General features: G+C 37.5%; 4 protein-coding genes across 5 annotated transcripts; 2 read left to right on the forward strand and 2 right to left on the reverse strand.

The window, feature by feature from the left end:
- The first annotated feature begins 7386 nt into the window (after positions 1-7386).
- LOC121385664 (aspartate aminotransferase-like) lies at positions 7387-42667 on the forward strand. The gene is made up of 12 exons (XM_041516428.1): positions 7387-7646; positions 22600-22737; positions 30523-30650; positions 31779-31836; positions 32202-32241; positions 33939-34029; positions 35434-35499; positions 36416-36529; positions 37806-37888; positions 39568-39721; positions 40929-41105; positions 42447-42667. The coding sequence occupies exons 1-12, from the start codon at positions 7445-7447 to the stop codon at positions 42486-42488; spliced, it is 1293 nt and encodes a 430-aa protein (XP_041372362.1). The 5' UTR covers positions 7387-7444; the 3' UTR covers positions 42489-42667.
- On the reverse strand, positions 10509-12132 carry LOC121385665. The gene is made up of 2 exons (XM_041516429.1): positions 11606-12132; positions 10509-10644 (listed from the first exon to the last, which is right to left on the reverse strand). Exons 1-2 carry the CDS (start codon positions 11962-11964, stop codon positions 10593-10595), a joined length of 411 nt encoding a protein of 136 aa, XP_041372363.1. The 5' UTR covers positions 11965-12132; the 3' UTR covers positions 10509-10592.
- An 11449-nt stretch (positions 42668-54116) lies between the features above and the next one.
- LOC121385000 (calcium-binding mitochondrial carrier protein Aralar2-like) lies at positions 54117-99357 on the reverse strand. The gene is made up of 18 exons (XM_041515523.1): positions 99339-99357; positions 99153-99224; positions 97844-97897; positions 97114-97256; positions 95140-95255; positions 94449-94588; positions 92331-92477; positions 91609-91750; positions 89781-89874; positions 71236-71320; positions 70523-70619; positions 68943-69151; positions 67679-67759; positions 66923-67063; positions 64872-65010; positions 64172-64330; positions 62247-62337; positions 54117-61652 (listed from the first exon to the last, which is right to left on the reverse strand). The coding sequence occupies exons 1-18, from the start codon at positions 99354-99356 to the stop codon at positions 61490-61492; spliced, it is 2091 nt and encodes a 696-aa protein (XP_041371457.1). The 5' UTR covers position 99357; the 3' UTR covers positions 54117-61489.
- A 99-nt stretch (positions 99358-99456) lies between these two features.
- On the forward strand, positions 99457-120633 carry LOC121385544 (histone acetyltransferase type B catalytic subunit-like). Of its 2 annotated transcripts, none has more exons than XM_041516254.1 (11): positions 99457-99517; positions 103206-103277; positions 104049-104124; positions 105931-106069; positions 108210-108351; positions 110079-110232; positions 112668-112772; positions 113559-113665; positions 114882-115033; positions 115681-115797; positions 119249-120633. In XM_041516254.1, the coding sequence occupies exons 1-11, from the start codon at positions 99511-99513 to the stop codon at positions 119414-119416; spliced, it is 1239 nt and encodes a 412-aa protein (XP_041372188.1). In that variant the 5' UTR covers positions 99457-99510; the 3' UTR covers positions 119417-120633. The 2 variants fall into 2 exon arrangements, with proteins under 2 accessions (XP_041372188.1, XP_041372189.1); XM_041516255.1 differs by lacking the exon at positions 99457-99517 and adding an exon at positions 101404-101426.
- Positions 120634-122894: the final 2261 nt, after the last annotated feature.

Here is a 122894-nt window from a genome sequence, read left to right on the forward strand (position 1 = left end):
AGAAATACAATGGAAATACAGTGGCTAATGACTTACTCTTGTCCAATGGTGGTATACTAATATATTTAAAGTAAAAGAGCTCAAGGCTTTAATAAACTGGATAATTGTATAGATAGACCTCTCCCGCTGAAGACAAAAACGGAATGCCTATTTTCAGTTGCGCATTCCAATTTTGTTTGAGATGAAGTCAGACGTGTGTCCGTGCTCTCTTGAGTTACCCCCCCCCCACCTGGGGGGACTGATAGCAACTTATGGAATGTTGTTGGAGTACCGCGTCGCGTACACCGGGTCACGGGCAACCGTGACTTTGGTGTACGGCGACCCGGTCCCAACCAAGACTAGGAGGACGAGGAAGAAGAGGAGAAACCCGCCAGGAACGGTTCGGGGGGGGGGCCAACCCCGGTGGCTAAACCACCGGCAGCGGCTCCTTCTGCTTCGCCGTCGCCTGGAGTTTCCACCGGATTGAAGGAAGGGAAGCCAGTTCCGACCGGCCCAGCTCCCGCTCCGGAGGCGGTCCGAGACGAGGCTAGCACTACTAGGACTCCGGCTCGTTCCAGCACTTCGCCTCTCCACACTATGGATAGCATTGACGTGTCGCCGATCCTACCGGTTTCACCAATGGCTATCCCGGACCGACAAGGAGCTGTTGGGAAACGCAAGGCTGAGGTGGCGACCCCTATATCAACTTCCAGAACTCCACCGAAACAACCACCGCCACCACCAGAAGGTGCAGAGTCCGGCGAATCCATGTACTCCTGGACTCTGCACGGAAAACTGGACCGCCGTTTCTCCAAGTGCGCTGTCGTCGACGTCCTGGACACCAAGCACCTCTTGGCAGCGCCCCGTTGCCGGAACTTTGAGGATATCCCCAACACAGACGGCGAATACGAGATGCACCCGGTGACCTTTAAGGATGGGAGGTCGGCTGTGAGTATTACTCATCACCTGGACAACCGCTACAGCCAGGCTCTACTGTTTGCCGAGATGGACAACATATCGATTCATCGCCTGATGAAGAAGGTGTTCCGCAAACAGTATCCTGTGATCACTAGACTGCTAGCGAAGCCGGATATTCACCAGCTGATCCCCCATCTGGACACCAGGGTGTGGCTCTCCTCCCCCTAGTCAACCTTTACCTCCGTGAGTACTAACCTCTTTTATTGGGCTAGTTAGACTTTAAATGTTTTGGAACGCAGTTCAAAATTCTTATGTTATTTTTTTATAAATAGTCTAACGCATTTTATTTTGGCGCCCGTTCAATTGCTCAAAATCACCTTAAAACTTTTCGGCCGAGCAGTCTTAACCTTTTTTGGCTAAAATTTTAGAGTCCAGACATGTATCGGTATGCAGTACTCTTTGTAGACTTAGGTAAAAAACAGGCTTCACCGAGGAATCGAAATTCAGCCAATCAGAACACGGCTCCCACTCGGTGTTACTTCTTGTTTATGAAGTGTCTGCTATTCGGTCCGCGCTTACTAAATGGCTTTTTTCCAAATTCCGCCCACTTCAAACTTACCCCCCCCCCCCCCTGCTCCGGAGTCAGTCACTGGCGAAGTCAGAGGCTAATTCCGTAGTGGGCGTGCCTGAACCTTCGTGGATAGGGGCACGTAAATATAGTTACCCATACCCATACCCATACCGAATGCCTGTTTGCTAATGGATTCTGCCTATCCATACTGTATTTATGGAGAAACACCTTTACCCTGGCTTCTAATCCGTTGCAAAAACATTCATATACCATATTAAGACATGCTAGCATCAAACGATTATTCTTTTGATAGAAGTATAGAATTAATAGATTAAGACAGGTTAACATGAAAAGTTATCATGAATGCATGTTCAGCGGGCTTCTAATCCATTGAAAAAACAATCTATTTTAAGGTAATTAACCGTTACGATTATTCTTTCAAAGTATAGAATTAACAGATTAAGACAGTATGAGATTAAAAGCAATATTTTGAATCTTAATTCCTTTGATGTCAAGCTTTTCGTCAGTGTTTTGTTTTTGGAGAATGTCTTTGCTGAGATTTTTATTTGAAATAAATTACATAATTTTAACTAATATTGCATTTTGTCACTAGGTGTGTTTACCTTTACAACAATTTCAGTGAATGGTGGATCTTTCATTTCAGGCAATATGTCTAGAAATTACCTTGAAAAGTCGGGCAATGTGTATATTGCCTGAAATATTTAGGCAATATACAGATTGCTTGAGTGAATCAGTTACTTTATAGATTGCCTGAAATTTTCAGGCATTCTACAGATTGCCTGGTTTTACACATTGATTGTAACATATATATACATATACATATTAGTAGGACACCCATCATCATCATCCCCCCCCGTTTCCTGCGGACCTGCAACCAATAGAAAATAATTTCCAAAAAAATTTACGGTTGTGGTTTATAATGATTTGGATTTGTGGTGGAATCAGTTTAACAAATATTTTATGTAGATATATTTTACTCAAAGGTGTGAGCATAAATACAAAATCACTGCTGGTCCGTCGTCGGACCGATATAGGCACTAATATCTACCGGCCCAAGATGATCTTTACATTTCATTTCAATTTATTTTCGTGCTTGTATCCAATTCAGGTTCAAGCACGCTGTTCTGGACGCACCTCAGTTATCTGGACTGTCTGTCCAGGACAGTGGGTTAGTTGTTAGTTGTTAGTGAGAGAGAAGAGGATGTAGTGGTCTTACATCTACCCATTGAGTCGTTAAAACTCGCTCTGGGTGGGAGCCGGTACCGGGCTGCGAACCGAGTACCTACCAGCCTTATGTCCGGTAGCTAATAACCACGACACCACCGAGACCCGTCTGGACAGCAATATTTCAAGCAAGCACTTGTGTAATTTTAAACGCATCTAAATGAGAACACACAAAGGCGTAGAATAGAGCAAAGACTTATCTCGTGTGTTATTTGAACCTATGTCACACAACTCCCGTGACCACTTCTAAAGGTGACACCCTGTGTGAGTGACCTTTCAGAGAAACACCCACTAAACAATGACGTATGTAATATTGTTTACTTAAACTTCTTGACGCAAGCTTATACTGCTCAAACAAATTTCTGTCAACGTAATTATTTAGTTTTTAGCAAAGGAAAGGGGGGAGAAAGTTTGTTTGGTTTAACGACACCACTAGAGCACATTCATTTATTAATAATCGGCTATTGGATGTCAAACATAATTTCAACATATAGTCTTAGAAAGGAAACCCGCTACATTTTTTTCCATTAGTAGCAAGGGATCTTTTATATACACCATCACACATACATGATAGCACATGCCACGGCCTTTGATATATACCAGTCGTGTAGGGAGTGAGGGAATGTTTTCTTTAACGACGCACTCACACATTTTATTTATGGTTAAATGGCGTCGGACATAATTATGGTTAAGGACCACACAGATATTGGGAGAAGAATCCGCTGCCGCCAAGCAATAGACTACAATTTTCGATTAGCAGCAAGGGATCTTTTATATGTAGCATACCACAGGCAAGATAGTACATACCACGGCCCTTGTTACACCAGTTGTGGGCCCAGCGACGGCGAATCAGGCGAGTACTATATATACTATTGGACTACGTCCGCCTCCGAAAAGGAAAGAAATATTTGCAAACGATGACTGGTGTTTGAAATATGGTTATTTCGATATTTGGCCAAGAGACGGAGAGACACACACACACACACACACACACATACAGAGAGAGAGAGAGAGTGTGTGTGTGTGTGTGTGTGTGTGTGTGTGTGCAATAAGCGTACGAGACGGGGCAAAACTTCAAATTCGAACAAAAGTTATACAGATATTCGGGCAAAATGTGCTAACCTGAGACCTTTTCAACATGTATTCCACCATTCTACCTTCAAAACTGGTTGTAATCCGTGTAAAAATTAGTAGTGATTCGTTTGCAACCCTAAGTGTTTAATTGGTAGTAATGTTAATATGATTTAAAAAAAAAAAATTCCCAGATGCGGGAATTTTCGTTTAATCCGGGCAAAACTAGCCTGTAAGTTTTGCTCGAATTTAAGGTTTTGCTCCAGCACTAGGGGGGCAGTTGCCCTGCCTCGTCTCGTACGCTTATGGTATTAGGCTATTCACATATGTTAAGCTAAAATGTAAACAAAAGGGTCCATTAGATTCATAGTGGAACTCACGACTGGCATGTCATGTGGTGTATCTATGACCAAGTTTATGTAAATGTCCCGTGATGCTTTATCCGTAGGAGTAGCCTAAGAGGTGTCCTCTCTCTCTCTCTCTCTCTCTCTCTCTCTCTCTCTCTCTCTCTCTCTCTCTCTCTCTCTCTCTCTCTCTCTCTCTCTCACACACACACACTCTTAGACGTATGGGCTCCCATTTTTGTAGGGTATACATGTTTCGTGTGAATTATGAATGCCTTACTTGACCAGTAGAACTAATTTTAATCAGATTGCTAACAACACTGCATAGACTCCAATGTCCAGGTAACATTTCGTCTGTAAATAATAATTTACTGGGAACTGGGAACTCTATTTATGTGCCCATATTGAATAAAGGTTCAGGCACGCCTGCCCCGGATCCAGCATCTTGACATAACCAGTGGGTGGTTCCGGGGCAGGAGGGATATTAATTTAAATATTGACCAATCACACTTCGCCTTTTATAACGTTATTTGGGAGCATACAAATTCTAAAAATATCGGGCGAGTCTATTTTAGTGGCCGCAGTACAGCGAACCATACCAATACGTACGGGATGGGTTATCAGTCTTCAAGTTTACATTACAAATTATTTATTTATTGAAAACCCCCCAACTAAATCAGTCTTCAGTTTTACATTACAAATTATTTATTTTATAAAATAAAACATGTTCTAAGGCATTCGTAATTCACACGAAACATGTCGTATACCCTCAGGATAATTCGGAATGTTTTCAAATTATGTTTAAATCACTGGCATGATTCTGCAAGTAAGGTTTTGATTGATGGACATGAGCTCCAACTGGCTGCTGTTAGATCCACATGTAATAGTGGAGCTAATTTTAATTAGATTAGATATTCCGGCAAAATGTGCTAACATGAGACCTTTTTACCATGTATATCCATCATTCTTCCCTCAAAATTAGTCGTAATCCATGTAAAAATGCATAGTGATTTGTTTGTAACCCTATATAGCTGTTTGGTTGTAATGCAAATATGAATAAATATTGTTATCCGGATTCGGACATTTTCGTTTAATTCAGTCAAAAACCAGTCTGCCCCCCCCCCCCCCCCCCCCCCCCCCATCCCCAACAAAAATGAGAACCCGTACACTTATGCTTAATGCTGAACTGTAGTTTTTGCGGGGTGGGGGGGTCCGTCCGGACCCATCCCCCCCCAGCCTACCCCCAGTGGGGAGGGGGTGGTTGATCCTGCGAACTCGAGCGAGCGCGTCACAACTGATTTACACCCCACCCTTTAATAATTACTGGTTTAAACAACGTTAAATTGTTACCATCCCATAATGTAGTTTACTACTACAACTACTACTACTACTATCACCACTACCACTCCTACTGCTACAGCTACTACTACTACTCCTACTGCTACAGCTACTACTACTACTACTACTACCACTACCACTGCCACTGCTTCAGCCACTACTACTAGGCCTACTACTACTACTACAACTACTACTATTATTACTACAACTACTACAACTACAACTACTACTACTACTACAACTACTGCTACTGTTACTGTTACTGTTACTGCTACTGCTACTGCTACAACTACTACTACAACTACTACTACTGCTACTGCTACTGCTACTACTACAACTACAACTACTACGGCAGGACGTAACTCAGTGATAAAGCGTTTGCCTAATACGCAGTCAGTATAAGATCGATCCCCGTCCACCCCATTGGGTAAAATGAGCTGGCCTGAAACCTTTTCACCGGGTATTTCCATTATTCTACTCAGAATTAAATATTACTATTGGGCTATTTCTCGTTCCAACCAGTACTTCACGACAGATGTATCAAAGGCCGTGGTATGTGCTATCCTGTCTGTGGAATGGTGCATATAAAAGATCCCTTGCTACTAATGAAAAAATGTAGCGGAATTCCTTTCTAAGACTGTAATAATGTTAAAATTGTCACGGCATAGCGTAGCATTTGTAAGAAGTCGACAATCAAAATGGCGGCTGACGATGTAAAATGACCGATTCGGAAACATTATGATCGCTAAAAATATGTACTAACGTCTGAACAGGCTATTGGCTTTATTTAAAATTTTAGTAATCATTAGAGTAGTTAAAATTATCGAAAATTACAGATTCGTTATTTAGTGTACAGTAAATGGTTGTACTTAGGTGGTGGATATATTCTATAACCGTACCCAATTACTAACATGTTCTACTACAAACATATCCTACTATTACTACCACTACTGCTACTACTGCAATCCCACCGTAGCATCAGTTGCTTAGTAACTAAACACAAATACGAAGTGGGCAATACGTAGCGCAGTGGTAAAGCGATTGCTTGATGCACGGTCGGTTTGGGATCGATCTCTGTCAGTGGGTCCACTGATCTATTTTTCGCTCCAGCCAGTACACCACGACTGGTACACCAAAGGCCGTGGTATGTGCTATCCTGTCTGTGGGATGGTGCATATAAAAGATCCCTTGCTGCTAATCAAAAAGAGTAGCCTATGAAGTGGCGACAGCGGGTTTCCTCTATCAATATCTGTGGGGTCCATAACCATATGTCTAAAGCCATATAACCTTAAATAAAATGTGTTGAGTGCATCATTAAATAAAACATTCCCTTCATTTCCAAATACGAAGTACAGGGATGAAAGTGACTTTTCCCAAAAAGGGCTGAAATAATTTTACCAAATTATGGATATGTCTTTGGCCGAGAACGCGCTGGCGTAGACTTGCTGGTTTTTACTCGCATGCTTTTTCAAGTGTGATTTGCCTTTTCCGCCGTATTTCACCCTGTCATTGCACCAAGCACAAACGGCAAAACCAGGTTGACCGATTTTGCGAACCTACTCGCATTCGCAAACAATACCACCATTGCGGCCACAATGGGCGTAGCCATGTTAGATCTAAAGTTGGATCTAAACTCCGGAAATTTTAGGCGGAACGAATGAAAGTTGAAAAGGGGCGGATTTAAAAAACAAAACATTTGGCGCAACAAAAGGCGCCGAAAGGCGGCGAACTTTCATCCCTGGAAGTAGGTAGGCATTACTTTTTTGTAGCGAGTATACCCCAACAGTTCACCTGTATACCCAGTGGCATTGTACTACCAGTGATATACCCAGCGTTCGAGAAACTATCCATTATGTCAGCCTATGGAAAAAACCCAAGGCCATATAGCAGAAACATTCATAATATATAACTATATTATAAATACTATACGCGCAAAGCTCATACATCCATTCACGCTCTCACTAGGTGTGGTTCGAAAATGTCGTCGTTACTTCGTCCCGATCTGTCGGACTATAGCGGCGCTTCCAATTTGGCGTTCAACGAAGAAATCAAACACATGATGGATGAAGGAACCACTATTTACCATTTCGGATTCGGCCAATCGCCGTTTCCTGTGATCGAAGTCGCTGTGGAAGCGCTGAAGAAGAACGCGGGACAAAATGCCTATCTGCCGGTCTCAGGTAAGCCGTAGAACCAGTTGTGTCGTAAGAGGCCCATCGTTTAAGGAGGTGGTGTGTGTGTGTGTGGGGGGGGGGGGGTGGGGGGGGTTCTGAATCTGATTATTTAAATATTAGCTTCACTCAGTGACGTGGGGGGGGGGGGCGGGGATCGTCAGCCCGTAGCTGGGGGGGGGGGGTGTCGGGGGATCGGACGACCCCCCCCCCCCCCCCACAGGATTGAGAGTTCCGCACAAACGTAAAAAAATAAAAAAAATCGGATTTTACATATAAAAGTCCTTGTCGAAATGACCGGGATAACGTAGCCGGGTTTGCTACCCGTCGGACTCCTCAATCACCAAATCGGTTATAGCGGTATGGTTAAATAATAACAATGTATTAATGCTTTAAATAGCACCATCCGACGACTACATACATAGATACATACATACATAAATCATACATGCGTACTTCTATGGGACAGGAGCGCCTTTCTAATTTGGCGCTCCTAACGACGATTCATTATGATTCTAGATGTGAACGAGGTTGCAACATTATTCGCCCAACAGCACCCGAGGAAACTACAACAAGACTGCATTTATACCATTTATACAATGAAATGATATATCTTATGCAAGTTAGGGAGCGGGACGTAGCAAGGACATCTGTCTGAGGTTCCATTTGCTGAAGGTTCGATCCTCCTCAGTGGACACGTTTGATTATTTCCCGTCCCAACCAATGATCCATAACTGATCCATCAAAGGACATCGTGTGTGTTATTCTGTTTGTGGGATGTGGGAAGTGCACATAAATATCCATTGCTGTTATTTGCAAAGAGTAGTCATGTGGAAACAGCGGATTTCATCTGTGACCAAGTGTCGATATAACTGTGCGTTTGCCATCCAATAACCGCTGATTAGCAGTCGGCTTCAATTTTGTTACAATTGTTGCCATGTATTATTTATTATAAATACATTGGTATGACTGAAAACAAACGCTTTTTTTGTCGTGGCTCCGTGACCAGCCATTTTACATGCATACCACAAATTGATGCAACTTGTTAACGTATATTTCGAAATGAAAGTTAAGCTGTATCCTAACAGGACGCGAGCGATTATTTTAGAAATCTTGATTTCAGTTGCTGCAACCGCACGTGTACGGCGCGACAGATTCATGTAGCCGAGCTAGCGACAAAATACTGATAGGAATTGTTTCTATTTTTTGAGGGGCGGGACGTAGCCCAGTGGTAAAGCGCTCGCTTGATGCGTGGTCGGTTTGGGATCGATCCCCGTCGGTGGGCCCATTGGGCTATTTCTCGTTCCAGCCAGTGCACCACGACTGGTATATCAAAGGGCGTGGTATGTGTTATCCTGTCTGTGAGATGGTGCATATAAAAGATCCCTTGCTACTAATGGAAAAAAATGTAGCGGGTAACCTCTCTATGACTGTCAAAATGACCATATGTTTGACATCCAATAGCCGATGACCGGGCGGAGTGAGCCCAAACTTCGCTCTGACTAGCCTGACTTCGCTGTGCCAGTCACCGTAAGGCAAAATCTGTGTCGCTTTTTAAAAATAGTTATCACTTACAATGTACACAGTCACGGATGAATGGTGAAGAACTCGATGAACACCTATTCATACATAATAATTACGTGTGAATGTCTGAGAGTTTGAAGAGAGACTGGCTCCACAAACTCAAGCAACAGGCTCACAGACGGTCTAGCGCAGACAACACCCGTGTCTGGCACTAATAGTAGGCCTAAACGTGCTACTGACTGTTGAAGCGTATTGTCAGGCGAATGTGCTGGTAATTGTACAAGGGTGGGGATCTAGACTATGTTGAGTTAATTTTTTTAGAGAGTTACGGTCATGCTCCACCAGAAAATACATTGAACAAAAATATTCGTTTGGAGCAGCAGACATCGATGTGAAAAAAAAAATGCAGGGAGTAATTAACTAGTTTACGTAGACTGTCATAATAAATAAAATCAACATACAAAAAATATGTCGAAATTATAAAATAATACAGGCAAACATGTCGTAGCGGGTTTTTAATTTACATGCACTCATAATATGCAGTGACCTGTCCTACACACCCAGCGGCCACTTAAACTGGATCCCCAAGTCGCTAAAGTGCCCGTGTTAAGCGGGCAGTGTACATAAATTCTATATTTAAAAAAAGTTTTTATTTTAAACAACAGTGACAAGGTGCAGCAGATAAGCAATTTCCACACCTTCATGGATACTAGTGCCCATTCAGTCTGCCAACTTCACAGTGTATCCATTAAGAAACTGTGACTGTGGAACGCATTTAATTGCCTCTGGGTAATCTAAGCTTGACCGTGGTAGATTAATCTACTAGGACAATACTCTGCTTGGAGTAATTATTAAAGGGGTACTGGAGCGTACAGGGCTTCATATAAAATGGATTAATAGCCTTACAAAGTATAAGGGAAAATTATATATAAATTAAAAAAATATATATTTATATTTAAAAACGAGCTCAACCGTGTACGAAAGTAAAAAACGGAACTCTTCTTTTTGTAACACTACAACAGTCATGCGTGACGTCACAGGTGAAACAGCCATGTGGGGAAAACACGTAATGGCCGCATAATGGAAGCTCTTATCATCGATTAAGTTAATTGTTATTACATCTTTGTTCGCGAGAAATCGCGTTTCTATGAATGGAAAATGGTCCTTTGTGCAGCTGTCAACTGTAGTAATGACTCAAGAAGGGTCAAAGGCATTGGGTATTACTCGATACAGGCGAGAGAGAAAACGTACCAAAGTATATATGGGTACATAATCTTCGGAGAAAGAACTATGTTGTCACAAAACACTCTGTTCTGTTCAATAAAAACAAAACAATAAATGAATGTTGTCTTGTTCATATATTTATTATACCAAATTGAACATCAAAGTGTGCACTTATGACAAATAGTTGCGTAGTACCGTGTGACAACTTCACCAACATAAAAATGCTACACTGAGAAAATCCTGACGATCTCGCCACAGCCTGAAAAAGTGAAATAATAAGAAATGTAAACTTAAAAAATGTTACATTACATGATGAAACAAACCATAAATGTGTACTTTACGTGTATTTATTATAATAAACTGTAAACTTAAACAAGAAAAAACAAAATCGACACGGGGCGAGATCGCCAGGCTCCGTTGGAAAATCCTGGCGATCTCGCCCCGGCTTGCAAGTGAAATCGTCAGAAATGTAAACTACCAATGTATTACATTTTACAACAAGAAAATCAAAACATGACTACTGCACATGTATTTACTTAATGAAGTAAACATAAAACAGCTTGTAACTGAATATTGTTGAGTTATAATGTACTGGCGACTTCGCTAAACAGACATGCAACACGGAAGTAAATATGGCGATCTCACCACAGCGTGTCCCAACACAAAACTAGTAGTATAAGTGGTATAACCCTGTAGTTTTGGCACAAAAACATGCTGATAATGACAGTAGATATATACTATAATATATGTTGTAATATATGTCTTCTAGCAAGTCTAATATGTATGATAACTTCGCCTAACGATGAAAATAAGTCCTGGCGAAGTCGCCCCGGGCGAGATCGACACGGGGCGAGATCGCCAGGCTCCGGTGTTACAAGGTCAATATAGATGTTTCACAATAAATTAGTATATAAAAATGTATGTAAAGCACATATTTAGTCTTTAAGTAATAAAAGATTACATAAATCGACCACATTTTAATAATTTTCAAGGAAATGTACCAAAATTTGAATTTAAAACAAAAATGGGGCTAATTCAGTAATTGCTGTTTGGTTTGACCTAAGAAGAAAGGTAAAAGCGTTTTAAAAATAACATTTTTTTTTTACTATTTTTGTGTGCAAATTTACAAACCAATCGGTTCAGAAATAAATAACTTGTAGTAAATTGTATAGTATGAAAAAGGGCGTTCCCTGTGGTACGGACCATAGTAAGCTACATACCTATTTGGTACTGGTTCTGTGTAGTCATCGCGTCGTATGTCGGCTCTGGCTACGAGGGCTGTCCTGAGCACTTCTGGATACAAACATATAATCGGGAAATCATAATGTTCTAGAATGCACTGCAAGTTGGTGGTTTGCATTTTGTCGCCGATTTGGTCTACTTCTAAACAACAGATACTTTCTTTTACCGTGTCCATTGGTCTGCAGTTGCCACACAAACACCAATCTCGGTTTCCCAATCGCGCAATATTTTCGACATTTTCTTCCAATTCATCGCCTGAAGATAATCCTATGTCGAAGTCCGACTCACTATCATGTTCGGAACGTTCGGGCTCAAACATAAACGGTTGGTAAGCCATTGATCAAAGCGCTAATGTAAACAAATCTATCAAAAAGCACATGGTTTCACATATTGTTTACTGGCTGGCTGTTCACGTGCTACGTCACAGCCAATGCACGCGGCTTTTCGCGTAGTTATTTTATCCATGCGCGTAAAATAGAAACCGTGTTAATATTGTCAATTAATCCTAAACACGTTAACATATTAAACATTTTATTGCATCATTCTTCATTTTAGGCTCCATATTTGTTTAATTTGGCATTAGAGCCAGCCTACACCTTTCCTTTAAATGAAAAGAGAAGACAAACTTGTGAGAGAATGAATTCCAAACGGTTAAATTAGTGCTTTTCAATTACATTTCATTATTTGTAAAGAAGGAATAAATGAATGAATGAATGAATGAATGTTTAACGACACCCCAGCACGAAAAATACATCGGCTATTGGGTGTCAAACTGTGGTAATGCAAATAAATAAAGTGATGATCAACATCAATATAAAAATTCAAGATTTAAACAAAAACAGTGTAAAGAACTGTGCAAAAACACAAATATCACAGAATTTTACGGAAACTGAATTTTACTCAAAACTTCAATTTTGTGCTGTATTGGCCATTCTCAAAGAGAATGTTACAGCACGCGCAGGGGATTTGTAAAGAAGGCGACACGTGGAAAGGTGATTTAAAAAAACAAACAAACTATAGAGCGCATATCCATCAATTAGCAGTACAGACTGGTAAAAAAAACCCAACAAACAACAACAACAAAAAAAACCAGATTGTAAAAGTTGCACCTGTATTAAGATAACTTCTTTTTACGTTTTTTTTTTTTTTTTGAGGGGGGATTAAAAATTCAAGTCTCCCTGTGGTTAAAAACTTCGCCCTCTCTAAAGTTTGAGAGAGAAGTGACTTCGCTCTATGATTCTGACCTCGAGTGAGGCGTGTGTATATATATATATATATATATATATATAATCTGCTGCTATATGTATGTATGTGTGTGTGTGTGTGTGTGTGTGTGTGTGTGTGTGTGTATCATGGTTGAAAATTAACATAAAAACGGTGGTCGCCAGCAGGGCCAGTTGAAGAAAAAATTTACTAGCCCTTGTCAAATTCAACTAGCCCTCCAATTATCACATTCAAATTTAACTGCGCAGCCAAAATGAAAATTAGAATGTTCTTTCTTGAATAATAAGCATGTGCTCCCCGTATATAGTCTGTTTGCTTAAAAAAAAACCCCAATGAATTGGCATGCAACTTCATAATGAATAAAGTTAAAATTCATATAAAAACTTTTTCTTAAGTTTTAATCCCATACCAACTTAAATAACATTGTTTTAAAAAAAGAAGTCCAGCATAAATTAAAATGTTTCTTTGCAAATTACCATTAACTTATACATATTAAATGTCATTTTTAATACAGAGTAGGGGTGAAGACAAAATGCTAGAACAGCCAAGTAATGCACCTTGACTTGCATTGCCTATGAAGTAAAAAAATAATGCAGTACAACAAGAATAACGGTAGAATTAGGTCAGGTCATAGGGTTTAACGTGCACATTCAGAACAAGCTGTTGTAGCGCACGCCTGTCGTGGGCGCAAGTGTTTGTAGAATTGCGCGTGCTGTAGTATATAAACTAGTACGAGGTGGCAGTCCTCTTTATGGAGATGCAAGAGGGATGAAATAACCTTTGTATATAGCAAGAGGGTAAAATCTCCAGTAAAGGATTTTCTCGGGAGTGGCTGTCCTCCTATAGACGAAGCACACACGTGTACGTTTAATATGAATATTGTAAATGCTATAGTAGAAGGTAACTAATAAAACAAATATCGAAAGAAAAATAAATCTGTGGGAAAAAAACAAAAACACCGGGCGACTACTAATTTTCAACCCTAAACTAAATTGCCATGAAAACGTACCTGAACACGTAATTTCACAATTTTTTGAAAATTCTAGATCCGTACTAGCTCAGGGAATGAAAACAAATATTAGAATATATTTTAAATATTTCTGATGTTTGTAGTGAAGATAAAGGGTGTTGAATGGCGCTTGTTTTTTTGTTGGTTTTTGTTTGTTTGTTTGTTTTTTTGAAGTTTGCCTCGACAGTAGTATGGGGGCCTGTATGGCTTCATGACCTACTTTCCCGTGATCACGTGACCTTGGTAGGAGACAATGGGCTTGGTGTAGACAATGGGCTTGGTGTAGACAATAGGCTTGGTATAGACAATGAACTTGGTATAGACAATGGCCTTTGTGTAGGAAACAATGGCCTTTGTCTAGGAGTGTGCAGGTGTCTGACCTGGGTAGGAAACAATGGCCTTTGTGTAGGAAACAATGGCCTTTGTCTAGGAGTGTGCAGGTGTCTGACCTAGGTAGGAAACAATGGCTTTTGTGTAGGAAACAATGGCCTTTGTATAGATTGGTACAGGTGTATGGTCTCGGTAGGAAAACAATGGCCTTTGTGTAGGAAACAATGGTACAATGGCCTTTGTGTAGGAGACAATGGCACAATGGCCTTTGTGTAGGAAACAATGGTCTTTGTGTAGGAGACAATGACCTGGGTACAGGTGTGCGATCATGGTGTATTCAATTCAATGTATTGCATATTACCAAACAAACTGGTGTCAGCAAACAAATAAAAGCAAAGAAACAACAACAATTAATAATAACAATGTGTACAGGCCAGGTGTAAGTCTGACGTTGGTTTTGGCTTCATTGTATAACGTCTACTGTGTTGTTGTATTTTTGTATTCACAGTGGACATAGACGTGAATGTTTTGTCACAGTGTTTTATTCTAGACACCCAAAATAATAGCCGTTAAAAGATTTCTCGTGGGGAAGGACTGTAACTGTTTGCTGACTGTTTGGTTTAAAGTGAGGCTTTCATGTCGCCAGACAAAATGCGTGTGTGATGATTTTCATTCATTTGTATTTCTTTAGCACATTGTCGACGTTTTCTTTGTTGCTGTCATTCAGCCATTCATTCAGCCATTCATCAATTCGCTTTATAATAGAGGAGTACTTTATCAGACCTCTTCATCAGCCCTCATACAAAGGCATTTTATTACGCCTCTCCGAGTGTTTATGAAACCAGGTGAACTGCAAAAGACATACCGACGCGTGCCCGTCTTAAGTAGCAGAATAAATTTGTTATGGTTTGCACACTGACCGTCAAAGTTTGTTTGTGTTTAGCGACATCACTAGAGGACATTGATTTATGAATCATCGGTTATTGGATGAAAAACATAATTTTGACAGTTATAGAGAGGAAACCCGCTACATTTTTTCCATGAGTAGCAAGTGATCTTTTATATACACAATCTCATACCCCTTATGGGGCCAGTATTTCATAATTAAATACAAACTTTTGTGTGTGTGCGTGCGTGTGTGTGTGTGTGTGTGTGTGTGTGTGTGAAACACTACAGCCCATTCCTATGAAGAAAGAATGCGTGACTGCAACTCAACGCTCCAACCTAACCTATGCTCTTTTAACTACATTTTAGACACGAGTATTTCCCAAGACTACAAGCCTTTATAGACAACCAGTGTATTATGTCTGGTATATCAAAGGCCGTGGTATGTGCTGTCCTGTACACACAACTCTTGATACTATAAAGTAGCGGCAGAAATATTAAATCACAAATCTAGTTATAGAGTAGAATACACAAAAAACAAACGCAATGGTTGAGAGAGAGAGAGAGAGAGAGAGAGAGAGAGAGAGAGAGAGAGAGAGAGAGAAAAGAAAGAGAGAGGGAGGGAGAGGAGAGGGAGGGGGGGGAGAGAGAGAGAGAGAGAGGGGGGGGGAGAGAGAGAGAGAGGGGGGGGGGAGAGAGGGAGAGAGAGATGTCACACGTGATTAATCCATTAGTGTAAGTCGGCGACACGCGCGCCGCCATGGGTTTAACAAGTAGTACGTGTTAACCAAAGGGAAATAGCTGCATTTTTAAACAGAAAATTTCTCTAGAGTACTAGCCTTCGTACAGGGCTTTTTAATTACCAAATGGGTAAATACAGTGTTCGATCTAGCATCGATCCCCATCGATGGCCAAATAGTCTATAGCCAACCAGTGCATTATGTCAGGTATATCAAAGGCAGTGGTATGTGCTGTCCTGTACATACAGCTCTTGCTACTATAAAGTAGCGGGGTAGAAATATCCAATCACAAATCTAGTCATAGAGTAAAAAACACAAAAAAACGCAATGGGCTGGTTTTTCATTTTTAATTTCTAAATTACAATCACTATAGACAACTACACATGCAATGGACACACATTGGGTTACATCGAGAGGCCTTAAGGGTGACACGTGAATAATATGAGTGCTCATTTCTGTTCATCTTCGTCGTCCTCATCGTCGGTATCGTCGTCGTCTTGTTCGTCCAAATATTCGCCAATCCATGAACGATACTGATTTAATTTAGAACGAATCTGAGGTCTGAGATCTCTGTCTGGATTCACAAACTGTAGAATTTTTCTCGTGTTGGGGCCTTTGTCAAAGTAATGCATATACGTCAGAAAGCGAGAGTACGTGTCTTTAAATAACTTCCATTGCAATGTCTTCATGTTTCTTTCGATGGCATCTTGGGACATGTTTTTTTCTTCGTAGCGTTTCCTCTTGCTTTCGAAATAGTCACGATTGATGTCGAATTCACGCTCGATCATCAGACGTACGCCTTCGTTTTCCAGATCGGACGACGGCTCTTCATTTCCCTCCTCGCACGTTTTCACGTGTCGCTGCAAGTCACTCCCGTCTTTAAAGACCAGACCGCACGTATCGCAAGACTGCATCCTCTTGACCTTTTTCAGATAGGGCTCTACCTCATCTTCTTCTTCTTCGTCGTCACTTTCGTAGGCGGGTATGCCTGGTAGTTTTCTCTTGAATGCGTTTCTTTGCATGATTTGCTCGTAGAGCTCCTTCTCCGACGGTGGTTGAAACTCTTCTGAGACATTCGCCGTTACGCTCGTGCTTATATACCATCCGGACGGCCCCGTCTCTAAACCATTAGGTCGAAGGCGCCAATGTTCGGGCGTGGTCGGTTTCAAGTCCACCAAGAGATGTCCGTAGGGCCTGTGGGTAGCTTCCTCAAACCGTTGCATGAAATGACCAGTATTTTCCGGATACATCTGCCGTGCCAAGGTTAGGACTTGCTGCTTGTCGATGGGGTTGTTGAACAGTGCCAGGTAATGACAGTTTCTTCTCTGTGTCGGGTCTTTGCTGTTATAGAGGTTCTGGTTGATGGCAATCACAGAGAGGTTTCTGTGATGACTTCCTTCTGTGAACAGGTCGGTGATACGAGAATCTTTTCCAGCTGTAGACATCAGGTCGTCCAACACGATGAGATTTCTGACTCTGGGATCCAAATAATGATCCTTTTCCAAATTCTCGGGTATGCCTTGAACAAATTTCACTCGAGCAACCATTTTGATCGTATCATAGAGAGGTTGCCATCGTTTGTAAAGCCAGATGATGCGCTGAGGAGGCGGCTGGATTTTACCATCCCTTAGCAGTTTGTACAACAAAAATGTCTTTCCACACGACGTGGGTCCCGACACGATCATGGTGAAGGGATGTAGCAATCTTAGGGGATGCTGCTGCTGTGGTGGTGGTGGTGGTGGCGGCTGCTGTGGTGGTGGTGGTGGTGGTGGTGGCTGCTGTGGTGGTGGTGGTGGTGGTGGTGGTGGTGGTGGTGCTGTGGTGGTGGTGGTGGTGGTGGTGGTGGTGGTGGTGGTAGACCTTTAGCATGTTTTTGTTGAAAATGTCTTAACATGGCGTCTCTCCGAGAGAATGTGAAACCACATTCTGAACATGTGCTCTGCATGACGACTCTAAATGAAATGACCATATCTGACCCACATAGTTCCTTTTATAGTTTATTTAGAAATGCTTCTGCAGTTTCGGGGCTTTCCAGCCCGTACCACTTTGTTGTTGTTGTTGTTGTTTCCGTTTCAGATCGGCCTTGGCTTGCTCTACCACCTGTTGTGTTGGGGACACCATGACGACTTTGGGTGTCGGAGGCTTGTTCTGTTCCTCTTTTTCTTTTTTTCATGTAGGGTCATACAGTTCTAGACATCGATCTACACTGTACATCATCTGACTTTTTCCACCACGTTGCACTGGAAAATGAGGTTGAAGTTTACCTTCTGCCTGCAGTTTATAGAAACGGGTCCACTTATCCACGTCGGGTACATATAACTTGTACTGGTCTGACATGTTGCTCCTCTGAAGGTTCTACCTCAAATGACGAGTTTTCCAAAACTATTTTACATATATACCTTATGACGCATAAAGATATGGTACAGGAATGTTTGAATGTGTGTGATACGTATGACCAGTGCCCCTCCTCCCAGGCACAAATCTCATCGTGCGAGCTCCCAAAAAAACATCGTTACCAACATATTACCCTTTACCAGTGTCACTACCATAGGGACACGTCCATAGACACACTCATGGACTCAGGACATAACTAAAAAAAGCTGTGTTGCAGTCACGCGTTCTTTCTCCATAGCAATGGGCTGGGAGTGTTTCACACACACACACACACACACACACACACACACGCACGCACACGCACGCACGCACACACACACACAAAAGTTTGTATTTAATTATGAAATACTGGCCCCATAAGGGGTATGAGATTGTGTATATAAAAGATCACTTGCTACTCATGGAAAAAATGTAGCGGGTTTCATCTCTAAAACTGTCAAAATTATGTTTTTCATCCAATAACCGATGATTCATAAATCAATGTCCTCTAGTGATGTCGCTAAACACAAACAAACTTTGACGGTCAGTGTGCAAACCATAACAAATTTATTCTGCTACTTAAGACGGGCACGCGTCGGTATGTCTTTTGCAGTTCACCTGGTTTCATAAACACTCGGAGAGGCGTAATAAAATGCCTTTGTATGAGGGCTGATGAAGAGGTCTGATAAAGTACTCCTCTATTATAAAGCGAATTGATGAATGGCTGAATGAATGGCTGAATGACGGCAACAAAGAAAACGTCGACAATGTGCTAAAGAAATACAAATGAATGAAAATCACACACACGCATTTTGTCTGGCGACATGAAAGCCTCACTTTAAACCAACCAAACAGTCAGCAAACAGTTACAGTCCTTCCCCACGAGAAATCTTTTAACGGCTATTATTTTGGGTGTCTAGAATAAAACACTGTGACAAAACATTCACGTCTATGTCCACTGTGAATACAAAAATACAACAACACAGTAGACGTTATACAATGAAGCCAAAGCCAACGTCAGACTTACACCTGGCCTGTACATATTGTTATTATTAATTGTTGTTGTTTCTTTGCTTTTATTTGTTTGCTGACACCAGTTTGTTTGGTAATATGCAATACATTGAATTGAATACACCATGATCGCACACCTGTACCCAGGTCATTGTCTCCTACACAAAGACCATTGTTTCCTACACAAAGGCCATTGTGCCATTGTCTCCTACACAAAGGCCATTGTACCATTGTTTCCTACACAAAGGCCATTGTTTTCCTACCGAGACCATACACCTGTACCAATCTATACAAAGGCCATTGTTTCCTACACAAAAGCCATTGTTTCCTACCTAGGTCAGACACCTGCACACTCCTAGACAAAGGCCATTGTTTCCTACACAAAGGCCATTGTTTCCTACCCAGGTCAGACACCTGCACACTCCTAGACAAAGGCCATTGTTTCCTACACAAAGGCCATTGTCTATACCAAGTTAATTGTCTATACCAAGCCTATTGTCTACACCAAGCCCATTGTCTCCTACCAAGGTCACGTGATCACGGGAAAGTAGGTCATGAAGCCATACAGGCCCCCATACTACTCTCGACTGGGATCCTACCAGCCTGTAGACCGATGGCCTACCACAACGCCACCGAGGCCGGTCGACTGGTACATTAAAGGCCGCAGTATGTGCTATCCTGTCTGTGGGATGGTGCATATAAAAGATCCCTTGCTGCTAATCGAAAAGAGTAGCCCATGAAGTGGCGACAGCGGTTTTCCTCTCTCTCAATATCTGTGTGGTCCTTAACCATATGTCTGACGCCATATAACCGTAAATAAAATGTGTTGAGTGCGTCGTTAAATAAACCATTCCCGTCCTTTCTTATACATGTAGGTATCATTATTATTATCATCATTACAACTATTATTATAGGTCTTATGTAACCGGCCTCGGTGGCGTCGTGGCAGTTCATCGGTCTACAGGCTGGTAGGTACTGGGTTCGGATCCCAGTCGAGGCATGGGATTTTTAATCCAAATACCGACTCCAAACCCTGAGTGAGTGCTCCACAAGGCTCAATGGGTAGGTGTAAACCACTTGCACCGATCAGTGATCCATAACTGGTTCAACAAAGGCCATGGTTTGTGCTATCCTGCCTGTGGGAAGCGCAAATAAAAGATCCCTTGCTGCTAATCGGAAAGAGTAGCCCATGTAGTGGCGACAGCGGGTTTCCTCTCCAAATCTGTATGGTCCATATAACCGTAAATAAAATGTGTTGAGTGCGTCGTTAAATAAAACACTTCTTCTTTCTTTGTATGAAATAAATGATTTTGAACTGTGAACTTTGTTTCCACACCAGGGGCGAGACGTAGCCCAGTGATAAAGTGCTCGCTCGATGCGCTGTCGGTCTGAGATCGATCCCCGTCGGTGGGCCGTTTCTCGTGTCAGCTAGTGCACCAGGACTGGCATATCAACGGCCGTGGTGCGTTTTCAATGATGTTCAGTATATATACATATACATACATACATACATACATACATACATACATACATATATATATATATATATAGATATTGGGTATTGGGTATATATATATATATATATATATATATATATATATATATATATATATATATATACTGAACAAAAAAAGAAACTTCCGATTTGTACATATAGTATTTGTTGTGTTAAAGAATTCACTGTGTAATGAAATTATATAGGTAGTATTAGCCTTGAGCTGTATTATCAGGATTCATGAATTTTATCGATTATTTTTGCACTGTTAATCGTCGACAACGTGAAATTCAATTTGCTCGTGAATGCATGGTTCGACATGTCCCGTGTAATATTCGGTCAATTTGTTTTACTTGTCTTACTGACATTGTTGTCAAGTGAACGAAAACGCTTCAAAATTTGTAAAAAAATTAACGTTTTTTACATTGTAGCATTTTTAGTATGCCAAGAATACCCAATAATTTACGCGAACGGGCGATTGGCATTCTTGATGCTGGCATGTCGACAGAAGACGTTGCAAGGCATGTTGGGAGTTCTAGTCGAGCGATACGAAATCTTCGCGTACGATTTCGAATGACAGGAAGCACCAACGACTTGCCACGTCGTGGACGTCCGCGTGTTACAACGCGTGGTCAAGACCGCTATATCATGAACACGCATTTGCGCAATCGATTCCAAACTGCCACTGCTACTGCTGCTAACACACCTGGGCTTCATAATAATCGAATCAGTGGGCAAACTGTTCGTAATCGTCTGCGGGAGAACGATTTACATGCACGACGTCCTTATGTCGGATGCGTTTTAACGCAACGTCATTGTCTAAATCGTCTTAATTGGGCACGTGTACACACTCGTTGGATACGGCGACGCTGGAATACCGTTCTTTTTTCGGATGAATCCAGATTTTCTTTACAACGTGGTGATGGCAGGGTGCGTGTCTACCGTAGGAGAAATGAACGCTATGCTGACTGTTGTTTTCTTGAACGAGATCGTTTCGGGGGTGGGGGTTGTGTCATGGTCTGGGCAGCCATTGCCCATGGTTATCGTTCACCACTAGTTCACCACTAGTCGTCACCACTAGTCGTCATTGATGGCAATTTAAATGCTCAACGTTACCGCGATGACATTCTCGCTCATCACGTCATTCCTCTGTTCCATAACAACGCCAACTCGATTTTTCAGCATGATAATACCACCTCTCATACAGCTAGAGACACTGTAGACACCGCTAAAAGTCCTGATCTCAACCCCATCGAGCATGTCTGGGATAGTCTGGACAGACGATTGAGGCGTCGTTCCAACCCACCCGCTAACGTCAACGAACTTCGTCAAGCGCTCATTCAGGAATGGAACAATATTCCACAGGCAGAAATCATCACTTTAGTCAATTCTATGCGCCTGTGATGCACTGCAGTGGTCAATTCAAGAGGTGGTCATACCCGTTATTAAGTGGGTGGGTTTTTTTTTAACCCCTACCACACTTGGTCAAAATTTCTCCCAGTTTCTGTTAACCTATGGCCATGATTTTTGCACCAAACGCTGCATCATGGAACACTCTTTAAACGCATATATAACAATTATTCCCCCGGTTTGTTTTCATCAAGTTATGTTCAAGCAAAGTTAGCGGAAGTTTCTTATTTTGTTCAGTATATATATATGTATCTATGTGTGTGTGTGTGTGTGTGTGTGTGCGTGCGTGTGTGTATAAATATATATAAACAATCGCTACTGGATTAAGAAATGGGGGGGGGGGCACATGCCCCCTTGCCCACCCATCCCGCTTCATAGGTCAGTGTATAACTTATAATAATGTAAACATTATCAAATGTTTGACATCCAATAGCCGATAATTAATGAATCAATGTGCTCTAGTGTTGTCGTTAAACTTTGTTACTTCACCTGTAGGTATTCCTGCGCTGCGGAACGAAATCTGCAGCTTCCATGCCCGGTACGATGGCCTACTTAACCTTGACCCCGACAACGTCCTCGTCGGTCCCGGCAGCAAAGAACTCATATTCCTACTCCTGAACGTGTTCAACGGAAGTAAGTCATGTCATGTCATAAGGGTTTTACGTGCACATTCAGAGCAAGCTGTTGTAGCGCACGCCTCACAAGTTTATATATCAGGCGCGGATCCACGACTTTTGAAGAGGGTATCTATGTGGGTGTGGGGGTCTACAAACAACTACTTAAATGGAAGTTGTAGGCCTATAATAGTGGTGAATACACTTTAAAATAAGTTGGAAATTTCTAAAATTATTTTTCATCATTAGTAGGGAATCTAGACCTCTTCACCAACCCTTGATCTGCGCCTGTATATCCAATCTAAAGGTACTATATAGCTGAAGGGACATTCCTGAGTTTTCTGCATTGTAAGATGTTTCCGACTGATAAAATATTTCTACGATTAAACTTTCATATCCAATGTGTTTCTGGTCGTCTTAATATTTGTAGGAAGCCCAAACTGGATTTTGTCTTCAATTTTTTCAGAAAATAAAATGAAATTTAACCTAGTAAAAATATAACAACGATCAGAAACACGTTTAATATACAGCCACTAATATTTTATGCAGAATTTTTTTTTTTTTTTTTTTTAATTATGCAATTACAATCGTTAAAAAGTCTCTGTTAGTCAATGACATGTTAAAAATTGCAGCAAACTGAGGAATATCCCTTCAATAGTAGAGTCGACTTTAAATATGTGTACGTATTCTTCCACAACTAATGCTCACTGCAAACATTTTAAACAGCTAGCGTCAGCTAAAACTGAAGAAGAAGAAGAAAAAAAACCCCAACTTATTTATATATACGTAGCCGTAATTCAGTTTTATGTAATATTAAACACAAGTGGAATCTGCTGACAATGTAGCTTGTTGAATAAAGTACCTTTAGAGACAGGTTTAATGTGTATATTTTAAGGCAGTATTTTGTTGGGTAATTTAGCAGATCAACTGCCGAGCGATCATATAGAGTTAAATCAGGGCATCAGACTGAAAACGGAACATTTTTGTTGGTGAAAACGGAATTGATTTGTAGCGGCATTTCAATATATATTGTTTAAAATGGCATTTTCTTCCCCTATATTATATTCTTTTTTCTTTTTGTTTTTTTCTTTCTTTCTTTCTTTCTTTTGTTTATTTGTTTGTTTGTTTGTTCTTCTTTTTAAGATAACAGTTCAAATGTCGAAATACTAATATTCAGTTTGTAGCCATTATTATAACTCACTGGTTTACAATTCAATTAAAGGGACTATTCAGTTTGAAGCCATTGATATAAAATCCACTAACCATGGGATCAGTGATTTTTTAAAATTTACTAGCCACGATTAAAAATTCACTAGCCCTACTTTACTTTAAGTTAATTTAACTCAGACCTTGCCTTTTAAGTTGCGCGGGTGCGATCACGCTCGTACAGCGCACGTAATTTCAATCTGACGAGTGTGAAAAAATAACGCTCGTTAGACTTAAACTGCGCGCGTAAAATAATTTTGAATATTGATTGCCACTATTTACCTTATGTAGCTGATAGAAAGATCCGGTTAATAATACCAGAATTTTTTTTTTACAAGAACGGTAGCGTCCATGCAAGATTTTAATATATGACTGGTACTTTGCTTTGCAAATCGGAAAACACAGGTTTAATAGACATATTCGAAGACGTACCAATCCGATCAAAACTTCTTTGCCTATTTAATTTATTATTAATTAGAAACAGTCCACTTTTGTAAGGTAATAGATCACAACGTCTGATAAGGATAACTCATTTATACTGTTCATATAGTTATGACAAAAAGAGAAAAGGGGTTGAATTAAATGGTGACTTCTGTAGCCTACACAAATGAACTCGTTACGGAATTCAGCAAAGTCGGTAAAAGTGTCTCGATTAGTTCATAACTGTTAGCCTGGAAAGCTTACGTGAGGTCCCAAAAATGGTAATCCTGTACTCAGCTGTAGTTTAGACTTTCTTTAAAAAAAAAAAAAAAAAAAAAAAAAAGGAAATTTAGACGGAATAATAAAAAGAAGGAAAATAAATGATAATAGATATGTAGGAATAAGCCTAGGTATTTTTTTTACGTCTATTATTTTTCTTTTTTATCTTTTAAAAAAATCTAATAAAACTTCATTTAAATATTTGTATTTCAGCCAGAGGTTAATGAATGTGCATATGTTATTTTTATATGTATATATGTACACACTATAGTAACAGTAATCAATGATCATTGCCGACTATTTAATTTTTGTTTCGTTTGTTAGAAAGTCACAGACAATGTGACTGGAACATGATTTGATGTGCAGTACTCTCTGGCATTGACCAATCAAAGCTATCGGGGTCAGATTATTTTTACTCTTGGAATTCTGCACGCACACGCTGGTCTACTTGACAACTTATTACGCAATGACATTGATGATGATGTCTAAAATTATGGGTTTTTAAAAATTATTATTATGTTTATTATGGATCCCACGTTTGGAATAAAATCCTTTGTATTGACAGATTTTGTCAGAGTTTGTATATTTTGTTATAAACAATATTGGGGCCGTTCTAGATCAACGACGTCACGTCATGCTGTCAGAGCCGTTCGTAACTTGTAGCGGTAGGTCAAATGGCGTATTACAAAATGTTGAGGGAGGGAGACTGGTTGCGTAATTGTTGAATTAAAAATGCCACGTGAATGTCAATGTCCCAACCAACAGTATCAATTGAAGTAATTGTAGGGTTTCACGAGATGCTTGGGTCGTAGTTCATGAACCACCTCCTCGGAACCAGTGGGTTTTCCCATCCCAACTATCCTAATCATAATTATTCGTTGTACATAATAATGAAATCCAAGACAAGTTGATTCCTATATATGTTTAGCTGCACGTTCATCAAACCATCTAACACTGAAAAGGTATATATATAATTGTGCGCATCCAATTATTTGAATAGTACATATTGTAATTAAAGAATTAAAGTGTCTGCATCAGTATATAAATGTCATAATTATATTACCACATGGAAACAGAACACTACGCGATAACGTCTATCTAAAATTTAAATGAACTTGATTGGCTGTTTTTCCTGTCACTATATATCACAATCAGCCATTGGGTAGATGCTATGTTGTTACCGTAAATTATAATAAAGTATGAATAGTAAGAGGAGGCGAAATGCGGACATATGTCGGCAAAATGCGGACATGGTCAATGGATACAATTTTCCTTTAATCCACAGCATTTTAAACATTTATTTTGTTACAAAATATAAATAATTAAACTAGTAAATCTCTAAAATTATCTTTTATCACCTTCTGAAGAGATATGCAATTAGGTTAAATTTATTTTCCGAACCCAAGTTTTTGTGTCTTGTGCCATTCAAACCGCATTGATTCAAATGTTGCTATTTTAAACACAATTGAAATGAAATAAAAATGAGTTTATTGTTATATAAAACAAATATTTATTTAGAATAGATCATCCCTGCTGTGCACTTATTATGTTGTTTATTGCGGTTTATGTAGTATTTCAACTGCGGACTAGTTTATTCTGTTCATTTTATCAAACAATTATTATTGTTAAAGTTACAATGTCTGGTTACCATATAGTAATATCATGCACAAATGTGAAATACAAGCTCAAATGCACTGATTCCCAGTCTGGAGCACCACGCGGTAAGACGTGTTTGTTTCGCGTGTGCACACTGCACGTGCTTTCGTGTGCTCGACTTGGGGGTCCTTCTTTTCGTTGTTTCTGTCAGCGAAATGAAGTTTTGTACTGGGATGTATGCGGCCATTGGAACTGATTGAACGCTGGAACGCTTCTCGTTTCTACAGCCTGCACCACCAGGTTGCATTTTTTTTTAGCGAGATTCCTTGCCTCCACGTCATTTCTCCGTCTGACTGTCGACTTGGGTTTTTTCGTGACTCGTATGACGGCCATTCTGCAGAACGCCACGGTTGTTCGCGTTTAGTCTCTACATGTCCGAGGCTGTCCTAGCAGCACTGGAAGATTGACCGCCCCACTCTAAGCACTCTAAGCACTCTAAGCACAGCAATACACCTTCAACGTCTATCAACTGTCAATCTAGGGGTTTTCTTGACGGGATGCAAACCATCTCGTCCCTTTAAGCTGTGCACCCAAACGGCCTTAACGAGGCCACTAGTGTGGACATATCGATCGGACTTTAAACTTTTAGATCTGCGTTCAAAATTTTATGTCGAAATTACTTCTTTTTTTTAAAAATATTATTAAATAGTCCGATCCTCTCGTCTTTCTCTTATTTAATTTTGGACTGTCCTTCTAAAATGCTCCAAATTATATAAATATTCGGCCGAGCAGTCAATTCTTTTTATTTTTGGCTTGTAACCTTTTTCTTCTTTTTTTATTTATTCAATTAACTTTTTTACTAATTGCTATTTTCAAAATTCTGCCCATTTTCAACCCCGCCCTCCATCCCGAGTCAGGCCACCGATCTTATCGGAGGTCGGACTCGGGATGGGCGTGTTCGAAACCCTAGTGGTATATGGGCACGTTAAACTAGTTATCATCATCATCATCAAATGCACTTTTAAAAAACTTGTGTGTGTTCGCTATGAACGGAGATCGTCAAAAGTATACACTTGATTCGTCGCCTGTGCCGCCATAGCTCGGCAAAGCACAAACGACAGCCTGTTGTCAGTTTCAATTAACACATGCGTTTGCCGATTTCAAATTGTAGGGTTCAACTCAAAAAATTAAAAGAGAAATCTTGCGCTGTAGGCCTACGAAGAACGTTCGGTTAAGGATACGGTACTAGAGTCTTTCGTTAAAACCGGTTTGATCTTGACAACGTATTATCGACAATCGTACCTTCCAATTTCAGAATTAATATTTTATAAAGTGTTAGTAGAACTTTCAAAGTTTAGTTTGTATACTAGTAACACATTGATCATGTATATATTTTTTAAATAAAATATACTAAAGGAGACAATGAACGTTTTCACTTCTTAATTTTATGTGTTAAAATCGACAAATTCAAATAAATATTATTTTGTTTGGAAAGGGTAAAGTTGGGGGGGGGGGGGGTTAACGACATCAGAGTTCGAGCATATTGATTTAATAATCAATATATCGCCATACAACCGAAAATAAAATGTGTTGAGTGCGTTGTTAAATAAAACGTATCCTATCCTTCCTTCCATCTGCTGTTGGATGTCTAACATTTGGTAATTTTGACATATAATCTTAGAGAGGAATCGGGTGCATGTGCAGGGGAGGGTATTGGAGGTCGAAACCCTTACTTGCCCAAGCTTAAAAAAAATTGAAATGTATTTTCTGGGGGAGCATGGCCCCATATAAACTTCGCTCAACACAGTCTATAACCCCAACCCCGCTGAAATCCCTGCATATGCGCCTTGGAAACCCGCTACATTTTTTTTTAGAAAGGGATCATTTATATGTACCATTCCACAGACAGGATATCACATACCATGGTCTTTTATATACCCGCCGATGGGGATCGATCCTAAACTGACTGCACATTTCCAAAAAACACCTTTTTAGGTCTAAGTAATGAATAAAAATAACATATAGTCTTGAAAAATGTTACATAAATCGAACACAGTACCCTCTTCATCTACCCCTAGAGCGTTACATAATTAGTAACACCCCCTTACATGTAACGCGTATGCCAACAGCTGGCCACTGTCAAAATTGCAAGGTAAATCCCCCACCCACCGACCCCTGGAAAGGTGTTGTACCATACCTCTAATGGATATAAATATGTTTTAGAGATATGAGACGACCCCTCAACCAAGACAGTTAAATTTGTTCAAAAATTGCAAAATCTCACGTGATCTCTTGTTGGGTAATTCCACACTTGTGATAAGCCAATGAAAACCGAGATCGGTAGGAGCCCGTCAAAAGTGTTCCACTTTAGAAATACTGGCTTTGTTTTTGACCTGGATAAGCCAGCGTGGTGAAACCAATGCGGAGAGCGGCGTCATATATGCACCAAACATAATTGGAAGTTTCTGTTCTATATGCTTAAATAATAAAAATATTCCGGATACTGCCCCTTTAAAATATACAAATGTATTCTCTCATTCTGAAACGTTTTACTCGAAATTTGGTTGACATATCCAGTGAAAATGTTTGAAGAAATAAATTATATTACATAACCGATGCCACTGTGCATGTGACGTGAGATAATATTTTTGTGAATGCTGTTTGTTTTTGTTTTTAAAGTGACACCGGGGTAAAAATAGAAACATGGATTTTCAAGAACTATTTGTAGTCTCATTATCAATTTGCAAACAATAAAATGAAATGTTTAATGTACGAAAATGGAATGTAGCACCAGTATGGTCGAGATTGTCCACCTTTTGCCGATGTCCGCAATTACTCTAATCTCCCCTAGTACTACTCCGGAAACTTTTAAAACTCCATTCCTGAAAGGGAAAAGAAGTCAGACTACACTAATGAACCAAACAACATAAACTTAGGAGAAAACATTATTGGTTTATTGATTGATTTTTGCAACCTATGTCTCTGAATTTACATGTACCAATTACTTCATAAATTAATAATACTTGGTTTTCACTCGCTGTAGCATTTTAATGAGTGTGATTTTTCAGTCGCCTTAGAGGTGTGTGATTTTTCACTCGCCTTTGTTTTTCAGAAGCCAAGGACTGAGTTAATACAATTTTTTCTAACAGTAATAATGTCACCTAAAGAGGGAGCTAGAGCTTAAAAACACTAAAATTGGGGGATGGGGATGGGGGGGGGGGGAGGCAGGATAGTCATATTTAATAAATAACCTGAAGTGCATTTGACAACTTTTTTTTCACTAGCCATCGGGCATGGCAATAGTAATTATGTACTAGTCCAATACTGAATATCACTAGCCATGGGAGTGGAGCTACCATAATCTAGAAGCCCTGTTTAGCATTGTTAAAATCACTGATTTCCAATTTAATTAAAGAGACTATCCAGTTTGTAGCCATTGTTACATTTCACTGATTTCCATTTTAATTAAAGGTACTATCCAGTTTGTAGCCATTGTTACACCTCACTATTTCCGATTTAATAAAAGGGACTTTCCAGGTTTTAGCCATTGTTACACTTCACTGATTTCCAGTTTAATTAAAGGGACTATCCAGTTTGTAGTCATTGTTAAACTGTGTTTATATAAAGGGTACATGCACTTTATATCAAAAGAATTTGAATTTGAATCAGTTCTATAAAAGGCAGGGACCAGTGGATGCAGAGTCGGTCTAATATCGATCCCTGTCGGTGGGCCTATTGGGCTATTTCTCGCTCTAGCCAGTGGTATATCAAAGGTGATGGTATGTGCTATCCTGTCTGTGGAATGGTGCATATAAAAGATCCCTTGCTACCAATGGAAAAATGTAGCAGGTTTCATCTCTATGACTGTGACAAAATGACCATATATTTGACATCCAATAGCCGATGATTAATAAATCAATGTGCTCTAGTGGTCTCATTAAACAAAACAAACAATCGGTTCTATAAAATGTTATATAAAAAAAGACATGTTTTATTTAACAACGCACTCAACACATTTTATTTACGATTATATGGCATCAGACATATGGTTAAGGACCACACAGATATTGAGAGCGGCTACTCTTTCCGATTAGCAGCAAGGGATCTTTTGTATGCACCATCCCACAGACAGGGTAGTACATACCACGGCCTTTGATATGCCAGTCTTGGTGCACTGGCTTGAATGAGAAATAGCCCAGTGGGCCCACCGATGGGGATCGATCCCACACCAACCGTACATCAAGCGAACGCTGTATTACTGTGCTACATCCTGCCTCATAAAATGTTATAATTTCCCTTGCAGATGTCTTGCTGCTGTCACCGTCGTGGACAACATACAAACCCCAGTGTTTACTGAGTCGGCATAATCCGGTGATCATTGAAGTACATTTGGATAATCAGTGGAAGGTTACACCTGACAAGATTGAACAGGTAAGAAGCTAATTAAAGGTGTGTGGACCTATAAAAACATTGAATATGTGCTATAGGTTGGACCATAACAAATAAAATCCCATAGGCAACCATGTTAACGTTTGTGTTTAAAAATGTTTGAGGCAATATATCAACCAAACTATGACCCAGTTCTTTCTTTCTTTCTTTCTTTCATTATGCTTGGGTTATTTCCCATCCCATCCAGTACCTAACAACTGGTATATCAAAGGCTATATGGTATGTGCTGTGCTGTTTGTGGGAAAGTGCATTTAAAACATACCTTGCTACTAATAGAAAAATGTAGGTTTCTTCTAAGATTAGGGGACAAAATTACCAAATGTTTGACATCAAATTTGACATTAATTAATCAATATGTTTTAGTTGTGTCTTTACACAAAACAAAAGTTCAACTTTATCTTCACATACATAGATATGGAATGTAGCCCAGTGGTAAAACATACACCTGATGTATAAGGCCTCCACGGGTCCAAAATACTGGACTCGGGGTACTCAGATGACAATGAGACTAAGCTATAAAGTAAATTAGCATTATGCATCTTAATTCCAGCCCTGAACATGGATGTCAAATCATGCCATTTTATTGCATTTAGAAACCGGTTGATGTGTTCAGTGTTGTGACGGACGGACGGACGGACAGCCAGTTTAAAAGAGAAACCAGCGCATGATCATATAATTATTGTGTAACCTGTATCGCTGATTATTTACTGCCAAAATTATTGTCCGACATTGTCCATTGTATATTCCACCTTGTACGAGTACTCAAGTCTGTTGACTCAACGGACTCGAGTCTTGCTAGACTCAGCCCGTACCTGAGTACTCAAGTACTCGTGGAGACCCTACTGGATCAATGCCCGTCGGCGGGTCCATTGGGCTATTTCTTGTTCCAGACAGTGCACTATGACTGGTATATCTTAGGTCATGGTATGTGTTAACCTGTCTTTTGCTACAAATGAAAAAATGTAACTGGTTTTCTATTTAAGACTGACTACGTGTCAGAATTACCAAATGTTTGACATTCAATAGCTGATGATGATTAATTAATCATTATGCTCCAGTGGTGTCTTTAAACAAAACAAATTTGAACTTTATCTTCACATATACTTACAGGCTGTGACTGGAATGGAAGGAAACAAACTGATGATCTTAACAAACCCTGACAACCCTAGTAAGTAGGTTTTCAGTTACGTTTTACCGTGTCAGAGAGAATACATGTTTGTTGCCAACACTGGGTGCAGGAGCAGCAGTAATATTATATTTTTGATTTCAAATAAATTGTGACATCTGCTGGGGGTTTTCTCATTATATCAAATGTTTGACATGAAATTGGCAATGATTAATTAATAAATGTGCTCTTTTCATGTCATTAAACTAAGCAAACATTTAAAAAAAACTGTGTCACTTGTAGCAGTTGAGTAAAACAGTGTGCTGGGAGTGTTACAAAAAATTCTGATTTTACAAATGTTCATGTCCTATTACGTGAAGGACTTGCCCTGACTTGTGTGCACTTTGTATGAGATGTTTTATTTTCAGCTGGAGCAGTGTACAGCGAGTCTGAGCTGCGTGCTTTGAGGTAACGTACTGTAACTGTAACTAGTACTGTAACCACTAACATTATTAGTATAATAAATAGCCTTCATAATTTGTATAGTAACTAGTATAGTGACGAGTATCAAAACTAGTGTCATGACTAGTATCATAAGTACTTATATAGTAACTAGTATCAGAACTAGTATCAAAAGTAGTATAGTAACTAGTATCAGAACAATTAAAAGTAGTATAATAACTAGTATGAGACTAAGTATCGTATCTAGTATCAAAAGTACTACATAGTAACTAGTATCATAACTAGTATCAAAAGTAATATACCGGTAGTAACTAGTACCGTAACTAGTATCAAAAGTAATATAGTAACTAGTATCATAACTAGTATCAAAAGTACTATATAGTAACTAGTATCATAACTAGTATCAAAAGTAATATAGTAACTAGTATCATAACATGTATCAAAAGTAATATAGTAACTAGTATCGTAACTAGTATCAAAAGTAGTATAGTAACTAATCAGTTAACTAGTATCAAAAGTACTACATAGTAACTAGTATCGTAACTAGTATCAAAAGTAATATAGTAACTAGTATCATAACTAGTATCAAAAGTAATATAGTAACTAGTAGCGTAACTAGTATCAAAAGTAATATAGTAACTAGTATCAAAAGTAATATAGTAACTAGTATCCTAACTTGTATCAAAATTACTATATAGTAACTAGTATCGTAACTAGTATCAAAAGTAATATACATGTAGTAACTAGTATCATAACTAGTATCAAAATTAGTATAGTAACTAGTATCGTAACTAATATCAAAAGTAATATAGTAACTAGTATCATAACTAGTATCAAAAGTACTATATAGTAACTAGTATCATAACTAGTATCAAAAGTAATATAGTAACTAGTATCGTAACTAGTATCAAAAGTACTATATAGTAACTAGTATCATAACTAGTATCAAAAGTAATATAGTAACTAGTATCGTAACTAGTATCAAAAGTACTATAATAGTAACTAGTATCAAAAGTACTATATAGTAACTAGTATCGTAACTAATATCAAAAGTAGTATAGTAACTAATCAATTAACTAGTATCAAAAGTACTATATAGTAACTAGTATTGTAACTGGTATCAAAAGTAATAGTAACTAGTATCGTAAATAGTATAATAATGTCATCGATGTAAAACCCATTTAAAAACAAAAGCTGAACTGATCTTGAAACATATTTTAAGTAATTTTTTAGCATTTTAGATCAAATCTAATCTATTTTGTGAAAATTATATTCTGCCAAAAAAAGAAGAAGCTGAAATCAGATAAAAATCTGAAAAATCACATCCCTATAGTAACTATAGTATAACCATCATATTGCTTGTAATTTATATTATGAGCAGGATTATGCACCAGTTGTGGAGCACTGGCTGGAACGAGAAATAGGCCATTGGGACCACCAACGGGGATTGATCCTAGACGGACTGCGCATCAAGCGGATGCTTTACCACTGGGCTACCTCCCACCCCTTTGCACAAACGAAATGAAATGATTGTTCTTATGGTGACATTGGTTATCTCAGCTTATCTGTTTTTATAGAGCTAAACTTTCCTTCTTTCTTTCACTTTATTTTTTTTAAATTGTTGTATGAACATTTTTGTTCAAAAAGTTATTTTATAATGATATTGTGTTAACAGTGTCTAACATTATTTCATTTAATTACAGCGACACATTCCGGAAACACAAGATCATTGTTCTGAGCGACGAGATTTACGCACGGCTGAACTACAAGCAAAACCACGCATCTTTAGTCAAGGTAGCCATTTTATGGGCCATTTTTCATATGCAAATATTTTTACACTGTGTGGGCATGGTGCAATGATGGTTACCAAAACACATTCCTTGAATATGGAAACATAGATTCTGAATTTTAAAAAAAATTATGCATTCATTTTCTCCGTGTTCTTTGCCAACACAGTGCCTACAGATATGGAAAATGACCTTAATACTGTAGTTACATCTCAGAGACCATTCAACAATTGGGAGCGGAACGTAGCCCAGTGGTAAACTGCTTGTTTGATGTGTGGTCGGTCTGGGATCGATCCCCGTCGGTGGGCCCATTGGGCTATTTCTCGTTCCAGCCAGTGCTCCACGACTGGTGTAACAAAGGCGGTGGTATGTAATATCCTGTTCGTGGGATGGTACATATGAAAGATCCCTTGCTGCTAATTGAAAAGAGTAGCCCATGAAGTGGCGACAGCGGGTTTCCTCTCTCAATATCTGTGTGGTCCTTAACCATGTGTTTGACGCCATATAACCTTAAATAAAATGTGTTGAGTGCGTCATTAAATAAAACTTTTCCTTCCTTCTTTGAGTGTCGTGGTTAGGCCATCGGTCTACAGGCTGGCAGGTACTGGGTTCGGATCCCAGTCGAGGCATGGGATTTTTAATCCAGATACCGACTCCAAACCCTGAGTGAGTGCTCCGCAAGGCTCAATGGGTAGGTGTAAACCACTTGCACCGAATAGTGATCCATAACTGGTTCAACAAAGGCCATGGTTTGTGCTATCCTGCCTGTGGGAAGCGCAAATAAAAGATCCCTTGCTGCTAATCGGAAGAGTAGCCCATGTAGTGGCGACAGCGGGTTTCCTCTCAAAATCTGTGTGGTCCTTAACCATATGTCTGACGCCATATAACCGTAAATAAAATGTGTTGAGTGTGTCGTTAAATAAAACATTTCTTTCTTCTTTTTTTTTCCTTCTTTGAGTGAGTTTAACAGCTCAATGTTTAGGCCACTATGTAGGTAGGCCACTACACCCAACTTCTCACTCACTAACTACTAACCCACTGTCCTAGGCAGACAGTCCAGATAGCTGAGGTGTGTGCACAGGACAGTGTGCATGTACCATGGATATAAGCATGGAAATAAGCAAACAACAAACAATGGGAATGAAGAAGAAGGAAATGTTTTATTTAATGACACACTCGACACATTTTATTTACAGTTATATGGCATCAGAACAATGGGAAAATCCTGTGGGGGTTTTCAAAGTCTATCAGTATCTGTCTATTTTTGCGATGTCATAACAAAAATGTCTGTCTCTGTGTTAAATGTCTGTGGCGTCTTTGTTTGCTATAGTTTAAAATGTGTTTAGGTTTTGAATATTTGTTCATTTCCTTTGCCAAATATGATAATTGTTTTTCATTTTCTCCATTGCAGTACTACCCAGAGGGAACCATTTTGTGTACTGGAATGTCTAAATGGGCCAGTGCGGGAGGATGGAGGGTAAGACTTGACTGTTTAAAATTAGCCTATATAGCTACAGTCGTTGGTGGTGAAGTGATTAAGCCAGTGACTGGTAGGTATTGGGTTCGTGCCTCAGTACCAGCTTCTACCCTGAGAAAGTTTAACAGTTCAATGGGTAAGTGCAAAGCCTCTACCCTAGTTCCTATGGGCCTGACTACATCGACTTCTCTCACACTATCCACTAACTACTGACCCTCTGTTCTGGACAGACAGCCCAAATAGTTGAGGTGTGTGTCCACGACAGCATGCTTGAACCGTAATTGGATATCTCGGTTGCCAATGGGAACTTTGTCCCCTCCAACTCCAAAGCCCGCGCTCTCTCTCTCCCTCTCCCTCTCCCTCTCTCTCCCCTCTCCCTCTCCCTCTCTCTCCCCCTCTCTCTCTCTCTCCAAACTGAAAGAAAGAAATTTTGCTTTGTTTAACGACACCACTAGAGCACATTGATTTATTTTTCATCAGCTATTGGATGTCAAATATACGGTCATTTTGACACAGTCATAGAGAGGAAACCCGTTACATTTTTCCATTAGTAGCAAGGGATCTTTTATATGCGCCATCCCACAGACAGGATAGCACATACCACGGCCTTTGATATAGCAGTCGTGGTGCACTGGCTGGAACGAGAAGTAGCCCAATGGACCCACTGACAGGGATTGATCCTAGACCAACCGCACATCAGGCTTTTGGTTTACCACTGGGCTACGTTCCGTCCCTCCCCCAGTTGAAAGCCGATCTAAATATGGATTTTAATTAACATATGAGGTTTTTTTTACTCTGACATTTCACAAGAATGTAGCTCATAAATTGTCTGTTATTAGAAACTGTTTTAATACAACCACAGTTGATTATCAACATTCTAAATAGTGTTATACCAATCACGTGTTTTTCTTCATAGCTTGGCTACCACATCTACCCAAAAGAGTTATCTACCCTGAAGGTGGCGGTGAAGAGCGCAGGCAGTCACACTTTCTCATGTGCTCCAACCCCAATGCAGTTTGCATTCGCCCAGGTTTGTAGTGTAGTCCAGCAGTTAAAAACAAAGGGCCAAATTTACAAAGCTAGTGCATGTATAATGAACCGAAATAATAAGGAAACCCGCTATAAAGTATAAAAATAAATAACAAACAATACGTTTTACAATGATATATTTATTACTAACAGATATTATTGAATTGATCCAGGCTGTTTTATCTACCAAAATAAAACCCTTCCCAAGGTTATCACAATAACTTAAATTACCCTCCCGATTAGTATAACACTTACACTTACGACCACATTGCTCCCAGATGAAAAGACAAACTGCCTTTACGAAATGCCCCCTTTTATAGCTCAAAACAAACCACAAGAAAAGCATGATCCTCCAAACAGCTTGGATTACACAAGATACAACGAGCACGTGCAGTTTCACTTTCACGAAATAACCAAACTGTCAGTAGGAATACACATATTGCTAGACTGTCTTAAAGGCACAATTACAATAAACAGACTAGCCCATCGAAATACACATATTGCTAGACTGTCCTAAAGGCACAATTGCAATAAACAGACTTAGTCCGCCTTCAAGTTTATTGCATATGTAGTTACACATATGCGTGTAAGACATAAACAGGCTTTGTAAATTCGGCCCCAAATTTTGAATAATTATTCTGATGGAATTTCATTGTATTTGCATTAAAATTGCGTATTTTTAATATATACATAAGTAAGACTGTACAGATAAATTAATGTCCAGCAAAGGGGATATGAACCACAGACCTTCTGTATGAGATCCTAGTGCTGTTACCAACTGCTCATAGGAACATTTTATACAAACCCTACAACAAGTGAAGCTACATCCCATTATCTGTTACAAGCAGACCCTGAGGATTTTGGTATCACACAGTGATATCCCCCATGTGGGAGATCAACTTGAAGACGTGTGATAGGGTGATGATATGGATGCCAAAGCTACACCGACCAATGAAAATACACAAAACTTGAAATGAAAGCAACTTGTATGATAACTGTTATATTTTTAATAATCATACATACAGAGCATTAATCTGTGTTTTTAAACAGTTCATTTTATCTTTTATCTTTGGATTGTAACACCTTCTTTATGGACAAAAATATTTTTAACTACAAGAGTAATAATAAGTAATTTATTAATATGGGTGCGGATCCAGGTGGAGGCACCGAAGGGTACTCTCCGCCATTTATTTTGAAAACAATAATAATAAAAACTCCTCTTACACCCCTCCCTTTGCATCTGGACGTAATCTGTTCTGACTGGTTTGTTATTTTAGATGCTGAAGGACACCGATGCCTGTGAAAACTACATAAAACACACCAGTCGAATAATGGCCGCTGTGTCCGAGTTTTGTTGCAGGTGAGATTATAGCTTGGGGTGAAGTGACGTCAGATCCAACCAACTCCTGTATGCAAAGTGTAAACAAATGCAGTAATTTATGGCAAGGCACTTATCTTTGATCAACCTGACTTGTAAAACAACATAAATGATGTGATAATATAATAAACTATTTAACAAAATATATTTCAAGTTGCATTAATGGAACGAAATGGGGTTATAGTATTTTTCTCTGTTAAATAATCCAAAGAAAAAATGTACACTATTAGGCCTATTGGTATGCTACGTACGTTGGAGCAAACACAACAACCCACGATACCCAAGTGATAATTTTCTTTTCTTTGGGACTACATAATTGGTCATTTCTGTGATTTTAGATGGGGAAAGTCTACATAATCAATAGTTTTACAGAACTATTTACAGTAATAAACCATGTTTATTACCATTTTAGGGGTGACAGGTAATATTACACAGTACCGGTATGTATTTTTGTGTCTAGACAGTGGTAATTAATTGAATTGTCTGGTTACCTATCAAATATACACCTGCCAATCAGGAATCACAGAATAGACAATTAACTAAGAAAACACTCCGTGTGTCATTTCAGTACATATGTTAATGCCTGAACAAAACATGGTACATTTATTTCGACTTGTTGTGTAGCCACTTTGACAATGGTGGTTTATTTTGTATTGAAAAATAATATATACTTATTGCTGGCTTACTGAGATGGATATTATTACAGAACATTGTGATGCATCTGCAAAAATCCGGTACGTTTTGTTTCTTCAGTTCTAAGACTAATTCCTGACATGACACGTTAAATATTACGTAACGACCAGCTCGCCAGAGGGCATAATCACTGAAATGGTAGAAAATTATATATAATAGCCGTCATATTTAACTGTTTTACTAATTAACTATAAGATTATACTTGTTGATATTAAGCAATAATGTGCATTATATATCGATGAATATGCATACCAGTCCAACAGCCTTGCTTAAGCATTCCTTTAAGACATTTTGATATTCAGAAGAATTCAGGAGATTTACATTAAAAGTGGTCCAGTGGTAAAGCATTCGTCTGATGTGCAGTCAGTCTGGGATCGATCCCCATCTGTGGTATAATTGTGCTATTTCTCGTTCCAACTAGTTCACCACGACTGGTATATAAACAGCCATGGTATGTGTTGTCTTGTCTGTGGAAAAGTGCATATAAAAGATCCCTTGCTGCATTAGGAAAAAAATAGTGGGTTTCCTCTGATGATTACTTGTCAGATTTACCAAATGTTTGACATCCAATAGCCGATGATCAATAAATCAATGTGCTCTAGTGGTGTCATTAAACTTTTACATTAAATGGATTAATTGTCAGAGGCCTGCAATTCAAAATGAATTAAGCTGTCATTAAATAAACATTCCTTTTCTTTGTTAATAGCTACTAATCAAATAATGTGCTGGGGTGTCATTAAATAAACATTCCTTTCCTTTTCTTAATAGTTACTAATTAAATAATGTGCTGGGGCGTCATTAAATAAACATTCCTTTCCTTTTCTTAATAGCTACTAATCAAATAATGTGCTGGGGCGTCATTAAATAAACATTCCTTTCCTTTTCTTAATAACTACTAATCAAATAATGTACTGGGGTGTCATTAAATAAACATTCCTTTCTTTTCCTTTATTTTGCTGTTGCTGTAGAGAACTCCAGTCAGTTGGTATGAAACTGGCACCACCCTCGGCGGGATATTACGTGTTTCCTGATTTTGTCGTGATCGCAGACAAACTGGCGAAGCGTGGAGTCACCACATGTCAACAGATGTGTGCGCTGATGTTGAAGGAAGCCTCGGTTGCGGTCAGTTTTAAAGACGCAATGTCTGCTAAATTTTAAAGGGACTATCCCAGTTTGTAGCCATAATAAAGGGTTTTTGAGAAATAAAATATTTCTACATTATTAAAATTACATATTTTAAAAAAAATTCTTGCTTAGAATATGAATGTCTGTTAAACCAATGTATTTATGGACATCGTAGTTTTGTAATACATGTATATCAATATCGATTATCTATGTGTGTGTGTCTCTATCTCTCTCTGTATGACCTCTTCATCTCTCTTGCTCCATCTTTCTCTCTTTCTCTGTCAGTCTCTCTCTTTCTCTTCCCCTCCATCTCTCTGTATATCTCTTTCTCCCCTCCCTCTCTTTCTGTTTCTTTCACTCCAGGGGAGAGACGTAGCCCAGCGGTAAAGCATTCGCTTGATGCGCAGTCTGTTTGGGATCAATCTCCGTCAGTGGGCCCATTGAGCTATTTCTCGCTCCAGTGAGTGCACCACGACTGGTACATCAAAGGACGTGGTATGTGCTATCCTGTCTTTGGGATGGTGCATATTAAAGATCCCTTGCTGCTAATTGAAAAGAGTAGCCCATGAAGTGGCAATAGTGGGTTTCCTCTCTTAATATCTATGTGGTCCTTACCCATATGTCTGACACCATATAACCGCAAATAAAATGTGTTGAGTGCATCGTTAAATAAAATATTTCCTTCCTTCCTTTCCCTCTTTATCTTGCTCTCTTTCGACATGTGTCGAAATAACCAAGTTCGACACCAAGTTTTAACTTTGCAGAGGTCTTATTACACATTCCACTGGCCTCGGTGGCGTCGTGGTTAGGCCATCGGTCTACAGGCTGGTAAGTACTGGGTTCAGATCCCAGTCGAGGCATGGGATTTTTAATCCAAATACCGACTCCAAACCCTGAGTGAGTACTCCGCAAGGCTCAATGGGTAGGTGTAAACCACTTGCACAGACCAGTGATCCATAACTGGTTCAATAAAGGCCATGGTTTGTGCTATCCTGCCTGTGGGAAGCGCAAATAAAAGATCCCTTGCTGCCCATCATAAAAGAGTAGCCTATGTAGCGACAGCGAGTTTCCTCTAAAAAAAAAAGGTGTCAGAATGACCATATGTTTGACGTCCAATAGCCGATAAGATAAAAAATCAATGTGCTCTAGTGGCGTCGTTAAATAAAACAAACTTTACTTTATTACACATTCCTTTCCTTTGTAGCTGATGGCCGGTGGTCCCTACTACCTCAGACCTCCTGAAGAATTAACTACGCGTCTCTGCTTCGTCAACTTCGATGGCACAGATGCCCTGGACTTCAGTCGCAAACTGGGTCTTAGCGAACCCCTACCCGAATCATTTGTCAAAGATTTCTGTCTGCCTGTGCATGATGGAATTCTGGTAGGTTGTCATTTTTGTAAAATTCGACTAATAGGGTTACTCAAATCATTTATTAAATATTTCTATCGGCCCGAGTATGTTGCAATTCAGGTAGGTGGCAATTCAGGTAAAATTCAACTCACAGCACTACCTGAATCATTTGTCAATAGAAAAAGAGTAGTTCATGAAGTGGCGACAGTGGGTTTCCTCTCTCAAAGGTCCTTAACCGTATGTCCAACGTCATATGTAACCGTAAATAAAATGTGTTGACCGAGTCGTTAAATAAAACATTTCCTGTTTCCTGTCCTGTTATGTAATACCGGCCTCGGTGGTGCAGTGGTTAAGTCATCAAACTACAGGTCGGTAGGTACAAGGTTCGCAGCCCGGTACGGCTCCAATCCAGAGCGAGTTCTTAAGGGCTCAGTGAGTAGGTGTATGGCCACTACACCCTCTTCTCTCTTTCACTAACCACTAACCAACTAACAACTAACTCACTGTTCTGTACAGACAGCCCAGATTACTGAAGTGTGTGCCCAGGACAGTGTGCTTGAACCCTAATTGGATATAAGCTAGAAAATAAGTTTAAATGAAATGAAATGCTATGTAATTCACAGTGTTTGACAAATGATTGAGAAAGTCACTAGCCCTCACAGAAGTTTTGGTTAGTGACTTGCGAATTATTTCAATACAGATTATAATTGCCACTAGCCCAAACCCTGGAGATGCCATCTTATGTAATTCACAGTGTTTGACAAATGATTGAGAAAGTCACCAGCCCTCACAGAAGTTTTGGTTAGTGACTTGCGAATTATTTTAATACAGATTATAGTTGCCACTAGCCCAAACCCTGGAGATGCCATCTTATGTAATTCAGTGTTTGACAAATGATTGAGAAAGTCACCAGCCCTTACAGAAGTTTTGGCTAATGACTTGCGAATTATTTCAATACAGATTATAATTGCCACTAGCCCAAACATTGGAGATGCCATCTTATGTAATTCACTGTGTTTGACAAATGATTGAGAAAGTTACTAGCCCTCACAGAAGTTTTGGTTAGTGACTTGCGAATTATTTCAATACAGATTATAATTGCCACTAGCCCAAACCCTGGAGATGCCATCTTATGTAATTCACATTGTTTGACAAATGATTGAGAAAGTCACCAGCCCTCACAGAAGTTTTGGATGGTGCCCTGCATATTATTTCAATCCAAGATTATAATTTCCACTAGCCCTAACCAAAAATCCACTAGACCGGACACAGGGCTAGTAGATTTGTCAAACCCTATAATTCATGCCATTGATATTATTATATTATTGTTAAAAAAAACAAAAACAAAAAACTTTTTTTTTTTTTTTCCAGAACTTGAAATCCTGGGTTCAAAAACAGCTGAAGGACTACTAGTTCATGGTACATTAAACTGGTGGACAATTTTAATCAACTTATCTTTTTTCTTCATTGTAACATATGCACTGCTGTATGGTAACAAAAGAAGGTACATGGACAAAGTACTTTAAAGGGACATTCCTGAGTTTGCTGCATTGTAAGATGTTTCCGACTAATAAAATATTTCTACGAATCAACTTACATATTAAATATATTTTCTTGTTTAGAATACCAGTGTCTGTATATTCAATGTGTTTCTGGTCGTCTTAATATTTGTAAGAAGCCCAAACTGTGTGTGTGTGTGATTAGCTCTTCTGGTAGAACATTCGCCTTATGCGCTGTAGGATCAAAGTCATAGGATCAAAGCTCCTCAGAGTACTCACAAAGTTTACCCCCGTTCCAATCAGTGGGCCACAACTGGTATATCGAAGGTGTGGTATGTGCTGTCATATATACGGAGAAAGTGCATATTGAAGATTGCTTGTTGACAATGGAAAAATGTAACTGATTTCCTCTGAATGAGCAAATGTTTACATATCCAGTGCAGATGATTAATTAATCATTATGTTTGTTGTTGAACAAGGAGATTTTACATGATGGAAGAATGGAAGAGGGAAGGCTACATGATACTAGAGTACCAGTGACATATGATACTAGAGTACCAGTAATGTTACATGATACTAGTGTACCAGTGAGGTACGTGATACTAGAGTACCAGTGAGATACGTGATACTAGAGTACCAGTGAGGTACGTGATACTAGAGTACCAGTGAGGTACGTGATACTAGAGTACCAGTAATGTTACATGATACTAGAGTACCAGTGAGGTACGTGATACTAGAGTACCAGTAATGTTACATGATACTAGAGTACCAGTGAGAGTACCAGTGAGGTACGTGATACTAGAGTACAAGTGATGTTACATGATACTAGAGTACCAGTGAGGTACGTGATACTAGAGTACAAGTGATGTTACATGATACTAGAGTACCAGTGAGGTACGTGATACTAGAGTACCAGTAATGTTACATGATACTAGAGTACCAGTGAGGTACGTGATACTAGAGTACCAGTGATGTTACATGATACTAGAGTACCAGTGAGATACGTGATACTAGAGTACCAGTGAGGTACGTGATACTAGAGTACCAGTGAGGTACGTGATACTAGAGTACCAGTAATGTTACATGATACTAGAGTACGTGATACTAGAGTACCAGTGAGGTACGTGATACTAGAGTACCAGTAATGTTACATGATACTAGAGTACCAGTGAGAGTACCAGTGAGGTACGTGATACTAGAGTACAAGTGATGTTACATGATACTAGAGTACCAGTGAGGTACGTGATACTAGAGTACCAGTGATGTTACATGATACTAGAGTACCAGTGAGATACGTGATACTAGAGTACCAGTGAGGTACGTGATACTAGAGTACCAGTGAGGTACGTGATACTAGAGTACCAGTGAGGTACGTGATACTAGAGTACCAGTGAGTGATACTAGAGTACCAGTGAGGTACGTGATACTAGAGTACCAGTGAGATACGTGATACTAGAGTACCAGTGAGGTACGTGATACTAGAGTACCAGTGATGTTACTTGATACTAGAGTACCAGTGAGGTACGTGATACTAGAGTACCAGTGATGTTACATGATACTAGAGTACCAGTGAGGTATGTGATACTAGAGTACCAGTAATGTTACATGATACTAGAGTACCAGTGAGAGTACCAGTGAGATGCGTGATACTAGAGTACCAGTGATGTTACATGATACTAGAGTACCAGTGAGGTACGTGATACTAGAGTACCAGTAACGTTACGTGATACTAGAGTACCAGTAATGTTACATGATACTAGAGTACCAGTGAGATGCATGATACTAGAGTACCAGTGAGGTACGTGATACTAGAGTACCAGTGAGATGCGTGATACTAGAGTACCAGTGAGGTACATGATACTAGAGTACCAGTAATGTTACATGATACTAGAGTACCAGTGAGGTACGTGATACTAGAGTACCAGTGAGGTACGTGATACTAGAGTACCAGTAACGTTACGTGATACTAGAGTACCAGTGAGGTTGCGTGATACTAGAGTACCAGTGATGTTACTAGAGTACCAGTGATGTTACATGATACTAGAGTACCAGTGACATACGTGATACTAGAGTACCAGTAATGTTACATGATACTAGAGTACCAGTGATGTTACATGATACTAGAGTACCAGTAACGTTACGTGATACTAGAGTACCAGTAACGTTACGTTATACTAGAGTACCAGTGAGGTACGTGATACTAGAGTACCAGTGAGATACGTGATACTAGAGTACCAGTGAGATACGTGATACTAGAGTACCAGTGAGGTACGTGATACTAGAGTACCAGTGAGATACGTGATACTAGAGTACCAGTGAGGTACGTGATACTAGAGTACCAGTGAGGTACGTGATACTAGAGTACCAGTGATGTTACATGATACTAGAGTACCAGTGAGGTACGTGATACTAGAGTACCAGTGAGGTACATGATACTAGAGTACCAGTGAGGTACGTGATACTAGAGTACCAGTAATGTTACATGATACTAGAGTACCAGTGAGGTACGTGATACTAGAGTACCAGTAATGTTACATGATACTAGAGTACCAGTGATGTTACTTGATACTAGAGTACCAGTGATGTTACATGATACTAGAGTACCAGTGAGGTACATGATACTAGAGTACCAGTGAGGTACGTGATACTAAGAGTACCAGTGACGTTACGTGATACTAGAGTACCAGTGAGGTACATGATACACCCATCAGGAGTTTGATGGAAAACCATATCTATGTTAATGAATATGTTATTGGTATGATTCAATTCTAATTATGTGAAATGTTTGCAATGGGATGGATGAACAGTTTGTTTTGGACTAACTACTGATGACACTGTATCCATTGGAGAAGGTGCGGTCTGATTAATGAAGTTATTGTTCTTTATTAGAAAGGGAAATTTTGTTTAGCATGGGTACTCTGATGACACATTTATATTGGCAGAGAAACAGTTTATGTATGTAATGTTAACAATACAGAACTGCCAAAAAATTAGCATATGTATTGTCGGTGCTGAATTGCACTGGAAGAGTAATTCTATTTTATGGACAGGATAAGTGAGTAACAAATTCTGGACAAATTGTGATTTCCTTAGACCTGTATTCATCTGTAGGTAGCACTAAACCAAATAATTTCCGGCTGGGTCAAAGTTCGAGGTGCACGGAACTTTTGATAGAGAAGTGAACACAAGTCCTGTGATTGGTTATAAATGTGAGTGTGTTGGTTGTAAAAGAAATAGTCTTATCTCAGCTAAAAATGTATACAATTTTAATTCATCTAGTACCACCGTGTCAAGTAGCTTTGTGCTTGGAATATGTATGGAAGTGTTTTATTTAACGACGCACTCAACACATTTTATTTACGGTTATATGGCGTCAGACATATGGTTAAGGACCACACAGATTTTGAGAGGAAACCCGCTGTCGCCACTACATGGGCTACTCTTCTCATCTTTTATTTACACTTCCCACAGGCAGGATAGCACAAACCATGGCCTTTGTTGAACCAGTTATGGATCACTGGTCGGTGGAAGTGGTTTACACCTACCCATTGAGCCTTGCGGAGCACTCACTCAGGGTGAGTCGGTATCTGGATTAAAAATCCCATGCCTCGACTGGGATCCGAACCCAGTACCTACCAGCCTGTAGACCGATGGCCTGCCACGACGCCACCGAGGCCGGTTGGAATATGTATGGAGTACCTATAAAGAAAAGTAGGGGCGATGTAAAAACATCTGGTTATACCGAAAATGAGCCATGAAAGGTTACATTTTCTTCAGTTACTACTTTGAGGTAGGGGTTGTAGTGTTGATATATTGCATATAGTGTTTTTAAGCACATGTTGACATGGTCGCCTATGAGATTATTTGCTATAGTACAACCTGTATGAAAGATGGATGTGCAGTATGCTATAGTACAACCTGTATGAAAGATGGATGTGCAGTATGCTATAGTACAACCTGTATGAAAGATGGATGTGCAGTATACCGTGAAAAGTAGGTCACAGTGACCTAGTAATAGTATGCAACACACCGCCATCTCACAAGTTGTTCATGGTCCTGTATGCAAGATATGGTCCAGACAAGGAAAAGTTAACAGACGGACGTACAGACAACACCATATCATATGAGCCATCATAGACGGGCCTATAAAAACAGCTCTAAAAGTGAAAAATGTGCCATAGTGTGTGCGACACAACACCATCCCAAGTTGTTCCTACATGTGAGGTTTGATGGTCCTGTATGCATCTGTATGCAAGATATGGTCAGGACAAGAAAAAGTTAACATACGGACGGATGGACAAAGCCATACCATAATACGACCCATTATATACGGGTGTATAAAAAAGGGAAAAGAATTGTACCTTATTACAAGATATGAATAGATTTATTGTCACAAAAACAACACACACTTCAACACTGAATTAAAAAAGTTACTGTTGTGTACACATTGTGGTTTGTAAGAAATTGGCAAGATTTGTATAATTATTCAAAATACTTCTTGAAATAATCCTCTTTAAAAGTAGTATAATACCTAATACTTCTTAATTATATAATTCTGTCTAAAACTTAATTTTCACATATCATGCAAATTTTATTTTTGAGAATGTTAAGTCTTCCTTATCGGTTTCAGTCTCATGCTAGGCTAAGACTACCAACTACCAGCACAAAGTTGGCCAACTTTCTGCTGTCACGACTTCTACGACTGTTTAAACACTCTTATTCCAAATTTGGTCTGACAACTAGCGTCAAATGTAACTAATGCAAATTAAAGTAAAAAAAAAAAAAGCCTGTCATATTTTCCTTCTCAAAGTTTCTTCACACTGATAGGTTTTGTTTCTATTATTTATTATTTTATTTTTAAAAATAAAGATTATACATTATTGAAACAGTTTTTAAAAATCAAATTTGATTTATAAAGGTATTTACACATTTTCGACAGTTATGACTCTTGAACTTAGGAGACACGGAAATGTTTTTTTTGTGCTCAGAATGCTTGTTACAATGCATGATTAAAAGGCATACTGTCACAGACCACTGACCTATTACATGGCCTAACAAAGTATTACTTAAAAATATATATATTGGATCTGTCCCTAAATGTACTTTATTCAACCATCTACGTAACCACCATTCTCCACTTATTAAATGATATTTTGTCAAAATAATTGAATTATGGCAATGGTCCATAATTCAAAAACTAATATTGCTGAGAGGGTTGACACGTATTTCACTCCATGCATCATGGTGTAGTTAAAGTGATGCAATAGCTAGATTTGGTCTGTAAAAATTAATGTAATTTTGATTTATTATTCATTTTTAGAGAAATAAAGTCCTTAAATTTGTGACAGTATGCCTTTAAAGGATATACATGTATATATCTGTCATATAACAATTGAATATTGTTTTTAGTTTATAGGAGATTTTGTCCTCGGATGATAATTATAATAATTATATAAGTTTGTTAATAAGTAATTTCACCCTCAAATAATATCTGATAATAAGATATTTTACCGCCAGATAATTTTGTACGTATTAAAAAATAAAATAACAAAATGCAGTTTGAGATACTACCAACATATGGATGAATAATAATTAAAAATTTCTGATGAAAAATTGCACAATTAAATATTTAAATGTCACCGGTATATATTAATAAGAATTTAAAATATTTCTGATGACAAATTACACAATCAAATATTTAAATGTTACATATTAATGAGAATTTAAAATTAAGATATTTTTGATGATAAATTTCACTCTTGAATAATAATTAAAATTTTCTGATGGCAAATTACACAATCAAGTAATTAAATATTATAAACAAGTATTAATGAAAATTTAAAATTAAATATTTTTCCATGAGAAATTTCATTTTTGAATAACAAACATTTTCTGATAACAAACTGCACAATAATATATTTAAATATTAATGAGAATTTACCCCTCATGTCCCCTCCCAAAAAAACAAACAAACTCAACCACTGTATAATGATTACATAAGAAAAAAATCTCAGATCTCAAATAAAAAGATTTATCTCCCTTCCTCCATCTCTCTCCTTAAGTTATTTACCAGGTTTAGGTGTTGAAAAGCTGGAGGCCGCATTAATAAATGTGAAGTAGTTAGAACAAGTTATGGTAAAGGGACGTCTGTTCAGATATCACAATGGCTAATGATATGCCTCAAACACACACACACGCACACAAACAAGAGTAAAACAAAATACACATCTTTATAGGGACATTCCGGACTTGCCAAAGTAACATATTTCCAGTTAACATAGTCCTTTTAACAAGATTAAAACTTAAAATATCAACTTTTGTAGACTGTAAACCGGGGTTAAATTTGGTATTGTTCGTGGCCAAGCTCACTTACAAAATTTATACATGTAGCAGAGCGGATAATTTTGTCATACTCCTATACCACAAAAGTTTCGAGCATGTCTGTCCCGGGTCCCGTCTCTGGACAGCCAGGGACCTGATCCGGGACAGATTTATAGGCACACATTATTTTCACTGCAGATATGCATTGCAGGTAACAATTGTTGTTTCCGAAATTAAGATGTTGCCAACATGCACTAAGGTGTATATTCGCGGGGGAAAAAACATCACAATATAAACCCACTTCACAGTAACTACACTGTAATACCTGATTCTGGTCAACCTAATTATTATCGAGGCTCAAACAGGATTTTATCTACCGTAATAAAGCTGTAAACAATCAAACTTATTTTGGAAGATAAATATACAGAACTTCACATATGTTGTTTTCATTTACTATTTATTGCACGAGTTTATTATGCGCAAGAATATATACCATGAGACCACGTAGCGGTCGAGTGGTATGTTCTTTCGCAAAATAAACGAGTGCAATAAATAGGAAGCAAAAACAACGTATTTGAAGTTCTGTATTTATTACATACCTTCTTTTATGTTTTACAAAAACGGTTTTTAATTTAACTCATAACAACACTTTGTTCAAATCTATGATCAAAACTCCTTTCATGGATTCATTTAATGTTAAGAATCATACTCTGCGGCAGCCTTGTGTAATGTTTCAAATATAATATGACGTCATTTGTAAATCATATATGATGTAAGTAAATAAAAGGCACTAACTGCTGTAAAAAGAAAAAGGGAATTCCCCATTTAAAAGTTTCGGTCCAGATTGCACATATGTGCGATACAGAATAAATTTATTACACGGTTTAAAAATGTCTTTATCACTATAGTAAGATTGAATAGGTATGTAATAAAATGTAAGATATTATATGATAAATTCAAATACTGATATTCTAAACAATTTTAGTTTTTTTTTATTATTATTGTTTAACACCACTAAAGCACATTGATATGTTAATGATCGGCTATTGGATGTCAAACATATGGAAACCTGCTACATTTTTTTCATTAGTAGCAAGGGATCTTTTATATGCACCATCCCACACAGGACAGTACATACCACAGCCTTTGATATACCAGTTGTGGTGCACTGGCTGGAGCGAGAAATAGCCCATTGGGCCCACTGACGGGGATCGATCCCAAACCGACCGTGCATCAAGCAAGCACTTGATATTCAAAACAAGAACACGTGATTACAGTGAAACCACTCAAAATCGGATCCTCAGAAAACTGGCCATTTTTAAATATCTCAGTATAAAACAGGACCAGTCTAGATCAAATACCCCTTAAAACACAAGCACGTGTTCAGGGGGGTGAAGTAGGGGATTGTGTGTAGGGGGTCAAAACCCTACCTGCTCCAAGCAAATTTTATTATTATTTTTTTTTTTGTTTATAAATATATTTTGTGGGGGATCATAAACCGACCCCCCCACCCCAACAACTTCACTTGCTATGGTCTAGATCAGTTTTTCACTGCACGATTTCCGGCACATGCTAATAAAACCATATTAAATATTTTTGATTTTTTAAAATTTAAATTTAAAAATTTAAATATAAAAATGTTTTAACAATGGATTTAGAGCATTTTCAGGTTAATATGTAATTTTAATTATTAAAAACTTGTTAGCCAGAAACATTTGACAGTCTTTACTGTAGGAATGTCCCTATAAACATAATATCATTGTGGTTTCTGAGAGACAAAGTGAGCAATTTGATACAATTTCACACAAGCTTAAGTAGCAAAATACCGTATACATTCAGCTACAATACTGTGATACCAATTTAATTATTTAAAAAATATAGATTGTTTTTTGTATCGGGTACTAACACAACACAGACATCTATTATTGAACTAGAAATACTAAAGTTGACGACAGTCACTTTTCACACCCTTGTTTTGGCTTCGTACACAGTAAATAAAACATATCCAACGGTACTTTTTATTTCTTTCATCTTTTGAAACTTAAAATTAATATTTTGTCCAGAATTATGAAAAATAACAAAATACCAACCTGTAGAAATACTAAGGTCGACGACAGTCACTTTTCGCACCCTTGTTTTGGCTTCGTACACAATAAATATAGCATATCTTACCGTAATTTCACTTGAAATCCATATTTATTAAAAGGTATAATTTTTAATCACAAGATTTTGTTCAAACACATCCAGGTGCATTAGTAATGTTCAAACAAACAGAATTCAATAGCAATTTTGCATTGGAAGTTTTCCAGCATTCTTAAAAGGGAAACGTCATGTACCCAGTTTATGATTATTGTAAGGAGATGAAAAGTGACGTCATTGGAATACTGACGTCATTCAAATAAAAAAAATTAGCTATATTATCACAATGCTTCGCCACATTAAAATAAAAACTGGTCTACTAACCTTGACCCCTGTCAAATTTCTATAACAAGTGGACAACGCTGTTTACAGGTCTGTATTTGTTTAGTTTTTTTATAATTCTGGACAAAATATTAATTTTAAGTTTTAAAAGATGAAAGAAATAAAAAGTGCCTTTTGTCAAATATATTATATCAAAACAATACTGTTGGATATGTTTTATTTATTGTGTACAAAGCCAAAAAAAGGGTCCAAAAAGTGACTGTTGTCGACCTTACGACATCATTTAACTAGAAAATAACAGGTTTATGACACTATAAACCAGGGGGAAAAATGCTTGCATATTAATTTTATATTATTCGTAGTGAACCTCATCGCTGAAAATTTATATGCATGCATTATTTTTCAGGTTAGAATGTCTTTAAGGTGACATCTTGATTTTTAACAAATTTACACATCGCTAACATGCGCTAATGTGTGTATTTGTGAAGAAAAAAAAAAATCGCAATATTAATCCTGTTTACATTAAATAATCGGCTTAATTCTATGATGGTAAGAATGGAAATTTAAACAAAAAGAGGTTTTCAAAAACATAACTGAACATTCATCTTGAAACTATGTCATTAACCTGTTATTACTTTTATCCTTCAACTCGACAACCATGGAGAAATCAACTTTTATTTCTAGCTTTCAACATGCTCAAGCTGAACAAGCTTTTTGCAGTATTACAAAACATTCATGATGTAATTTTTGTAATTAATGTTATATTTGCAGTGTTCGACAAATGTTTGAGAAATTACTAGCCCTCACAGAAGCTTTGGCTAGTGCCCCGTGTATTATGGTAATACAGTTGATAATTTCCACTAGCCCAGACCAAAAATTCACTAGCGGGGACCAGACCTGTCAACCTTTAGTTGAGAGAAAGCAGGAGGTGTGTGTTGAAAAAGCATGAGATTTTGTCAAAAAGCATGAATTTTTTAAATTCACACAATTTAACCCAAAATCGCAAGATTTAAAAAAAACATTATTACAATAAGTTATATGAATACTATATAATGTCATATATACTTCTTAACCTTAGATCTTGGCATTAAAAAAAAAAAAAAAAATGATTAAAACATTTTTTTGTTTTGTTTTTGTTTAAATATTATTATGATTTAAAACATATTTCAAAAAAAAAAAAATATTTTATCCAAAAATTTTAAGAACATGAACAAGAAAAAAAATAATTAGTACATTTACGGTATTACACTTACAGCCTTACAGGTTGCGTTACATTATCATTTGTGGTTAGTGTACCTAAGTACCAAAGACAAATTTATATAAATCTTATAAATTAATATTCAGTTTTTACTATAATGAGGAACGGTGGCGTGGTACTTATTTAAAATCATTATAATGATGCAATAAACATTGTATTTTCATTAATCATAAGTAAAACCTCATTACGGACATCGTGTGAAATATACCGGAATTATACCCATTTCTGTGAGTAACTTTATGTCAATGTCAAACACAACATTTTTTAATTGTACAAAAATAATTTCTTGAAGTGTACCCATATAACCAACATTTTACCGCACAAACATACAAAATTAACTGACACAAGTATGTTTATACAGCTAATTGGTCTTTTCGTTGTCTTGCTGTAACATGTCATTTTAACATGTATCGTGTGTATCGCTGTCAACTCGGGAGTCTGGCAGTTCAGATTCGTCATAGTTGCAATATGTAATCCAGTGGGAAGACATTTTACAATTCAGAGGTGTTATTAGAACTAAATTGGATAGTTTAGTTTTTTTATATGGCAACACTGAATGTCAATACACAGCCTGTTGAATTAGCGGCAACACGCTTCGTAGCCATTACGATGACAACAAACATTATAATAACACGTCATTTTATAAACCCCATCATGTGCTTTTTTAACAATATAAATAGGCTATCCCACAATTCTCATTTCTGCAAAGGTTAAACAGTCGGGACAATTCGGCCTGTTACATTCTCGGAAACCGAAAGTAGTCGACATTTTCCGAATGAGAAAAAAAAGGCAGAGTTACTTCCCTTCTGTTATTTGACAAATGAGGATCGATTTTTTTTTATGCTTACAAAAATGTCATTTAACAGGAGAAACTGTCTCCCGCACAGGTGAAAGGGAGGGAGGGTTGACAGGTCTGGCGGGGACTGAGAGCTTGTGGATTTGTCCAACCCTGATATTTGTCACGTTCAAAAAATAGGTTTTAGCTCGTAATTCCTAAATAAACACATAATTTTTTTAATCCTGCATATTTACATCACTTATCTTAATTTTCATTGAAGTTAATGATATAACGAACATGTAGTTGATCTGAAAATTTAGTAAAAAGCAAGGGTGGATTATGAGGGGGGGGTAGATTCCCAGTTGCACGGATCCCCACCTCGGCTAAAAAAAAAAAAAAAACCCACCACGTAGATCTAAATTGATGTCCATGTAAAATTTAGAATTTCAAATTATAAAAAATTTAAATATTGTTTTGGACCCCCCCCCCCCCCCCCCCCCCACTCCCTTACCTAAAGCATAATCTGCCCGTCAAGGTAAACAAGTTACAACAGACAGGTCATGTGACATGTGACATCTTGCTACTAGCAGGATATCATTTTGCTTTATCCGTTTATCATATTCTGTCAATACAGTGGTTGCAGGATAAAACAGCAGCAAAATATTTATCTGCAATCCAATTTATCATCTTTTTTCCCCCCATTCTTTAAACATTTTAGCATGTTTATTTTATATTATTTTTAAAAAAAGGAAGACAAAAGTAAAACCAGTAAAAATTTTTTTTTAAAACAAGTCAAAATAATTTTCATCAGTCAGTTTTGTTTTCATGCACAAACAAAAAAACCCCCAGTACAATCAATTGTGATTATAAATAATTTAAAACTGTTGTACTACCACCTCAAACTTGCAAAAAAACTAATGTAGTAATGACCATATTATGCATTAAATAAAAGTTGTAATTAGCTGGCAGCATTTAAATTACACATACACTGACTTCAAATGGTCGACAGACTAAATCTCTTGGTTGCCAAGACAACCACAATCCAGGAGATTCTAAACCTAACGAAAAAGACGATAAAGTCTGCACTCAAACTTAGGCTAGCTCAAATTTACAGTCTTAAAGATTGCTCAAACATACAGGTTTTAGACGAAAACAAATGTGCAAGCTTTAGACCATTTAAAAATTACAAGCTTAAGACTATCTCTGTACAGGCTCCAGGCTAGATAAAATGTACAGGTTTTAGGCTGGTTCTAATGTACATGCTTTCAACTAGCTCAAAATTACAGGCTTTTAAGACTATTTCAAATGAACAGGCTCCAGGGTAGATCAAATTTACAGGTTTTAGGCTAGTTCTAATGTAGATGCTTTCAACTAGGTCACAATTACAGGATTTTTAGACAGATTTCAAATGAACAGACTCCAGGGTAGAACAAATTTACAGGTTTTAGGCTAGTTCTGATGTACAGGGTTTCAACTAGCTCACAATTACAGGATTTTTAGACTATTTCAAATGAACAGGCTCCAGAGTAGATCAAATTTACAGGCTTTAAGCTAGTTCTAATGTACATAGTTTCAACTAGCTCAAATTTACAGGCTTTTAGTCTACTTTAAATGTACAGGCTTTACACGACCTTTCATTTGACCAATCAAAACACTGTTGATATAACTGTTCCAGCGTGACTAAATATGTGGAATGATTGTTCCCAAAAAAGATCACCTGAATGCAGAATGGTGTTTCGCTAATGTAAAATCGGCTGACAGAGATCTATATTTAAAGGCAGACAAATCTACTTTTAATCTCAAATAAATACAGGTTTTCTTAAAGGTACTTTGTCCTCAACAAGGTACTGTTTAATATCAATAAATAGTTAATCGCCTGTAACACACCAAATCAATATCAAATTTTAAGTATCTAATCAGGCCCGTAGTAACGACTTTGGGAGTGGGGGAGTGGGGGGGGGGGGGGTGGGCGCACTGACGAATCGGGTACAAACTCTACATCAGATTTTGGTTACAATGGCAAACATTAATGTGATAAAAAAAAAAAAAAAGCTCACAAGCTCCCCCCCCCCCTCCCCCCATTCCTACGGGCCTGCTAATAGATGCTGTAACATACATGGCAATTAGGAAATTTTTCATTAACACATTCAAAAACATATCTCTGCGCAAGACCAATTCCAAAAAATTTTATGCTTAAGAGTCGCAAGAGCATGCAACCATAAGTCATTGCTGGGTGCTCTGCCTACAAAGAAATTCTGATTTTGAGCATGGCAGGATTTCCGCCAGAGATTTATTCTAGGGTACACCATAGATGGGCCTCGAAACCTACCTACCAGCACTTGCACCGGAGCTATGGTCATTTAAAAAATCAGTTCAACAATGTAATAATGCATATATAAAGTTCAATAAATACTCATGTAACGCTCTTTGTGTTTTTGTAATAAATTTATATCTAAAATTTTAGGGTATGCATCAATACCCTAAAACATATTTTAGGGTACACATTTTTTACCCTCTGAAAAAATCCCTGCATGGTATATGGTTCCAAGTCAGTCTGTAGGAGGACTGTCACTTTCAAGTGCATGCACAAAAAACACATTTCTACAGTTTTTGCAAACAAAAGGATGTCTGAATATGCACATGAATGTTCATAGAATGATATTTCAGGTAAGAACTATAAATCAGGGGTGGGAATTAGTGAACTGTAAAAAAGAGGAAATCTAGAGGTGTCCCGGAAATTCTTGAAATCCTAGGTTAAAATCTGTGCCATCTGACACATTTTGGAGGAAAGGACAATTAAAATGCGAGGAAACGCAATGTTCCATGAGAGGAAAACAGCTGATCTGATGAGAATTTCCACCCTAATAAATATTTTACCGAAATATTACTCAAATTATTGACGACAAAGTACCTTTAATTTTTTAACATACAACAAATGCACGTAACACTCAATAATAAATTTTTAACATTTGCATAATTACAAGTACTTGTATGTAAATTTTCACCACTAGTAATACTAACATCTGTGGCATAAAAAAAGAATACAAAAATTTTATTCTATAAATTTATATTAGTTTAGCACTATCAATACTCTAATTGCTAGATAAATACAACAAAATACTTTTGTTTTTTACAAACTGCAAAACACTCGCACTCCAAACCAATACGTTTTGTATATTGGTGAAACTCTACTACACAATATAATGAAGAAAACTTGGATTTAAAAAAAACTAATTTTTATGAATACTTAACCAAACTTCTAACCAATAACATTTCCCTCCTCCTCCCTCTGTAACCCTATGGACTGGCCCAAAGATCTCAACAGCCAATCAACTGGCTAAAATCTTCCACTGCCTCATGGGCAATCATGTGATAAGGTCAGGTTATGTATATATAAAAAAAGAAATGTAATTTACAAACTCATATTGGTTGTTAAATATAAAAAAATATATGCAGGGGTCGAATTTCAATTTTTTGGGGGCACAGCAAGTGTTGCCTTTGGTTTCATGACAAAAAGTAGGGCACCAAGGCAAGTTGGAGGGCACCAAGGCAAACGTTTCCTTCAAAAGAGGGGCACGAAGGCAACTTACTTTCTATCAAGTTTCGGAGACAAAAATTATTTCACCGTATGGTCTTGGACTGTAATGTTTATTTTTGATACAGATATGTGCCATAATAATGTATTTTACAAGGTTAATAACATGTAGCATATATGCTACATTTTCCTTAAATGCCCAATGTAGCAGATATGCTACATGAGTAAAAGTATATACAAATTTATTAAAATTAAAAAATTAACATGGAAGTGTTCAATGTACACTTAACACCTGTAAGTTGAATGAATATAATAATTTTTGGTAATTAATTTGAGTACTTGGACACTAGAGGGTTAAAATAAATGAATGCGTCAAATATGCAGGCACAAGACTACTTCATCCTTCCTGCACTGGCTGTATGAGGACTGCCACTCAGGACTGGCTTGACAGAATGAAACATGTTTGCGACCGCAACGTCCCAGTCATCTGGTCAAGTCGAAAAGATATATCGGTTAATATGATATTGAAAATCACTAATGTGTAAGTCACAAAGAATATATTTATAAATGTCGTCAACTTAAACTGATGTAAATAACGTTATTTTCATGGGTATTTTAGCACATTTTGTTTTACATCCTGATATAACTGACCTGTCACTTTCTGTGAAAAAAAATACGAAGGGCATGGTGGCAAACCAGGTAAGGCAGCGTGGCAATTTTCTTGCTGTCAACACCGTAAGATTTTAGGGGCACAACGGCAAATAAGGAGGGCACCTACGGCAATTGCCGTCGGTGCCGGGGTGAAATTTGAACCCTGATATGACATACATGGATGTAATTAAGTAAATTTCTAATATTATTTTAAGAAACAAAATATATAACAACATTTGTTAAATCAAACAGTTGTCCCCTTCAGAAACTCAAAAACAGAATATATTTCAAGGTTAGCAAGTCTACCATATTGTATTAATTAGTCTTTTAAACTAGAGACAGATGTCATTAAGTTACATTATTATTTTTTTTTTCATGTACAAAAATAAATAAGATTACGTGTTAATCGAAACATGGTTTGTTAGTTATCACCAAAATAAAAAGTAAATTATTGCACCCTCAAAACACCTTCCAATGAGTTAACCCAAACCAAGGATGACGACCTGAGTTCCCTACAATCAGGTTAAAAGGTGTTACCAGGTTTCAAGCCGAACAAATATTGTTAACATCCCGAATTAGCCTTTGGGAGAGTCTGTCAAAAAAATATCAATAAATCTTAACTTTTAACTGGCAGAGATGTATGGGAAGGGCACAGTGGCAAATTTCCAATTTTCGGGGGTACAACGGCAAGAAAGGAGGACAACCACTGCATTTGCTATTGATGCCATGATAAATTTCGAACCCTGTAATAAAGTCGCAATTTTCGGGGGTACAACGGCAAGAAAGGAGGACAACCACTGCATTTGCTATTGATGCCATGATAAATTTCGAACCCTGTAATAAAGTCGCAAAAATTAATTTCCACCCAACTGTTAAATCATTACTTTCCGTTTTTTGCCTCAGACAGTAAAGCAGTTTATTATCCACAAAGTTCAAGATATTCTGGGAAATACAACCAGTATGACATGTGTGTCTTATTGATTTCATGTGCACAACAAATGACGTAATTTTGGGAAACGACGACGTCATAACATAATGCTGCTTCCCCAGGCTTAGCTATGTGTAATCGCTTACCAAAATGACGTCAGTTCGGAAAATGACATCGTCTCCTTCTAGTTACATTTAAAATGTTTTGACACAGTCTTTGTTAACCTTTTCATAAAAAAAAAGAATTATGGATAAAATGGATACTAAAGAAACAATTACACTCGTATGTGAGTCGTACTGATTTTAAAAAACTTGCTCAGGCAATACAAGAATCCTGCCGTGGTGAAATTCGAACCCTGATATGACATACATGGATGTAATTAAGTAAATTTCTAATATTATTTTAAGAAACAAAATATATAACAACATTTGTTAAATCAAACAGTTGTCCCCTTCAGAAACTCAGAAAGAGAATATATTTCAAGGTTAGTAAGTCTACCATATTGTATTAATTAGTCTTTTAAACTAGAGACAGACGTCATTAAGTTACATTATTTTAATTTTATTTCATGTACAAAAATAAATAAGATTACGTGTTAATCGAAACATGGTTTGTTAGTTATCACCAAAATAAAAAGTAAATTATTGCACCCTCAAAACACCTTCCAAAGAGTTAACCCAAACCAAGGATGACGACCTGAGTTCCCTACAATCAGGTTAAAAGGTGTTACCAGGTTTCAAGCCGAACAAATATTGTTAACATCCCGAATTAGCCTTTGGGAGAGTCTGTCAAAAAAATATCAATAAATCTTAACTTTTAACTGGCAGAGATGTATGGGAAGGGCACAGTGGCAAATTTCCAATTTTCGGGGTACAACGGCAAGAAAGGAGGACAACCACTGCATTTGCTATCGATGCCATGATAAATTTCGAACCCTGTAATAAAGTCGCAAAAATTAATTTCCACCCAACTGTTAAATCATTACTTTCCGTTTTTTGCCTCAGACAGTAAAGCAGTTTATTATCCACAAAGTTCAAGATATTCTGGGAAATACAACCAGTATGACATGTGTGTCTTATTGATTTCATGTGCACAACAAATGACGTAATTTTGGGAAACGACAATGTCATAACATAATGCTGCTTCCCCAGTCTTAGCTATGTGTAATCGCTTACCAAAATGACGTCAGTTCAGAAAATGACATCGTCTCCTTCTAGTTACATTTAAAATGTTTTGACACAGTCTTTGTTAACCTTTTCATAAAAAAAATTATTATGGATAAAATGGATACTAAAGAAACGATTACACTCGTATGCAAGTCGTACCGATTTTTAAAAACTTGCTCAGGCAATACAAGAATCCTGACACACATTTCATAAACTCTGACATTGAAGTGCCTTAGTCATAAGATCAAAACACTCAGTGGATCAATTCTCTGACACTGAAGTGCTTTAGTCACAGGATAAACACACTCAGTGGACCAATTCTCTGACATTGAAGTGCTTTAGTCATAAGATCAAAACACTCAGTGGATCAATTCTCTGACATTGAAGTGCTTTGGTCATAGGATCGAATCTTGTCAGTGGACCAATTCTCTGACACTGAAGTGCTTTAGTCATAGGATCAACACACTCAGTGGACCAATTCTCTGACATTGAAGTGCCTTAGTCATAAGATCAAAACACTCAGTGGATCAATTCTCTGACACTGAAGTGCTTTAGTCACAGGATAAACACACTCAGTGGACCAATTCTCTGACATCGAAGTGCATTAGTCATAGGATCAACACACTCAGTGGACCAATTCTCTGACATTGAAGTGCTTTAGTCACAGGATAAACACACTCAGTGGACCAATTCTCTGACATTGAAGTGCCTTAGTCATAAGATCAAAACACTCAGTGGATCAATTCTCTGACACTGAAGTGCTTTAGTCACAGGATAAACACACTCAGTGGACCAATTCTCTGACATTGAAGTGCATTAGTCATAGGATCAACACACTCAGTGGACCAATTCTCTGACATTGAAGTGCTTTAGTCACAGGATAAACACACTCAGTGGACCAATTCTCTGACATTGAAGTGCCTTAGTCACAGGATAAACACACTCAGTGGACCAATTCTCTGACATTGAATTGCCTTAGTCATAAGATCAAAACACTCAGTGGATCAATTCTCTGACACTGAAGTGCTTTAGTCACAGGATAAACACACTCAGTGGACCAATTCTCTGACATTGAAGTGCATTAGTCATAGGATCAACACACTCAGTGGACCAATTCTGAGACATTGAAGTGCTTTAGTCATAAGATCAACACACTCAGTGGATCAATTCTCTGACATTGAAGTGCTTTAGTCATAAGATCAACACACTCAGTGGACCAATTCTGAGACATTGAAGTGCTTTAGTCATAAGATCAACACACTCAGTGGATCAATTCTCTGACATTGAAGTGCTTTAGTCATAGGATCAACACACTCAGTGGACCAATTCTCCGATGGGTTTTTACTACCATTCCAACCAGTGCCAAAGGACTGATATATCAAAGGCTGTGGTATGTGCTGTCCTGTCCCTGGGAAAGTGCATATAAAAGACCCTTTGCCGCTAATGGAAAAATGTAGCGGGTTTCTTCCGAGACTGCATGTCACAATTATTAAATGTTTTACATCCAATAGCACACGGTGAATAAATTAATGTGCTCTAGTGGTGTTGTTAAACAAATCAAACAAACTTTAGCTTAGGAGTAGTTCAGAAAGCAGGGAAGGAGTATGTTCTGTATGAGATTCTATATTTTGAGCTTTTTTCCCCATCAGTACATCGTTCTCTGTTCTATTGACTACCAAAGCTTTCGACTACTAGTCATCTCCAAATGGCTTGGGAAGCATGTAAATTTTCTATCTCTTTCTCCCAGGCCATGTTATCACAGAATACAAACTGACCACACAGACAATCCAGACCACATCTGTACAATCACATGTTAAATATTTTACTCGTCTGCGGTTTCTAATTGTAACGAACAGGTCACTTGGAAGCAGTTGATCTATATTTTGGTAAAACAAGTCCGAATTTGGATTCGATTCCTTCAAACGTCGCTTCTGCCAGACGATAGCCTCCAATGTGATCGGGATTTCGAGATAGAATCTCCTCCAAGTGCACCGATTTAGCCTCTGAGCCTTCAGGCCGCCTAGAACGGACAAAAATATATATTTAATAATTTTATAATTAAATTTCCGTTAGCTGATGGGGGAATGGCAAGTGTGTGGCACAGATAGCCACAAGAAACAAGCACCTGTCACAGTTGGAGAGACAAGGACTGGGATGTGGAGGTGCACAGTGAAAGAAGTTGAAAGATAGGAGTTGCCAGATCGGGAAGAAATGAGATGGAATTCAAAGGAGAGAAAGGAAAGGGGGAAGTGGGGTAACATCATCCCATTGGTCCAGATGTAGCAATGGGAGAAAACATAAAAATTACGTCGTCAGGGAACATCACATCGGATCACATCATTTTATATGGGAAAGTTGTCTTATTGAGTGTTATTATTTATAGACCAAAAAATAAATCAGACAGACAGAGAGACAGACACAGAGACACAGAGAGACAGAGAGACAGACAGTCAAGACAGAGAGACAGACAGAGAGACAGACAGAGAGACAGACAGACAGACAGAGAGACAGACAGACAGACAGACAGAAAGAAGAATGGAGACCAAAACCTATAATCTCTTCCACTTGCTAACTATCCTAAGAGAAAAGTTGCAAAGTGATTATGATCAATTACCTTCCACCGAAGTCAAAATAGAAGACTCGTTGTAGCAATTCGTATGTCAACAACGTCACACCAAATTGTGGAGATGACCGAAACACTCGAGCTGTAAACAAAAAAACGTATCACTCTATAGTTAAACCGTAAATAGAAAATGTACCATGATACAATGAAACTCGACTATATAACTCCAAATGGGTCTTATTAAAATTAATAGCAGGGTTCGAAACTTGCCAAAAAATATGGTGGCCCAAAAAATAATAATGCATGTTGGCAAATTATGGTAAGCGAACCACGAGCAAGATTTTAATGTGGAATACAAATATTAATAGTGACTACTCATGTGTTATAGTTCTAAAGAAGATCATATTATTTGGGCGACTATCGCCATTATTTTTTAATATTTAAGTCGCCCAAACAGGACACTGGTTGCATTTGGCGACCTGGCCACAGGCCGTTTCGAGCACTGAATAGTGAGGTGAATTACCAACATTAATAATACTAACATGCATTTTATCCTCCCCGTTTGGCAACGGCTTTCTCTTAATATAAAATGGTCATTAACAAAGCTACTTAGGGCTTGAATTAGCAGCTTATGAAAAACGGTCCATTTTTCAATATATGCATGCAAGTTTAAATAGAGAATAACTAGTTAATGACGTCGGATATCTGCTTTATCCTGTGAAGGTAAGAATGGGAAATTTCTCATTCGGCCTGAACAGGATAAAGCAGATATCCGAAGTCAGTAACTAGTTATTATCTTTATCCTGCAGACCATAAAAATAAAGGGGAAAAGCTATTATTTCTGTTATTTCAGCCACATTGTACGATGACCTAGAGGTCAAATCAGCAATTTTGTAATGTATCTATGCATGTGACGTCATATGAGTGACGTCAAAAGTCATAATCTGCTAGTATACGTTTATGACTTTGCTTTAATCGTTTATCATAATCTGTCAATAGAAACAGTGGTTGCAGGATAAAATTACTTGTGCTAACATCACACGCATAATTCAACATTAAAAAGTTCAGGGGAGTAATTAACTTCTCTCCTGACTTAGATTATAGGGAGCCATTTGAGATATTACCGTATTGACACCATATAAAATCACATGATATGGGGAGGTAAAAATTGCCCCCCCCCCACCCCCTTCAGCTAGCCTTAGGGAAGTAAGATTGATGGCTCTCAACAAACAGCGAGGTCTGCCTATGATACTATCAGAAGAAGAGAGGGACGTAGCCCAGTGGTAAAGTATTCACTTGATGCATGGTCTGGCTGGGATTTAATCCCGTCTGTGGGCCCATTGGGCTATTTCTCACTCCAGGCAGTGCACCACGACTAGTATATCAAAGGCTGTGGAATGTGCTATCCTGTCTGTGGGATGGTGCATATAAAAGATCCCTTGTTATTAATGGAAAAAATTCCAGCAAGTGCATTACGTCTGGTATATCAAAGGTTGTGGTATGTGATATCCTGTCTGTGGAAAGTGCATATAAAAGATCCCTTGCTACTAATGGAAAAATGTAGCGGGCTTCCTCGACTATGTGTCAGAATTACCAAATGTCTGACATCCAACAGCCGATGATTAATAAATCAATGTGTTCCAGTGGTGTCGTAAAACAAAACAAACTTTAACTTTAGTCTCCTCCAGTTGTCACGGTAACAGGAATGGGAATTGGTGAACTGTAAAAAAGAGGAAATCTAGAGGGGTCCGGAATGGTGAACTGTAAAAAAGATGAAATCTAGAGGGGTCCGGGGGCAAGGACGATTAAAATGTGAGGAAACGCAATGTTCCATGAGAGGAAAACAGCGGATCCGAGGAGAATTCCCACCCCTGGGTAAGGAACTAAAAATCCATCTATCATTGATTTTCCTGAAACTTGGGTCAGAAAACGATCCACAAAAGGACAGTCGGAGAAGCTGTTGTTTTTCTACGTACCTGCGGATCCCTTCCAGAAGGCCTTCCCACCTTCCTCTTTGTAGATCTTCCTAGCACAGTCGATGAGTCCAGTGTAAACCGTCTGTCCAGTACGAGCTTGAACCTGCAAGCGTGTTTTGATCACATCGGCAGGGGTAGGAATCAAAGCAGCCGGCATACCTTAAATTAACAATAGACAAAAATATAGGCAAGAATTCGATCCATACCCCCCCCCCCCAATGATTAGGGTTAGTCTTTAGAGCCTTTGATGTAGAGGGGTGCGGTCCTCTAACTGGGTTTTTTTATAACAATCTTTAAAAATAAATAAAAAATCAAGCATTTTTCATGATTTTTTTAAATTAGTGTTTGTCATTTTGATCACTTTTAAGGATGTGAGAGGGGCTGGAACAAAAAAGCTTACTGCGGCCGTGGTCCAAGGAAAATTGTTGTTTGCAACCCCTGGAACTGCCAAAAATTGCATTCAATGCTAACAAATCTAAACTGGTTATAACTTATAATATAAGGCACACATCATAAACTTGAAACTGTGAAAACATGCAAATGAACAGTACTGAACATCACGAAATGGAAAGCACATTTACACGTTTCCGCATAGCTCTCATATCCCTGCACTTTAAATCTGTGTGAACCGTGATCTACAAAAAATTTGATGCGGTGTAAACAAAGTTTAGTTTAGTATTATTATAAATGAAATTCTTACCCGCTAAGGTTGCAGAAACGAGTACAGTCAGCGGTGAATTGTATCCGTTTTCGTCGGCTAAGTATTTCTTGCAGCGAGCATAGGCTGGGAAGTATATAGCCGAGAATGGAATATCTCGCAAAAAGCATGCTTTGGCACCCTGAAAAAATATTAAACCAAACATGGTATGATGTATATATTTTAATATGAACCACATACCATATAATAATTTATAAATAGACACTAGAAACATAATAAGACTACTGAAAATGATAAATGAAAAATGAATATATATATATCTATATATATATATATGACGAGTTCAGGCGTGTGTGTGTGTATATATATATATATATATATATATATATATATATATATATATATATATATATATATATATATATGATAGTTCAGGCGAAGTTCAGGCGCAAAATGTGATATCAACCATTTTCTTTCTTTTTTCAGTTAAAGCCATTATTGTATGTCAGTAAGGGCTAATCGTCGGCCCGCTGATTTGCCGCAAAAAACGCGACTGATCCTTATGAAATTGTACTGGGTAAATCCAGTTTTTGTATCAAAACGTGATATACACCAATTAAAAAAATCACTTTTACTGAAAATGATTTTTTTTTTAGATATATCTTGTTTTGCACCTAAACATATATATACAAATATTAAAGGCTGTTCACAATTGTCAACATTGTTATAAGCATACAAACTATACCACTTTTAAGTACCACTCTTAAAAGCAAACATTTAAAACAAAGTTTTGAAATATTCAGTACCATTTTTGATTTTTTTTTAAAACATATCCTGACATTACCATATCCCCCCATCCCACTTCTATCGGTGGCCACATTGGACTATTTCTGGTTCCAGTCAGTGCACCATCATTGGTATGTCAAAGGCTGTGGTATGTACTATCCTGTCTGTGGGATGATGCATATAAAAGATACATTGCTACTAATGGAAAAATTTGCCCATTTTTGACAGTTATAATCAGATCAAGTTTGACTTTCATGGGAATTTTTTCAAGGGCCATAAATGTCAAACCTGCAATTATGCAAGTTTGACAGAGTTATGGTCCTTGAACTAAGGAGATGTGTAGGATCCGCTATGGGGCATGTATTACTTTAGCAGTATTCTCATAATGCTTCTTTGCAAATAATTTATTTTTTATTTTTAGGTGAAATTTGTAAAAACATAGGTCAAGATAAATAAACCTGCAATATTCATCCACAAAGACGAATGTTGTTATATTCCTCATAAGCTGTATGGAAGATGGTGAATTAAAGTTTGTTTTGTTTAACAACACCACTAGAGCACACTGATTTATTAATCATCGGCTATTGGATATCAAACAGTTAGTAGCTTTGATATTTAATCTTAGAGAGGAAACCTACATCCCCATGAAAGTCAAACGTGATCTTTGACAGTATAAACCCAGTCTGGACAACCATACGTGGGATAGACAGACAGACAGACAGACTGACACAGAAGGACTAAGTAGAAACCTATAATTTCTCCTGTTAGACTGGAAGGAGCCGGCAAAAAAAAGTTCCTTTTCTTTTCACATGAAGCAAAATTGAAATAATTCTCTAAAAACATATTTAATAGAGACTAATACAGGGTATATCACTAGTTTAAAAAACGAGTTAAAATTTGTTTTGTTTAAAGACACCACTAGAGCACATTGATTTATTAATCATTGGCTATTGGATATCAAGCATTTGGTAATTTTGACATATAGTCTTAGAAAGGAAACCTGCTACATTTTTCCTTTAGTAGCAAGGGATCTTTTATATGCACCATCTCACAGACAGGATGACCCATACCACAGCCTTTGATATACCAGTCGTGGTTCACCGGCTGGAACGAGAAATCGCCCAAATAGGCCACGATGGGGATCGATCTCAGACCGATTGCGCATCAAGCGATTGCTTTACCACTGGGCTACGTCCCGCCTCTTATTTCATACGTCATACAAAACGACATACATTTTAATACATATTTAATGGCGGCTAATACAGGGTATATGACCACCATTTAAAAAACAACTATAAAAGTCTCACCTTATAAAGACCGAACAGACCTAGATCTCGGACAACGTTGATTGCTCTGACCTTCGCCTTGCCGACGATCTCCCCGGCAACCTGCAGTCGAATCTTCACTATCTCGAGAGGGTTCGTAAAGATCACCTGAGAGCCTCCAGCCTAATAAACAACAATTGTGCAGAAATAAATATCTCGGTTACGATAAACTGAATTGGTTGATGTCACTGATACATTGGTAGTTGTACCTATACTTATTTTTATTTTTTTTTTTAAATTATTTAATGATGCACTCAACACATTTTATTTCCGGTTATATGGCGTCAGACATATGGTAAAGGACCACACAGATATTGAAATTGGAAACCCACTGTCGCCACTTCATGGGCTACTCTTTTCGATTAACAGCAAGGGATCATTTATATGCAACATCCCATAGACAGAATAGTAGATAGCACAGCCTTTGATGTACCAGTCGTGGTGCACTGGCTGGATTGAGAAATTGTACCTCTACAGTCATGCAGACAAGACGTTCATCTCATTACAAAAAAAAAGTTAAAATAAATTCTAATTTTTATTTAAAATTAATTTTATGATAACAACAATTGAACGATTGTAGTTCTATTTTCAAACCAAATAATCCACTATAGTGAGTTACTGTCAATTTTGTTTTTCTTCACCAAAGAACAATTTCAGGCAGTAGCACTAAAATTGGGAATTCCCAAAATATCGCAAGAATTTTCACTGAAAATTAAATAAAAATAAGAAAGAACTTACGCATCCACCCGCTATCATTTCAGCCCAAAATGGTATTGATCCATCGCTTTTCATGAATTTGTCTCGGCAGAAATCATTTACCTGAAATGTGAATTTTGTGCAAAGTTAGTGAGGTCATACAACTGTAAAATTGTTTTCTTTTAAGTTAAACTTTAAAAACTAAATTATTGCAAAGTGCAATTAAAATGTTAATTACATTAAATTACTTTTATTCACATGCACTGTGATGAATATTAATAGGTGCACCTACAAACCAAGTTTCACTGATCTAGGATGTATAATCAGGGCTGTAGATTGTATCAAAGTCAAGATGTTAAACGTTGAGCTCAAAATGCTCACACCCAAATTAAGTACAAACATGCTGACCTCAAAATATTTCACCTCAAAACGACTGGAATATAAAGTTCAATGAGATTAAAATAACTTGAAAGCTGTTAATGACAGTACTGAACAAAAACGACCTTTCTGTGCTCAGAAAAGACAAAATTCCCTGTTGTGCTTAAATTAGTGAGATCTAAAACCCAGATTGTCTGTGAGAAATGAAGCTAAATGAGAAATCGTAAGGTTGCAGGGCTCGAACGTAAGAATTCATTACCTATGCCAATTTTGAAATGTTTTTGCCATAGGCAAAATGCTCACCAACAACAATTTAGTGAGTCTGCCTTTGTCCATTTTAAACCAGTAACTCTGCCAACAAATATATAAAAAAACAAACCCAGTCCCTGCAACCAATGGCATTCATTTTTATCCATCGGCAAAAAAATGCCATCGGTCATTCTCCTGACCAACAGCATTTCACATCGCAACTACAGCAACTGCCGTCAGTGCCATCGTTAAATCCGGGCCCTGAAGTTGAGCTGAAGGTGAAACAAAAGTAACTGAATTAGGAAGGAAATGTTTTATCTAACGACGCACTCAACACATTTTATTTATGGTTATATGGCGTCAGACATATGGTTAAGGACCACACAGATATTGAGAGAGGAAACCTGCTGTTGTCACTTCGATTAGCAGCAAGGGATCTTTTATATGCACCATCCTACAGACAGGGTAGTACATACCACAACCTTTGATATACCAGCATGATGCACTGGCTGGAATGAGAAATAGCCCAATGGGCCCATCGACGGGGATCGATCCCACACCAACCACGCATCGAGCGAGCGCCGTACCACTGAGCTACGACCCGCCCCCTTAATTTTAAGAAAAGAATCTAAATCTTAAAGTTGAGCTGCAGGTGAGACAAAAATAACTGAATAAGTACCGTCAGTTTGATAGCTTTCTCTGGGGCAACACCAATAAGCTGCGGAGCGAGTCCCCGGTACAGTCCGAAGACGCCCTCGTGTCGGATGACTTTCCGTGCACAGTCGAGGCTGTTCTTGTACATCAGTTCTCCCACAAACGTCCCACTCCGCTGATTCTGCATTCGTGTCTTCACCAGGTCAATAGGGTACACGGCGGTCGCACCAACCGCTGAAAGACAAATTTCGAACCATGAGTGAAGCAAAGTTTAAAAACAAATATTTCTAGCTATCGTTTACCAAAAGTTAAAGTTTGTTTTGTTTAATAATACCACTAGAGCACATCGATTTATTAATAATCGGCTATTGCATGTGAAATGTTTTTAGACAGGAAACCTGCTACATTTTTTTCAGTTTTTGCAATGGATCTTTTGTATGCATATCCCACACAGGATAGCACATACCATGGCCTTTGATATACCAGTCATGGTACACTAGCTAGAACGACATCCATTTTCGATAATACAGCCTTCATGAATTCAAGATGATATACCACTTTCAAGATTTACACGTGGTTGGAGAGTGAGTGATGATAAGATTGATGAGATAGAAATTTGATTTTTCTAATATACCTGTATAAAATATAATGAGCTACTTCTCATAGAAAATTGATTTATGTTTACAAATATGCTTGAACCAGTCTTCTACTATGAATAATAAACAAGTTATCATCAAATAACCATCTGTAAATTTATTCTTTGTTTAATATATCAATTCCTGGGGCACTTTGAAGACAATGGGTTAACGACACTGAAAGGGTTAACAGACAGGAAGAAGAATACCAGTGAGGTAGATGATACAACATCAGAAGAGGGAGAAGCACACAGATGAATAAAAGTGTTATATGAACTGATTACGAAGATATGGCCCTGACAAAGATCTCCTTTAATGTGCAGTAATATATGAAATGTAGGTCATGGTGACCTAATTATGGTACACAACACAGAGTCGTCCCAAGGTGTACTTGCATGCAAAGTTTGTTCCTATATGAATTGGAGAATACTTGAGGTGTTTTCTCTTCTTTTTTTAGATACTTCACCTGTCCTGAAACAAACGCATATTCCGCTTCGGACAGTAGTCTTGTTTGAACATCCAATGGGATGGCCTAAAATTCTTCTTTGAGGACAGGTGAAGAGGAAAAGAAAATATAAGATATGACCTGAAAATCAAATGTTTATGGTCCGATGGACAACGCCATACCATAATAAGGAAGGAAATATTTTATTTAACGACGCACTCAACACATTTTATTTACGGTTATATGGAAAGAAAGAAAGAAATGTTTTATTTAATGACGCACTCAACACATTTTATTTACGGTTATATGGCGTCAGACATATGGTTAAGGACCACACAGATTTTGAGAGGAAACCCACTGTCGCCACTACATGGGCTACTCTTCCGATTAGCAGCAAGGCATCTTTTATATGCACCATCCCAGACAGGGTAGTACATACCATGACCTTTGATGTACCCATACCATAAGACCTGTCAAAGGTGGGTGTATGAAAGCATACACATAGAAATGTAGTTTAAATCCTACCTCCAGCTATAGCTCCGAGGGCGAATCTGTACCCGCTCTCGACAATCTGCAGCAGAATTGTCCGGTCCGTGTGGCCCTGCTCCTGACGCAGCTTTTGCTAAAAGTAACAAGCAGTCTCATAAGAGCCATAACTCTCAACAAAAATATATAAATTCCAATTCTGACAGAGTTATAGACCTTGAATAAACTCCCATGAAGGTCAGATGTGATGCAGCCATAATTATGTAAATAATACGTAAATCACCATGAAACTCAAACTTTGAAGAAGAAAAAAGGGGGGGGGGGGGGAGGGAGGGGGAGGGAGGGAGGGAGGGAAGGGAGGGAGGGAGGGAGGGAGAGAGAGAGAGAGAGAGAGAGAGAGAGAGAGAGAGAGAGAGAGACAGACACACACAAACACAGACAGACACAGAGCAAGAGATACAGAGAGAGAGAGAGATGCAGATAGAGGGACAGAGAGAGAGAGATATGCAGAGATAGACAGACGCAGAGAGAGAGAGAGAGAGAGAGAGAGAGAGAGAGAGAGAGAGAGAGAGAGAGAGAGAGAGACACACACACAGACAGTGGCAGTCAGATAGAAGAAGGGTAATATTTTGTGCAGCTGCCAATGGGTTTTGATTCACTGTCTTCATCTTTTAAAAGTCCAGTGCACAGCTGATATCACCGAAACAAGCGATAACCAATTTAATTATTTTTTTCTAACATAAACAACTCACCTCAGCTATCTCCATTTGGACCTTATAGGGAGTTTCACGGCCCGTCAGGGGAGCTAAGTCATCAATGTCACCATAGTTTAGCTTTCTGAAAAATGTATAAAACATACTTAACATAACATACTGCCATAGCACAACAGTTAAAATATTGCAGGGCCTAGAAACAACACACAGTTTCAACATGGTACTAAAATCTGGCATTCTGCAAAAATCTGTAGATTTTGGAGTTGTTAATCTGTGTTAAGCTATTAAATAATGAAATAGGTAGGAATGCAATCATGGAACACACAGACACCTTTTCACACATGCAATGGACAGATCTATAATACTATATGCCTTATTTAATGGAAATATTTAACGACACATGTTAATGCATTCAATTTTTTTTTTTAAACTGATATTAGTAAAACAGAACATTTCACCAATCGAACAAATATCTTGCAAAAACGGAAATCATATTATTGAATTTGATTATTATAAATTATTATAACAATATGTCTTACACCAGACTTCACAGTTAAAAACACATAAATAAAAATATTGAAAAAAGGGATTAATTGTTCCCGTAACTTAATATTATAGGGAGCAAATCAGGGTATCACCATACTGAGAGCATAGATACTTAATCCTTTTGTATTTTAAAATAATTCCATATTCAGTATAGTAGGGTTATCTATTTTTAGGGGCAACCCGATATATTTTTAACATTACATTTTTAAAAGGAAGAAATTATAACTAATAGAAAATTAGTGGGATTAAATTTTATGTTGTAACTGGATCTGATCTGAACGTTATAAAATAAATGCTTTATTTGCATCCCTATCCAACACAAAGATAAACCCCAGCCCCAGGGCTTCTGGAATTTTTATAAAATCCACTGGCCATGGGATCAGTGATTTTAAAAAGTTACTAGCCACGATTAAAAACTCACTAGCCCTACTTTACTTTTAAGTTAATACAATTTTACTAAATAATAGTAAAAATTTGGATATGTCACCTAAAGAGAGATATACAGCTTAAAAACACTAACATTGGGGGGTGGGGGTCTAGGACAGGATGTTAATATTTACAAAATAGACTTACATGTAACTGCAACATCTGACAAACAAAAATCACTAGCCATCGGGCATGGCAATAGTAGTTATTTACTAGCCCATCACCGAATATCACTAGCCATGGGAGTGGGGCTACCATAATCTAGAATCCCTGTCTGGCATGGCAATAGTAGTTATTTACTAGCCCATCACCGAATATCACTAGCCATGGGAGTGGGGCTACCATAATCTAGAAGCCCTGTCAGGCATGGCAATAGTGGTTATTTACTAGCCCAACATTGAATATCACTAGCCATGGGAGTGGGGCTACCATAATCTAGAAACTCTGTCAGGCATGGCAATAGTAGTTATTTACTAGCCCAACACCGAATATCACTAGCCATGGGAGTGGAGCTACTATAATCTAGAAGCCCTGTCAGGCATGGCAATAGTAGTTATTTACTAGCCCAACATTAAATATCACTAGCCATGGGAGTGGGGCTACCATAATCTAAAAACCCTGTCAGGCATGGCAATAATAGTTACATACTAGCCCAACTTTGAATATCACTAGCCATGGGAATAGGGCTACCATAATCTAGAAACCCTGTCAGGCATGGCAATAGTAGTTATTTACTAGCCCGACACTGAATATCACTAGCCATGGGAGTGGGGCTACCATAATCTAGAAACCCTGTCAGGCATGGCAATAGTAGTTATTTACTAGCCCAACACTGAATATCACTAGCCATGGGAGTGGGGCTACCATAATCTAGAAGCCCTGTCTGGCATGGCAATAGTAGTTACTTACTAGCCCGACACTGAATATCACTAGCCATGGGAGTGGGGCTACCATAATCTAGAAGCCCTGTCAGGCATGGCAATAGTAGTTATTTACTAGCCCAACACTGAATATCACTAGCCATGGGAGTGGAGCTACCATAATCTAGAAGCCCTGTCTGGCATGGCAATAGTAGTTACTTACTAGCCCGACACTGAATATCACTAGCCATGGGAGTGGGGCTACCATAATCTAGAAGCCCTGTCAGGCATGGCAATAGTAGTTATTTACTAGCCCAACATTGAATATCACTAGCCATGGGAGTGGAGCTACCATAATCTAGAAACCCTGTCTGGCATGGCAATAGTAGTTATTTACTAGCCCAACACTGAATATCACTAGCCATGGGAGTGGGGCTACCATAATCTAGAAGCCCTGCCAGGCATGGCAATAGTAGTTATTTACTAGCCCAACATTGAATATCACTAGCCATGGGAGTGAGGTTACCATAATATAGAAACCCTGTCTGGCATGGCAATAGTAGTTATTTACTAGCCCAACATTGAATATCATTAGCCATGGGAGTGGGGCTACCATAATCTAGAAACCCTGTCGGGCTTGGCAATAATAGTTACATACTAGCCCAACTTTGAATATCACTAGCCATGGGAATAGGGCTACCATAATCTAGAAACCCTGTCAGGCATGGCAATAGTAGTTATTTATTAGCCCAACATTGAATATCACTAGCCATGGGAGTGGAGCTACCATAATCTAGAAACCCTGTCTGGCATGGCAATAGTAGTTATTTACTAGCCCAACACTGAATATCACTAGCCATGGGAGTGGGGCTACCATAATCTAGAAGCCCTGTCAGGCATGGCAATAGTAGTTATTTACTAGCCCAACATTGAATATCACTAGCCATGGGAGTGGAGCTACTATAATCTAGAAGCCCTGTCAGGCATGGCAATAGTAGTTATTTACTAGCCCAACATTGAATATCACTAGCCATGGGAGTGGAGCTACTATAATCTAGAAGCCCTGTCAGGCATGGCAATAGTAGTTATTTACTAGCCCAACACTGAATATCACTAGCCATGGGAGTGGGGCTACCATAATCTAGAAGCCCTGCCAGCCCCCACAGCCCCTTTTTTATTGCCCCCCCCCCCCTCAGTATTTCTAACAGTGTTCGAGATTAAAAAATTTGGGCAGTATCCCAGTTGGATACTAACATTTCAAAATCTGGTATCCCACCTGAGAATTTAGTATCCCACTTAAATGAAATTCATAAATAACATCGTAACAAATGTGGACGACACTGTTACTTAACTTCACCAGTAAATGTCAACTTTCACAGTTTCAGCAAAAAATAAAAACGCAGGATAAAAAAACCCCACAACATTATATGGTATCCCAGTGTTATACTGGGTTATTGAAGTCTGGTATTCAAAATTAAATTTTGGTATCCCCTGGATATCGGGATACCGTTAATCTCGAACACTGTCGAATGTACAAAATTTAAAAAATAAAATTACCCCTTGATACCATTTAAAAAAAAAAAGAACATAAAAATCTAGCTGTAGTTTATAATGGCCTAATGTACAGTAATTTATCTTTCTATCTAGAATATAAATCAGTGTTTGTTTTTTGTTTAACTACACCACTAGAGCACATTGATTTATTAATCAATGGCTATTTGATGTCAAATATATGGTAATTTTGACAGTCATAGAGAGGATACCTGCTACATTTTTTCCATTAGTAGCAAGGGATCTTTTATATGCACCATCCCACAGTTAGGATAGGATAGCACATACCACGGCCTTTGATATACCAGTCGTTGTGCAATGGCTGGAACGAGAAATAGCTCAATGGGCCCACCGACGGGGATCGATCCCAAACCGACCGCGCATCAAGCGAGCGCTTTACCACTGGGCAACATCCCGCACCTATAAATCATTGAAGCCCAAGCTAATACAACAAAGCAGGTCAAGAAACATCATGCGAAGGATTGTTCGGTTCAGTTATAAATATGACATATTGTTTTACTGACAAACTCAATCTAGAGCCTCCACGAGTCCAAGAGTACTCGATGGTCAAACCTGACCCGGACCCGAGTACCCGACACTTACACTAGATGATAATGTGACTATGTGACAGTAAAATAGCATTGTGTATCTTAATTCCAGTGCTAAACTTCGATGCCAAATCATGCCATTGTATTTCATTCCACACATTCGACTTGTTTTTTCCCTCCATGTGTCATAGCCCTATATAATGTAACCGACGGCAAACATGACAAAATGACGTAAAAAATATAATTAAACGAGTGTTCTTCCTTGCAAGGAGAACAGATTCTCGGCCTGTGCCCGAGTGAGTACTCGTGTACTCGTGGAGATCCTAAATCTATCTGTTAATTCTTTAACAATTACCGGTACTCAAAATTATGACCTCTGCTTCACTCTTGATGTTGAATAAGTATTATGAACTCCACTGCGTTAATGATGTTGAACAAGTATATAAAACATTTTTTTTAAAGAAAAGGATTAAGAGTATGCACCACACACAAATCTACTACTACTGGTACTGAACTACTGTGAAGTTACAAAAATTATGGTAAGCATTTCTGAAATAAGATTTAAAAAAATAATATAACTGAGAAGTTTATAAAAAATATATTTAAAAAACAAAAAAAACTAAACCCGAACAAAAACTCAGCTGGTAACAAATAGCTTGCTTCACACACACACACAATAAAAACTGCCAGATAAGCAAAACAGTATTAGAATGCACAGTAACAGCCCTTGAAATTACGTTTGTCATCAGTAAATGGTTTTATAAAAATTGTTCTTGTTTATTTGTTTGTAGGTGCTCTTGTTTAACATTGTTTTCCTAGGCGTATATTAAAATTACGCCTAGGAATTAAAAATTAAAAATAAAAACCCCAGTGTTTCCGGAAACTCAATTCAACTGAGAAAAAAGAACCGACCCTATTTCCCCCCACCCATAATGTATTATTTAAAAATAAGTAATATATAGGTGAACAATATAGTTTTAAAAAAGTAAATTAACAATAGGCGTCTGACCATACCTATTTTTTTTTTTGGGGGGGGGGGGGGGGGGGGGGGGGGGGGGGGGGTCAACAGGGTTTCTGCCAGAGGCTAAAACGGGTATGTCACCATACCCAAACATTTTTTTTGACTGTTCATACAAAATGTAACTACATATGGGGTTAACCTTTTGACAAAATTGATGACTCTTATTATTACTGTATATTTTTCTTAACCCTAACCCTAAACGTAACCCATTTTCTTTCTGGGGAGGGACCCCATACCCCCTGTTGACTGTGGTTGCATTCAATTCCATATAGTGCCATACCCTAAAATTTCTTTCTGACAGAAACACTGGTTATGTTCTTGGAAACTCACAATTTGTGAAAGGCCCTACTTGAATACTGAAGATGTCCAGTGGATGGTCCAGAAAATACATTTGGGGGGAGGGGGTGGGGGGCAATGACATGTTCCAAAGGGAATCCTCAGATTCTAAAACATAAAAAATGAAAAATAAATTATATATATAATTGTCACAAAATTTAGCCCCCACCACACCCTTAGATCCACGGTTGATGTCCTTTTTAAAAACATTACTCCATCTACTGTGAAAACAAAATAAAATAATTATTTTTAAGTTTTCAAGGGGCCTGCAAAAATACAATACAATATATTGGATTAGCTTGGACGGCATACAGGTCCAAAACGTTACACTATACAATATATATAGCGTTACCTAAACAACTAGGTATACGTAATAGATATCAATCACAACTCTGCTGTCTGTTAGTAGATCTGACTAACACCAACATTATCCTGTGTCTAGATGACCTTTTCAATTATCCAATCAAAACACAGCTGGCGTAAAACTACCAGCAGATTGTGGAACATTTTATTCAGTATCATGTCATGATTTAGTATGCATGTTTCAGAAATAAGTATTATTTCAGGACAGTGAAACCTCTGTCAAGCAGCCACCAAAGGGAAGGAAGGAAATGTTTTATTTAACAATGCATTCAACACATTTTATTTACGGTTATATGGTATCAGACATATGGTTAAGGGCCACACAGATACAGAGAGAGGAAGTCTGCTGTTGCCACTTCATGGGGTGCTCTTTTTGATTAGCAGCAAGGGATCGTTTATATGCACCATCCCAGACAGGATAACACATACCACGACCTTTAATATACCAGTCATGGTGCACTGGCTGGAGCGAGAAATAGCCCAATGGGCTCACCGACAGGGACAACAAAGGGAGTATCAAAAAATGGTCTCTTGACACAGGTGGCTGGTTAATACAGGTCAGTTTACACTATATTAGATGATTTGGAGTAATAAAAATGTAGTCTCTTAACACAGGTGGCTGTTTAATATAGGTAAGTTTATACTATATTAGATGATTTGAAATATTGGTGGGTAATGTCAGATCATATTAATGGGGAGAGAAAATTAAATGCACAGTAAGATCTTAGTATATTAATGAGTGGCGGATCCAGAAAATCCATTTGGGGGGTGTGGGGGGGGGGGTGTTAAATGACATGAGGCAGAATGCTAAGGAAACTTTGGGGGAGGTTTCGAGGTGTGTCGTAAAACAATTTAAATTAATATATAATAAAATTATAACTGTTGCAAAATTTAGGGGGACCCAGGCTCCTGTCAAGACTTACAAAGAGGATGCTTTGTTGTCTAGTAGAGCCTAAGAGAAAGAGCTTTGTGAATTAGGCCCCTGGCTTCGTATACAATAAATAATGTATGGCATGTTCTTCTAGCATCTCCTCATAAACCGGTAAAGTCTATCTAGACTCAAGGCTTTGAAGAGGGCCTCATAAGTTGAATAAATAGCAGATTCTTCACAAGCGGGTTTTTTTTTAATATGGAAAATATCAACCAAGTTTATGTCAATCAGTATTTGTTGACAAATATCAATGAACTAAATGAGGTTGGTATTTTCCATGTTAAAAAACAAAGGTTTGTGAAGAATCCGCAATTTATTCAACTACTGAATCGTTTTTCTACGGAATTAACTGTACATTTGGTATTTCTTGAAAAAAATACTTGGCTACAATCTAACTGTGGACCCTTGAATCGTCAACTTCGACTGTTCCAATTGCTGATGATGTCACTTTCTAATTACATCTTTAGGTTATCAGGTGTTTTTTTCATTTGATCCCGGAAAAAGAATGCAATTAACCAATTACAATACAGAACATATTCGTCATCAGTTTACAATAGACAATCAAGAAGTCCATAAATATACTAGTACCGTGAATTTCTAAGAATGGGCTGAGATTAATTTTTGGTAAATCGCAGTTTTTTTATTATTATTTTAATAAATGGTCAGATGAGTTAACAATTATAATTATTATTTTTTTTACAGCAATTTCATATTGAACTTTTTTCAGTTGGAAAAACAAGTTCTAGTGGGTTCCGATGATAACATAGTACAAATCCGAAAAAAAATTGGCACAAAATTTGAAGTCCTGAGGACTAAAAAACTTTAAAAACTGAATTATCTGACAGCTAGTTTGAAATTACTGTGGAAAAAAAAAAAGAGAGCAATATTTGTGTACGAAGCCACATTGATCGTGTCACAATGACCTGTTGCAGACATTACATTATATAAAACTTTACTTATTTCAAGGGCTGTATAAAAATAGAATGTTTTATTTTCAACAACTACATACACGAATATATAAAATATATTGCCATGTATCATCAGACACTACAAAGAAGTCACCCCCTCACCAATTATTAAACCTTCAGACCACTACATAAAATGTAAATACGCATGGGTACACATCAAGTATTGGCTAACTACTATAACTCCAAGTGAAAATTTTGTATAACCAGATATGGGGTTATGCCAAAATAAAATTAGAAAATGCATTTTTAATAACTACAAAAACACAATATTTGGACTGGTCACTCAGTAAATATTGTATTTTTACGACTACATATTGTATTTTTACGACTACATATTGTATTTTTACGACTACATATTGTATTTTTACGACTACATATTGTATTTATGGAGGCCTGGTGTTTATTCACTCGTATAACGTACCGGTACGTGTTCTACATAATTATAATAATTACAATAATAATTAAAATTATCATTAGTAGTAGTGGTAGTAGTATTTTAATATTATTCAATTTTACATACATTGTCATTGTTTATGCTGTAAAATTTTATCAATTTTATGCAGTAACTACAAATTAATTGATCCCACATACAATTGTTTGATAATTAACTCGAAATATATAAAATATCGAAACTGCCAGTGTAAACAGTGGTTCCCTCAAGAATCCGTGGCTGAAGATATACAGTATATACAAAATATTCATTGAATAACCATTAAACAGCCATTTCTTTGTCAATATGATGATGCTATTAAAATTCAAAATGTCAGTCAACCCTGTTTGATTTTGATGGAATATAACAATACAGGTAAAATAGTAAATAAAATTATTTGAAAGTAGGTTTTTTTTGTGAGCATATAGCTCAAGGTGTTGTTTTACATTCTGAGATTTAAAAAAAGAAAAGAAAAAAAAGAATAAAAATTTGTGTCATTATGCAACTTTGAAACTACATCTTTAAGAACTAGAGTGAGGGTTTAAGAAGAACAGTCCTCTACATTGTGACAGATTTGGTCGGATATGCGACCATTTTTTTTTCATTTGGCGACTAAAAAATTTCATACTATCTATATAAAACTACAAGTAGGTGTCATCTGGCTCCTAGATGGAAACGTTAACGTAGAGGGTTGAATAAGGTAATTTTTCTGAATGTTTTTTTTGTGTTAAGTTTTGAGACTGTTTCTTTGAGAATTGAGATGAGGGTTCGCAAACAGACATATTGCATCTTTATGGGTGTTTTTGTGTTTTTTGTCTTTCTAAAGTGCATGACCGTTACATGTACATGGCATATTGCATCTTTATGGTTTTTGGGGTTTTTTTTTTGTCTTTCTAAAATCCATGGCCTTAACATGTACATGGCAATATATACGATAAAGTAAACAGAAAAAGTTAAAATTCTGTTTCTTACTGCGATGCTATCATGGACCTGCGGAGAGAACATGAACAGATCTTAACACAAAGGAAAACACAAGCAGAACACTGACACCACTACACTATCTAGCATGCATCAAAAATTCTCCACAAAACTGACTCCAGGGGCCTAATTCACTAAACTCTCGCAACTTTGCGATCTCACAGTGCAATGCTAAAAGACTTACAAAGAGGATGCTTTGTTATCTAGCAGAGCCTAAGAGACCTTTGTGAATTAGGCCCCTGTTCTCTACATGTATGTACAGTAAATCATAACATATTAGCGACATTAAAAATTCAGCGAAGTCCAAGTAATGCTAGGATCAGGCTACCAACTGCCAAAAGAAAGTTGACCAACTCGACAGTTGTGTTGTAATTTCCCCATTTCCAGACTTACGACGGGTATGCTCAGATTAACAACTAATGGGTTATACGACGAGAATAGAGTTGTCAAGAGTGCTCAGATTAGTAACTGGACGGTTGTAGAAGTCGTGACAGCAGAAAGTTGGTCAACTTTCTGCTGACATTTGGTAGTTTGAACCTAGCATAATAGGTAATACGTGGATAATCGAGTTGTAAGAGCACTCGGACTAGCAACTGGAAAGTCGTAGAAGTTGTGACAGCAGGAAGTTGGTAATCTTCGCCTAGCAAAAGTGACATACTAGCATCATAAAATTTCAGCGAGGTCTGCATATCAATCAGAATTTTTGTTTTGAAGTTTTAGGATCGCCTGATAGAATACTTTTGATATACTTTGACATTATGCAGCTAATAGACAACTTAAATTCAACAGAAACTTTAAGTGATGTGTATCTGTATGTTAACTAATATTGTCTGCTATACTTAGTAGTTACAGTATATATGATGGCCCAAAAAATAATAATGGATGTTGGCAAATTATGTTAAGCGAACCACGAACCACGAGCAAGATTTTAATGTGCAATAAATATATGCAATACAAATATTAATAGTGACCCATATGTTATAGCTCTAAAGAAGATTGACCAAATAATATTATTTGGGAGACTAACGCCATTATTTTCTAATATTTAAGTCGCCAAAACTGGACATTGGTTGCATTTGGTGACCTGGCCACAGGCTGTTTCAAGCCCTGATAACTATTGTTGTGTGTTCAGTTAATCGCCGACAAAACATTCATACAAACGTTTTTCAGAAGAAGTCTCTTTAAATTTAGCATCATGATATATTAACATTTTGTAGAGCTTTAGATCTTGATAATTTGGCTTTTTAATCTGTTCTGAGTCTTTTTAATGCAGTAATCTTAATAATAGCTGTTAAAAGAGTTTACATATCCAGAAATGCATTTCAAGTGATTTTAATCTAATTACTTATTACAGCTTAACATTTCATTGATTTAGAGGTGAAATATTTTGTGATTGGCATGTTTGTATTTAATTTGGGCTTGCTTATAAATTATGGGTTTACTCATTTTAAGAGAGCACACCCTTTAACGCAATTTTGTATGGCCGTGCTAAAAAAAAATTGTTCGCTAACATTAACTGATTTACAGTATCAGGCTGTTAACTTACAAGAATGTCTTGCCTTACACAAACTTACTCCTTTTGACTGATACAGTGTTCAAGAAATCACTAGCACTCATAGAAATTTGTTTTATTTAACGACATCACTAGAGCACATTGATTTATTAATCATCGGCTATTGGATTCCAAACATTTGGTAATTCTGACATGTAGTGATCAAAAAACACCTACTACATTTTTCCATTAGCAGCAAAGGGATTTCTTATATTCACTTTCCCACAGACAGGAAAGCACATACCATGGCTTTTGACCAGTTGTGATACACTGGTTGGAACGATAAAAAAACCCAATCAGTTGAATGGATCCACTGAGGTGGTTTGATCCTGCGACACAAGCACCTCAGGCAAGCACTGGTTAGTGCACTGCCCTATGTATTATAGAAATACAGTTGACAATTTCCACCAGTCCAGATAAAAAATTTACAAGCCGGAACCGAGGACTATTAGATTTGCTGAACCCTGATAGTTGAATCCACAGATGTTCAGCGTAATGCATGTTTGAAACAACAAACACATAAAAGACAACAAAAGCAGAAACTTTAATAAATAAATAAAATAAACAACTAAATTAAAAAAACAAATTAAAAAAAACTAAGTTTGGTTAAAAAAAATTCTACTTTTTTAAAACATGCATTAAGATGAATGTTCATAGGTATAAGTATTAAGCATTACCGACATCAGAAAAGTAGTACCCACATATCGTCTTTTTACTTTGTGAAGGCAAGACAAAAACATTACTGTTATAAGAATGCTCAGTCAATACTTTACACATATTACACATTTTCAAATTCTAAACTGATCTAAAATAAAAATTAAAATATATAGAGGTTATTACACTTGTGTGTATCGGTATCTCCGGCAAAGATAATACATTATTTTTATTCCTAATATATGATATGACGATACCGAAACACATGAGGGTAATAATCTCTTTATCGTATAACCTCAAGCTAAACACAAAGTGTTTTTATAAACTGCATATGCAATTTTAATTCCAGTCACCCATTACTTAATATTCAACTGATGTAAGAATATGTAACACAGTGTCTTTTTGAATGGAAATGACGTCAAACCTGAATGTTGTCATTTTGAATATCCTTACATAAAAATAAACTATGCTTTACATTTCTTGTTTTCAAAAATATTTAATCAAAAACAAGTATAAATAAGTAAATAAATAACTTTTAAAATGCATTGGAAAATGTTTTAAATGAATAAATAAATTAATTAATAAAATCAATCCAAGTTTAATAGACATTCCACGAATAAACAAATAAATTCTGTTCATCAATATCAAACCCTGCTTAAAGCACAAATTCAATGACTACTTTGTTATTATACGCCATAACATTAAAACACTGATAGCTTGAGATGTAACAGCTACTGTGTTTTCCGATCTATTCTGTTATTGTCTTTGTTATCCATGTATTGTAAATATAAAAATACAGAAGATCTTAACACTGGCTTTTTCCACTGATCAACCCATAACATACAAAACCTTTACAGTTTAATATTTTTCAAAACATAATAAAAAGAAAAACCCAAGAGGCCTATTAGTTTACTGGCCTATAGAACTACGTTATTAAGTTTTCAATTTTGTCAGGAGTAGATAATTCATTAATTTGTAAAGACCAACTACTGTTTAGTTTTTATTTAAATTTTAAAATTTTTAAAATTGCAAAATATCTCTTCATTAGTTTGTGAAGACTGCCCCAAAGAATCATAGTACCAAATTTCAGAAGTATTCAATCAAAACTCTAGAAAATAGACTTTTAAAATTTCAATGTTAATTTTTATTTAAAGCGGCATTCCCTGGAATATTTTTTATTATTTAAGCATATAGAACAGAAAATCCCATTACGTTTGGTGTATATAAGACGCCGCACTCCGAATTGGTTTCACTACACTGGCTTTTCCAAGTTAAAAATAAACCCAGTATTTTGAAAGTGGGACACTTTTGGCAGGCGCCCACTGGGCTAAAAATAGTACGGTTCGGCTATTGTTGCATTACAAAAACCGAGCGGATTCTAGCAGTCAATTCCTTGCAGCCAATTACGCTAACAGCCAATTTCAGCAGACACTCGTGTCGACGTTCTAAACATCGGACTCGTACACCTTTCGATTGTTACCTGTATTTCACACTAATTTTTATTATTCACTACAACTTAAGAATTTTAGAGTTTTAAAGAGTATCTTTATATAAAAACAACACAAAAACAAAATAACAACCAAGACTCATTTTCACAGTCTTATTGTTACTAATATCCGTATAAATACAACTTAACCGTTTTATTAAGCACTTTTATAATATCTGAAGTATCACTTTAAAAATCCTTCTGTACTACCGTAATATAGGATGTCCAACTAGTTTCGTATAGACCACACCACAACACATATTATAAAAGGCGTATGAGTCTGGTGTTTAGAACGTCGCCATGCGTGTCTGCTGAAATTGGCTGCTAGCGTAATTGGCTGCTAGGAAGTGGCTGCTAGAATCCGCTCGGTATTACAAAATGGCGAGAATTGTTCTAACTGGCTAGTAAGCATTTGACGATATGCGTTAATAACGACAACTCGCGAGTGAATTAAAAGTGCAGTTATGCTTGTATTTAAACTTAGAACTTGATTGTATACGACTGAAACCAGACACTGCAGCTTTAAAATTTAAAAATTTAATTAAAAATAAAAAATATTTTCCTATCAATTTGTGAAGACTGCACTTGGGAATACTTGCACAAAGATTCAGAATTATCCAATCAAAACTCTACGAGAAGATACTCATATTTTCAGCGTTAAACTTCTATTGAAAATGTTTAAATTTTACAAATATATCTCTATCAGTTTATAAAAACTAACCCAGAGAATCATAGTATCAAGTTTCAGAACTATCCAATCAAAACTTCAGGACAATAGAGATTTTTACATTTTCAATGTTAAATTTCTATTTAAAATGTTTAAATTTAATTTTAAAATGTTAAAATCTAAATATCTCTCCATTAGTTTGTGAAGACTGTCCCAGAGAATCTTAAATCCAAATTTCAAAACTATTCGATCAAAACTCTTAGATAATATAGACTTTTAAATTTTCCATGTTGAATTTCCATTTAAAATTTTAAAATTTAATAACAATTCAAACATTATAAATTTCTAAAACATGTCTCTATTAGCTTGTAGAAACTGCCAATGAGAATACTTATGCTAAGTTTCAGGTTAATCCAATCAAAACTCCATGAGAAACAATGAAAATTTAATTTAAAAATTATTTTTCTACTAGTTTGTGAAGACCTCCCCAGAGAATCAATACCAAATTTCAGAACTATCCAATCAAAATCAAAATATTTCTCTATTAGTTGGTGAAGGGTGCCACAGATGATCATTGTACCAAGTTTCAGAACAAATCCAATGAAAACTGTAGGAGAAGAAAGACTTTAATGGAAAAGTTGATGGACGGACAGACGGACAAATCAGTATGAGGTATGCTCCGCTACTGAATTTCATAGCAGAGCTAATATATATAAAATAAAAAATAATAAAATTAGAAACTCAAAAATTAACTATCAAACAACAGACAAAATAAAAAGGAATTAATTAGTAAAAAAAAAGAAAGATATTAAAGAATGTTGTGAAACAACATACATGTTGTAAGAACTGTCAACACAGATACAAACTTATTTTTCAACAATTTCATGTTCGGATATATGTCTAGCAATCCACGATAAATACGTTCTACTGTCACAATGCAGATTACAAAAATGTCCCTTATGCCACAGATTCCACGGATTTTACAAGGATACCTACAATATAATCCAGCAATATGCAATGTCAGAGTTAGCATTTTGACGAAAATCGGAAAATCTGTAGCCAAATTCAAGTAAAACTTTGCTAAACAGAATAACTTTTATAAACAGCTATACACATTTGTTTTTGGCGAATTTGGTAATAACATTTATTCGTCTGCCCCGGATTGGGCCCCTGGCCTTCCAGAGACCGAACCCTGGGGTGGACAGGCTCGAAACAGTCGTGGTATATGAGCATGTTAAAGTATAACACAATGCAACACATATTCACCAAATTCAACATTAAATCGCATTTGGCGAACGACACCACTATATGCACGTATGAAGTTAACTGCAAGCACTAGGGCCATAAATAGGTTTTAGTTGGTAAAGACATTCAAATTGATTTTAAACCTGGTTTTTAGAGAAAATAGAATACTACATTCATGGCCGTTAGATATCATTTATCTTTCAACTTGTTTTAAAAATATATCCAACTCGTTGGATACTGCAGACGAGATGTCATGCAAGTCGACACACTGTATACAGTTCATTCCTCAATTCATATTTCCGGCCGTTTTGCACATCATAAAAAATCCAGATGTACCACAGGAAACCGATTAACCGAGACTATGGTGGATTTAGTTTTTAATTTTTCAATGGAAAACACTTGCAAATTTTTAGTTGAAAAAGTGGTTTTTGGAGAATATTTTTGCTTGACAACAATGGCAGAACATTGTGGTCATTTGAGGAATCAATAGCTAATTTGATAAAAAATGTGATTGTTTTACCAACAACAAAATTCACGAAGTATTGCGATACGAATCATAGTTCGTTTTTAAAAACAAATTGTGGTTAGCAAAACACAGTGATTGGGAATAATGTCTGTAAATACCGGACAGGTAACCCCAATTGCATATAAGTAAGTGCGACTTTATACATTTTTGGTGTAATTCTAATACAACTGGCATATAAGCCTTTTTTCCATTGGTTAATTTTCGTGGCAAATCAGATTATTTAATACCAGACAAGTAACCCCAATTGCACATATGTAAGCGCGACTTTATACATTTTTGGTATAATTCTAATACAACTGGCATATAAGCCTTTTTTCCATTAGTTAATTTTCGTGGCAAATCAGACTATTTAATACCAGACAGGTAACCCCAATTGCACATAAGTAAGCGCGATTTTATACATTTTTGGTATAATTCTAATACATCTGGCATACAAGCCTTTTTTCCATTGGTTAATTTTCGTGGCAAATCAGACTATTTAATACCAGACAAGTAACCCCAATTGCACATAAGTAAGCGCGACTTTATACATTTTTGGTATAATTCTAATACATCTGGCATACAAGCCTTTTTTCCATTAGTTAAGTTTTGTGGAAAATCAGACATTTATATACGCTGTCTTGAGCAACCAGGATTTAACAGGATGACAGAATTCTGAGAATGCCTCCAATATGCTGTCACTTAGCCTCATGTGTGATGTTTTGTTTACCCAGGAAGGAAAGGAAAGGAATGTTTTATTTAACAACGCATTCAACACATTTTATTTACGGTTATATGGCATCGGACATATGGTTAGTGACCACACAGATATTGAGAGAGGAAACCCACTGTCACCATTTCATGGGTTACTCTTTTCAATTAGCAGCAATGGATCTTTTATTTGCACCATACCAGACAGGATAGCAAATACCACAGCATTTGATATACCAGTCATGGTGCACTGGTTGTAACTAGAAATAGCCCAAAGAGCCCACCAATGGGGATCGATCCTGGACTAACCGTGCATCAAGTGTGTGCTTTACAACTGGGCTACGTCCAGCCCCGTATCCAGGAAAGAGTCATCGAATATACATTTACTTTCAACCAGTTCAGGGCCAATATGTATAAAACACTTCCCAAAGTGAGATATCATAAATAACCACTTCTTTACTTTCAACCATTTCAGGGCCAATATGTATAAAACACTTCCCAAAGTGAGATATCATAAATAACCACTTCTTTACTTTCAACCAGTTCAGGGCCAATATGTATAAAACACTTCCCAAAGTGAGATATCATAAATAACCACTTCTTTACTTTCAACCATTTCAGGGCCAATATGTATAAAACACTTCCCAAAGTGAGATATCATAAATAACCACTTCTTTACTTTCAACCAGTTCAGGGCCAATATGTATAAAACACTTCCCAAAGTGAGATATCATAAATAACCACTTCTTTACTTTCAACCAGTTCAGGGCCAATATGTATAAAACACTTCCCAAAGTGAGATATCATAAAATAACCACTTCTTTACTTTCAACCAGTTCAGGGACAATAACCTACAAAGCTTACCCAGGGAGGAGTCACTGAATATACATTTATGTTCAGCCATTTCAGGGCCAATAATGTATAAAACACTTCCCAAAGTGAGATATCATAAATAACCACTTCTTTACTTTCAACCAGTTCAGGGCCAATATGTATAAAATACTTCCCAAAGTGAGATATCATTAAATAACCACTTCTTTACTTTCAACCAGTTCAGGGCCAATAACCTATAGAGCTTACCCGGGGAGGAGTCACTGAATATACATTTATGTTCAGCCAGTTCAGGGCCAATATGTATAAAACACTTCCCAAAGTGAGATATCATTAAATAACCACTTCTTTACTTTCAACCAGTTCAGGGACAATAACCTACAGAGCTTACCCAGGGAGGAGTCACTGAATATACATTTATGTTCAGCTATTTCAGGACCAATAATGTATAAAACACTTCCCAAAGTGAGATATCATTAAATAACCACTTCTTTACTTTCAGCCACTTCAGGGCCAACAACGTACAGAGCTTACCCATGGAGGAGTCATTGAATATACATTTGCATTCAGCCACTTCCGGGCCAATAACGTAAAACACTTCCCTAAGTCTCATTGAATAACCACTTCTTTTTTTTCAGCCAGTTCAGGGTCAATAATGTATAAAACACTTCCCAGTGTGAGCTATCACTGAAGAACCCCATTTTCTTTTCGGCCAGTGTAGGGCCAATAATGTATAAATACCTTCCCTAAGTGAGATATCATTGAATAACCACTTCTTTACTTTCAACCAATTCAGGGCCAATAACCTACAGAGCTTACCCAGGGAGCAGTCATTGAATATACATATGTGTTCAGCCACTTCCGGGCCAACAACATTCAAAGCTTACCCAGGGAGGAGTCATTGAATATACACTTGTGTTCAGCCACTTCAGGGCCAACAACGTTCAAAGCTTACCCAGGGAGCAGTCATTGAATATACACTTGCGTTCAGCCACTTCAGGGCCAACAACGTTCAAAGCTTACCCAGGGAGCAGTCATTGAATATACACTTGCGTTCAGCCACTTCAGGGCCAACAACGTACAAAGCTTACCCAGGGAGGAGTCATTGAATATACACTTGCGTTCAGCCACTTCAGGGCCAACAACGTTCAAAGCTTACCCAGGGAGGAGTCATTGAATATACACTTGCGTTCAGCCACTTCAGGGCCAACAACGTTCAAAGCTTACCCAGGGAGCAGTCATTGAATATACATTTGCGTTCAGCCACTTCAGGGCCAACAACGTTCAAAGCTTACCCAGGGAGGAGTCATTGAATATACACTTGTGTTCAGCCACTTCAGGGCCAACAACGTACAAAGCTTACCCAGGGAGGAGTCATTGAATATACACTTGCGTTCAGCCACTTCAGGGCCAACAACGTTCAAAGCTTACCCAGGGAGGAGTCATTGAATATACATTTGCGTTCAGCCACTTCAGGGCCAACAACGTTCAAAGCTTACCCAGGGAGCAGTCATTGAATATACATTTGCGTTCAGCCACTTCAGGGCCAACAACGTTCAAAGCTTACCCAGGGAGGAGTCATTGAATATACACTTGTGTTCAGCCACTTCAGGGCCAACAACGTACAAAGCTTACCCAGGGAGGAGTCATTGAATATACACTTGCGTTCAGCCACTTCAGGGCCAACAACGTTCAAAGCTTACCCAGGGAGGAGTCATTGAATATACATTTGCGTTCAGCCACTTCAGGGCCAACAACGTTCAAAGCTTACCCAGGGAGCAGTCATTGAATATACATTTGCGTTCAGCCACTTCAGGGCCAACAACGTTCAAAGCTTACCCAGGGAGGAGACATTGAATATACATTTGCGTTCAGCCACTTCAGGGCCAACAACGTACAAAGCTTACCCAGGGAGGAGTCATTGAATATACATTTGCGTTTAGCCATCTCCGGGTCAATAACATACAATGCTTACCCAGTCAGGTGTTTGAGTCCGACAAGTTGGAACAGAATGTCGATCTCGAGTGGTGTAATCTGAGGAAATTCCTGGGCTTGGTACAACAGCTCCTCTAAAACAAACACACACATTACACGTATATACTTAAAGGAAATGTTTTATTTAACGACGCACTCAACACATTTTATTTTCGGTTATATGGCGTCAGACATATGCCTAAGGACCACACAGATATTGAGAGAGGAAACCTGCTGTCACCACTTCATGGGCTACTCTTTTCGATTAGCAGCAAGGGATCTTTTATATACACCATTCCACAGACAGGGTAGTACATACCACAGCCTTTGTTACACCAGTTGGGGAGCACTGGTTGGAACGAGAAATAGCCCAATGGGTATATTTAAAGTGACAGACCCTAGTTTTTAAACACTGTAGGCATATGTTTTACTATTAGAGCAGTTTTCGATAACTGAAATCAGTCGTTACTAAGATTTTGTTTATAACGACCGCCGGTAGAGGGGATGATTTTCCGTTTCAGATTTTGCCACATTCCGTTCAGATTTTTGCAAATTCCGTTTTTTTCCATTTTTGTCTTCAATTAGTGTCATGTTTCATTATTATAAGCTATATACATTTGTTTTATTGTTCCAGCTCTGAGCAGGTTTGCTATTGCTATTTTTTTTAAATACCTGTAAAAAAAACAATTTTGAAACAAACTTAAAAAAAAGAGTGTATAAACCGCACCACTTGGTTTCCACCTTCATCCGTAAATAAACCGCACCTTTAAATATGCCGCAGTTAAAACAAAGCCACAAACTTAATTACGGTTAATTATTGTTTGTATTTAATAGTAATAAAGAGATCCATTCTCCTTTAAATTCAAATAATAAATAATTGTTGATTGTGTGGCTTTCAGTTTCATTTCATCTGATGGATTACGGGTAAGTTTCATTTGTAAACAAAACACACCGTTGACAAAGTCCGCTATTTTCACGAAAATATGAACAAGAACTTTGGTAATGCATTGTTCGTAATTGCCAAAATATATGTATAAATAAATAAATACATGACAACATTTTATTAGTTCCAGTATGATTACAAAGCGTGAACCAAAAAAAAAGAAAAAAAAGGGTCCACGTAAGAATTACTAGTACTCACTCGATTACACATGTATGTTTCTCTGTAACCTAACTAGCTTGCCGTGTGCACAAATTACATATTCAAACGAAGTCGGGTCAATCTGGATATAGGCCAGTGGTAGTGAACTGAAACTAAGCACTGTTCTGTCGATCGTTTAAAGTTTCAACATTATTTTATAACTTTAAAAAATATATATTTGCCTAGAATTATATATTCAGAGCCGGTTTAAAGATCAGCGGGGCCTGTAGCACAAATAATAGCTGAGCCCAATTCCCCAGATATATATTTTGCAACCCCCTTGCAACCCCCAGTGTTACATATTACGTGACGTCAGGTGCTAACTTGATTATGGAATGACGCCATGAACAGGTAGCAACGACTGCCTACCTATTAAACGGCGATCACAATTAACCAATGAAAAGGGCACATTACCGTCTAGGGGACGTGTGTTAGACGGTTTTTCTAGCATCTTTCTACAGGTTGATTGAACCAGAATCATATTTATTTGCTGAAAATCATTTTTTTTAAAAATTGTCATAGACAGGTTCAAAATATCCGTCGGTGGGCCGTTTTACCCAGGGCAATATTATTTTTTTGTTTAATTTTCATGGGAGATAAGAATAAGTTTGAGCCATGATATCAACTAGTCCCCTGATTCCGTTAAAGCTTACAGAGGTACATGTACTGCTAAAGAAAAATCCCTCACCTTTTGTGATCATTTTGGTTTCGTCTCGTCTGGTGACGGCCATGTAGATTTTCTTTACCAGTTCCAGATTGTTGATTAACGAGATGAATCCCGAGAAGTATGCATAGCTGATCTGTCTCTGCTTCTCTCCACCCATAGCAACCTAACACACAGTAAAAAAAAAAAATATTAATTATATAAGACACAATAACTTCTAAAGAACAAGAATTTAGCAGAATCAAGAAAACTGGAATCTATTTCTCTTTTATTTAATACTTAGCCTGACCTCTTAATCATAGATGATTGCATAGCAACCAGGGGCCTAATTCACAAAGACCTCTTTGGCTCTGCTAGACAACAAAGTCTTTTAGCATTGCACTGCGAGATCGCAAAATTGCGAGACTTTAGTGAATTAGGCCCCTGGCCTCTGAAAATTGTAAGAAAGATCATTCCCTTTGCATGTTTCTCACGCACATCTAATTTTGCATCACCTATTTTTTGTTCACTAACATTTCGAGCACCAGTTACATGGATATAATGGAATGAAATGGGTTACATGGATTTATTTCTGTGTAACTGATAAATGGGTCATGCAGATTCTCAATTCTCAACATAAAGTGACGTAACATCGCAAATTATAGTGCCAGCGATATCACCTACAAAATCCTATAATGGATGATAAATATATTTATATTCTAATTTCTGTTGATGTTCAGTATACTTCTATATAAGAAAAATCTTACGGTGACAATGTTGTCTCGCACAAATGGTGTGAGAAGATAACTCTTCAGGGACACCATGATCTCCTCGAAGTCTTTGGCGGTGATATAGCCATTGTTGTCCTTGTCGAACTTACGGAACGCCTGCAGGGCATGCTCGTCGTGGAAATCCTGAATTAGAGAAATGAGGCGATAACCATCTTGTATTTGACCATTTGCGGACACCAATGCTGGTTTTACAGTCGCAAATTGAGTTCTACCGGCAACGCGGTATAAATGTTTATAAACAGTACTTACCTCATAACATTTTGAGAAGCACGCATTTTGCTTCAGAAAAAGATACAACGATGGTATTTTAAAAGTATGTACATCCAAGTAAACAGCGAGAAGTAGCGTATGAATATGTATATAGGCTATTGGTGAATCTGCCAAATTTCTGCCACATTAATGCTGGTTTTACTGCCACAAATGGATTTAATGGTAGTACTAAACAAAATAACTTCCAGCTGGGTCAAAGTTAGAGGTGCACCCAACTTTTGATAGAGAAGTGAATACCACAAGTCCTGTGATTGGGGATAAATTTGAGTGTGTTGGTTGTAAAAAAAACAAATTGTTTCATCTGTGCAAAAAATGTATGCAATTTTATTTCATCTAGTACCACTGTGTCAAGTAGCCTTGTGCTTGAAACATGTATAGGGTACCTGTAAAAAAAATAAAGTACTAAAATTTTGTGCGGAACTAGGGTAGTCATAGACGCTACCCGTCATCTCAGAAATGAGCAGCTTGACCCCCAATTTTTTCTGATTCACTTTAAGGGTCAAGGGTGGTAGTATTTATATCCGTGGCGTTTATGTCAATTGATACGCTGCAGGTAGGAGTTTTAGCCACATTTGTTACTATTGTCGTCTATGGGATTTGATTTGGTAGTGTACACCCTGATTAGGCAATAAAATTTTGCGTTATATGCAGAGTAAATTAGATTTTCTCTTTGATCATTACAATACTCACTGAACTAGATAAATCATCATAAATGTGGTTCTGATTATTCTCGATAGTAGTAACTTATTATGAAAGATAATAATTACAGATCTTAAACAAGCGACCATTTTGTATCATGTTTATGTCCCTAGTAGTGAAATAATGTTCAAATGTCTGAGTGACAATGAAAAATATTTCACGAGGGAGACAAAAATTATACAAAATGATAGCAAGTTTAATATCCTATTTATTACCCATTAATCGATTTTAATTTACATCTCTAAACTGGTCCGAGTGATGTTCTGGTAAGATTATAGTGAGACAACTGTATGATGTTATCATATGACCTCAAGGTTTTATGCCCCACTTAGCATTCTAGTGGGATGTAAGACTTTGATACAAAACAAAATATTTTTTTTTTTTTTAAATGCTACAAACACTTAAAACAGAGACAAAGACATTTTCTTTTTGTACATTACAAACATGGATGATGATGAGAAATGAATGGTGAAGCTGCAGTATTTCCATTTCGATATAGAACTACTTGACAGGGCCGTACTCCATGCTTGATGTCAGTTAAGCCATCTCGGTATCACACGAGCACGGGGTACACAGCAGAACCTGCCGTGTATGCTGGGTAATCATCCCCCATGTGGGGTCATACACTCAAGAGACTCACCCACAATCACACCCGTAAAGTGGGTGAAACTCGGTGCATAGCAAAAAAACCACTAGAGCATATTGATTTATTAATCATGGCTATTGGATGTCAAACATATCCATGGTCTTTTTGACACAGTCATAGAGAGGAAACCCACTACATTTTTCCATTAGTAGCAAGGGATCTTTTATATGTACCATCCCACAGACAGGATAGCACATACTACGGCCTTTGATAGATCAGTCGTGGTGCATTGGCTGGAACAAGAAACAGCCCAATGGGTCCACCGACAAGGATCGATCCTAGACCAACCATGCATCAGGCGTGCATTTTACCACTGTGCTACATCCCATCTTGAATTGAGCACAGCAGTGCTGTGCATTCAAAATATTCTTAACCATATGAGTGATAATAAGTGTTTGACGACTTCAGGACTTGTAAGAAAGCGAACTAAATTCAAGAACTTACCTAAAACAAAAAGTGGAATATAATTTCACACTTACGTGAATAAGCTGCGTAAACTCAGCATACGACACACGACGCTTCTTGTCGGCTCCAAAGTGTAACTTAATAAAATCACTGTTGAAGTCAAACGGTATCTTTCTGTTTAACGTTGTGTGTTTGATGATGTCTTCAAATTCATCTGGAAAGAAAATTTCAACATTTTAGGTTACAAACTGATGTAACTGATGTATGAACAAAAAAATATAGATAGGACATTATTTTCGATTTACATTTCAGTGTTTCAGCCAGAAAGAAATTTTTGGGTATGGCGCTATGAAATTGAATGCAGCCACAGTCAACAGGGGGTAAGGGGGGCCTCCCCAACAAAGAAAATGGGTTACATTTCAGGCTAGGGTTAAGAAAATCATACCATAATGATAATAATCATTAATTTTGTCAAAATGTTAACTTAAAAAAATAATAATTTGGGTATGGCACCATACCCGTTTTACCCTCTGGCAGAAACCCTGCATTTGTATCAGGATTCTAGATTGAATCGTTAATGAAAAATAGGACCTTAATTATATTTTATTTTGCTACCTGTAACTTGAATTTGGCTGCATATTTTCTGACAATATTTGTCCTATTGCTAACAATATTGTTAACCTCCCATCTGAAATCTGGAACAGTTGCTAAAGAGTCATTTAGTTCCTACTAATGAATCTACAGGTAAGGTGAAGGATAACTTACCACATGCAATGTAGCCGTTTCCGTTCCGATCAAAAATCTGGAAGCCCAGGACGAACATGCTATCAGGCAGACATAACAATCCTTCGAATGCCTGGAACTCGGCAAACGAAATAAGACTGCAAATACAAATTAAACAAAATGTAGATACCTTATTATGTCATAGTCACACAAAAAAACCCACCCCAAAACAATACATGTCCCCTACCAGGCTGAACAAATTTACATACCTTCTAAATTTCAGGGCTATAACTCTGTAAAAAAATGGGCAAATTAACATGAAAGTTAAACTTGATCTGTAACAGTACAGGATAAAGTAATATACTTTCATCTTGATATCTTCACACATAGCACACAAAAAAAGAGTCAGGAAAAAAAAATTCATATCTCCTAAGTTCGAGGGCCATAACTATGTGAAAAATGGGTAAATTGCCATGAACATCAAACTTGATCTGTAATAGTACATAAGAAAGCTACATGTATACACAAAATTTCTATATCTCAAGGCATTGTGAAAAACCTCATCCAAATACTATATGTGGGATAGACACTCAGTTGAGGCAGATGCTTTGTGTGATGTTATTCCAGGTGGATGTTGCCAACAAGTTTGCTGACTTTGTGCAACTCATCTATCTCTGATGGTTGTATCTAGCCCCTGGCAGTCAACTTGTCAGACTTTGTGGAATCTCTGATTTTATAAAATGTATTAACACAGGAATCTAGTACTGAATGCGACTGTTTACACAGTGTACAAGCACATTCCAAGTTTGTCAGTCCTGAATTATTTATGTAATGATTATGTATAAGATGGATTAATTTGTAGTTACATATCAGAACTATTTGTAAAAAAATAGCAAAATATGGCACTGTAACTTGAAGATGGCAATTTCTGTTGCCGTCTGTCATATGAGCAAATATATGTTGAGCTGCAATTAGATGCCTCCCTACAAGTAGTTTGGCATCAATTCATCAGTCTTTGGCAGTGATCCATATTGGTGACCCTACCAGGAGCAGGCATTGAAATGAGCAATGTGTCTGGCAACCCACGTACAGGTTAACTTACCACAAAATACAGAGCTGGTAACCTATAGGTTATGACACATTTGTATTTCCATTATTATTACTCATTAATTTTTGTCACCGTTCTCACTGTACACGGGTGTAATAATTTCTTTATTATCCATATTATTATTGTTATTTTCTTTATGAATAATAAGACCCAACTAAAAATGTTTCAGCCAAAACTAGAAGGAGACGACGAAATGACGTCATATTTCAAATGCCCAGTCTAAGCTAGGACTGTAGAAGCAATGTCATTTTATGATGTCGCTTCCCAAAATTACACCATTACACTCGTTATTATACATGTGCTTCGTATGATTATTATTAACTCGGTTATGTTGAACCATATGGATAATAAATCTAAATAACACTGAACTGATCAAAATCTAGGTAGAGAAGTTTTAGTATAATAAGATTTTGTGGAGAACTACATGCAAGTACCATTCTCGACTTCATCAACATATTGTTAAAGTTTGTTTTGTTTAACGACACCACTAGAGCACATTGATTTATTAATCATTGGTTAATGGATATCAAATATTTGGTAATTACGACAGTTTTAGTGAGGAAACCTGGTACAATTTTCATTAGTAGCAAGGGATCTTTTATATGCATCATCCCAGACAGGATAGCACATACCACAGCCTTTGATATACCAGTCATGGTGCACTGGCTGGAACAAGAAATAGCCACAGACTGCACATCAAACAAGTGCTTTACCGCTGGACTACGTCCTGCCCTCAATGACGTACCGTAACATGAACGATCGTTCTTGACTTATTTTCATGCCTGTAGGAACTGTAACTCCAGCTAGTATAGCTCTCTAGGTCAGTGAGATATATAAGCTACCTCACCACGTCTAGAAATGGACCATGCCCTATCAATCTTATCAACCACAATTAATTTTAATCTTACCCATCGCGTGTGGTATCAACACTGCTTGCAAACAACTTCAGCGTGTATTCGTCAAAGTTGCTTGCGTCCATCAACTGGAGGTAGCGCAGAATGAGATCATGATAGGTCATGAACATTTCACCACCTTCTTCCTTCGTCGCATACTGCAAGACACAAAGATCAACAATATGGGAAAAGGAATGTAAAAGAAAGAGATTGCACACAATCTGACAAACAATAATAGTAATATAAAACTTTATTAACGTCAAAAAATAAAAGAACAAGTCGATGGCTACTCCACAATACAGTAGTAACAAAGGGCCCTTGTTACAAGCAACTGGAGCGTGAACGCGCCGGAAAGAATTTAAGGGCTGATTGGGGCCCACTTAGCGCTATGTAAATCAAGGAAAGATAAGTATGTTTCTAATAGAGGCTATATAGGTGACATGGTTATCATCTAATATGTGAAATCTGTCTGTGTAATGTTTTCTTTTTTCAAGATTTCTGTCTGTACAAAATCCAACGGTAATTAAAGGTAGGAGAGTAATTTATCGTAGTTGTTAACAATGTGGTTCGGACTTTGAAGTAGCATCTCATAATCTTACAATTCCTACCAAAATCTTGGATTCGTAGAAGCACAGAATTCTGCTACATTTGTTGCCTAGAAATAAACATGATAAACATATATAAAATTAAAAAGGCTAATCTAGTAAAACAGAAAGGAAGACAAAAAGCAAAAACATTTACTGACCTTGAGAAATATATCATACAAGTCACTTTTATCGGCTTTTTTGAAGACATCTTCCTATATAATAAATACACACAAATTAAATGCTTCTATTAGTATGATAATAGATTGTGAATTTAATTCCAAATTATACTTTTCTAGATTAAATTACATGTATATATCAATTATTTAATATATATTAATTATCAGAAAACACTGTTATTATAGACCACACCAATTAAGGGGAGCCATCACTTCCCACAGCTCAAACAAAAATATGGAGGTGGGTGGTGGTGTTTTTTCTCTCTTTATGTTTCCCAAATAAAAATATGAGACATAGTACTTTTTATTTTAACTTAGAAAAAACATTACATGTAATAATTGGAAAAATATTATACATTGAAACATAGCTATAGTTTTGAATTTTTGAAAATAATCTAATGAGATATTTTGCTCACCTAGAGCTAGCCATGAATACACTGTATATTTTAAGCTATGTAGTAGACCCAGTGATTTTACCGTTTCAAAAAAAGACTATTAAAGCTATTTTCCGTTTCATGTTTTTGTAAATTCGGCTTCATTTCCGTTTCAGAATAAAATATGTAATTAACTATTTAACTAACATAAGTTCACTGTTGTGACAAATTAAAGGAGAAAATTTTATTTATTCATGGTTCTCCTGGTAGGCCTACATATTATAATTGTAATGACTTTAACAATCAACCAACTTCATAGAAAGCTCTTTCTAAAACGTAAATGGTAAAAAGCAACAAGAGCAGTTGGTATTGCCTGTATTTTTATTGGAAGGGAGGTACCCACATTGTCCAAGTTGAGTTATGAGCTGACAAATATAACTGGTGTTGAGAAAAAAAGTAAGGTGTGATTGAAAGGAGGGAGGGCAACTGTTCACCATGCCAATCAAATTAAAACCAATGAGTGAATGACAGCTGCCAACTCAATTTTACAAGTATGATACTCTGTGCCAGTATCAATCAAATACAACTTTATATATTAAAAATATTAAAATGTATATACATATAGCCAGTACTACGTTGCCATGGCTTTACAGGACAACCGTCAACATTCATCAGCCAAACACTGAAAGCCACGATACATCGATAGTGCCCTTCCCCCCCCCCCCCCCCCCCCCCGCCCCTTTTCGGAACCCGGCCCCGCGTGCTTTCACTTGTAGTAAGCTACACTGTATCCAGGTAAAGTGTTTGCTGCATTGCTCACTAAACACTCAGAGCTATGTTCAAAATAACGTAGGATCTGCAGCAGTGCATGCGGAAACATTGACATTGAAACTTTCACATTCGATTTTCAGGTTTACCTTTTTCGGCGATTCACACTGAGCTTGTTTTGGGATTGGCCAAATTTTTGACACTATGTCCAATTTGAAATTCTGCAAAATAAATTGAACAATATATTAGCTTTCAAGGCATGCATTGGTATTTAACGATTGTACAGTCCTACACACTGCCAACCGAAAGTCGCGAAAAGTCACTGACAGACATACCGTGTCTTTACCCGCCATGTTTTGCACCAACACAAGTTGAAGGTCATCACGTGAAATGTCATTGCCGATTGGGTGTTTAAGTTTGACCTTCACAGTTGTCGCGTGCTTCTCTAAACACGGAAATGTAGCAAATTCTTGACCCGGAAGCTATTAGGCAGGCGCGAAGGGAAATATGGCGGGTAAGTTTGTGACGTTTATATTTTTTTTCTCTCACAATATGACATATTTGTAGCATTTAATTAAACTGTCCACGCTTTTATTAATTTTTTAAAGGAAGGGAAGACACATTGTCATATGTAGTTAGCTAAAACCAATCTTTATTTGAGTGAAAAGAATTAAAATTTTGCTAATTCATGAATTTTCATGGAAATTAATTTTGTGAATGAGAGAAATTAAAGATACTATCTCATCTTTCCAGAATTTAATAGGCTAATAATTTATTTTTTTTGGTCAAAAAAAATAAAACATCTCTGTCTTGCATTCTTGTATTCAAAGTTTATACTTGTTATTAATGTGAATGCTGGTCAACTCTCCGCAAAACCAATATTTTGAGCAATAATGCCATTAATGGTATTAAATATTGTTGAATTATGAATATGCACACCATTCGGAGTCCAAAAGCCTTGCCTGATCTTTCCTTTAAGGAAATAAGGGACAAACTCACAAACATCTTAAAACAGGCTTGACAGTTCATTATAATATCCGATATTAAGATCTACCCAATATAAAACCATTTAATAAGTGGTCGTAATAGCGGAGTTTCACTGTAATATTAATAAATAAAATGACACTAAAGTTATAGCTGTCCATTTTTAATTTTGTCACAATTATTTATGGACAGTGAAGTTTGGGGCAAGTTGTCCAAACACTGGAGCAAGTTGGTTTTGGGGAGAGTTGACCAGCATTCGAATGGAAAATGGGTTGTGCAAACTGTACTTACACAAGCGACGCGCGAACAAAACTAACGCTCTCACAATTTTCAGAGGCCTGCTGTACATAATGATAAACCTTTTATTGTAGTTGTTAACTATGGTTCGGACAGGAGCAGGTCAGCTCCCCAAAACCAACTCTGTAAAATATCCCACCATTACCACCTCTATTGAAGGAAATGTTTTATTTAACGATGCACTTAACACATTTTATTTACAGTTATATGGCGTCGGACATATGGTTAAGTACCACACAGATATAGACAGAAAAAAACTCGCTGTTGCCACTTCATAGGCTACTCTTTTCGATTAGCAGCAAGGGATCTTTTATATGCACTATCCCACAGACAGTACATACCACAGCCTTTGTTACACCATTTGTGGAACACTGGCTGGAACAAGAAATAGCCCAATGGGTCCACTGACGGGGATTGATCTCAGACCGACCGCTCATCAAGGAAACACTTTGCCACTGGGCTACGTCGTCTCATCTCTCCCCCCCCCCCCCCCCCCCCCCCCCCCCCCCCCCCCAGTCGTTAGGGTTAGTTTTAGCCGGAGCACTTAGCCATTCAAGAGCTAAACGGACATTTGGATGGTTATGATAGTCCTCACAGTCAGATGATTCTATAGCGAAAACACAGTATTGCTGTCTACCACTGTGTAGGCAAATATGCCCCCAGTAATACAATATTGTTAGTGTTTCTGTCAGAAAGAAATTGGCGCTATGGAATTGAATATTTACAATGTGTGTGCTGAATGCAACTGCAGTTGACAGGTGATATGTCCCATTTGGGGCCTCCACAAGAAAGAAAATAAGAGTCATTAATTTTGTCAAAAGGTTAACTTTAAAAAATTAAATTTTGGTATAGTGCCATACCCATTTTACCCTGTGGTTGTTATTTAATAACGCTATGAAATTATGAATATCTCATGAACGTCAGTGTACTCGGGCTAGATTAAGGTTAGTTTTTGGGTAAGGGTGAGGTTCCCTCTTTATACAAGTATCAGTATAATGCAGGGGATGGGGAGGTAACAGGTGGAAATATTTAGCCAACTCGTCCCATGTTGTACTTTGTGTATTTTTTTACTTTGTATTTTAGCAAACAAATCCATTGACCAGCAATTATTCAGCTTATTACAACAAACTTTACGGGAATTGGTTTGTTCAAGTTTTACTTTAAACTTTATTATATAGTCACACAGGCAGTCAATGAAATGGGCTGGAAACAACCTAGCCATCCATCAGGCCTTGACCATAAGTTTTTTTAGTGGTAGCCCTCAGTAAACATTGGTAGCCCCATAACTTTAAAATAAAAAGAGAAAAAAGCAAAGTCATTTTTTTTTTTTTTATATGTTTTAGGGTGGGTTTTTGTCGATTATGAGCATTATGCTGTGAATTATACACTAAAACTAAAAATGTATATTAAAACTACATGATAACCCTTAATGAACAATAAAGTTTTTAGTTTAAATCATTATACAGAATCTCGGGAAAATATTCAAAACTACATGTACGACATTAATATGTGACCGAATGAAGTGTCAAAACATGCCAAAACATTTGATAGCCTGACGGACTACCGAGGTTAGACAACTGGTAGTCCGAGTGAGAAATCGGTAGCCAAAACAGCCCGGGCTACCACTAAGGTTGAGCCCTGCATGTACAGTGCTCTACAAAGCCAGTTCAAATTTACTCTTCCCTTGCCAGTATAGTATAATATTTTAGTCGCCAGCCACTTATATTTAGTAGCCAGCTAATATATTCTTGTAATTAAATCTATTCATCTGCCATTTTACGGCACATTACTAATGCCACAATTGTTATTAGGACCACATTCGAAGGAACTTGTGAAGGAGTAATTCCTAGTTGTTAAATACTAATTACAAGTTAATGTTTGTGTCCGGTTCCACTAAAACAGTGAAGGACTATTAACTATCATTATCAGATTCCGTACCCAATAATTTTATTAAACAAAATTAAGCGAATTACTATTTTAATGGCACTGCTAAGATATGCATTTAAATTGCAGTACTCATTAAAAGTTAAATAAAAACATTGTGATAATAATTACCAGGCTTCAACATGTTACTAGTAGTTACCAATCGGCTACCTTACTTTTGGTTTAAATAATATTTATTTTCGTCAAATACTGCCTTGCAAATCTGTAAATACTGTTTTGTGAATAGTTGTGTCTTTAAAGCCATCTAAAGTCGCGTCATGAAAATATAAACATGTTTTCATACTCCAATGGTGAACACTACTTCCGACGTGATTAAAACAACATTCATGACTGGACGTGTCATTATTGTGGGGGGACCCGTTATCACGATAAGCACGACACGATTGGAGCCCAGCATAACGCATGTATAAGTCGACATTTAAAATAATTAACGTTTCAGTTGAAACAGACAAGAAAAGACACACAGTGAATCAACAATCTCATTTTAATACATAAATAAAACCTGGCTCTAAATGGGACAGGACCGACTTGGTCCAAAACTGAACTGGGGCCGAATTATTTCCAAACGCTTGAAATTCAAGTTAAGGGAGATAACATCATAACGAAGTATTACCTCCCTTAACGTCACCGTTATTCATAGTCCGATTAACTTGTCTTAAACTTTTATTTTTCCAACAAACTACTGATAGAAAACATGTTTTATGGAAGATACATTGCTACTGGTCCACTGTGTTTTCCGATGTCCAGTTTTGTTTACAGATTAAAGTAACATTATTGGACAGTCGCCAACTGGCTAATGTGATTTTATATTTTAGACACCAGGGAATGTTTTTAGTCGCCATGGCGAGTATTTTACTCGCATTGTAGAGCACTGATGTATACCTAGTTGGGTTCATAGTTGGTTCTTGTACTTTATTCCCATTGTTGCAGTTGCATTGTTCATGTTTGTTCTTCAGTCTTATAACTTGTTGTTTCAGGCATGAACATTCTCAATAATAAACTTGACGCCTACAAGTGTACAGCTAATGAAGCTATTCAACTCAAACTAGGTAAGTATGTGCAAGATACACGGGATGGTATTTCAAAATTTTAGGTTAAAGTTTGTTTTGTTTAACGATGCCACTAAAGCATATTGATTTATTAGTCATTCGCTATTTGGATGTTAACGATTTAGTAATTTTAACATATAATCTTAGAGGAAACCTGCTACATTTTTAATTAGTAGCGAGTGGTCTTTTATATGCACCATCCCACAGACAGGATAGCACATACCAAGTCATGTTTCACTGGCTGGAATGAGAAATAGCCCAATGGGGCCACCGACGGGGATTGATCGACTACACTTCATTTTATGTTCCAGTCAACGGGCTATAGGGGGCCTCCCTCAGAGAGAATGGATTAAGTTTAGGGTTAGGGTTAAGAAAACCATACAGTAATGATAAGAGTAATTAATTTTGTCAAAAGGTTAACTTAAACAAATAAAATTTCCAAAACATTTGCGTAATGCGCCATACCCGTTTTACCCTCTGGCAGAAACCCTGCCCAGTGTTAATTCAAAAATCAAACTGAGGACTGTATCCAGATGTTCTCGGTCTGAACATGTCCCTTCTCAAAAGAAAGTGGCACTGAAAATTCCCAATTTCTATGCTGAAAATACGCAATAATAATATAATATCTGTTCTAATAAATGTTCCATGTAGGATTTACTTGTGCTCATTTTCCTAATCTGTCTACACAAAAAAATCCTGGATGGACAAGTATTACGAACACGTTTGTGATTTTAATCATTTAAAGGCTAATTGTTTCCTTTCTATTTTCAGTCCGAGATGAGTCAGATGTTGAAGATTGTAAAAAGACATTTTACCCTGAGATGACACATCAGTTGTTTGGAGAGCAGTAAGTCCAGACATCTGATAATCCGGAGAACGATTGTTTCATTCGCGCATCGCTCGCATAAATCTAATTTCACATGACCTATTTCAGGGCTCGAACTTAAGAGTTTGTTCCCCACTGCCTTTTAAAAAGAAGAAAAAGCTGTTGAAACAGCCCACCGATGGCAATTTTGAGCATGCCTATGGCAATTTTTAAAACAAAAATGTTTTGCAGCAAATAAATATGACTCAGGGATGGTAATTCTCCTCGGACCAGCTGTTTTCCTCTCCTGGAACATTGCGTTTCCTCGCATTTTTATCATCCTTTACTCCAAAATGTGTCAGATGGCACAGATTTTAACCTAGGATTTCAAGAATTTCCGGGACTCTAGATTTCCTCTGACAGTTCACCAATTCCCACCCCTGATGGCTGAAAGGTTATTTTGTCGTATGTAGACATATTTCAAGTGTATATATGTTAAATACTGACATAATGTACACCAGATATATTCATTTTGCTGTTGTTGAGGAGTTTTACCGACAGCAGTAATTTTTATCCAGCGACTCAAAAGTGCCATCGGTGATGCTCCTTGTCGTTGTTCGTACCCTGCTATTTTTTTTTTTTTGTGCATTAAATTATGTGGCATCATGGTTAGGCCATCGGTCTACAGGCTGGTAGGTACTGGGTTCGGATCCCAGTCGAGGCATGGGATTTTTGATTTTTAATTCCAAACCCTGAGTGAGTGCTCCGCAAGGCTCAGTGGGTAGGTGTAAACCACTTGCACCGACCAGTGATCCATAACTGGTTCAACAAAGGCCATGGTTTGTGCTATCCTGCCTGTGGGAAGCGCAAATAAAATATCCCTTGCTTCTTGTCGTAAAAGAGTAGCCTATGTGGCGACAGCGGGTTTCCTCTAAAAAAACAGTGTCCGAATGACCATATGTTTGACGTCCAATAGCCGACGATACGGTCAAAAATCAATGTGCTCTAGTGGCGTCGTTAAATAAAACTTTACTTTTTTTACTTTTAAATGTGCAAATGTTAAATATTGTCAGATAATGTACACCAGGTGTATACATTTCGCCATTGTTGAGGAGCTTTACCGACAGCACAAAAGTGCCATCGGTGATGCTCTCTACCTATGGTAATTTATATCTCAACGACGGCAATTGGTGTCGGTTATGCCGTTACGTTCGAGCCCTACAAATTTACAATTCTCAGAGGCACCTGTATTGGTTTGTAACACCTGTATTAGTTTGTAAACACCTGTATTAGTTTGTTTTCTGGTGTTTTGGGTCATAGGTGCAAATCCACTCGGTGGACAAATTCTGATCCTTTAGACATCGTATGATGAGTATTTTAGTTAATAACCAGCGTTGAATTAGGAGATAACCATGTGGAGTGTTTAGATTTGCAGGTGTTATTGTCTATTTGATCCCGCATATGTCATTTTTGGCCGAAGGCATTAGCCTGAGGTTAAAAATGAAAAATTTGCTGGCATCAAATAGACAATAACACCCACTGTAAACTGAATCGGTTTTCTATGGAACTAACTGTATATTTGGTATTTTGGGGAAAAAATACCTTGCTACAAACTAACTGTAGACCCTTGAACCATCAACTTGGCCTGTTCCAATTGCTAATGATGTCATTAGCTTTCCGGGTGTTATTTTCATTTGATCCGGGGGAAAAGAATGTAATTAACCAATCATAATACAGAACACACTCACCATCAGTTTACAATTTTCATTATCAAACCTTTTTAAGACATCTTGTTAAAAAAACGTTTACCCTCTTTAAAATATTTTTTTTTCTTCTTTTTACTTGCAGGGAAAGTATTTTTGGTTACAAAGACCTTACAGTGCAGATGTTCTACAGTGCGGCGAAGCTGAACACGTACATCAACATGAAATATTCAGACAAGATCTCGAAAGACAAGTTTTTCGATTCAGGAATTTCATTACCGGAGGTAATACTGAGAGGAGATGTTTGGAAGGAAAAAGGGGAAGGTTATAGCCCAGTGGCAAAGCATTCGTTTGAGGTGCAGTCGGTTTGGGATCAATCCTCATCGATGGGCCCATTGGGCTATTTCTCGCTGCAGCCAGTGCACCACGACTGGTATATAGAAGGCCGTGGAATGATACATATAAAAGATCCCTTGCTGCTAATGGAAAAATGTAGTGGGTTTCCTGTGATGACTACAAGTCGTGATTACCAAATATTTTACATCTAATAGCCAATGATTAATTAATCAATGTGCTCTAGTTGTGTTGTTAAACAAAACAAACTTTAAATTGCGAGCCTATAGGTTATCACATTTATGGAGTTTAGAATTCCCGTTATAATCTCTTCACTAATAGGGTGTTACTTTGTTATTCGTTCATATTGCTGTTTTCATCCTGATGTAGGGCTTGAACTTAAGAATTTGTCTCCCTTGGCAATTTTAAAAGTTATTGCCATGTATGAAAAGGCCCACAGACGGCAGTTTTGAGCCTGCTTATTGCAATTGGAGTTTTTAGTGACATTTTCAGCAAATAAACATGACTGAAAGGTTATTTTGCTGTGTGTAGACATATTTCAAACATGCAAGTGTTACATATTGGCAGATATTGTACACCAGGTGTATACATTTTGTCATTGTCACGGAACTTTATTGATGGCACAAAAGTGCCGTCGGTGATGCTCTCTAACTACTGCAATTTATATCTCAGTGACTGCAATTGATGTCGGTGCCGTCGAACCCTGCTGATGCATCCGTATGTCATTTATAATTAAGCAGCACACAGAATTTAGATGTGGTACTGTTGTTTTAAACACTTTGGTGAAGAACGAAGTACCGTTCTTGAATTTCTTGATGTGGTAACCTGAATGACAATTGTTAACTTATTTCAATGTACGTAGCCCAGAGGTATAGCGATCATTTGATGTGCTGTTGGTCTAGGATCGATCCCCGTCTGTGGGCCCATTGGGCTATTTCTCGTTTTCCATCCAGTGCACCATGACTGGTATATCAAAGGCTGTGGTATGTGCTATCCTGTCTGTGGGATGGTGCATATAAATAATAAAAGATCTCTTGCTACTAATGAATCAATTTTCAAATGACTACTAAACATTTTAAAAACAAAATGTTTCCTGTATGTGTTATCCTGTCATGGGATGGTGCATATATAAGATCCCTTGCTACAAATAGAAAAATGTGGCGGGTTTTCACTCTGAAACTATGTCAGAATTGCCAAATGTTTGACATCCAGTAGCCTATGATTAATAAATCAATGTGCTCTAGTGGTGTTGTTAAACAAAACAAAGTTTATCTTTTTTATTTCATTGCCTAAGAGCACTCATTTGAGATGTGTGGTATTGGGATCAAACTCACAGGGGTGGGAATTCTCGGATCAGCTGTTTTCCTCTCGTAGAACATTGCATTTCCTTTCATTTTAATCGTCCTTTCCTCCAAAATGTGTCAGATGGCACAGATTTTAACCTAGGATTTCATGAATTTCCGAGACCCCTCTAGATTTCCTCTTTTTTTTTTTACAGTTCACCAATTCCCACCCCTAAACTCAATCAGTTTAAAGTGCTAGTCGAGAGTGGTTGAGCCAAAGGGTCAAATCCCCTCAATGGACCCATTCTCTGATTGAATTTGTTTCTTGCGACTGGTATGTATCAAAGGCTGTGGTATGTCTTGTCTTGTCTTGTCTGTGGGAAAGTGCATACAAAAAAATCCCTGTCTGCTAAAGGGAAAATTTATAGTTTTCTGATGACACTATTTTGATTATTTATTAGTCCCCTTCCATTCCAACCGGTTTCATCTCGCTGTCAGTCTGTCCGTTCATCTGTCCCACATACACTTTTTCGAATGTTTTTTTTTTTTAGAATGTCTTAAGATATTAACCTGAAATTTTGTGTATAGCTTTATCATGTACTGTTACAGATCAAGTGTGACTTCCATGGCGATATAGCCACTTTTCAATGAGGTGTGGTCCTTTAATTTAGCTGATAACAAAGAATTGTTGGGCCCGTCAGGGGACATGTATTGGTTTAGCAGTACTCTCAAAATGCTTGTTGGTAATATTATTATTTTATTTTATTTAAATTTTTTTTTTTTGCAGGCAGATAATGTTTTGGCAACTATCACGAAGCACGTTCCACCTGGCTTTACATCGAACTTGGACGATTTTCTCACATCTTTGGCAGATGATGCCGATTTCAAACCATTTGGAGCAAAACTTCATTCCTACACAGTACACAAAGGTATGGCTCCATACAGATTTTTGTGGAAAGGAAAATTTTATTAACAATGCCACATTGATCATTATAAAGTAACTTGCAGGACACGTTTCAGACAAACATTTTCATATGTCCGTTGTGCAAATTTAAATTCATGTCAACCACTACGCTTCCACCCCTCTTGGAGAATATTCAATAAACAAGCAAAACGGCAGAAAAAATGTTTGTACTTTTTTACCTAGGAGATCTCAACAAAGTCAATATAGGTGTTATGATTACAATCTAAAAGGTAGAATCTGTCATTGTAATGTGGGGTTTTTTTTCAAATTTTGTGACGAGGCAAATGGTATGGGGAATCTGAAGATATTAAAGGCAGGAGAGTAATTTCTTGTAGTAGTTAACGGTTCATACTTTAGGTTTTAAAATTAACATTTTCAATCTATTAAAAAAAAAAACATTTCTAGACTGGGTTCAATCCTCGTTGGTGACCTGTTGGGCTGTTTCTTATTTCAGCCAGTGCACTACAACTGATATATGAAAGGCCGTGGTATGTGCTGTACTGTCTGTGGGATGGTGCATATAAAAGATCCCTTGCTAATAATGGACAAATGTTTCGGGTTTTCTCTCTAAGACTATATGTCAAAATTACCAAATGTTTGCTATCCAGTAGCCGATGATCAATAAATCAGTGTGCTTTAGTGGTGTTGTTAAACAAAACAAACTTCAACTTGAAAAATACATTTACAAAATCAATCTGTTTACAATAAATTTGAAATATATCAATGTAGTACAGACAGTAGTACACATAAAAAAAAAAATTGACTTGTGGTAACATTTTGGTCTATTGGGATTAAGTTTCTCACTAGTTACTTAGGTAAAAAAAAATGTACAGACCAATTTCAGGTTAACTAAGATTTTGAATTATTGTTTCCTGAATTGTATTTGACACCCTTGATATGATAAATGAAGTACTGTTCTCAACTATGAAAAGGTGCTCTACTGGTGTTGTTAAAATACAGTTTACGTTATTTCCATTTTGTTGTTTTTATTTCAATAGCAAAATGTTACATTATTTTCAGAATAAGATTATGTAATGTCTGTTTGCTATGTAGATAGAGATTATTTATTATACGATTTTGTGTCGTACTGATTTTACGAAATGAGTGTCAGGATTATTTATTACCTGAGCAAGAGCGAGTGTAATACATTAATCCTAACACGAGTTTCGTAGAAAACCAGTACGATTCATATGCAAGTGTAATAATTTCTTTATTATCCACATTATCCATAATATTATTTTTATGAACAATAAGCTAGGACCATGTCAAAACGTTTGAAACATAACTAAAAAGACACATTTTTTTAACTGACGTCATTTTTTATGAGCGTTTACACTAAGGAAGCCACATTAAGTTATGATGTCGCTTCACAAAATTACGTCATTTGTGGTGCACATGAAATCATTATGACACACGTGGGTCATACTGATTATATTTCTCTGAATATCTTGAAGTATGTGGATAATAAATTATAATATGTAAGTTAGTGAACTTAGGGTTCCAACCATAACACATGTCCGGGGCAATAAATAAGAAAACAAAATGACTGACATGTAATAACCTATTGGTAACCTGAATAACTGTTCTCAGTTTATTTTAGTGAGTGAATTGGACTTCATTGATCTATTATTTATCTATAATTCAGATTTTGTCCACTTTTCTTTATTCTGAAATGATTTCTGATGTTTTAAGATGGTACGGAGCGGGAATTTGAAATCTACAAAACAGACATTGAGTGTCCAGGTTTCCGAGCGTATCATGAACGTCTGCAGACATTTATTCTTTTCTACATCGACGCAGCCTCGTTTATAGATGTCGATGATGACAGATGGCACTATTACCTTCTGTAAGTAAAACATTCTCAGTTAAAGAGACTTCCTGGACAGGGCTAGCTCTGGGTTAGACGTCAAACTAATTTGTGCTAATCGTGATGACGTCATATTAACCTTTAGACTACTGGATTAATTTTTGACAAAAACCATGTTGAGTGGGTACAAGTTTATAATTTTTACTCACATATATTCACTTAAATGTTTTATAAATACATGTAATAAAGTTTATATATGAATCAATAAGTATTATTTTTGTGGGTTTTTGTAATTTTTACGATATTTTAGATCGGTTAATGGTGATTTAACATTAAGCAAAACTTTTAAAAGACGCATTTTCTTAAGGGCATTTCAGGGTTCCAGCTGGAAAATTTTCATTAATAGCCAAAGTTGTAGCCAAATGTTTACTTTTATAGCCACGATATAAATTTTATAGCCAAAAAAGCGGATTGAAAATTTTAATATTTATATTTGTGTAATTTATTCTCAAATTCATGTGGTGTATTTGTCCTAGTGAGCAAACATTTGTGATTCTTCATACGATCAACAAGCCTATCGCCGATAGTATCGCTATCGGTGGTCGAAATGTCAACCAGGTACTTGCCGTCATAATTATCTTTAGTTTCATCCTCAGTAGTGGCAGCGCAAGTTTCAGTTGATTCGTTGATGTCGGTGTCAGCCATGTGGACTTCCCGAACGGGTAGAAGCATATCTGTACCTGAGATTTCAAATCGCGATCCCGTTTGTACTTGGTTGGTCACGGCATTGTGTTGTAATCACTGGCGGTCCCGCAACGCTTAGCGTCACCATGTGATAACTGTGATTAAAGATCACATTTGAACGAGCGTTTGATTTACTAGAACAATGTTTTAAAATTAAACCTAAAACAATGATACAAAATGCAAATTATCTTGGTAGATAAAACATAAGAATATAATTCGGTGTGAAACTTAAATGAAAAATTGTGGACCCGCATATCTGGCGTTTTAAAGGGGCATTCCTGAATTTACTGCATTGTAAGATGTTTCAGACTAATACAATATTTATACGATTAAACTTACATATTAAATATATTTTCTGGTTTAGAATATCAGTGTCTGTATATTCAATGCGTTTCTGGTCATCTTAATATTTGTAAGAAGCCCAAACTAGATTTTGTATTCAAATAATTTTTAGGAAATATAATGAAAATTAACATAGTACAAATATTAGAACGATCAGAAACACGTTTAATATACAGCCACTAATATTCTAAACAAGAAAATATATTTAATATGTAAGTTTTATCGTAGAAATATTTTATTAGTCGATAACATCTTAAAACATTGCAGTAAACTCAGGAATGTCCCTTTAATAGGTTATACCGAGCTTACGCAAACTGAAATAAATATATTCATACGAATGAAGTACTCGATCGAACAGAGCCCTATATGTAGATTTTATTCGTGAGGAATCGTTCACGATTTGATTGGTTCACGATTCACTGCATCCACCTTTTATTTTATTAAGGGCCATGGGCGTACATAGGGGGGATTCGATGGGTTCAACCGAACCCCCCCCTGAAATCGCTTTTTTTTATAATTTAATATATCTGACATTGATATCTGACATATTTACTCAACATAGAAATATATGCCCAATATCTCTGCAATCTATTTTGGAACCCCCCTTTTCAAAATCCTATGTATTGGAACCCCCTTTTTCAAAATCCTATGTACGCCCATGAGGGCAAGGATTTGGGCATATATTTTCTTTGGATTGCGGCGACATTAAATATATATATATATATATATATATATATATATATATATATATATATATATTAGGAAAATAAGATAATCCGAATTTCGGGAAACATTGGTTGAAAAAAATAAATCGCCAATTTGTATCGCCTGATTGACCAGATTATAGCCAAATTTGTGATAATTCGCTAATTGGCGACAATGGCGAACAGCAGCTGGAACCCTGGCATTTGTTTCCAGCTGTCCAGTATTAATGTCCATTATTCCCAATAACTGGTTTTCTGACCAGAATGTTTAAAAAAAAAAACGAACTACGATTCATATCCCAATATTTGGTGATTTTCATTATTGGTAAAACGATCAAATTTATTATCAAATTAGCTGTCACAATCCGCTATTGATCCCTGAAAATGGCCGCGACGTGGTTGGTCTGGGATCGATCCTCGTTGGTGGACCCATTGAGCTGTTTATCATTCCAGCTAGTGCACTGTGACTGGTATATCAAAGGCTGTTTTATGTCGGATAGTGCACACAAAAGATCCCTTGCTACTAACAACAAATTTAGCAGGTTTAACTTTATACATACTTTTGAATTTGAACCATAATGGACAAATATTTTTGTTAAATTGGATTCGATAACAAATGGGAACTGTTGAATGTTTTAGGTCTATAATATGCAGTATTATTTTTGTGTAATTTTTGTTTTTCAGGTTTGAAAAATACAAGTCGAATGGAAATCCGATGTACGCCATCGTTGGGTATATGACTGTATATAATTATTACGCTTACCCAGAGAAAATCCGACCAAGAATAAGGTGTGTGTTCAGTAACTATAAATGTTTAGTCCCCAACCGGTCCAACCGGAGGGGACTAATGAGTTTTACTGTGCTTGAGATATGAATTGCTGTCAGTCAGGGGATTGACTGATTGTAGTTTTTTTACCAATGGATAAAAATGATTGCTATTGGTTGAAAGAACAAGCAACTTTGTTGCCAGAGTTACTTGTTTAACCTTTAGACTACTGGATTATTTTATTACAAAAACCATGTTGAGTGGGTACAAGTATGTAATTTTTACTCCCATATATTTACTTGAATGTTTTATAAATACATAAAATAAAGTTCATATTTGAATGCTAAGTATTATTTTCGTGTTTTAAAAAAAAGAAGATATTTTAGATAAGTTAATGTTGATTAAAATTAGGCAAAAAAAAGTCGCATTTATTTACAGACATTTGTGGCCAGCTGTCCACTATTTTTGTCCATTAATCCCATATTGGGGAATGCACTGTATACAGTGTACAGTATGTCGACTGGCGTGACATCGGTTAAAATTGCCACAGTTCAAAACTGCCATTGTTAAGCATTTTGCAAACAAAATAATTGCTGTATGTAACAAATTCTTGAGTTTGAGGGATTTTTTATAGTTATTGACACTTTCTCAGTGTCTTAAATATTTTTAAAACGTATGATAGTCAGATTCTTACATGGGTTTTTTTTTTGGGGGGGGGGGGTTAAGTGTGAAAATAACATATAAAAATTTTTTGACATTAATACTGAAATACAAAATACATATAATTATTATATTCTTTTTTTCTTCAGTCAAGTATTAATCCTGCCCCCATTTCAGAAGCAAGGTCATGGTGCCCAGCTTCTTCAAACGTTCTACAATGACTGCTACACGAGATCTGAGGTTTTAGATATTACAGGTAAAACGGAATGAATGAATGAATGAATGTTTAACGACACAATGCCCAGCTTCTTCAAACGTTCTACAATGACTGCTACACGAGATCTGAGGTTTTAGATATTACGGAATGAATGAATGAATGAACGAACGAATGAATGAATGTTTAACAACACCCCAGCACAAAAATACACATCGGCTATTGGGTGTCATAAATGGTAAGTATATGAAAATATTATTTATATAATTATGTAAGGAGCTGTGGGGAAAAGTATATCACAATACATAAATCAAGGTGAGTGTATCTTAAAACGAGGTAAAATGGTTTCATATTGTATTCCTACCTTTTTCACGTCTCAAAATACGAGTTGATTGAACCAATTGATTTTGGGTGAAAGATTCTTTTTTAAATTTAATATTTAAGAGAGAGGATAATTTGTCTTAAATAATTAAAAGTCAAAGTTGAGAATTTGAACTAGCTGAAAAATTCAAAATTGTCTGGCCAACAAGAATAGATATATTTGGCAACAGAAATAATTTGGAATCATTTAAATTCCACCCAGAATTAATTTTGAAGTTTTAAAAATATTTTGATTTCTGTTCATATTTTTTAAATATACTTACCTTGATTTTTGTATTCTACAAATGTTTTTGGATATGCTTACCGAGATATTTGATGTACTTGCCTTGTTTGACACCCAACAGCCGATCTCTATTTTTGTGCTGGGATGTCGTTAAACATCCATTAATACATTAAAAATTGTCTGGCACTTTATGCATAATAATTTGTTTATTTTCATTAGTTCCTATAACAATCAAATGGTCTGATTATTTCAAACTCCACTTCAGAGCAGTTTCATATCGTTGAGAGAATTGATTGCGGACCTGGTTATCTTGCAGATGATTAAAAAAATCGACTTCCTGGTTCTAAAATCGGGGGATTAATTTTTCAATCACGCCAACTGTCTTATTTCAAGGCCAGCTTTTTTCAAACAGATTGCTTCAAAAAGGTATGTAACTCGTGTTTTCATGTTGAGTATATATTGAAAAAAAAAAAAGTTTCATTTATTATTATGTTTGAATATTAATTTCTTTTCACATTACCTGTCCTCAAACAAGTGTACCGGACTACTAGCCGTAAGGGAGAGTGCACTTGTTTGAGGACAGGTAATGTATCCATAAAAGAGAAAACACTCCAAGTTTTCTCCATTTGTATGACATTTATTTGCTGCTTTCAGTCGAAGATCCATCAGAAAACTTTCAGCGGTTACGAGACTTCGTCGACACAAACAACTGTATCAAACTCCGCTACTTCCAGACGGATTATTTATACGAGGGTTTTTCAGAAGATATGGTTCGGGAAGCTCAGGACAAACTGAAGCTCAGCAAGGTTAGTGTGTACAGACATGAGCAGTTTCCTACTTCGAATCACTCATTCAGTTAAAAAATTGAATTTCGTACTTGTACCAAATTCATGTTCAAGTACATTGTCCTGGAAAAAATTACCTCGGGTATCTTGGTTGTTTTTCCAGGACAGAATTTAGTTAATAGTTAGCAAGAGAGAAATCGGTGACGGCTTTAAAACGGCACAACAAGCCGATAGAATCCCCTCGGTAAACTCATTCTTTGACTGATTTTCCCCATTCCAATCATTGACTCATATATTAATGGCTTTGGTATGTGCTGTCTTTTCGGTAGCAAAGTGTGTATAAAAGATCCTTTGCTAATGGGAAAATGATGTGGGTTTCCTTTTACGTGTCACAATGACCAACAGTTTTACATCGAATAGCCGTAACAGTGGTGACTTCGTCAACTTTTTAATATTTCTTAACATGAATTGAGATGATTATCTATGGATATAACTTACCATAGTTTGACATCCAATAGCCAATGTATTTTACGTGCTGCTGTCGTTAATTCTATGGACACAACTGTCCACAACACCAAATATGTTTATGGTATACAAGACACTTAATTCCATGAAAAAAGAGACGGGAGTATCTCCACAATTAACATCTTGTCGGGGGTTTTTTCTAGAGGCAGGCTCGTCGGGTGTACGAGATCCTCCGGTTAAAAGTAACGGATGAAAAGAACAAGGAACTGTTCCGTCGATTTAGACTGGAAGTCAAAAAGAGGCTGAACGCACCATTTCAGGTGAGAATGTACAGATGAAAGTTCATTGGATAGGTTTTAACGTGCACATTCAGAACAAGCTGATGTAGCACACGCCTGCTTCGAATTTGAGATTTTAGCACTACCTGCAGGTAGATTTTAACATGCACATTCAGAACAAGCTGATGTAGCACTACCTGCAGGCTTCTAGGTAGATAGGTAGGTTTTAACGTGCACATTCAGAACAAGCTATTGTAGCACACGCCTGCCTCGAATTTGAGATTTTAGCACTACCTGCAGGCTTCTAGGTAGATAGGTAGGTTTTAACATGCACATTCAGAACAAGCTGATGTAGCACACGCCTGCCTCGAATTTGAGATTTTAGAACTACCTGCAGGCTTCTAGGTAGATAGGTAGGTTTTAACGTGCACATTCAGAACAAGCTGTTGTAGCACACGCCTGCCTCAAATTTGAGATTTTAGCACTACCTGCAGGCTTCTAGGTAGATAGGTAGGTTTTAACATGCACATTCAGAACAAGCTGATGTAGCACACGCCTGCCTCGAATTTGAGATTTTAGCACTACCTGCAGGCTTCTAGGTAGATAGGTAGGTTTTAACATGCACATTCAGAACAAGCTGATGCAGCACACGCCTGCCTCGAATTTGAGATTTTAGAACTACCTGCAGGCTTCTAGGTAGATAGGTAGGTTTTAACATGCACATTCAGAACAAGCTGATGTAGCACACGCCTGCCTCGAATTTGAGATTTTAGAACTACCTGCAGGCTTCTAGGTAGATAGGTAGGTTTTAACATGCACATTCAGAACAAGCTGATGTAGCACACGCCTGCCTCGAATTTGAGATTTTAGAACTACCTGCAGGCTTCTAGGTAGATAGGTAGGTTTTAACATGCACATTCAGAACAAGCTGATGTAGCACACGCCTGCCTCGAATTTGAGATTTTAGAACTACCTGCAGGCTTCTAGGTAGATAGGTAGGTTTTAACATGCACATTCAGAACAAGCTGTTGTAGCACACGCCTGCCTCGAATTTGAGATTTTAGAACTACCTGCAGGCTTCTAGGTAGATAGGTAGGTTTTAACATGCACATTCAGAACAAGCTGATGTAGCACACGCCTGCCTCGAATTTGAGATTTTAGAACTACCTGCAGGTAGATTTTAAAATGCACATTTAGAACAAGCTGTCATGGGCACAGGTGCCAGCTTCTCCGTCCAGGAACAGAAAAGGGGTGGGACAGGTTGTCGTCCACAGTGGCATGTACAAGGGAGCGGAAATGGGTGGGAGAGGTGGTCGTCCACACTGGCATGTACAAGGGAGCGGAAATGGGTGGGAGAGGTGGTGGGAGAGGTGGTCCACACTGGCATGTACAAGGGAGCGGAAATGGGTGGGAGAGGTGGTCGTCCACACTGGCATGTACAAGGGAGCGGAAATGGGTGGGAGAGGTGGTCGTCCACACTGGCATGTACAAGGGAGCGGAAAGGGGTGGGAGAGGTGGTCGTCCACACTGGCATGTACAAGGGAGCGGAAAGGGGTGGGAGAGGTGGTCGTCCACACTACAAGGGGCATGTACAATGTACAAGGGAGCGGAAAGGGGTGGGAGAGGTGGTCGTCCACACTGGCATGTACAAGGGAGCGGAAATGGGTGGGAGAAGGGGTGGGAGAGCGGAAATGGGTGGGAGAGGTGGTCGTCCACACTGGCATGTACAAGGGAGCGGAAAGGGGTGGGAGAGGTGGTCGTCCACACTGGCATGTACAAGGGAGCGGAAAGGGGTGGGAGAGGTGGTCGTCCACACTGGCATGTACAAGGGAGCGGAAATGGGTGGGAGAGGTGGTCGTCCACACTGGCATGTACAAGGGAGTGGAAATGGGTGGGAGAGGTGGTCGTCCACACTGGCATGTACAAGGGAGTGGAAAGGGGTGGGAGAGGTGGGCACTGGCATGTACAAGGGAGCGGAAAGGTGGTCGTCCACACCGGGTACAAGGGAGTGGAAAGGGGTGGGAGAGGTGGTCGTCCATACTGGCATGGGGAAAGGGGGGGGAGAGGTGGTCGTCCACAGTGGCATGTACAAGGGAGCGGAAAGGGGTGGGAGAGGTGGTCGTCCACACTGGCATGTACAAGGGAGTGGATGGGTGGGAGAGGTGGTCGTCCACACAAGGCATGTACAAGGGAGCGGTACAAAGTGGAAAGGGGTGGGAGAGGTGGTCGTCCACACTGGCATGTACAATGGGGGAGTGGGAAAGCGGAAAGGGGTGGGGTGGGAGAGGGGTGGGAGGTGGGTGGGTGGGAGAGGTGGTCCACTGGCCGGCATGTACAGGTGGGCATGTACAAGGGAGCGGAAGGGGTGGGGAGGTGGGAGTACAAGGGAGCGGAAATGGTGGGAGAGGTGGTCCTCCACCACAGGGGTGGGAGAGGTGGGCACACTGGCATGTGCAAGAGCATGCAAGGGAGTGGAAATGGGTAAGTAGTCCACACCGATCATGGGGAGGTCAGTAGGGGCGGGTGGTCGTCCACATCTGCAGGCTTCTGATGTACAATTTCTGATTTCTATGGGAGAGGTGGTTTACTGGCATGTACAAGGGAGCGGAAATGGGAGAGGTGGTCGTCCACACTGGCATGTACAAGGGAGCGGAAATAATAGAGGTGGGGTACTGGCATCCATCTCTTTGTCCACACTGGCATGTACGAGTGGAAAGGGGTAGCACACTGGCATGTACAAGGGAGCGGAAATGGGTGGGAGAGGTGGTCGTACACACTGTAATGTATAAGGGAGTGGAAATGGGTAAGGTGGTCGTCCACACCGGCATGTACAATGGAGCGGAAATGGGTGGGAAGGTGGTCGTCCAATGGCATGTGTGGAAAGGGGTGAGGTGGTCGTCCACACTGGCATGTACAAGGGAGTGGAAAGGGGTGGGAGAGGTGGTTGTTAAATAACACATTTCCTTCCTACATGTACTTCCTTCGTAAAAAGAGAAATTGATTTAAGTTTTTAATATTCTAATGACTACTACCAGATGCCCATGGGTTTTCCTGTCCATGCAAACGTCCCAGGGCTAGCTTTGGCACTCAACAAATTCACCAACTGTAATTTAAAAAAATAATTGTTGAATTTTATTTTAATTTGACAAAATAATTTAGTGTAATAAATCATATTTTGTCAGAAAATAACTGGGTTTCTGCAANTAGCCCATGATGTGGCGACAGTTTTTAAAGTGTAAAGCTGTATCCTAACCGGACGTGTGTGACGTGAGAAATTTAGGATACTGCGATTGAAATCAATGATTTCTAAAATAATTGCTCACATCGCTTGCATCCGGTTAGGATACAAAATAACTGGGTTTTTGCAATTTTTTAAATTTAAGAGATGGTGAAATTTTTCTAATCACCCAGAACTATCCCTGCTTACATATGGATGTTAGACTTCTCCATTTTCACAGATTAACTTCATAATCAACCGATTTTGTAATTTCAGAAAAATGGTCGTGACTTTCAGAAGTTGGAGAGAGCTTTGCAACCCGAGGAACTTTCCCAAACTCTTGGTTGCATGTCGACGGAACAACGGATCACATTTCTGGAACTGTCGTTCGAGGAGCTGATGGAACATTATCGCCATGTGCTCGACAGAATATCTATAACCTAGTATGACGAACTACAGAAACCGAACCATATCATGTGTTCTCAGAGAGCGATTTACAATAACAATTTGGTTCTTTTGTATTTATGGTGAATGCAAGAATTGTAGTCGCTGAAAACATTTTCAGAATGTTCAAATGTGATTGTTGTTGAAGACAAAAATTGTGGCCTCTTGAGAATTTTTGAAAATATTCAGATGTGATCTATTGGTTAATACAAGAGTTGTTATCACTAAAAAAAAATTCAAAATATTTGAATATGATATATGGTGAATAACCAAACTTGTCAGTCAAAATGTTTTCAAAATATCTTGACATAATTTAATTTGTAATGAAAACAAGAATTGTAACCACTCAAAACATTTTCAAAATATACTAATGGGATGAAATGAGGGAAGACACATTGTATTTGACACCGAATTTCAATTCGCTTTTATAGTCGTTATTGATGTATAAAATAGAGAGATGGAATTGAATGCCAGGAACTCGGTTACAGGTTCTGGTAGTCGATATATGGGGCGGGACATAGCCCAATGATAAAGCGCTGTCTGTTTAGGATCAATTCTAGTTAGTGAGCCCATTGGGCTATTTCTCGTTCTAGCCAGTGCACCACGACTGTATATCAAAGACCGTGATATGTGCTATTCTGTCTGTGGAATGGTGCATATTATTGATCCTTTGCTACTAATGGGGAAAATGTAGCGGGTTTCCTGTCTAGGGCAATATGTCAAAATTACCAAATATTTGACATCCAATAACAGATGATTATAAATCAGTGTGCTCTAGTGGTGTTGTTAAACATTACAAACTTTTCGTAAATAATATTTGCTATTATTATTTATGTGTTGCCTTATTTCTTTCCCTCATTATATTTAATTCAATGCGATTTATGTAGAAAACAAAAAGTGAAGTCATTGAAAACATCTTCAAAATATTTGACGTATGTGACTTATGGTGAATATAAAAATTAGTAATCGCTAGAATTATAGGAAAAAGTGTTCAAAATATTTAACTTACCCGGTAAATCAATCAAAACCTGTTTAAATTTTTTGAGTAAATATGATATATGATGGATAAAAGAATTGCTTCCACTTGATATACTTGTAGTATTTGTCATTTCTTATCGAAACCTAGCTGCAAATTGGTGCGAGGACCAGCTAAAAACAATGTTACTAAAATCAAATAAGTTAAATCTTGTTATAGTAATAAAGACATTTTGAAACCGTGTGATTATGTTGTATTACACATATGTGGAATCTGGACCGGAACTTTTAAATGGGGAATTCCCTTTTTCTTTTTACTGCAGTTAGCGCCTTTTATTTACGGACGTCATATATGATTTACAAATGACGTCACGTCATATTTGAAACATTGCACAAGGCTTCCACAGATTATGATTCTTAACGTTAAGTAAATCCATGAAAGGAGTTTTGATCATAGATTTAACAAAGTGGTGTTATGATGTTAAATTGAAAACCGTTTTTGTAAAACATAAAAGAAGGTATGTAATAAATACAGAACTTAACATACATTGTTTTCGCTTCCTATTTATTGCACAAGTTTATTTTGCGAAAGAACATACCACTTGACCGCTACGTGCTCTTGTATATATTCTTGCGCAAAATAAAGCGAAAACAACGTATAAAATGCTATATATTTATTAAAAAATATTTTATAGCCCTTACTTATACCTTAATGGTGTTACATTACAGAACAAAGTAGCAGATTCAAACCATTTTATTGGTCAAAGTGAACACTTCTTTGTTTTCCTTTAAAAAACTAGATTTGTAGGAGTGATGCAAGTGCTGAAATAATCTCGTAAAACAAGTTAATAGATTGGATGATCAGTCCCATGTATTCTGTGATAATGTGAACAGGAACGTGAGAAAAAAACGAACAGTATTCAAGTGTGTATGTATGTGTGGAAGAGAAAGTGACATATTACAGCTTAAATTTTGGGGGTTGGGGGTTAAACTTTTAAAAATCAAAAGGAACTCCCAGGTTGCAAATTTCAAGTAAATTGATCATAAATCTGTTGTAGATGGGGAATACTATGTAAGTGGCCGTTTGATACCACTTATCCAACAGGTTTTAAAACCTATCTAATGAGTAAAAGTGAGTAGGATATGTTTTTAACTGTGTTATAAGACAAACAGTATCTCATCTAACATTTTGAGCAGGATTTAGCTCAGTCAGTTGAGTGCTCTCTTGAGGTGCTTACATAGCATGATCAAACCACGTCGGTGGATCCATTCAACTGATTGGATTTTCCCCCTGTTCCAACCAGTGCACCACAACTGGTCAAAGGCTGTGGTATTTGCTTTTCTGTCTGTGAGAAACTGCATATAAAAGATCCCTTGCTGCATTTGGAAAAATGTAGTGGGTTTATTCTGATGATGAGTCAGAATTACCAAATGTTTGACATCTAATAGCCAATAGCCAATGATTCATTAATCAGTGTGTTCTAGTGTGTTGTGAAACAAAACAAACTCTCTCATCTAACATGAATGTGCTATTCCATTTCTTACATTAAAAACAAATTTACTGCGCTTACTGTTAACTTGTGAGCTATAAGTTTCAGGTCAACTTATACATCATAGAGAAATTAATTTCAGTTGTGTTGATTTCATTAGATGGCATTGCTGTGGCAACTTGATTATATAAGAGGCTTGGATAATTAGAGCAGTGTTCAGGTATACACCTCACAGGTTCAAAAATGGCATCGTAATTTGATTGGGTATCTTGATACAATTTTAGTGAATGTCACATAATTTAAAATTTATATATATATATATACATAACATTATTTGTATGAATAAATAGGCCCTACAGATAAAATCACATACAAATAAATGATGTAAATTAATCTGTAAAAATTATTCTGACAATTTTATAATACATTTATTTTGAACATGTAACATTTAATCAACAACATCACATAATATTGGAGATAATGTAAATTAATTTTTATATATATATATATATATATCATATAATATCTTACATTTTCAGTGCAATCAAAGTATGTGATATTTTTCAGATCACATACTTTAAGAATTTGATAACTGCAAATTAGATGTAAATTAGTCGAGGTCTCGGCACTAAGTTTATTGACATTTAAGCAAACGTACTTGGGTAACACTCCATGATTGACGTATGAATTCACAGTCATCAAATAAAAACATTTCAATGGCAATTTGATACTGAAAGCTGTCCAGCATTCAGAAAACAACAAACGTTAGGCATAACTTCATTTCCATTCAAAAATACACTGCGCCACATATTCTTGCGTCATTTGAATATCTAGTAATGGCGGACTGGAATTTAAGTTGCGTGTACAGTTTACAAAAACACATTGTATTAAGCTTGAGCTTATATGATAAAGAGATTATTACCCTCGTGTATTTCGGTATCGTCAGTATCATACATGAGGAATAAAAATTGTATTATGCGAGCATAATACATTATTTTTATTCCTGATGTATG

The sequence above is a fragment of the Gigantopelta aegis genome, chromosome 11 (assembly GCF_016097555.1).
Source record: "Gigantopelta aegis isolate Gae_Host chromosome 11, Gae_host_genome, whole genome shotgun sequence".
Taxonomy (NCBI): Eukaryota; Metazoa; Mollusca; class Gastropoda; order Neomphalida; family Peltospiridae; genus Gigantopelta; species Gigantopelta aegis.

What these genes read in the sequence shown, in the direction of transcription:
- LOC121385664 (XM_041516428.1), top strand. Translation starts at nt 7,445, where the DNA reads ATGTCGTCGTTACTTCGTCCCGATCTGTCGGACTATAGCGGCGCTTCC. An exon ending in CACCTGACAAGATTGAACAG is followed by an intron (nt 30,651 to 31,778) that starts GTAAGAAGCTAA and finishes ATATACTTACAG; the next exon opens with GCTGTGACTGGAATGGAAGG. An exon ending in ACCACGCATCTTTAGTCAAG is followed by an intron (nt 34,030 to 35,433) that starts GTAGCCATTTTA and finishes TCTCCATTGCAG; the next exon opens with TACTACCCAGAGGGAACCAT.
- LOC121385665 (XM_041516429.1), bottom strand. Translation starts at nt 11,964, where the DNA reads ATGGCTTACCAACCGTTTATGTTTGAGCCCGAACGTTCCGAACATGAT. An exon ending in ACAGAACCAGTACCAAATAG is followed by an intron (nt 10,645 to 11,605) that starts GTATGTAGCTTA and finishes TCACTTTTTCAG; the next exon opens with GCTGTGGCGAGATCGTCAGG.
- LOC121385000 (XM_041515523.1), bottom strand. An exon ending in AGTTTACGCAGCTTATTCAC is followed by an intron (nt 92,478 to 94,448) that starts GTAAGTGTGAAA and finishes TCTCTAATTCAG; the next exon opens with GATTTCCACGACGAGCATGC. An exon ending in AAATGATAGCGGGTGGATGC is followed by an intron (nt 67,064 to 67,678) that starts GTAAGTTCTTTC and finishes GTTGTTTATTAG; the next exon opens with GCTGGAGGCTCTCAGGTGAT.
- LOC121385544 (XM_041516254.1), top strand. An exon ending in TTCCTACACAGTACACAAAG is followed by an intron (nt 108,352 to 110,078) that starts GTATGGCTCCAT and finishes TGATGTTTTAAG; the next exon opens with ATGGTACGGAGCGGGAATTT. An exon ending in AAAATCCGACCAAGAATAAG is followed by an intron (nt 112,773 to 113,558) that starts GTGTGTGTTCAG and finishes TTTTTTCTTCAG; the next exon opens with TCAAGTATTAATCCTGCCCC.